Below are 143647 nucleotides of genomic sequence, written 5' to 3'. Positions count from 1 at the left end.
TCCTGGGAATTAGGGCACAGACTTTATCAGAAGCCTTCATGGGGCCATACAATTAACCTGTTTTAATAAGGTTCAGCAAAGAGGGCGGCATGCCAACATGGTGGTGGGGAGTGGGCATTTGGGAGTCAAATAGATAAGTGCAGACCCTACCTCCACAGCCCAGTAGCAAGAAGGCCATGGGCATGCCCCTCGCCCACCCCAGGGCTCAGGGCCTCCTGTGTCATAGGGAGGTAGCTCATCTACCCGCTAGAGTTGCTTCCAGGATAGCGAGGCACACGTAGGTAGCGTCCTAACACCACACCCACAACCACGAGGAGACCAATAAGCAGTAACTGTTGTTTTTGGCAACTGATCCAGTGGAGAGGTTGGGACGAGGAGAAAGGAAACAAAACCCAACTTGGGCTCCTCGACCAGGGACTGGCTGGACAGAAAAAGGACAGAAGGCACTGGTGGAGGAGCCACTAGGGACAGAAAATATGGGTAACTCTCCACATGCTGGCTCAGGGGACGGGGAACTAGATGCTGTGGGCCACGCTGGGCGAGTTATTCGGCCCTCTGCTCGCTCAGCCTTGGGGTCGGGCCTCATAAGATGACAAAGGTTAAATGTAATGACGCGTGTCAGTGCCTGGTGCGCGGTGCCTGGTGCACGGGAAACCATCAGTCACATGCATCATCATCATCCTCCTAAAGCACAGGCAAGGGTTTGAGCTAGAGACAAGGAATTTGGGGAAGCACAAGGGCAAAGCCTGCACTGGGTCATCAGGTACAGCCCAGAGTGGACATTGCAGCACTGCCTGCAGGAGGGCCTCGCTCACCTCCTGTTCCCACTCACAGGCTGTCCCCTGTAGCACAGACACTGCTCTCCTGGGGAGAAGCAGGGCCATCATGGTGGGCAGGGACAGGACCATCAGGAACCTTCCAGGAGATTAGGCTCAGGGGCCGCCTCCTCCAGGAAGCCAGCTGGGTTAAGTGCCCTATCTCTGCACTCACAGGGCAAGCAGGCATAAGCCCTCTCTGGTCCTTTCCAGCGCCCTCATTGTCTGTTGGTGTGTCTGCCACAGAGCCTGTGGGAGAGGCAGGAAACCCTGAGCAGCCTCGGGGTTTCATCAGAGAGCCAGATGCTTCCTATCAGATAGAGGGAAGTTCCATTTTTTTCTGCAGGTCAGTGGTTTTTAATAATTCTCTGCAGACCTAGACACGTGAGAAAAATCCTCAAGGGTGAACGTGGGGCCTCCTTCATCTCTGTGGACTGAGAACCTAGTACTGGGCTGTTTCACTAGGAGTTCAGAGGGGAGGAAGGGAGGGCCATGGAAGGGAAAGAATGAATAAGGAAAAAAATTTTGTGTGGGTTTTTCTGAACCTAAAAGAAGCATTTCAACTTTCCCCGAATGTTTAAAATAAACTGCTAAGCACCTGTTCCCTCTTCTGGGTGCAGATGAGTAGGCATCTTAGCACCACAGAACTGCAACGGCCAGCCCAGGGCCACCTTGGGTATTTTCACCGAACAGAGCCCAAGACTCACGTCCTCCACCTACACAACCAGGCCCCATTCCCACCACGCTCCATCCTGAGAGGCCTCCACACTCTCAGGCAGGGCCATATGGAGAGGAGAGCAGAGACCCGGCCCCCACAGAAGTACAAGAAATCCTCCTGCCACCTCCTCCACCTGGAGCCGCCCCAGCCCCAAGGTCAGCCAGCAGCCATGGCCCATCTGGGCCTTGGAAGGAGCCCCAAGCTCTCACAAACCACCACGGTTTATTCTCCTGTTTATTTATATTGGGTTTATCATTATTATCATTTCTGCAATTTTTAATTCTCCTCATTCTCTCCTTGGAAATGATGCCACAGGGAAATAGTTTCACTTTAATCAGATGGCCTAGTCTGTGGAAAACCTGAATAAGCCACTGAACCGCTGCAAAAACAGATCATCTCTCAACCTGACCGGAAGATTCCTGCCACCTCCCAAATCCCGGAGGCTGCCCCTGACCCTCCCCAAATGTTCCTGTCACTACGTTGCCCATCATGAGCAGGACCAGGTTCCATGCCTTTCTAAAGGGCCTCCACATTGATTCTCAAAGTCACCCTTGCTCAAATTCTGCAACACAGAGAAAGCAAACGCTCTGAGCTCCATTTAACAGAAGAGGACACTGAGGCAGTGGGTGAGGCCTCTGCTTCCAAGGGCTGGGACTGGGAAACACTCTGTGTCTCCTCTTCCACCACCCTTCACACTCCTCCTCCCTTATCTCTCCACCCAATGAGGTTCCCAGGTAACCCCCATTCCTACTCTGAGGTGTCCCTACCTTGCAACCCAAACCTCAAAAAACCCAGGCAGAACTGGGTGTGCCACGGAGGCTTTCCAAATCAACTAAGAAGGGCAAAGAATCATCATCCCATCCCCCATTCAGACGTTGTGCCATCAGCCCACAGTGATGATAACAGATATCTCCCGGGTGTGACAAGCACCACTGAGGCCCCAGGTAGGGCTCCTTTGGGGATCATGAAGCAGAACCTGCCCCGGTGGCAGTGGTATGAAAATGTAGCCATAGGTCGAAATGAATGGAGGTGACAGTGATGACATAAGGGGGCAGGAGCCATTGGAAGATTTCAGTATTTCTCCCCATTCCCCTGGAAATGAGAGGCCCAGTGTGGCACACAGGACCACATGGGAAAACACCAGGGTGGGTCAGGAGGCAGAAGGCAGAGTGACTGGAAAGCACAGGCACAGCCTTGATTGTGTATCCTGTGCTCAAGGCAGGGCAGGCCAGCGGAGACCACCTAAGCTGGCTAGCTTGGATAATGTCATTGGAGGACTGCAGGCTGGGGGTGCCTGGCCTGGGGTGCTATAGGGCAGGGCGACATGGGCTTGGTGGGTGACAGCTGGATAAAGGACATGGTAGGGTATGGCCTCACGGTTGTTGGTTCCCATGCAGAGGTGTGTTCACAGGCATGTTGCTTATGATCTCCAGGAATCAGCTTGCCCAGGGAGGGGCCATCTCTCCCCAGCCAGTAAGACCCTTCAAGATGTCGAACCATCACAAAACACAGGAAATGCAAAGCACTACTGATGTGGCAGGGAAGAGGAGGGGTGCGATACAGGAAGGCCCTGACATTCACATACACTCGGTCTCTACCAACAAGACGTTGACCTCCAGGCCAGGGTCCAGCTGCCAGACCAGGAGAGCTACACCCCCCACGATCTCCCCCGACGCAGAAAGCTACCCTTTTTATGCCAGTTTTCCTTCTGAGGCCTCTATCTTATTTTACCTTGATTTCACCTGGATTAGGATGGAGGGGCATGCTGAACCAGATATAGGGGGACAATGTGACTTGTTCTGGGTGGTATGCTCCCCCGTGGACCTTCCTCTGCTATTCACAGATACTGTGTGTGCTTCAGGACACACAGCCAGGCAGTGGGGCCTGTCTCTGCCCCCATGTGTCACTGCCACCCTTAGGGAAGTCCCACAACTTGCAGGGGGCACCAGTGTGAGAGAGCTCCCAGGCCTGGCTCACTGCATCTGGCACCTCCACTCAGCCACCCAGGTGGGAGGGTGGAACCGCTTGTGAGGACACCACCCACCCAGCTTTCCCAAAAGCTGCGGCCGCTGATACACACATATCCTGTGATTTTAGGGGTCCCAGAGGCCCCGCTGCCTGGACATCTTTGCTGCCTGGCTCCCTGACAGCTAACACAGCAGGACTTTCCTTAAGTTTTTCCTTTCACATCAAGCTCCATCCAAATGTCCATTTCCCTGCATTCTTGGTAAAACAAGGTACATTTTTTCATGCTTCTTTATCCACCTCGTAGCACTGTCGATGATCAAAGGTGACAGCATATGTGACAAGCCTGGCACATAGCAGATACCTCAAAAGAAAGTCATGGCCATCTATATATTGCTAAACCCCTTAAAGCACAGGAGCTGAAGGCCTTTGAGGCTGGGGAACAGCATGGTCACATCCCTGAGGCCAGCACAGGGCCTGCCCATGGGAAAGAGGCCTGGCTGGGAAGACCTGGGACCGTATGCCCCTTTCTGGTTGGGCTGAAGATGCTCTTACTGCCACCAGCAGGTGGGCCTACTCGTGCTCACCGGATGGCCTTCTGATGATACATACGGCCAGCCCAGGCCCACACAGAGAGCCCCGAATGCCAGCCAAGCACCCCTCAGGATCAAGGGTGCATCGTGTCTGTATGCAAAACAATGCAATGGGGTAATAATTAATAACCATCTTTGGCTGGTGAGTTGCACATCAATAACATAGAATGGATGATATAATTGCATAGTGTGCCTAATTATAGACTCCAGTGACAAAAATAATAGGATTAATTAACCTGGAAAACACTGAACACAAAGGGATCTGTGGCAACTAAACAACCACCCAGGGACACTACAGCCCAGAAGAGAGAGAGACTGCTGGCCTGTGTCATCAACAAGGAGCCTCTTCACAGTGAACCACAATTGTCCCCAAATAGGGATGACATGATGCTAGCCAGCAGCTCCTGGAGGAGCTGTTCTGCCCTCCTGGCTGAAAACACCAGTTGTTCAGGGTCCCTGTGGTGGAGACTGTCTCATAAAGGATCCAGTGGAAGTGGTAGCAGAACTGGAAATTTGCCCAGAAATGAGGCTCCCTTTGTGTCGCCAGCCTTGTTCATGTACCTCAACAAAGGCACAGACATGGGGCCATGCTCTACATTTTGGCGATGGAAGAGCTGGCTGCCTGCAGGACACTGGAGTCCCTGCATGAGCGCCGTGATGAAGCTATCCCCAGTCCTGGGCGAAGGGGGTGGTGGGGACAAGGCTGGCTGATCTGGATGCGATGACCAGCTGCCTCACAGAAAATGCTCTCCATGGCCCGGCTGGGTGGCAGGCACGCCACAGCACGGTGACCTCCCCCTGGTCCTGGCACGTAGGATGCGTTCACATGCACAGCTTTCAGGCCATCCAACCCCCTCCAAGTCTCTTCAGCACTCTCCAACAACAGGCAGCAAAGAGGACCAGAAGTCCAGAGGGGCCCAGTCACTATGGCTTGTCTTCACCTTCACCTTCACCTTCACCTTCATCTTCATCTTCAGCTCTGCAGGGAAGTGTCTCTCAGCCCCAGGCCAGGTTCCTCAGAACTGCTCTGGGGACATCCAGCTCCCTGGCACACGGCCCACGCTTCCTGAAAATGGCACTCAGCCACCTCAGGTGTGTCAAGCACCTTTCCCAGTCACAGGGCCATCTCCTGCAGGTAGGCCCTATGTCCTTGGCACCTTGATAGTTTGGGGTACATCCTGGGTTTTCATTCAACCCTTATCAAGTGAGTGAATTACAAGCAAGATGCCCTTAGTGGATTGCCCACCACGTGCCGCGCACTGTCGCTTTCCTTGAATCCCGCAACACCCTCCCAGGTAGACATTATTCTGCCTCTTTTGGATCTTTTGGAATGTGTGATTTTGCCTTTTATCCAAGGAACCCAGAATGGAGAAATCACACTGCGTAAGGTGCTGCAGCTGGAAAAGGCAGGGCTGGACTTTGAGCTGAGATCTTCCTGATGACACGGCACCTTTTTTCACTATGTCCTGTTGTGGCCACTATAGTTCTACTTGCAATTTTGGCTTCTATAAATTAGGAATATGGTGTCTAACAGCATGCGCATTAGAATGCACTCTACTACACCAAAGATGTGGTGAGCTGTGGAGGTAATTTTAAGGGGGTTTGCCGTGATCTCTTTCCAACAAGTTAAAAGAGGCCCCCAATGTGTGTTTGAGTTGAGAGAGTGCCAGTGGCTATAACAAACAAACCCTTAGGTTTCAGGGACTTTGTTTTTTTGTTGTTGTTGTTGTTGTTTTTTCCCTAAAGCCCAGTCAGCAGGTGGGATGGGGGACTCTGCACTGCCCATTTAGAGACACAAGTCAATTGAAGGGCCTTCATCTTCAATATGTGGCCCTGATCATTGACATCCAGGCAGAGACAGAAAGGGAGAGAGTAGGGAGGTCATATGGGAGGCTTTGAGGAACCAGGTGTGGGGGCCACACTGGCAAATGGGAACTGGCAAATGTGGCTCCTGGCTGGGCAGCTGCCACCCTGCAAAAGCACTAAACTATGGAAGGGGAGGATGAATCTGGTAGATCCAACCATCTCTGCCATGCTGTATTTGTTATTGTCTTGTATAAACAGGCGGAAGATTTTGCCCTGACCTACTGGGATGGGGATGTAGGCTGGGATTTGAGGGTGGAAGTATGCATCCACCATGCATTGTTGTGCATTTATGGTGCATTTACCACGTGATAAGGATGTCAGCACAGAAGGTAACATTTCCTGAAGACTAAGCATGGGTGCCAGAGTGGGGCTGCCTGCTTGCTAACTGAGGTATGAGCTCCCCAAATCTCAGTTTCCCTTGCTGTGTGACTTGGGATCAGTGAGATGGGTTTTTGCCAAGATGAAATGAAGTAGTCCTTGTAAAGCTCTGCGTGGTTCACAGTATGTGTTCTGTAACATTAGTTATTGTTACAACACATTTACCTTATTTAATCTAATCCCACAACAACCCACTCTGATAAGCTGCAAGAAGCTAACTATGTTAGTCAAGTGTATATCTCATTAAGAGATAGAGCTGGGAATCCATTCTATATCTATATGACTAATAAGACACCAACAGAGCTCTGGGTGTATGGGGAGAAAGGTGTATGGGGACCCTCAGGGGGAATCTGCGTGAAGGGAGGGAAAGAAGGAATGATTGGAAGAAGCCCACGCCAGAACACAGGGAGATCTGCAAGCACTGGACCCAAGCACCCACCCAAGACAGGCTAACAGACTTGAGAAGGGGAACAGCAAAGAGAGCTAGTCTTGAAGTCCCCAGGACAAGAGGACATGGGGTAAGTACTCCCTTAATTCCACTGACTGGGGTCCCACAGCCCACTGAATACCAGTAATCACTGGGGGCCCCTCTCCAGGCAGTGATTGTCTCTTTACCTAGAGGCTGTTGCCAGTTGTACTTATTGCTATCGGTTATGCAGCTAGATTAAAGATTATGCAAAGTAATCAACAAGAAATGTGAAAGGAAGTTGGTGATTGCAAGTGCAGCACATTGAATGCTCCTTGATAAGGAATGGCATTCCAAAAGTTGTGAAATAAAGGGGCTGATCCCAATAACGAAGAGTGGGGTTTGGGGAGCAGGGCAGGGAGGTGGTAAGAGTAGTCATGAAAATCTTGAATTCTGCATTTACATTGTTTTGCATGGGTCTCGAAGCTCTTGCACTACTTTCATGAAACCTAAACTGGACTTGACTGATGCATCACGGGTGTGGCTGACGCATGTCAGGTGAAGGGAACTCTAATTACTAGACCTGCTTTCAAAGAATAGGCTTTGACCTTTCATTGAAGGATTGGAAAACAAGTACACATCTAGATGTTTCACATTAAAACAAAATGCTTCTGAGGCTTACATTTCTCTTTTGCCACAATACCCTGCTTCAGCAGTCTTTCTGGATTCACCAATGCCAGTGCCTCTAAAGTCAGGTGGAGCATGCTCCATTCTTTGAAGGCTAGGTTCCAGGGGCAAGCATGGGCCCAGAGAGGCCTGGCTCACCCTTCTACCTGTGATTTTTCTGAAATGTCCAGCAGTCAGGGAGCCTGGTGACCTCACTCAGGGATGCACCGTGGGGCCCTCTAGATGGGTGACCTTCCTTTAGATGCCACAATCTTTCACAGCATAGTCCCCCCCCCAACCCCTCCCACCCTTTGTTAAATAGTTACTTTGCTAATCAAGGACCTTACTCTACTTCACAGCATAGTCCCCCCACCCCACCCCTCCCACCCTTTGTTAAATAGTTACTTTGCTAATCAAGGACCTTACTCTACTTAAGACCACTTAGTGCCCTTGGAACCCCACCTGGCCCAGCCACAGGGCAGGCTGTGATGCCTTCTTCAGCATCTTCTGGCAACCCCAGGCCAGCGCCTGTGAACAGAGCACACAAACCCTCATTCTTCCACTTGTTCATTTGGTAAACATTCATTGAACAGCTATTACATTCAGGGATTACTTCTGAAATGATGAAGATGGTTTCTGTCCACTACCCCAGTAGAGGAGACAGTAAAAGATGATAAAGTCAATGAAATCAGTGCTGGAGTAGGTGCTAAGTGAATAAGAGAGGAGAGAATAACTCAAATATTGATTGGTTAATGCCAGGCTCACAGCTGTGGACCATCACATGTGTGCATGCTACACACACACACACACACACACACACACTCCATTCTTCCAACCCTGTAGCAGCTCTCAGCTGTCCACAAGGAGTAGAGAACTCTAAGCCTCCAGAAAAGAATGAAGCTGAAGACTCGGCTGCTGGGTCAGGAATGCCTTCCTCTGGCACTATGGTTACCAGGATGCAAGCAGAGTCCTGCCTTGCAGACCCAGAAGCAGTCCCTCTAAGAATGACTCCTCGGACAATGTGTATTGAGAAGATCAGAGAGTTCCCAGGAATTTTATCAGGACCCCCTCTGCACAGCCAGCTGCCCAGAGAACACCAGTCTAATCACATCACTCCTCTGCTTGAAACATTTCAGTGATTCCACCACTACAAAGCTAATTAAGTCCTCGCCCCTTGACCTAGTGTGGACGGCTCTCCAGGACTTGTTGACTACTTCACCTCATCTGCCAGCATCTTGACCTCAAATTACAAACCACTGCTAAACACACTCATACACACACACACATGCGTTTTACACATTCATGATTTTATTTATGCTTGTCCCCCTGCCAGGACTTGTTGGCAATGTTTCGTTTGGTTGGTTGGTTTTCTTTGTTTGGCCCTGACTCCTCTTCTTCACTCTTTAAGAGCCAACTCCAGCATTATCTTTTCTTGGAGGCCTTCCCGAAGCTCCAGCCTCTCCAGGTGCTCACACAAAATCCAGTGCCTATTCCATTTACCCACCATAATATATTGACTTCTCTTTGGCCATTCCTTGAGGACGTCAGTCTCTCTGACCCCTACCCATGAGGAGCCCAGCACCCACTGGTCAGTAAATGTTGGTCATCTGAGGCAGACAACCCACGGTGAAACCCATGCTCTCCATGTAATGAAATCTGCTACATTAGGAAGGGCAGGTTGCAATGAATACTGCCGTGTAGCGTCCCTACTGAACTGGAGAGCGAAAGCGTGAGTATGAGCATCCCCCGGGAAGGTGTCCTGACCTACTGACCTGAATATACAGGCTGCTTGGTAGGCAGAACTCAGAGGAAAGGATCGGGTTAGGTTACTGCAGCTCCATAATAAACTCTTTTACTCACCCTGACCCCATTGGTCCCTTTCCATGTTTACTAACGTTCAGTTAGTAAATTGCTTCTCGAAGAGTGAGAAGAGCACGTGCTGCCCAGGTACGACAACTATTCAGTCTTCTTGGCAACTACATCTCATTGTATATTAATAAATCAGCGCTCTGGCTTATCAAGACTTTTGTGAGTTGAGCGAGTATAAATCAATTTGCCAAGGCCTGATGCCCCCCTGGAGAAATGAAGATGCAGAGCTCCTGACCTCAAAACAGAGGTCCTGGGCTGCCCGTCGTTACCCAGGAGGCAGGCTGCTCAGCATTGCCTCATTCCCCCATCTGTACTACCCGTATCACGTACCAACTCTGTGAATAATCACACAACTCCTGATGCAAAGTAACCCAAAGCAGCAGTCGAAAGGGGATCATTCACCATGGAGTGTAGGAACTACAGGAGCTTAGAGATTGTCTAGGAAAGCCTGGGCATTTCATCATAAAGAACTGGAAGGGATGTCTACAATGAATTCAAATCGATCTGGGTAGTGAGAAGAATGTATGAGAATCCTGCTCACTTGAAGAGCTTACAAACGAGTTTGCGAGTTATGTTGTAAAACAGAGAGAAATTGAACTTTAGACTCAAGTAGGCAGGGGCTCAGATCCCAGTTCTGCCACTTACTAGCTAATGGTCTTGAGCAAGTTTCAGGACACCTTCTAAGTATCTATTTCTTCACTTGTAAAATGAGATTCATAATATCTATTTCACAGAGTCGTGATTAATTGAGATATTATGTATATCACATGCCTCACATATATAGTAGGTACTCAATAATTGTTTCTTTACATGAACCAAAAAAAATAGGATAAGGGCATAATTAAGGACTAAAGTGTAATGCCCACTGTATATACTTTCAGAGTTCAAAAAAAGAGCAAACACCCACTAAGGGCTTTGTGTGAAGCAGATGGATGGGTTTCGGGAGTAGTTAGCCTTGAACCTTCTAGAGTTATTTCACACCTATCAAAAAAAACATCCAAAGCCCCTACTGAGTGCTGTGACCAAACCACCTGTTTTATAGCCCACCCCCTCTCACTCTATTATGGGTTGAATAGTGTCCCTCCAAAATGTGCATGTCAAAGCTCTAACTGCCTTAATGTGAACTTATTTGAAAAGAAGCTCTTTTCCAGATGTAATTAGTTTGGATGAGGTCATACTGGAGGAGGGGGACTCCTCTTCCAACGTGACTGGTGTCCTTTAAAAGGCAGAAATGTGGACACAGACATTCACACAGGGAGATTGGAGTTAGGTTGCCACAAGCCAAGAAGGCACCTGAAGTCAGAATGGCGGCCTGAAATACATCCCCTCTAGCACCTGCAGAGGGAGCACTGCCCTACTGGCACCTTGACCTCAGATTTGCAGCCTCTGGAAGTGTGAGACCATAAATTTCTGTTGTTTACGCCACTCAGTTTGTGGCACTTTGCTACAGCAGCCCTAGGAAACTGAGCCACCCAGCTGCCCCATCCCACCTAGTTCTAAAGTCCACTTTGCCTAGGAAACTGAGCCACCCAGCTGCCCCATCCCACCTAGTTCTAAAGTCCACTTTGCCTTCTTGCCAATGGCTGTCCAACTTTGCTTAAGCACAGTTGAGCAAAATGTATTATCTCCTTAAGTTGAAGATTTCATTAAAAACAACAAACTTTGATCAATGCAAGTTCTTTCTAAACAGAAGTCCAGCTCTTTCTTCCTGTAACTTCATCCCTTAACATAATATTTCTGCCCTCAGGGGTCATGTGGAAAAGAAAAGGAAAAATCCAATCCCACATCTTCTTGGCAGCTCTTCCAGTTCTTGAAGACAGAATGTGTCCCCCTTAGTCTCATATCTCAGCAAAACATCTCTTCCCACTCACCTTCTTTCTAGAAGGGAGGTGGCCACCTGTTCACACATAATGGAAGCATTTTACTTAGCCCATGTGTCTTGGTCATCATTTTCTCCTGGTTTGGGGCCTAGAGTGGGGTTCGTCAGGTCACACAACCACTCCTCCACCTCCTTTCCCAGCCCTGCTCACGTTTGGCAAGATTCTATTACAAGGTAGTCACTGGTAGGGGCTGGGAGTACCAGCAGGTTAGGACATAATATCATTCAGACTTCAAGCTCTTAGTAGGCAGGAGGATCTGGACTGTTGATACAATGTGGGAAAAAATAAAAACTCTTTACCCAAACAGGCAGTAAGTGAAAATTTAAAAGAGAAGAAAATCAGATACCCTCCAATTGACAGCACACTCCCCAAAAGCTCAGTTAAGCATATTATTGTCCCCAAAGAGGAAGAAGAGAGAAAACTGAATCGACCTGAAAGTAACCCCTGACCTCATTTAAAGACTTCTTTTTTTTTCAGCCCGATGCCCAGGATCCCCTCTTGGGATGTAAATTCCCTGAAAAGCCAGATCTTTTCAGGACATGAAACTGTTGGCTGCCCTTTTGAGGGCTGAGAGCAAAGAGCTCCAAAATTTATGCACTACATTAAGCAAGATGCCTCGGTATCCAACTAGGTTAAATTGCTTTCTATATTTAAATTGCCTGCTAGCTGGTTAGATGTGGGAGCCACAGCTGTGAAATGGATAGTTCCAGCCAGTAAATAGAAAAGCATAAATCCTAATGGATTAATCTGTTATAATTAGACAATTCTGGATGACTCTGACACGGAGCCAACTCTTGGAAGAAATAGGAGAGAGGTGGGGTGCCCCATAGGTGTGGGGGTAACAGGGCAAGAGATGAGCAGGAAGACGAAAGGTGAGGTCTGAGGATCAGAGGAAGGTCAACAAGTCATGGCCAGGAATGCCTGAGTAAGGTCTGAGATGGGGTGGACAGAGGGTTTAAAGAAGTATTCCTCTCCACAAAAGAAATTCACACCAAAACCAGAAATGTAAATTATAGGTAAGAGAGGAAATACATAGCAGTGGACTTCTTCCTTTCTGATCCCTCTCCTTTTACCTGTAGAAGTTCTTTCCTTCTACTTCTCAAGGGGACAAACCCTTTTGAGAAGTTTTCTTTGGAGTGATAAGAACTCTCAAGAAGCTAGCCTGGAGCACTTCACTCTGCTTTGCCCTCTTCCTACAACAATTCCCTCTTGCCAAGACCAGGAAACACTGAGGAGAGTAAACACCAGCGGTGAGGGCATTCCAGCCACCAACCCAAAGTGAGCAGGGGTGAGGGTGAGCAGACTGGAGGGTGGAGGATGGATGAATGGAGCTGGCAATAGAATGAGGACACATCTTTCTGCTGCAAGCAATCCTGGAAAATCCCCCCTCACCCTAGATCAGGATAGCAAGGATGCCTAGAGCATAAGGGTTTGGTTATTTGAGTTTTACCTAGCTTAAGGTCTTGTTAGTTTGGAATTCCAGGAGGGTTTTGAATGCCTGGGTGCTCCCTGGGACCATCATCTGTCTCAAGACAACCTCCAGGACCAGAATGGTCTCCTCACCCAAACTGTTCAGCGTATTGCTCCTATTTCCAATATGAGCCCTTGGCCCCAGCGAGACTGGCCTCTCTACTCAAAGAGACCTTAAGGAGAGAGGAACTAGGGAGCTAAGGGTGCTAGTGATGACGAATAGAGACCAGAGGCTATGTAGGCTCAGATTTCCTAAATAACACACACACACACACACACACACACACACACACACACACATACACGCTAACAGGCACAACTTTGGCTTTATCTGGAGATCAAAGAGAGACTGACGAGTTAGCAGGCAGTGGTCAAGGAATAAGCTGGATTCTTAATTTAGTGACTTACTAGAGACACTGAGAGTTAGGAAATCACAGCTGGGCATCATTTTGGGCAATCAGAGCCTGTATCTTGCCAACTCTAGATAGAATATGTACTAAATCAAGCCTCATACCTACTGTGGTGCTCTTCTAAAATAAAACAAAGTACCTGCTAACCAGCCATCTGCCCAGAGCTATGCAAAACTATAAACCCAGAGCCAGATAAATAATCAGAAATGAAGAGAGTGGAAATAAGACCTGAGCAGCAAAAAAAATAAAATAAAATAAAATAAAATAAAATAAAATAAAATAAAATAAAATAAATAAATAAAAATTTAAAAAAATCTAGAAATAGAGGCCAGGCCTGCTATATAGGCATGGGGTCAAAGTGAGGGTCGATGATAACACGCTGCATCCAGCCTCTCTGCCTCTAATACCTCTCTTTCCTGCCCCCATCTTCCTGATGAGCCAGGAGGGCCACCCTATCCTGTATAAATGACAAATATCCTATTGAAAGAAAGCTTGAGTAAGGATGGTATATCCAGTATGGGAAAGCTGAATGTTGTAAGAATATTGGGTTCTTCACATAGTAATTTATAAGCTTGGTGCAACTCCAATTAAAATCCCAAGGACATTTTTTCCCTTAAAGCTTAACTAAGTGACTCAATGGTCCTTTGTAAAAATAAACGTGCATTAATTCCCCCCCAAAATTACAAAAATAGGAGTGATAAGAAGAACTTGCTGTGGTAAGTATTAAAAACTGACCATAACAACAGAGATCAAATGGCGTGGAACTGATGGAAGGATCAACACATGGTTCACAGAAAACTCAAGTGTGTAATGAAGCACATGATGCACACACATATATGAATGTATTTTAAAAGCAGATGCCATCTTCAATCTATCAGAAAAGTGTTATTTGGGACATTTGGTTAATTATTTGGTTAATAATTGAAAATTTTTTTCATCCAAATTAATGGATGGATGAATTTTTTTACCTAAATCTCATAATAAAATCTTTTTTCATCCAAATTAATGGATGGATGGATTTTTTTTTTACCTAAAACTCATAATATAATCTTTTTTCATCTAAATTAATGGATGGATGATTTTTTTAACCTAAAACTCATAATAAAATCATAAGTAGAAAAATATAGGTGAAAACTTAATTTACCTTGGGGTGGAGAAGACCATCTAAGCATAAAGAGAATGACAGAAAGTGCTCCACACACAAAATTAAAGTCTGTGAATGTCAAAATCCCTGTTACAAACAAACCGGCAAATGACACATTAGACTAAAATAAGGATATAATTAAACAATCCTTTTTACATTATTTATAGAACTTGTATTTAAAAAGAAAAAGAAAAACAGCCAGTTAAAAATAGGAAAAAGATGTAGAACACTACAGAAAAAAAATGGCCATTAAACATTTTTAATAATAATATTTTGTGCCATAAAATGATCATTCTCAATCACTGCTGATAGGAGCAGAAGTTGATTAAAACAAAACGAAAAAGAACACACACATAACACACACACACACACACACACACACACACATAAATGTCCTGAAAAGTAAATTGACAGTATAACAAGAACCTCACTTCAAAGACTATCCTAAATAATCAGAGATACAGGTAAAGACTTATAAGCAATGTTTTTTACTGAAGTAGTATTTACAAGAACAAAACACTGGAAATAATCTTAAAGTTCACTAATCAGGGACTGTTCAAAAACATATAGGGTGCCCACAAGGTGGATGATTTAAGATCAAAGGTATAAGAAAAGTTGCAAAATATAACCTTAAACTTTTAAAACATCAGAGCAGCATGGAAAAGTAATAAGTAAAGAATTCTGTAAATTTTCTTTAAAAGGAATATATATATAGAAGACTAGAGGAATTCTTTCAAATGCTAACAGTGGCTATGTCTGGTAGAATTGTAGTAATTTCACTTTTTGTCTTTAAACTGTTCTGCATTTTTCAAATGTAATACATTGACCATTATTAGAAATTGAAAGCAATCAAGCCTATTTACAAAAGAGTAGTCCTCCAGTGTTCTAGAAAGAGAAGGGAAGAGGGCTCTCTGTCTGAAACCACCGGGATGCTTCCTCCTTGGGCACTGAGCAGAATAAGGGAGGCTTTAACTCGGGCTGACAGCAGGATTATTTATACCCGTGGCCACACTGCTGCTCACTCACCTGAAGGGAGCTCCCTGCCGGATCCCCTCCTGCCCTAAATAAATCAGACCCCGCAAGCCAAGCCTCACTGGCTGCACTTACCCATGTAAATTAGCTTGATTTGATGTTCATAATTGCTCTCCTCAGCTGCCACACGCACGCACGCACGCACACACACCTGCTGTCTCCTCGGATGTGGTCGGCACCCACAGAGCTGTCACCATCCCTGACTTTCATAAGTCAGACCCTCGGCCGGGTCGCTCTCAGGCTCACGCACACCAGGCTCACTGCACTGCAGGGTGCACTCCTACTCCTCTGCCTGGAATGCCATGCCCCCTCCTGTCTACCAGGGCACACCCTACCCGCCGTGCAAGTGGTCCTGCAGTTCCCAGCCCAAACCATGTGAGGGCTGCTCTGGGCCAGTACTGGGTACCAGGAACAGAAATGGACAAGACCCACACTCACTGCCCACAAGGAGCTCAGCCTCTAGTGCAGCAGACACACAGATGAAGTGGTCATGTTGAACCCAATGAGGAGGGTGCTGTGAAGAAGACAGATGCTGGATGCTAAATGATCACGGAGGACTTCCTGGAAGAGGTGGTACCTGAGCGGAGTCTAGAAGGCCATGTAGGAATCAGTCAAGCAGAGACAGTGGGAGAGATTCTAAGAGAGGGAACAGACTAAATGAAAGACTGGAGAATGGGATGCCTGGGTGGCTCAGTGGTTGAGCATCTGCCTTTGGCTCAGGGCATGATCCCAGAGTCCCAGAATCGAGTCCTGCATCGGGCTCCCTGCATGGAGCCTGCTTCTCCCTCTGCCTGTGTCTCCACTTCTCTCTCTGTATGTCTCTCATGCATAAATAAATAAAATTTTTTAAAGTAAGAAAGAAAGACTGGAGTATGAAGCAGCAGAAGCTATAGGACACCCCAAACTGAAAGTTGGCATCCAGGGAACATAAACCAGGAGGAAAGGATTAAAGGAAGGAATGAGGTTGGAGAGCCAAAGCAGGACCAGGTAGCAAAAAATGTAGAATGGTGAGCTGTGCGGTAGAGCTGGGTACTTGGGCCTGGTCTTGGACCTGCCTCAAGAAAAACAGCCCTGCAACCTGGCAGGATTAACTGGTCACACTGAATTGGCTGCCCTGACTGTGACTTCCCTGTACCTCCCTTGCTTCAAGATCACCAATGCCTGGCCAAGTTCTCATGCATCTGGGCCACACTGGGGGGCTGTCAGTGGTCTTCTACTTGATCCAAGTCATCCTCATCTGAATTCTTCCCAATGTGGACCTCAGCCTTGTCCCTGATCCACATCTCCACCAGCCCTCCAGGACACCCCCCTTCTTGGTTGTCTTCCCATTCTGCTGGATCCTTGCTCAACCTTTTCTGATTCCTCCTCATCCAGGACTCTCAACATGGCCATGTCTAAGGGCTCACAGTACTTGGTCTCTTTTCTAAGGTCTTTTTTTTTAAATATTTTATTTATTTATTCATGAGAGACACAGAGGGAGAGAGAGAGGCAGAGACACAAGCAGAGGGAGAAGCAGGCTCCATGCAGGGAGCCCGACATGGAACTCGATCCCAGGTCTCCAGGATCACACCCTGGGCTGAAGGCGGCACTAAACCACTGAGCCCCCCGGGCTGCCCTCTAAGGTCTTAATAGTGTCTTTCTGATGACCTAACTCCTGAACTCTAACTTATATATCCAAATACACGAGCACCTATGTGAAATTCCACTTGGACATCTAACACTCATCTCAAATTTCACATATCTAAAACTATACTCTCTATCTTCCCCCCATCCCCTCAAGATCCTATTACCCATGGTCTTCCTCATCTTAGGTGTTAGTGACTCCATCCTTCCCATTGCTTGGGTTAAAAGCCTTCTTGAAGAAAATATAGGAGAGAAGTTTCAGGATTCTGGGTTAGGCAAAGATTTCCTACTACAAAAAACCATAAAGGACATACCGATAACATTAAAAATAAGTGCTTCTGTTCTTAAAAAAAAAATCCTTGGGGCACCTGGTTTGCTTGGTTGGTTAAGCATCTGCCTTTGGCTTGGGTCATGATCCCAGGGTCCTGGGATCTAGCCAAGCATTGGGCTCCCTATTCTATGGGGAGCCTGCTTCTCCCTCTCCCTCTGCTGCTCCTCAGCTTGTGCTATCTCGGTTGCTATCTCTCTCTCTCATAAGTAAATAAAATCTTAAAAAAAAAAAAAAACCTTAAGAAAGGGAAAGGCAATCTAGAGTGGGAAGTGGTATTTGCATTGAATGTAATCAACAAAAGACTTGTGCTGAGAATTCAAAAAAAAAAACAAAAGCAAAAAAAACCTCCCCAATCCCAAGAAGAGAAAGACAGGCCACCCATTTTTTTTAATGGGCCAAAGATATGAACAAGCATTTTACAAAAATAAACATATGCAAATGACCAATAAATACCTAAAAATCTGTTCAATTTTATTAGTTATCAGGGAAATGCAAATTAAAACCACAATGAGACATTGCTTTACACACAGCACAATTGCTAAGATGGAAAAACACAGACATTAGCAAATGTGAATAACGATGTGGAACAACTAGAACACTCAGACACTGTCGATAGGAGAATAAGTTGGTACAAACACTGTAAAACTGCTTAGCAGTATCTATTAAAGCTAAATGTATTTGTATATCCTATGACCTAGAAATTCCGTGCTGTAATATATACTCAGCAAAAATGCGTACCTATGCAGCAAAAGTCATGCACAAGAATACTCATAGAATTATTATTTGTAATAGCAAAAACCTGGAAACAATCCAAAATGCCCATCAAGATTAGATAGGATAAGAAATCCTGGTGTAGTTACACAATGCAATACAGCAATGAGGGAGAGTGAATGATCACTACCTGCAACATCATGAATCAATGTCATAATTTCAAGAGAGGACATCAGACCAAAAGAAAGAGTACATTCTGTGTAATTGCATTTATAGAAAGTTTTAAAGCAAGCCAAATTAATTTATGGTGTTCTAATTCAGATTTATGGCAGTCTTTGGGAAGGGGCATGAGATACCTTCGAAGGAGTGCTGACAGTGGTCAATTCCTGGTTGTAGATGGTGGTTCCACAGATGTGTTCACTTGGACAGAGTTTTTCAGCTTCATTCAGGGTCCTTAGAAGTAAAGCCTGAGTTGGGGCCCTGGTATAACTGGTCTATGGATGGGCGCTCTCAGGAGGAGCATGAGGAAAGTAGACAGGGCAGGGAAGGAGCTAGGCAAGGATGTGCTCTCAACCGGGCACTGGCTTCAGCAGGGTCCACAGAGAGTGCAGGGGCAGGAATTGTACCAGAGATTTGGTCTCACTATGAGGCAAGGGGATTGGCCTTGTGTCCCCAGCACCAGCCAGACATCAGCTGGGAGAGGTGAAGGTGTAACTTCCCAGGTGCAGGGCTTCCCACTGGCTGAGGGGAATGCTTTGTTGACCACTGTCATCTTCTCTGGCCCCACCACACACACACATACACACACGAATTGCACAAGACATTGGTCTGCTTTGTGTCTCTAGCACCTAGATCCATATGGAGATCTTTGGGCACATGATGGACCTAACACAGTACTTGTGGAATGAATTAACCTCTCCCTCATATTTTTTTGGGATACTACACAGAATCTGGCCTCCCACACTGCTCCTCTGGGAAAGACCCTCCCTGTCTCTGGAATCCCACCCTTGAGGCCACATGTTGTATCAGGCATCCGCTTAGTATCGGCCTTTTGGTTTGACAGTTTCCCTAGAAAGTGCTTTTTATGGGTTACCCCTCAGGTTCTAGGAGAACATGGAGACCATTTTAGATGTTTCTTTTACTCCCCAAGCACTGGGCACAGAGTAAGAGCCCAATAAGTACTAGTGGGAAGGATGAACCAAATGTCATATAATTTTAATTTAGAAGGTAGCTTCTGCGCTAACTTTAAAAGAGCTAATGAAGGTATATCATCTTCACCCCCAAAGAGAACACAGGGGACTTCAACAAAATTTCCCCTTTGACTAGCAAGCAACTTATAGGTGGGAAGTAATGGTAATAAACTGCCTGCACTTCATTCTGATTTTAAAAGTCCACCCAGTGCTCACACAATGCTGGCCAGAGATAATCAGTGGTGTGGAGCCGAGGTGAGAGGTCGCCCCAGCTCTCAGGGCAGGTGGGGATGGCATCCCCCTCCATGTGATGGATGGCAGCAACCTTCAGCTTCTAATTGCTCCCAAAGAATTCATGTATGATTTAAGCTCCAAATCACACACATGGGGAGACGAAGGACAGAAGCCAAGGCAAGAGGTTCAGTCAGCAAAATTGGAATCACTTGAGAAATGGAGGAGAAAGAACCCCCCATCTTTGCTGCCCTATAAAAGCCGAAGTGATGTATTTTCTTCCCCAGTTGACTTTTTTTAAGTGTCTCTCTCATAAGCTATTAATAACTAATTTCACAATCGCTGCATCATGTGATGGTCATAAAATATTGCCTGCACTTTTCCCAGCAAATTTTAGTATTGAGCCAATAATTGAATCCAAATTATCTATTAAGTTAATTCTTTAGTAGACAATATTTTACACTTGAAGTCATTTTTCACAAGTATTCCGGAATGAAGTAATTGTGGAATTAGCACTGACTTTTCCCCCTCCTGAGCAAGTAAAAATAAAATCGCTGGGTTCAGCCTGGAGGGTGTCAAGCTGTTATGAATTTTGTTTATATGTTTCCTCTTCCTAGTTAGAGCCAGCTCCGTGTCCTCAGAAATCACCAGGCAGACAACTGGACATTGCTACTACATGGTCTGTTTCTCAGCTAGAGCCGTCCGGGGACCGCCTCACGGGTACGGTCACATGTCACCCTTCTCAGCCAAACTCTGGCTTTTAATATACGTCCTTTTTGTCTCTTAAGACTGGTGTAGAATGAACTTGGGGAATCCAGCCAACCCACAACTCCCTCTTCTGAGTTCCAACCTCCCATCCACAGGGATGGACGCCTCTAGCCATGTTTGTGCCAATGACCCTGTTCCACTTACTCACACTCTCCCATTCTGGCCACACAGATTGGAACAAGGTGGGCAGTGATCCCGCTGGGGCCATCAGATTTCCTTCCTCTGAGAAATTGAGTTTAGATCAAAGAGGAACCAGCCAGTCTCTGTTGGTCCTTTGAAATAAGAAAGTGAAATTCCCACACACTTTGCACAGGGTCTTTGGGGGTGGGGAACCAGGGCAAGAGGGAGAAGGAGAATGAAGAGAGGCAGAGTGAGGGGAGCACACACAGTGGGGAGGGACAGGCATGGAGCCCAGTCCGGGCCTGTTCCAGGAACTAGGGTTCCATGACATTCTCCATCTTCATGCGGCCCAAATAAAATTTGGGTTTTTGAGCTCCTGTTTTATTATGAGGACACATTGAAAAAAAAAACAAAACTCACATATCTAAACACCAAAAGGCCCAAAGATGAACCATAGCTCTTGACTAAAAGTCTTCTTGAGGATTAAGGGGAAAGGAGGCTGTGCCTAACAGTACCAGCAAAATTTCTAAAAATGCTTTTAATGACTTCTCTTCTGAGTCCCCCACATCAGGGCTACTGCTCAGACCTCTCCACCCCTTCCTCCCCTTCCTCCTTCCCCCTCTACCAAATGCTTCCAGAAGGCATCTGTGGAACATCACACCCTCTCTCTTGTGGAAGCCACCACCATCTCTCCCCTCAATGCCAAACACTCATGACTCATCCACGGCCCAACACACAGTGAGTGTCACTTACAGGACCTGCTCACGGGCAAGGCACAGGCAAGGTACATCGCTGTCCAGGAAGGTTCGTAACCTAACACTTGTGTCCCTGTCACAGCTGTGATCAAGACCCCACTTCTTACAGAACTGAGTTAAGTGATTTTCTGTTATAATCAACCATAACGGCCTTGCTCCAAAGAAATCCCTGAAAGCTGGCCACACCTCAGCTTTACCCCATCCATGGGAAACCACTTGAGATTTGGGGCCAAACAGACATGGATGCAACATGTCAACTTAAAAAATAAAACAAGAAAGCTCATGTTTCTCCCTTCAGTGAGATGTTAATTTGGAGGTAAACAGCCTTCCCAGAATCAAGGAAATTCCCTCCCGTTCCTCATTTCCTGAGAAATTTGTTATATTGATGATTATTGCTATAAATGCATGTCTTCATCAAATGCTTTTCTGCAAATCTTAAGCTAATCATATGATTTTTTTTCTCCTTTGGCCCATTAGTGTGGTGAATTGCTAGACTTTCTGCTGTTAAACACCCCTATATTTTTCACAAAAACCCAACATAACTGCAACAATTGTTTCTAATATGTACACTACCAGATTCCGTTAGCTAATGTTTTATTTACTATTGTTTTTATCTATTTTTACAAGTGAAATGCACCTACTGTTTTTTTCTTCTCTCCTTATCTAGTTTAAGAGGAACAATTAAACAACTTCATTAAATGAATCTGACAGCTTTTGTTTCTCTTTTTCCATTTTCTAGGACAGCTTCTATAAGATGGGGGGCTAGTTCTCCATGAATGCTCCATAAAACTCCACTGGAACACAGTCTGGGCTCCCAGCTTTAAAGGGAGGAGTTCATCATGATTTTAATTTCTTTACTCATCACTGGTCTGTTTGAGTTTTCTTTTTTGTTCTTTGCCAATTTTGGCATTTCTCATTTTCCCAGAAAGCTATCCAATTCATCTAATTTTTCAAATTTATTGGTGCTTTATATTTGTTCATAATATGATTTCTTACTTTTAAACAATCTTTTATGTTTGTCATTTCCCTTCTCATTCAGTTTTGTTTGATTATGTCTATTTTTTTTCCTAACCAGTCTTTTCAGGGGTTTGTGTAATCTTATGAAACTTTTCAGAAGACCTACATTCGGCTTTGCTAAGCTTCTGTGATTCTTAATTGTCATTTGCTCTTCATGTGTTTCTACCTTTACACCCAGTGTTTCCTTCTCGCTCTGCCACTACCTTCTCAGCTCCCAGAGATGAGCACTTAGCTTGTTTGTTTTCAACCCTAATAAATGGATGTAAGGCTACACATTTCCCCCTACATTCTGCTTTATCTTTGCCCCACAAATTTTGCCATATGACTTATTCATTTAGTTCTATATTTTGTAGCTGTCTTTATTATTTCTTCTTTAACCTACAGACTTTTTCAAGATGCCATTTTTTAGTTTCCATACATACATATTTTGGGGTTTTTAACTGATTTTGAGTTTCATCATATTATGGTCAGAGAACATTATCTGTATGATGTCCTTTTGGAATTTACTGAAGTTGCCTCTGTGCCCTGATTTATGGTGAATGTGAATGTTCTACATATAATCAAAATAATGTGCATTTTCTGTTTGTTAAGTAGTTATATATGGGTGTGACTAGACACACATATTTAAGCGGAAGCTGAATAATAAATTGTGTCACGCTTCTGTAATTTAACAAATTTTGTCTGTCTGCTCTATCCACTTACAGGAGAAATATGTTAAAATATTCAACTAAAATGTTGATTTATCTATTTTTCCCTGTGTTACTGCAGCTATTTTTATATGTGTGTGCATGTGTGTAAGTACCCATATACATTGGAGGATATTGTAGATGGAGATACGCTTTTCATGATTGTTACAGTTTTATGATCTTTTATTCCTTCCTGAGTGTTCCTGTTTTTATTTTCTCATAAATTTTCTTTTGTTCATATTTGCTTACTATGTCTTCTTCTTCACATTTATTTCCATCTTCTTGTTGTGTCTCTTGTAAAAAGTATGTTTCTAAATCCTGTGTTTTTCAATCCAATTTAAGAGTCTCTTTATTTTGGATTTTGAGTTGAATCCATCTATACCATTGTAAATGGATGTGATATTCAGGATTCTGTTTGCTATTTTATCTCACCTTTTCTATTTTCCTTACTCTTTCTTCCCTCCTTCCTCTTTCCTGCTGGATAGGTAAATTTTCCTCTGCTAGGCTGAAAGCTCTACATTCTGTTTTTATGGTTCTGGCACCAGGTTCCTCTAGTTATTCATGCCAACAATGGCAACATCCTTGAGTCCTCTCTTTCTCTTACCAATTCATCAGGCTATCCCATTGGTTCTCCCTTCAAAATATATCCAGAACCTGATGCCTTACTTCTCACCCACTGACACCACCCTGTTCCAAGTCACCGTTGTCTATCATCTGAATTAATGTCATCACTTCCCAACCGGTCTCCACTCTCCTATCTTGGCTGTATGGAGCCTACTCTCAACACAGAGACAGACCGATCCTTTTAAGAGGTAAGAGCATTGTCACTCCCCTCCTCAAATCCTCCAAAGTCTCTTCATACCATTCAGAGTAAAGCCACATCCTTATAGTGGTCTATAGACCCACCCATCTCAAACACCCTCTTCTATCAATCTTCTCTTGGCTCACTTCATTCTGTACATGTTGACTTCCTTACTGTTCTTCACACATACCAGGTATGCTCCTAACTCAGGGTCTTTTCACTGACTCTTCCCTCTTCAAAGAACACTTTTCTTCACATATCCACCCAACTACTACCTCACTTTCTTCAGGAATTGCCTTCAGGGCTTGAGAAGGAGACGTGACCTGCCCATCTTACTTAGGCTGTAACTATGCCCACCCGGCACTTTCAATCTCCTTCATACTACCCCCTTTCTGCATAATAGTCACAGACTTGTATCGTTCATTTATTGTTTACGAAGTACTCTGTCTTCCTTCATCCTCTGAGAATAAGAACTTTTGTCTATTGTGGCCATAAAAATGTGCTATTCAGATTTCTGTCATGAGAAGTGGAACTGATCAACAGTCTGAGCTCTGCCCTCTGGGATCCACCACAAGCTCATGTTGAGGCCATACTCCTCAGAGGCTGCTCCTAACCAGTAGCTGAGCACAGCAGGTATTAAGGCAGGCCCAATCCAGCAAAATGCAAGAAGGCTCCGATGGAGAAATCTGGTTCAAAGACTCCCCACCAGCCAGGCCAAACCAGTCCTATAATTTGCTTCAAGCCTCCTTCCTTCCCGCTCTCTGTCTGCAGGTTATCTGGCCTGCATCACAGTGTGAAGGCTCTCCCTGCCTTTCTCATTCCTTCTCCAGGAAATCTGATCCCATTGTAGCATTTCCTTGCTGGACCTGGACTGTGTCTGTTTTGTCCACTGCTGTACCCAAGTGCCTTTTTTTTTACGATTTTTTTATTTATTTATTCATGATAGACAGAGAGAGGGAGAGAGAGAGAGAGAGAGAGGCAGAGACACAGGCAGAGGGACAAGCAGGCTCCATGCCGGGATCCCAACGCGGGACTCAATCCCGGGACTCCAGGATCATGTGCGTGGGCACGTCTGAAAGGGAGCAGGTGGCTGCCTAGGGACAGCCAAGATGGTGACATCTCAGTGTACACTTGCATGGGCAGCTATGTCAAGGACCCAGGCTCCACATGGGTTTGACATACATTTCAGAAGCCAAGGATGCCTAACGTGAGGCATCCCATGTGGCTAGGGAGCAGGGAAGGGAGAGGGCAGCTTGGAATACTTAAGTCCTCCTGCCTCAGGCGGGATTGGCTCAGAATCTGGGGCTGTGAGTGGAAAGGGGACCTAGAGGGACTGCCCAGAAAGAGCTGAAGAGTGGCACATGCCAGAAAATGCTCCCAGGGGTGAGACTTACCAGCCAGCCAGTTCCCTGGAGAGTTCCCTCTGAGGCAACCACAGCCTGGTTGGATTTTCACCTGGGTTCCCCTCACCCCACAGTGTTCCTTTCCTTAGACCACTCCATACTCCCAGCAGGCCTCATTCATCCAGGTTGAACCCTGTGTCTTGGCAGTCCTGGTGCCAACCCACTGTCTCTGCCAGCAACAGCTACATCTTGCCCATAGCCTGCCAATCAACCAGCACAACCTAGCAACCCCACCTTGTTCTGGTGATGAGAGTCGGAGCCCTGCCTTCCAGATCCGTACCCTGCCCCGGCTGCTCCTGCCCCCAACTAGCCTATACTGCCCCTCACCACCCCAGCCCAAATTTTGCTCAAAGGATGTCGGGCAACCCATGTTCCTGTCTGGGGAGCCCAGCCAAGCCCCCCAGGGGCTGCCCCATTCCTCTCTTGAACTTATTGTGTAGGTCTAACTACCTAACAACTGCAATGTAATTACCTCCCCCCTGCTAAGCTGCCTGCCCAGCAGCTCCCGGGGAATTATGCACTACTTAAGGGGAAAGTGTTGCTAATAGAAAGCAGTAGATGAACAAGGGCTGTTGCTGGCACCTTGCTTCCTTCCCTTAATTTACAACAAACCTCTGTTTATTGAGCCGGTAACATATTTGAACACTGACTCATAAGAGGCCCTTCTCGCAGACACTGTATATCTGACAAATAATTCCCCTTCCACCGAGGTGTGTGCAGAATTCAGCCCAGGCAATTTACAGGCCTGTTCGGGCAGGGGACACTCAAGCTGTGGACAAGACTGCAGAGCAGCTGGGGGTGCCCTGCCCTGTGGAGGATCCACCCCTACAGCATGGAGTCTAACTCCCACCCCACGGGTGGCTCCAGGGAGGGCCCAGCGCTCTCACACTGGCGCCGGAAGGCAGAGGTACCGACTTTCTATGCGCTGTCTCCCTGGCTGCTCTCTCACTCTTTCCTCAACCAACTCCATCAAGAAGGCCAAGCAGGTGTCATTATAACCGTTTTACAGATGAGTAAACAGAGGCCCAGAAAGCAGACGGGCAGACTGGCTCAAGGTCACATAGCTTTTTGTTCATCATTTGTTCTGCACCCTAGGAGGACATCCTATCTTCTTTCTTGACAAAGGGCAAGGAGAAAAGGTAGCAGCTGCCTCCCACTGGCAGGAGGTGTAGCAGGGTGTCAGCGCCTGGTTGAGACAGAGAACTCACCATGTAGAGTGAAGATGGAGAGACAAAAGGCATCTGATTGGTATTAGAGGAGGTTATGACAGATGAGATTAGGGACCAGCTTGGGAAGTCAGTTTGTCACCCTCAAAGCCCTTGAAAGGCAGCTGATAATTAATCTCATTACCAAGGTAAAAGGACGCCCTCCTCCCCCAGCCCCAACCTCTGTAAACACGCACACATGCACATGCATACATGTGCACACATGCTCACGTGTGAACACGTGTGCATGCACCCACACACAAACACACACGCACACACACACACATTGCTCTCTAGAAGAGAATCAAAAGGTTCCCAAGATTGTCCACATTAAAAGAAATGACTGTGGGGGCTACACTCAGGCCCAGTCTAGCCCAAGGAGATGCCTTGCTCACAGATGCCCCCCAAAGTCAGCCCCAGCCACACACATCCCCAAATCATGGCATAGCAGGGAGGCAACAGAATGAAGCAGAGAAAGTGTGAAATCTGAGTTCAAGTGCCACTTGCTAACTTTGTTATCTGGGTGAGTATTAAACTCTCTGACCTTCTGTTTCTCCAACTCTAAAATGGAAAGTATAGCAATAACACAGATTTTTTTTTTGAGGATCAAATGACATATTAGACACTTAACATGGTGCCTGGCACACACTTGGTGCTTAATAACTATTCAGCCACTTCTTCCTCTTTACTCTTCCTTCCCTGCTAAAATATAACGGCTCATTATCTCCAGAAAGTTTTCCCCTAGGTCAAGCTCCCTAGAAACGGACCCTAGTATCCGGAGCCAGGATTCACGTGGGAGTGACTTCCCAAGGGTGCGCTCCCAGGAGAAATCTGTAAGGAAGACGGAGCCAGGGTGAGTGCAGCTTCAGGCCCAGGAAGGTAACCTCAGCAGGTCCCTCGGGGTTCATTACACATCCCAGCCGTCCTGATGGTGAGGCCCCGGAGTGAGCCTTATACTCCTGTCCTCTCCAGTCATGGACCAAGAGCCCGGAGCAAGGGCTCGAGGAGGTGCGGTTCCTGGCACTGGGGGAAGCAGCTCCCAAACCCCCAGGGCCACCCCCATCAGGGTGGGCCTTGGAAATTCACTGCAGCCAGGAAAGCACTCAGAGAAGCATTCACAGAGTGGGTGTCCACGGGATTGTGGGCGGAGGGAACCCCAGCTCCTGAGCAGTTCCAGGCTGCCAAATGGTGCGAGACCGGTAATGCTGAGCACGCCGGGATGAGCAGGGCTGATCCCTAGTTTGCAGAAGGCACCTTGTCAAGCATTGATGAAACCTCTACAGACACCCTCCAAACCTCTCCCAGGATTACTCTGCAGCGAGTCAACAGGGCAGACAGCATTACCTTCTTTTGTAAAAACAGTGAGGTCCAGAGAGGTGTGATGAATCACCCCAGGTCACGAAGCTAATTAACAGCAATCTCAAGCCAGGTTTCTGGACTCCCAGCACCGGCCTCCTTCCAAAAATAGTGTTCAAACACACATGCGCGTGCATGCACACCACATGTGGATCATGGACATGAGATTCTGGCCGCTTTTCAACGGGAAGGTGCAGGTTGAGGACTTGGAGAGGAGAGGAGCCAAGAGCCACGAGGAAAGGTCCTCCCACCCCCACAGGGCATGCAATTGTGGGAGGTGGAAGGAACCCCAGGGAGAACTAGTGGGGATTCGTGTCTTGGCATGAACTTTTGCCTTTTATCTGCTCTCCTGGAAACATCAGGATGCTGGAGAAGGATGAGCTCGGAGGAAGGGAAAGAATGAGTAGCCTTTGCTGAACTGGGTGGACTGGGTGCGGGCCAGGCAGCGCTCGTGGCTCCGTTGACCATCCTCAAGGGCAGGGCCGCCACATCTCCAGGGTGCTCAGCACAGAGGGACGGGCGCCCACCCGAGTTCCACAAGACACGGGGAGCAGAGCTCTGTGGCCGGGACCTCAGGAAACAGCAGGCCGTTAGCAGAACATCTTGGAGGAGGGCCATGCCCCTTCTCCTCTGCAGGACTCAGTTCCCTCGCAGCCAACGTGAGCGAAGGGACAGGGTCGCAAGAGAGAAGACACCCTAAGAGGTTGGGAGGGCTACACAAAGGAGAGTAGGACCCCGCCAAAGACATCCTTGGCTGCCACAAAATCATCTCTGCGGGCAGCAGTTCCCGCCAAACACCTTGCACACGTGCCAGTCCGTCTGTTTCTGTCAGAGCCCTCCGAGCCCATAAAAACGAGAATGTTCCTAAGAGCTCCGGTGTCTGAAGCTTCTCCAGACTTCCCTCCCTGGCCCCCGGATGACCACGCTGGGGTCATCAGCTTGCATGTAATGCTTTGGCTCCAGAACCTGGGAGAACGGGCTGCTCTCCATCCAGTCAAGGGAGAGTGAGAGGGGCGGCAGGAAATGGAGCCTGAAATTCAGCAAAATGTGAAGAGAAGAGTGGAGCAAAGTGTCTGCTTCCAGGGGATTGAAGTTCGACACATCGTGGATCCTCCCTTAGTGCAGAAGGTTCAAAGCCACACTGAGAACAGACCAGGGGGAGGTGGGTGGGCAGCTGGGCCACCCCGCCTTCAGCATGCCGGGACTGTCAGCCTTGGGACAGCTGGCCCACCGTGTCAGGGAGCTGCTTCTTTGAGCCTGCCGGTCCATGCCTGGCTCTGGCCACTGTAGGAAGGCCAGTGAAAGCTGCTCTGTCCCCCAGGGCAAGGGGCTGAGAGATGCTGCCTCCCAAAGGGGCTTCCTTTTACCGCAAAGGTTTGCTGCAGAGATGTGCCAGGGGAGGGCAGGTGCTAGGCAGGAACACCAGTTGGCAGGGGCTCTGGAGAGGGGCCTAGAGCAGCTCCCCCATTTCACTGGGGAGGGAACTGAGTCCTGCAGAGGAGAAGGGGCATGGCCCTCCTCCAAGAAGATGTTCTGCTAATGGGGTGCAGGGGTCACAGGTGGAATCCAAGCAGGGTAGGGTGCTGGCGAGAGGGGGAGCTGCCCTTGCCAGAACGGCACTCCCAACGCCTACCACAGGCCGGGTTTGGCGGGTGTAATCTCTGGCTCACAATTCCTTGTTGTTAGCACATTTTGGAAAGCCCAAGTTTTTCCAGGACATACTCTCATGAGTCCTTAGGGACTTCAGAGAGAGACAGGAAGGAAACAGACTTTTTCCTCCTGATACAAGAAAAAAAGAAAGAAAGAAAAAGAAAGAAAAGAAAAACACAACAACAACAAACCAAAAGCAAAAACAAAACCCACACACAAAAACACAAAAACAATCAAGTTGCAAGAGCAGCCAAGAGAGGGTGGGGCAAAGGGCCAGGCAGCTCAAAGCCCATGTTCCTTTCCGTGTCTTGCCCCTTTGGCTCTGGGCCCACAGAGAGCCCTTGCTGGACACCGCTCAGCCAGAGACCCTCCGGGTCCCCTTGGCATGTTCTCTGCAGCCGACAGGCTTAAAGGGCTGATGCCTGGCATGGAGTCTCCAGAAACAACTCCCTAACTTCCAGAGTGCATCCCAGAGAGGGCCTTGAAACTGATGCCTGGGGCCCAAACCATGGTCATGTCGTTTCCCCAGCCTCTGTACTCCCTCATGGTCATGGCTTGGGTTACTCCTTGCTGCTCCCCCATGAAGATCACCAACAAAACCCTTAAAAATGGGGGTGCCTGGGTGGCTCAGTCAGTTAAGCGTCCAACTCTTAATTTCAGCTCAGCTCATGATCTTAGGGTCATAAGATTGAGTCCCACATTGGGCTTCACGCATGGCATGGAGACTGCTTAAGGAGTCTCTCTCTCCCTCCCCCTCTTCCCCCCCACTTCCTGCTCATGTGCTCTCTCTCTCTAAAAACTTACTTAATTAATTAATTATAAAAACCCTTTAGGGACGCCTGGGTGGTTCAGTGGTTGAGCGTCTGCCTTCGGCTCAGGACATGATCCCAGAGTTCCAGAATCGAGTCCCACATCAGGCTCCTGCATGGAGCCTACTTCCCCTCTCTCTGCCTATGTCTCTGCCTCTCTCTGTGCTTCTCATGAATAAATAAATAAAATCTTAAAAAAAAAAAAAAAACTTTAAGTGGGGGGAGCTTATGTCAGCCAGAAGGTGAGGCAGCAGAGGTGACCTGCCTGTGGGACACTTGGCCCATGGGAACAAGGCCTGTGGGAACACATGGCCCTGGAGATACACAGTCTGTGGGACAGGGAGGAGAGCTTGAGAAGGAGAGAAAGGCGAGATGGCCTGGTGCCAAGAGACACCCCCAGGGCCACTGGGCTGCCACAGCGACCCACTGCCCGCCTCTCAGGACTAGCGGCTCCCTCTGCATTATCCTCTCCACAGAAGTGGAGGCAGTGCTTCCTGGAGGGAGAGGAAGGATCAGAGGGATGACTTTAAGCATCTTCCATCCTTGAGGGTAGGAGAGGGACATTGCTGGGTCGGTGGATAGGTGTGTCCATTGGAGTTTTCAGAATTCCCCGGGGAATGGGCCAGGGTGGGCATAGTTTGAAAAAGTATCTTCAAGAGCATAATATTTCATATTTAAAAACAAAAACAAATCTATGTCATTTTCATAATGCAAACTGTGGAAAATGAAATCCAACGTGCATTTGATTGCCGGAGAAAGGCATGTAACGGTGGGGCTTCTCTGCAGGATGGGAGGACCGGCTCGATGGGGGAGCAGAGCAGGGTCCCCAGGGGAAGGAGCGAGATTTCCGTGCCCATCCGATCGGACCCTGGGTTTTCAGGACCTGGGGCATGACACAGGGTCGGTCTTGTCTGCCTGGCGCCTGTGGCCACGGAGGGGCTTCCGCACTTGCCTAGCTCCCCTCGCAGGGTAACCTGGTGCTTGTGGGGAAACACGTATTCCCAGGGCCCATGACAGACAGGGGCCTGGATCTGGATTAATGTTCACAAGTGACCCAAGTGATTCTTATGATTAAGCTGGATTAGAACATACAGACTTCCAGGACAAGTCAGATAAAAAAAATGTACTCATCAAAAGCCCAAACTAAGTAAAAAAAGAAACCCAGAGAAGCCTTGCTCCGTACCTCCCCTGCTCCCCGCCACAGAGAACCCTTTGATCAACTCCTTATTATCCTCCTAATGTTTCTCCATGCAAATATAAACACAAAAGAATACATATATTCTTATTTCTTCCCACTTTTCCACAAAAGATATGATACTGTTTACATATTCTCTACCTAGCTTTCTTCACTTCACAAAATATCCCGGAGCTCTCCACACACCCCTACATAGAGATTTCCCTCTTTCTTTCTCACCGCTGCAATTTTCCACTGGGTGGATGTACCATAATATGCTTATCTCTTCCCCTGCTGCCAGACATGGGAGTGTTCCCAGGTTCTGCTTTCAGCAGCGCTGGCATCCTGAATGGCTTTGTCCATATGTGACATCACACCTGTGCAGCTGTATCTGTAGGACAGACCCCCACGAGTGGGACGACTGGGAGGAAGGGTGGGTGCATTTGTGATGTGGGGAGACATCCCTGGTGTCTCACCCAGGGAAACACTACTCTCGACACGCTGCCAGCGATGGTGGAGGATGGGTGCTTCCCCACAATTTAGCCGGCACTGTGTCTCGTCGAGATTTGGGATTTTTGCCAGAGCTGAGAGGTGAGAACTGGTATCTCTCCGCGTCATTTTCATTTGCGTGCCTCCCTTTATGAACAGAGTGCGCATCTGTTAGAAGGGGAAAGGACCATTTGCATTTCTGTTTTGTGAACTCAGTGTTCATATCCCTTGTCCATTGTTCTGCTGGGTTATGGATCTTCTTGATTTCTAAATCTTTTCATGTTAGAAGGATTAGCTCTTTGTGATATGTGCTGCAAATACTTTTTTCTCGGTTGGTCATTTGCCTTTTGACTCTACTCATGGTGTTTTGGGCATGCATAAACTTTTTAAATTTTACATAGTCAAATTTACTCATCTTTTCCTGGGTATCTAGATTTTGAATCACAGTTAGGAAGTCTGTCTTCGTCAAAGGTGATCTCCATGGTCCCTTATGGGATTTTTATATGTGTGTATTTAACATTTAATTCTTCATTCCACCTGAAGATTTTCCCAGTGCATGGCATGAAGCACAGAACCAAATTTATCTTTTCCAAAAATGGCTATTTTGCGGTCCCCACATCTTTTATTGAAAATTGATCTTTAGCATATTGATTTGGGATGCTGTATCATTTAATAATTTCTTATATATGTTCTGGGCCTATCTTGGGAGCATTCTGTCCCTTTGGCCTATTTTTCTATACCAACTGCCACACTACTCTAATTACTGAGGCTATATAGTGTTTGCAAGTTGCCTGGTAAGGCTAGTCTCCACTCACTGCTCTTTTTTTTTTTTTTTTAAGTTATTTCTATAATCCCAGGTTTTTGCTTGTTTAAATTTCCATATAAACTTTAAAATACTCTGTCTAGTTCCAGGGGGAAAACAAAACCCATTGGTATGTTGTTGGAATCATATTAAATGTATCCATCAACCCAGGGAGTACTGGCCTTTTCATGATATGGACTCTTCCTATCCAAGAACACGGGTGGGGCTGGGTAAAGAGAGAATGAGTTCCAGCTTCAGGGTCTGGAGGCTGGTGTGGGATGAGATGATAAGTATGGTGAGTGTGAAGCCTGAATTGATCTCACCCACACACCCGCCACCCGCTATGGTAGTGTTTATGGCCAACGTTCATCCCAACTGTTCCTAATTTTCTCCTATCACTTGAGATTTTCAGAGAGGACATAAGAGGCATTGAAGAAGTTTAGTTGGACACACTAATTTCATAATCTCCTGAAAATCCAATTTAGAATTGGGACTGCTTGGTGTCACGGTAGTGGTTGGTGGGAATGAGGAGAACCGAGGAAGGCAAGTTACTAGTTTAGTAGGTGCTTCCCACGTGCTAAGACTAGGAAGGAGGTTTTGCATGGAGAGGGAGATTCCCAGACACCCCAGAACATGTAGCTGGGTTCAGCAGCTTGCAACTGCTTAATGCAGGGGGTAAGATCCTACAGCATGATGCCAAAGGCGACCATATGAAAAATGGGGTTTAAGTTTTAAAAGTGAAAGAGAAAGGCATTGATGGATAGCAGAGATGAGCCTCGGCATGACGCTGAGATCCATGAACTTTTCCAGTTAGGCCCTTCTCTCCACCCATACGAGACTTCCTCCAGACAAATGAGCCTGTCGTTGGTCCTGGGCCGGGCATATTCCAGCCACACCCAACAAGTCAAGGTGCTCAGCAGCAGTGCTAGCTCCTCTGGGCATCCGCACATGCTGTTCCTTTTCCCCGTGGCTGCCTGGCATCTCTTGCCCACTCTTCCAGGCTCAGCACAAGCACCCCACCGCTTCCACAAAGGCAGAGTCTTTTCTGTGTGCCAACTGTTGCTAATGTTTAGCCTACCCTTGAGGAGCCCTCCGGTGCTGTGTGCTCTGCCTGCCTTCTCCTGAGCACTTTCCCCTGGGCTGTGCCCACATGGCGTGCTTCAAGGAAGGCCTCCCCCATTAGACTCTGAGCTTCTCCAGGGCAAGGACTTCGCTTGTATTTCAGAACTGGATTTATAGACACATCCAGTATGTGTGTGCACCAGTGGACAGGCTAGCAAAGCAATAAGCAGAAGGTTCAAATCCCAGCCATCTGCCACCATCACTTACCACAAACTAAGTGACCTTAGACAGGGTATTAAACCTCTGTTAGCCTCAGTTTCCATGATCATAAAATAGAGAAAATGAAACTGACTCCTCATAGGAACATGAATAGGATTAAATAAGATAACACATGTGAAATGCCTAAAAGGCATTCAATTAATGTTAGTTACTATCGTTGCCATTAATGAGATCTTACTTAATGAGGTCTGAAGTTTGAGCTTTACATTTAACAAGAAGGTGTGGGGCTGGCTTGGACTCACATTTCCTGCAGGAGAGGTCCTTCTGCCACACTCTATCCCTTGCAATACCTGCCCTGCTCCCCCTGAATTAGGTGTGGTGGGACCAGCCAGTGAGATGCACTTGGAGGGGTTGGGGAATGGAGTGTGCTCAGGAGCAGCTGCCTCTGCTGCTGACAGGGGGCACCACAAAAGTTCAGAAACCTGAGCTGGAGCCCCAGGGGGCACAAGAAGCCCAGCAGGACACAATCACAGCACCATGGGCTTTCTGGAACATTCCTTAGAAATGCTTGCTGAACAGCAAACCCCAACTTCACATAAGGTCCCGTCGGAAAACCGCTGACAAAGGCCCGGTTATGTAACTGAGACTGCAAATTATTAGCACAAATGGTCCCCAACAGAAGTGGAAGAAACACCCCCTAAGGCCCAAGTCGTTCTCCAGAAGGATATTGCAGAGAAAGTTGCTTGCATTAGCCCAAGTATCAGGAAGGATTTTCTTCCCTAGGACAGACTTAATTGAAAAGCTTCAGAGAACAGCCTGCCCACCAAAAGAAGCTATGCTGAGGCCTGGGGATCTCCCTGGGGGGCTGCTACGTCTTTCTGCATTCCCCGGGAAGGCGTGGAGAAGGAGCTAGGGAAAGTTGATGGCACCAGTACCCATGCATGCGGAAGGGAAGCCCACCCTGCTGGCTGGCCCACAGGGACTTTTTAAGGCATGTCCTCCTTGGGCTCCTCCATGGTCAGCATCTAGTAGGCTCTAGATAATGATGTTGAATGAATAAATTTTTCTGCATCTCAGGCTCCAGGCCTGCAGGGATTTCCAGTCGACCAGGAGAAGAAGCAGGTCATCAAGCCGAGGAGGAGGGTGCAAACAGATCACCTCCCCCTAGCAAGTGCCCATCTGCCTCATGAGTGACCAGCAATCCCTGGCCCTCCATCATCTTACAGGCTCCGGTTACTGAGACTGGCTCTGTCTGGGGAGAGAGAAGATTCTTCTAGGTAAGGGTTAACACCCAGCTCTCAGCAATGTGGAGTGAGTTACCGCATAGATTATAAATTGGTGAGGGCTTCATAAAGAGCCACTGAATAAATAGGCTATGCTTTAAAAGCCCTTAAATGTGGATTTAATTTTAAACTGCAATTCGAATTTGGAAAGTTACTAAATGCCAATCCGTGCAGTGTGTCTTGGGTGGCCGGTCTGAACAGAGGCATCTGTGTCTACATGATACAGCTTCAGAGGCAAACTGCAGGGCCTTTACTCCACATGCAGCCTTCCCCCCGACCCTTACCACATTAATACTGTCTTTGGCAACACTGCCAGTCAGAGCATTGGACTTTGAATCCACCTCAGAGACAAATCAAGGCCTTCAAAGCTAAGCCCCCTGTCCTCCCCTGACGCCATCATCCTGTGTAGGCCACGGGCAGAGGTGGCCTTCCCAAGAGGCCAGGCCCTCTCAGCTTCTGTAGGCTGGACTGGTTGGGATCTAGTCTCCGACCTTCTTCAGAGTGAACTTCAGAGACCGTGCCAACGGCTACACAGTAGCCCCTGGAGACACTCCTACCAGGCACAGGGCAAAGAGCTCTGAACCAGGGTCCCAGCTGCTCTTTCTATTCCAGCTGGGCCACGAGCTGGCTGAGGGATTGTCACCCCATCACTTGACCTCTCAGGGCCTTAAGCTTCTCACAGAGAATCCAGATGAAAACTGCCTGCCGGCCTGCTTCACATAGTCCCTGCGAGGATGAAATGAGATCATGGCTGTGAAATAGTTCTTTGGAAACATAAAGCTCCAAGCCTACACCATGGGTAATTACTGTGGCTTCAGGACAGTGCCCTGGAGAGCCACTGTCCCAGGCCAGGTTCAGTCCGTCCCAGCCAGGGCACAACAGAGGGGAGGGAAGGTGTTCTTGCCTGATGTCAGGAGCCCAGGGTCTGGGCCTGGCCGCCCACCCAGCTGTGTGGCCTGGAGCCACCATGGTGCCTGTCTGGGCCCCCATTTCCCACATAAAATGAGAGGCAGATCCTGACCTTAAGGGCCCCTTCCAGGTACACGTGTTACAAGTCCATGAACCAGACCAATAGTTGTCTGGACAGTGTCTCTAATGCTGTTCAGAAGCTTATTCGGGGACTTGCAGAGCCAGTGTGTCCAGCCAGGCAGTCAAGATTACACAAAAGGAGCATCAAGCAAAGTACCTGGCCTTTGGGAGCTTCAGGTGAAGTTAGGATGGCAGGACATGTAAGGCACATCACACCACTGCGCTGGACTCTTTCACTCATCATAAACATTTGCTGAGCACTTGTTAGGGAACAAAGAGACACATTTCACTTATGGGGTCTATTTAGTCTCCCACTTCCCTATGAAGGAAACTTCTTTACCTCCATTTTCATAAATAAGACAGAAGGTCAGAGAGGCAGAGCCACTTGCCCGAGGACACACAGCAGTTAAGTGACAGAGCCAAGAAAATGCATGTCCTGCTCTATTCCAAAGTCTGTGGTCTGTTGCACAAGGGGCTTGCTGGCTGGAGTTGGCACAGGAGGTGTTGTGGCTGAGAAACTTAGTTATTTGTTCCCTTGTTCACATCCCTAACCCCACATAATTCCAAAAGCCTTAGAGTTGTGTTTATAATAAAAGGTATACAATAATTGTAAAAGATCAAAATGTAAAAGATCAAGCCCCATTGAATAGAAAAGATCATTATATCTGACACCTGAACTAAAATATTTTATATAAACCACTTGTTCAGCCATTCACCTTTAGTCGATGAGCGTTAATTGAGTATTTCATAGATTCCAGATGCCAGGTGTTCTGTGCTGAGGTATTGAGCTGAAAGACATACTCCAGCCTCAAAGAACTTACAGCTGGGGGTAGGGGGGAGCCTATGTGTGTGCATGTACACCAACATGTATGTGTGTGGGCATGCACGTGTGTGCATGGATGTGTTGAGTGTGCTGTACGTGCATGTGTGTGCGTGTACGTGTGTGTGTGTGTGTGTGTTGAGAGAAAGGGAGCAAGAAGGTCAGCCTGACAGTGTCCTGTCTGAGGCAAGCATGAATACCAGAAGCAATGGAGTGGGGCCTATTTCCCAGACTTGGGGAGTCAGAGAAGATTTCCTTGAAGGATGTGTGAGAGAGGTTAGGTAACACAAGTATTTCAAGTATTATAGCTCCTAAGCACAAAATTTAATTGAGTTTTCTGACAGCCAAGGCCAAAGGGGGAAATATGATCTGTTCTATAGTAGTCTAACATCAAGGAGGACTTCATTTTTCCTGTACTAAAATCTGAGATCATGTATTTCAGGGTCATTGCCTATAACGGGCGGTGTCTTCCAGAATGGGCTTACAGACAAAGCAAACCTTCATCAAGTGGCTGTGACTTACAGCAATCCCCCAAGAGAGCGGAGAGTAGAATGCCAGGATGTCCCCCACTGCACCCCACTGCCTTATCTGACTTTCCAATTCTCAACACTGGTACAGCCAGTGAGTGAGAAAAACGTAGATGTGGACAACGAGGAAATAAGGACACGAGAAGGGAACCTTATTTTGTTAAGAGCCTACCATGTGCCAGGCCCTGCACCACATTCACACTGCTCATTTAGTACTCCCAACTCTTCAGAATAAGTGTCCCTCAACCCCCTTTACGGGTGACAAATTGAGACTTACAAAGGTTCAGTGGCTTCCCAAGGTCACTTAGCAGCAGCTTGCCGTTGAAGGAGCTGGAAATTGAACCAGCCTACACTGAGACCGTCCACATTCTCCACTGGGCCACCCACGGCTCTCACCCATTCCACTCATTCTAGATTGCCTGAGCACCTGCTCCAAACCACTCACTGAAGGAAGAGGAAACTGAGGCAGACATAAGGAAGTCACCTGGACCAGGCCAAGGACCGCAGCCTTGCTTTTCTGACTCCCAGACAGATACCATCTCTCCTCACACCTTTTCTGCCAGGCCCTGGTGGAGCAGCCAGTCCAAAGCCTCCATCTGGGGCACCTGGGTGGCTCATCAGTGGAACATCTTATACTTGGTCTTGGCTCAGGTCATGATCTCATGGTTGTGAGATCAAGCCCCGTGTCTGACTCTGTGCTCAGCACAGAGTCTGCTTGAGATTCTCTCTCCCTCTCCCTCTGCCCCTCCCACTCATGCTCTCTCCTTCTCTCTCTCAAATAAGTAAAGAAATCAAAAAAAGAAAAAAAAAAAAAGCCCTCACCAATGACTACTTCTCAGTAATGAGGAACTTGTTAGAACCCCTCTGCCCTTTGCCTGTTCTCCATCCCAAGGACACTGCCACTTCAGTACAGCCCCAAGGGCCGTGCACGCAATTCCTGAAAGAGAAAATACATCCTAGGCTCCATCCAAAGGCATGCAGGGTCAAAATCCTATCCATCTTCCATTACAAGGCGATCTCCACCATGCACAGGGAAGCCAATTAAAGTAAGAGGGGAAATCCCTCCGCAGCCTTCTCTGTGGATGCTTTTCTCCCCTTCCATCCTTCTTTTGATTTCTGAGATCGTGTGCAAATACTTAATGACATTTTTAAAAGCCAAATGAAAGGTTTAGCAAAACTCTTCACTACTTGCAAATTATCACATGAAGAGTGCCATCACCGGGGCCATGGAAGGAAATGCCCTGAACTGACAGGCTCTCGCTGGGATTTGAGACGGGAAGGCAGGTGGACAGGCAGCAGGACCCCTCCTGCGGCGTGGGCTCCCCCGGCCCAGCCTGCTGCCAGGCTCAACCCTGGGCCCCCCGGTTATGTGAGGCCACAAGCAGCTGGGTGGCTGCAGGGCTGGACCAACGAAACGGGTCTCTATGGTCCCACCATGTTTTGGCCCATTGCCCTTTGATTTGTCAGTCAGCGTCCCACAAAGGAACTTTGGTTCAGAGCATCATCAGAGTGAATGATCCCACCCACCCTCATTGTTTTGCAAGAAGAAATGTCTATATATATATCTATCTATCTTCCCACTGGTGCCCACACCCCCAGCCCCCTCACAGCAGAACAAGAGCACAGGAAAGAGAAAGGCAGCCCTGGTCACAGTCACGGTCACGGTCATGCAGCCGCCGCTCAGATGCAAAGCTCCAGCCCTTCCCAGAGGAGAGCCCGCTGTCATGCACACGAAGCATTTTTTTAAGTAGATTGTCAGGAACTTTCAAAAACTTAAGACTGAGAGGTTGCCATTCCTGGTCCCTGACTTCTCCTTTGTCTTAAAAAGTCAGCAGCTTCGTGACCCCGACGGGAGGCCAGGGATCTTGGCCTCCGACCCCTGCCGCTGGCCCCGTGTCCGAGGGCCCTCAGGCCCCATCACCCATGGCTGGTGCGATAATTATGATGGGGGGGGGCTGCTCACCCAAATCGACTTTGTATGAGGTTCTGTTTGTTTGCCAGGGCGCGCTGGAACCTTTCAATTTTATCGCCTTCCTGAGATTGTATCTATGTCCTCCCCGATTCAAGAGGCAGCTGTTGATCGGCTGTAATGGCCTGGTGATTTCTAACAAGCTCCTCGTCCCTCTGCTGACGGCCTTTCTCAATCACATACCTGAACAAGCAAGACTTAATTTTCCCCTTTTACTATCAGTGGCTCCACAGAGTGAATAAGCCCCTGCCCCTTCCTCTGCCTCTCGAGCCAGGGTCCGTCTTTAACCCTTCCCAGCTGAGGCTCATACCCTGGGTAGATTTTTCCTCACTAACCTCCCAATGTTTTTTTTTTTTGTTTTGTTTTTTTTAATTTTTATTTATTTACTTATGATAGTCACAGAGAGAGAGAGAGAGGCAGAGACACAGGCAGAGGGAGAAGCAGGCTCCATGCAGGGAGCCCGACATGGGACTCGATCCCGGGTCTCCAGGATCGCGCCCTGGGCCAAAGGCAGGCGCCAAACCGCTGCGCCACCCAGGGATCCCACCTCCCAATGTTTTAACGAGGAGGGTGAGGCCGGGTAAACCGGGACACAAAGTGATTTGGAGGGACGGGGTGGAAAAATCCAGATGAGCGCCAGCTTGGTGATCAAATATGCTTCCTGCACAGGAACTCCGCTCAATATGTTTCAATCAGATGTTCAAGTCTCCGTCTTTGGCCAAGGGTTTTCTTTAGACACCCTCATCAAATCTGACCAGGTGTGAATCATGGTGCTTCGCCGGCTCCACTGAAAGGTCCCTTTGTCTTACTCACTTGAAAAGCTCGCTAAGCAAATTAATTCTTTTAAGTGAGATCACAGGGGATGGATACAACCCCCTGATAGAAGAAAACATTGTTCACGGTGGAAGGAGGAGGATCTGACTAACAGTCCTGAGGTCTAGGCTTGGCCCTGCTGTTAGGGACGCACTGTGTGGCCTGGGAGAGAGCACCGGCTCTGACTTGTTTCAACAATAAGGCAGCCCGGGTGGCTCAGCGGTTTAGCGCCACCTTCAGGGCATGATCCTGGAGACCCAGGATCGAGTCCCATGTCAGGCTCCCTGCGTGGAGCCTGCTTCTCCCTCTGCCTGTGTCTCTGCCTCTCTCTCTCTGTGTCTCTCATGAATAAATAAATAAAATCTTTGATATGCTAATTCAAGATTCTCTCTGTTCCTCTGTTCCTCCCACACCCTGTTTCTCTCAGCGTGCCACCCGCACGTTCTCCTGAGACCCACCGAAACTCCTCATCTACTTTATATCAGTCAATCAACAAACATTTGCTGAGGTCCCTCTCTGCCAGGCACACTGTTCCAGGTGCTGGGATACGGCCATGGAGAAACAACAGATGGAGATCCTGCCCTCTTGGAGTTTACATTATAGTGGAAGGAGATGGGTCATAAATATCCAACACACACACACATCTGCACACGCACACCCCAAACACACGTGAAGATAGATGTGTAGTATAGTCCGTCAGGAGGTGACATGGGCTTTGGAGAAGTAAAGTGTTAGGGAATGAGAAGTCCTGAAGGAGGGGGACAGGAAAGGACTCATTAACTGGACAACATTTAAGCAGGGACCCGAAGTGGGCAGCAGAGAAGGTAGCTATCATGATTAGGAGAAGAACACTCGAGACACATGGAACAGCCACTGCAGAGACCCTGAGCTGGGAGCCATCTGGCCACATGTTCAAAGAACAGCAAGGAGGGCATTGTGGCTGGAGCAGAGTGAGCAGGGGAAGGAGGTGGGAAGGCAGCCGCGGATCATGTGGGTCTCACAGGCCATTACAAGGGCCTTGGCCTACTACAAAGAGATCATATAACTTGTTACGCAAGATTCTAAAGTTTAGATTTTTTTTTTATTTATTTAGATGAGTCTCCCTTGACCTCCCAATTCATTCAAATGAAAAGAGTATGGCCCCAACTGATGGAAGGATGCAAGAAAATGCACAGGAAAATCTGAAGAGGCTACTAGAGCAGGAGATGGAGTTCCTAGAGTGATCCACGTGGGTGGAGGGAGGCTGCCTGCCATGCTGAGGGGAACCCATGGTTTCTTCTCTCAAGTCCGCAGCTCACGGAGAGGACGCTGCCAAGGGGTGGGACTGGATGGTGGGAGCCCTCAGATGGTATAATCGAGATGGAAGCAGAGAAGCTAGTTCAAGGACTTTGAGGGGACACATCCCCGGATGCCACCCAGGTGGACCCAGCTGCTGAGAGAAAGAGCAACCTGACATGAAGCAGAGGACTCCAAGGAGGAAAGCCCTTACTTCTCCAGGGCCGACAGAGGCTGAACAGATACTCTGGGGTGAGGAGATGACACCAGAGAAAACCAGCCCAGCAGAAGATGATGGAAAGGAGAAGGAGGAAAGACAGACTTAAAGGAAGAGAATTCCTGGACACAGCACCTCAGAGTTAGCTAATCTGTTGAGCTCCACCCATACTCAAACATTTGCCACATTTGCCTATCTAAGGTGTAGACTCTGGAAGGGCTTGGACAACAGGAAGCATCCAAGGCCACAGCCCTTGCCCAACAGAGGGTGGAGTGAAGAGAAAAGGGAAAAGGGCTTCTGGGATAGCAGTCCCCAGGGTGGAAGTTGGAGGGATCCCAGGAATTCCCCCATCTTCAGCTCTTAACTCCATAGCCCAGTTCAGAAGGAGGTAGAACCTGTCTCCCCAGCACCCCCACTGTCCTGACACCATGGGATTTCATGTCGGAGCTGTGGATCGCTGAGTCCACATGGAGATGCCCAGGACGAGGCTGAATTGTTCCCCAGATGCATGGGGTCCTTTGCCCAGCAGACTCAGGAGCAGGTGCCAGGGGTTGTGGAGGAAGCCCTGCCAGCTAACGCCCACGGAGGAATGAGGGCCACAGCACAAGCTCAGCTGTGTCCCACCATGACAGAGACCCAGCACTTGTGGCTGCTCCCACAAGCACTCCTCCGATTGGGTGGGGGGGTCTTTCTAGACCTGTCCTCTCCAGTGTTGTGCCCAGGCCCCAGACACTGAGATGCACGGGCTTGGGCAGGTTCGAGGGGCTGCCAAGTGGTCACCCCATCACCAGGATAATGGCCCCTCTGGACCATTTCCAGTAGCCAATTAAGTTGCCTCTTTGATTGGAAGAAAAGGTTCTTTCAGCAGCTTCCAGGTCGAAGTATTATAAACAAACTTGGGGGATGCAGGCCTTTAGAGTCCTTCACGTCCTGTGGCCTCACACCCACCCAGCTTTCTAACACAATGAGAATTAAGAGTGATTTCAGGTTATGGAGGCCCCTGAAAAAAAGGCCTTTCATCTTCCACAGAGGATAAAAGTGAAGGATGGACTGGGCCAGAGGTGTCATCCCACAAGGATTTGTTTGGCCCACCAGGCTAGACTCTGGTTTTTAAATGAAGTGGTGAGTGAGAGCTATAGCCTTTCTTTTAAATTGTCAACCTCCTACATGTGGGTGGGCAGAGAGGAGAGAAGGGGCATCCACTGTGCACCCAGGAAAGATCACGAAGGGGGTTCCTCCAGACGCCTCTCTTCTGGCTGCAAGAGTTTGGGCACCCCCAAATCATGCCGGCCGTGGCGGCTGGGCCAACGCCGCCTGCAGACCTACTGGATGACAATTAGTCACTGTGGGCCCGGATGGTCCAAGTGGAGACAGCTCCGTGACCTCGGAGTGCTGAGCAGCATCCAGGTCGAGATGGGCACTTGAGTGGGGAGGCCAGGACACGGCAGGCATCGCTCCATGTGGCCCTGGCAGGTGTTGACTCTCTGAGAACCGCTGCCTTGAAAGAAGAAATGGAGCAGAGCACGAGGGGCGCCACCATCCGCCAGACCCAGAATGAGCCCCACGGCAGCAGTCCAAAGCTCTGCACAAGACACTTGGTGAAAAATTGGAGCAACCAAGCGGGTGGCGGTGTTTATTGAAAGAGAGATGAATTCCGTCTCCTTCCAAGTCATTCTGTGCCGGGCTGGTGAGTTCAGAAATAGCTGGCAGTCAGTAAAATCACAGAATCCCATTTGTGGAAAGGAACCTCGGAGAGCAGTGCCTCTGACCCTTCCCTTTGTAGATGAGGAAAGGGGAGCCCGACCAGGTTAAGTGACTTGCCAACAGCCACGCAGGGGCTCTCAGGGGCCCCGCTGCCACACCCACCTTCTCGATGTGTGTGTGTGACCCTTCTCCCCTCCCAGCCCTGGAACGGCAGCCTCGCTGCTTGCTCAAGGCCGCAGGCCCTGCTGCAGTATGTGCAGGAGCCCTCGTGCAAACCAGCAAGCGGTGCCCCCTCCACAGCCCCAGGAGGGCCTAGGGATGTGTGAGCTGAGTGCGGTTGAATTCCAGCCCCATCCATCTGCACGCCTCACTCAAAGCTCCTGTGCAGAGCACGAGCTGCAGCCCCCATGCTCCAGATCATAGCTCTGTGAGCACAGCCCCCAGGGTACCTGCTTCCTCTCCTCTCTCCTGTCCAGCCCCGGGGCCCTTCCTTCTGGTGCCCTCTACCACCAACTTCACCTCCCCTGTCACCGTGGTGGACTGCTGGCTCTCTTTCTCTGACCCCGGGATGATTCCAGCCCCATCACTCATCAACACCCTCAACCACTAAAGCTCAGTGGTCAGCCTGCAGGCGATTGAGAGCTTGGTCTCAGAGATTATTTAGAGCAAGGGGAGGAGGGGCAAACTACGACCCCTAGGCCAAGTTCAGCCTGTGTCTGCTTTTGTAAATACAGTTTCATTGGAACACAGTCAGGCCCGTGATTTACATATTGCCTAGGACTGCTTTCAGCTACAAAGGCCAAGTTGGTAGTTGGCAACCAAGATGGCATGACCCACAAAGGCCATGATACTTATTATTTGGCCCTTTACAGAAAAACAGTTTGCTGATCTCTGATCTAGAGCAATCTTTCTGAGGCTCAGAGAAGTTCAGGGACTTAACCGGTGGATGGCCAGCCAGACTCAGAGTGCAGGTCCCCTGACACCCAAGTGTACCCTATATTTCTTGAAGAGAGCCTGTGAGCTTGAACATTCCCAGACTCATGCCTCATTGCCAGCCTTGTTTCTATAGGAAAATCACAGAGGTGAGCCAGTTCCGCTCAGAAAGCATGAAGGTAATTCAGAATTCATCTCAAAAGAGGAGCCTGGGGCTCCATCCCCACAGGTTGTTCCCAAGAACCCATGGTCGCTAAATCGCTCTGCTCTTGCCTTGCGCCCACCAGGACTCCACGCCAGCCTGTCGCCTATGGGTGCTGACATCGTCCGCAGGCCCCACAGCCGATCAACTGCTTCCTGGTCTCTGTTTGGGGCTGATGACCTGAGATGTATTTGTCCTAGTGCCCTTGTAGCTGAGATGTCACTGCAGCGGCACATCCTCTGCCATCATGCATGGAGAGGGGGTGGCCAATCAAAAGGACTCCAGAGAGCATGACATTTGGCTGTTCTATAGCCACTGTCCCCAGTAACTCATAAATCAAGTCAATTTTTCTTACAAATAACAAGTTTCCCTTTTTTTCTCTCCCCACTAGCTCCTGCCCTCTCAACCCCACTTGACAGTGGTTCAAAGAGTGCAGTCCAGGGGCCTAATGACTACCATTTTCCTGTGTTTGCCACAAGGAATCTGGCTACTAAGAGGAAGAGCCCTGGTGGGCCAGACAGGTGCCGAGAATCTGTGCAGGTCCAGGGTAGCACACCCCTGGTGAAGGGAGGGGCATGGCTGAGCAGCTGCCCACTGTGTGCCAGGCCCTTGGCCATTTCATCTCAACAAGTGTTGCTAAGAGGCAGGAACAGCCTGCCCCATTTTACCGATGAGAAATCTAAAGCTCACCCTGGACATGATCATTCAGCTGGTCAGTGACAGATTTGTAAATCAAACTCAGGTCCGCCTGACCCCCAGTGTATCCTTTTTCCTCCACACCATGGTGTCCCCAAGGCAAGAGTCTAATGAGCAGGTTCAGAGCCTAATGAGCAGGTTCCTAGATGGTGAGGCTCCATCCTCAAGAGGCCATCTTCCAGCCAAAGCTGTTTCCCCACAAGGTCCACACCCCTCCCAGCACACCCAGAGGTGGAACGCTCCCCATCAGGAAGACCCTGGGGTGAGCCACGTCCACAGCAGCATCTTCCTTGCGCTTCTCTCCTGTCTTGAGTCCACACTGTATTGGATTTAATGAACTGCGTTGACAGAGCTCCCTCACCTTGCGCCCTAAAACACAGCAATGAAGCCGATCCACTGGAGCCCCCCAGGGAAGTCTTCATCAGGCCAGCACAGTGCAGGGCACTGAGGCGGGAGCTCAGCTCGGGCAGCAGCCTGGCACAGCAGCTTGAGCCCAGACCAGGCGGCACACCTGGGCTTGCGTCTGAGGGCAGCCACCCTCCCTCTGCACGATCTGGGGCAGGATCGTAACTTGTCTATGCTCCAGTCTGTAGAATGGGGAAAGAGAGCCAACGGCGCTGCATCCCCGTGGGAATGGCAGGAGCTGATACTCATGCAGTTTCGGAATAGTGTCTGGCACATGGTGAGAGCTATGTAGACACTAGTTAAATCTTATACATACATATTTTTAAATATCCGCATTGCATTTCGGTTTTGAGTAATGCTATTAAAATCCTCCTAAAATGCTCACTTCCCTTTCTCTGCTATGGAAGGTAGAGCACAAGAAAGCACTTCACTCCAGAAGTAAAATGTGGCAAATTGCATTCTGATTAACTGATGCTGCTCTGCACGACCCTGGTTTTATAAACCTCATCTTGGTGAAGATTTCAAAGCTCTTTCCATTCCCTCGCTTGTTTTAAGATAGGAGTGTAACGATGAAGTAGCATAGCTGGGCTTTTAGAAAACACATCTGGACTTAGAAATTCTAAGTGGTCAGGTGGGCAGATGGGGCCGGGCCCGCCTTGCTCAGACACCTGGCAGGAAAAGCCCCTGGATGTGGACCTCTGTCTGTGTCTCTCCCCCTCCAGAGCTGGCTCAGCATTGAGAAGGACCTTAATTATCATCTAAGAGAAATTTGTAGATGAGGTAGCCAAGGTTGAACAGGATGATAGAAACCAGACTATTTAAACCCATCACTAAGAATGATATCAATATTTTACCAATTTCGGCTCCAAATGACATTAGCTTTTCCTTTAAAAATTAGATCTATTTCTAAAAGATAAATATCTACTCCCCACTGAGACTTTAAAAGAATGGGCAACAGACTGTGACTACATTTACTTGTATTAACACGGAAGGTATGGCCAGTTTTATCCCTTGGTATCCTAGCCTACAAGAGAGGGAAGACCCAGCTTCAACTCAATTCACAAATTAGAAAAGACTGGCAAGGAATTTCCCTCATGGCAGGCAACACTGGGGCTTTGTGCTTATATGAGGAAAGGCAAATCTTTGTCTCATATAGGCATTAGGGAGTCCCTAGAACAGGGCTGGCGACTAGAGACAGGGACACGCACCCACATGTGCATGCACACCACCCCCCCATGAGGCCCTCGGGATGAAGCTAAGCCACTGCAGGTGGACCATCAGACCCTGGGAACCCAAGGACCAGCAGTTAACCAGATAGGGAGGCTAAACCAGGGCTCCTGGGTGGGCATCTCAGTAAGCAGGTGAGTCATGGACAGGTGCCAAGACGCAGGTGACCGTTGGCCACCCTGGCAGCCCTGGAGCTGCCTGGCATTAAGAAGGTCTCGTGGAGACAGTAGGACCCAGCTAGGGCATGAGGATGGAGTCAGGGCTTGTGTCTTAGAAGGACTCAAGAGAGTAGAGTTGGGCTCAGTCCTGAGAAACCTATGCTGGCAAGCAGGTCATAAATGTAGGGTGTGGGATGCAAGGAACTGATAATGACCCTGCGTCTGGTCTCAGAACAAGGTAGAAGTTCAGCTCTGCAGCCCACCACCAAGGTCAGCTCAGGACCAGGGCACAGCTCACTTGATGTGGAGTCCTCTGTGATCCTGAACTGGCTTTCTGGGATCCACTGCCATCACAGGTCTCCACTGGGCCTTCAGCGCAGTCTGAGTGGTTCTAGCTATGTCAGTTAGAGGAGGGCAGCAGGGCATTGAGCCAGGCAGGAAGCAGATGTCTGGGGTCTTGGCTGAGCAAAACTGTCCCAGGCTAGAAGCTTCCCCTGGGAGGGGAAAAGCATTCCTATGTGGTCATCGTCTTGACAAGGTATTGAGGCCTAGTTGCAGATAGATGCATGCCCAGATCAGGAATCCCCAAGGGGCTAGTGGCAAAGAAAGCACATTGTACAGACTGTGCTGATGGGGTAAAGGCACAGTGAGCCCCTACCTCATGCAGCTGACTCTCCCCAGAAGAACTCTAAAATAAGTTCAGCTCTACCTCTGGAGCCCCTACCAATCTTCTCCTGATTTTGTTCCCGATCCTCTTTACTTAACTGCTCCCCAAACTGAATCTCAATGTCTAAGCCCAAATGTCTTAATGTTACTAAGATTCCTTCAAACCATTAAACTAATTAGCATTAAGGTAGTAATATTTTATTCTTCCCAGTTTTACTTATATATTTGGAGAGGACTGCAGAGAACAGGAATCATCTCAACCAAAGGAATGAATATTTAATAGTAAAATCTCAGCTATGTGATATCAGGACAAGACAGAGGTTTTAAAGCTGGCACCTCCATTTCCTTTTGGGGAAATTTGCTCTCCATTACACAAGCTAAGGGCTTCTATCACTTAGGAATGTCAGACATGACATATTCTCCTCTCCCACCGAAGTGTGGCAGGTGGGCACAAGGCCCCAGTACAGCCAGTTGGACAACAGTTGGTGGTCCGTCATCTCAGAGGCAGCTGCATGCTGACCCTGTAGATCGTGCCTTCTGTCCCTTCAGATGTCCTTTGGTTCCTGCCCTGGCCTTCCCTGGTGCCCCCACCTTCCACTGATTCTGTGAGTCTTTTCTGCCCAAAGCCTTTTAGTTAGCCAGTCTTCCCTGTTCACAAAGAACATGGATTGGGATGCCTGGGTGGCTCAGTGATTGAGCATCTGCCTCCAGCTCAGGGTGTGATTCCGGGGTCCTGGGATTGAGTCTCACATCGGGCTCCTTGCAGGGAGCCTGCTTCTCCCCCTGCCTATGTCTCTGCCTCTCTCTGTCTCTCATGAATAAATAAATAAAATCTTTAAAACAAAACAAAACCAGAAACAACATGGATTCCCAAGTAAACTCCACCACCACCTCAGCCCAGAGTAAGGCCAGTGGTGGCTGGGGAAGAGGACTGGCTGGCCCACTGTCAACTCCGTGCATGGGCTAGAACCTGTACACCACACTAATCACACCCATGGGCCAATGTGGCCAATGTTTCTGCAACTGGAAACAAGAGCCATTGGGGGGGAGGATCCAGAATTGGGAGACTGAAAAACAGCATCTCATCTCCCAATGGCGACAGGATGGGATCATGTGCGGTCCTGACAGTGGGAACATCCCCCACATGGCAGTCTTCCTCCCCTCTCACCATGTGCACACACCCATACATGCCTGTGAACACACACACATACACACACTCAGCCAGTAAGCATCGTCCCAGTCTTCTCCAAGGAGAATCTCTCCAGGACTGTCCAGGTGGAGCCTGGGTGGTAAACGGAGAAAAAGAGATGAAGGCATGGACCACAGTCATCTTCCTTCTCTGGTGGGCCCCAGAAGGCCAGGTCCTTGCCTTCAGAGTCACATACCTTAAATTAACCAGGAGTCCCAGTGGGAAGATACCACCTCCCTCTACGTAACACCAACAGGGCCACTAAACGGGACCACCCAGGTAGCCTTAAAACCAAAACAGACCCGAGGCATCAAGGTCAAGTTGTCTCCCACCCTTCCATCCCCACTGCTACTTGCTTTCTTTTCAAGGCTGGGACCAACGGGCCTTGGCACTGATTGGTAAGGGGAGGCAGGAGAGGACGGGCCTGGCAGGTTCAGCACAGCCAGGATGCAGAGATCCACCAAGTGGAAACCATCTCCTAAAGGAGCTCCATCACCCACACCAAAGACACAGGACGGATGTAGACACGTGTGCACACACTCCCCCCAGGGCCCACCACGAGCCCAGGTAAGCACTGGGCCAAGAACAAAATATGGGGAGAAGGCACACCGGGAGTGAGGCAGAAGGCAAACTGCTTCCTAGTATGTTTATTGGAGCCTTGGCTACGTATGAATACGGATCAGAAACCCCCCTCCACAGCCCAGTCAGCCCGACGAAGGCAGAGACACAGGGAGTCAATCTCCTTTTTTTTCCCATTATAGACAACATTATTAAAAAAAATAAACTTTACAATAATACATTTTCGCTCATCTGTTGGGGGTATTATTTCGATAGTTTTGTCTCTTAAAAAAAGGAAAAAAGGGGGAACCACACTATATATGTATATGGATGTGTATATACATATATGTTGAGAAAGGAGTCGTGTTATGTACATACAGTTGGTGTTCGTCTGGGAAATGAGGAGAGAACGTGGGAAAGAGGAACGGGGAGCAGAGAGGAGGAGAGAGGCTGCAGCCACCAGAGCGTGGTGCCGCCAGGCATCCCACCATGCTCTTCTCTGCCCCTCTCAGAGACCCCTTTCCCCGGGGGGTGGAGGAGAGACCCACCAAATGGACCCATAAGAAACCAGAAGAGCCAACAAAGGATCATTTCTCTTTGATTTCAAAATTCCTGCCACCAAAGAGGAAGCAGCAGCCTTGAGCTGGTGCCCAAGCTTTGCTCCCTCTGCCCAAGGGAATGAGCTCCGGAGCCCCCCTGGAACCAGCCCCAGCACCCCCTCGAGGCCACAGTCAGGGAACCCAGTGCCACACCCTCCACAGGCATCGCTGGGGGTTCCCAGGTCAGATGCAGACCCACACGACCCACAGACAGAGAGGGTGAAATAAACTCCATCCTTGAAGCCAAGTGGGGGTGCTGAGGTACCCAGCTGGACCCCCAGCAGCCAGCCTCCCTGCCCTGCTGCCTGACACCCTCTGCCAAGCCCCCCACAGGTCCCTGGAGTGGGTAAGCTTGAGAAGGGCAGTCACCCTGCCCCCAGTTCACATCAACACAGCCACAAGTCCCTTGGGCTGCAGGGGTGTCATCTTGGTCTCTTATGTCAGCAGGATCCAGAAAGGAAAACACCAGGAGAAAGTGAAGGGCACGTCTAGACCCTTGGCACCCATCCTCAGCGCTGGGTTCCCCTTGCCAAGGGACCTGTGGGCCAGCTCTCAGGCTGCCCGCCTGCTTGTCTGTTTGGTTTAGAAAAATTTCTCCAGAGAAGAAACCTGGGAGGAGACAGGTTCAGAGACAAGGTGGGGAAAAAAATTTTTTTGCAAGGTGTGTGTGTGTGTCTGTGTGTGTTTCCATTTTGCCAGGCGGGTGTTCTCATCTGTGTAGTTTCCGGAAATCTCCCAACACGGTTTCCAGAGCCTACAAGGCCAGCTTCAGCATCAGGAAGGAGACAGCGGTCAAGGCAGCCGACGGTCTGGCTCTGCAGGGGCCTGAGTTAGGTTTGATCACCTTTTTACTCCCTGGGATGATATTGGTCGTGAGCTGCAGCCGCGGCGTAAGGGGAAACAGAAGCAAAGAACACAACAAAAGACAGAAAACCAAGTGAGTCAGCAGGCCCGGGATCAGACAAAGAAAAGGACTCAAGAAGTTGAGTCCTCAAGCCCCTGCCCTCCCCATCCCCCCAAGGGACCCTGCTCTGTGCTCGCTTGCAGAGGGAGCCGGGCTTCTGTGGAGCTGAGCTGGGCCCTGGGCTCCGGGAGCCAAAGCAGCAGTGCCCAGGAAAATGGGCTGATGCTGCCAGGTGAGGACGAGGGCCTATGGACACAGAGCAGAGAGGAGGGCCATGGTACTTCGATCTCAAGAAGTCCCAGGGTCCACAAGTACCTGCTTCTCGAGAGGAGAGGAGAGGCGGGAGAAACTCTGTCCTTCCTCTTCCTAAATTTCTTTGAATCCCTCTGCTCCATAAAGCTTCCTTGCACATCTGTGTCTGAGTTCCCTCCTCCTCTAGAAGCTTACGCTTCCTTTCCTTTTTATACATATATAAATACCTACACACACACTACAGATGTGGCCAAAGAGACGCTCCTGTGTTGGGCCTCCTTCTAGGAAGGGACTGTGTCTTTCCCATCTCACTACCTCTTCAACATGGCAAAACCAGCATAGAGCAAGTGCTCAGGACACTTGTCATAAAGAGTCAGGAAGGCTGGAGATGGCCTCTGCTCAGAGCGGCTGCTTGTGTCTCACCCAAGGAGACGGCCGAGGGTGCTGCTGGCTGCTGCCCTGGATGCTCAGCACAGTTGAGTGCCCACCCAGGTCCAGGTGGGTCAAAAGCTCAACTAGTCAGGCCCACGCAACGGGATCTAGGGGCTCCAAGTCCGAGACTCCCCTGGGAAACACCCCCCTTCTGGCCCTAGCACCCACCCCCCACTCTGCCCTTCACTCACCTCTGTGAAGCACATGCTTAACTCTTTGGAGTTATTGGCCTTCAGTCCCTGTTCCTGTGGAAGAGAAGGTGCTGGTAAGGCAGGGCCACCAGAGCCAGCTCTCTGGCCGAGCTTTGTCCTATGACTTGAATGAGATCAAATACTCCACGGCCCTGCCACCCACCACTGGCAGCATTAAATAAGCACGTGGTACATGAGAAGATGTTGGCTGAATCCCAAGCAGCAAAATAAGAACCTTGTCCCCTTCTCGCACCACCAGCACTTAGGTCCTATCTCCCCAGGGCTCCTGGAGAGGAGACTCCTAGCTCTGCCATCCCGCTTGAGGCATTATGTAGTCATAAGCCATTTGCATATCTGTCTACTATACTCGGAGCTCCTCTTGACAAGGCAGGGATCGTGGCTTCTTTTCCTTGCATTGGGCAGTGTCTGGCTCATAACATAAGCTTAGTAAATGCTTTACTAGATGCAGGAAAGGATGAATCAATGAATGAATGTCATAGATCAGAACAGGAATCCAAGTGCCAGCTCCAAAAAGCTCATAAGGCTTTGTCTGGGCTTGTGGGGAAGAGAACTGTAATTGATTAGTGATGTCTACCGCTGGTGCATGTTAGGAAGACATCTGGCAACGGGGGCAAGTGTTGGCCATTCCACCCTAAACAGATGTGTGACACCTGGGAGCTCAGTGGCCAAGGTGAGGAATGAGAACGGAAGGCTGGCCTGCTGATGCTTCCAGGGTTCTCTACTCTTGGCATAACCACTTGGATGCAGGACTAGGGAGTGTGCATGAGAACCGTCCTTTGTTATCATCATCATAATGATCCATGGGAATCAGCTGGGGGACATGGTGTTTCTGGCTTTGAAAGGCTTGGTTCCCAAGGCACTTGTGGGGACGCTCTGGCCACAAAAGCACCGGGAAGCCCAAGAAATTATTCCTAAATCACTGCTCTTGGTCAAAAGTATCAATAATCCCTTAAACATCATACGCAATCTACCACCCAGGGCATCTGGTCAGCTAAATAAGGCCCCAGCTGTCACACAGAGGCCAGCCAAAATCTAAGTCACTACCAAAGGTGGAGATGTGACCACAGTGATGATGAACACAATAGGAATGGAACCAGGGACCTGAGCCAAGAAGATCCTGTTCAAGACTACAGTGCCAGCTAGTGACTCTGGGTGCCAAGATCCAGCCGGGCCGAGCCGCCCACCTTTGTGCCTGCAGAAGTACCCTTTGGAACCCAAGGGCTGGATTCTACGGCCTCCACCAAGTGCAGCTCCAGCCAGGGCTGTCAGAGGCCATGGTGGGACAGAGCCTGCCCACCTCACCTACCGGCTGTGCTGTCACCACTGTCTTCCATCCTAATGCCCTCCTCCTCACCACCTACCTCAGGCACCCCACCCCCACCCCTGCCTCAGGGACTCACAGCACCAGGGACATCCTGGGCCACATGGCCCAGTACCTGCTTCTCCTGGCCTTCTTTCCCATTCTCACTGATTCTAGGGGTGGCAGGTCCCTGTCCCCTCCTGTGCAACCCCTCCCCACAATGTCACGAATTACGCAACCTGTGTAGAACTAGACAGTCAGGATCAACGTCCTCACCCCCACTTCAAACAAAGCAACTGTTTTTGTTTTATATGTTGGAGTTGGGTTCAACCAACGGGGTGGAGCAGGGGAGGAGGTGAGATCTGAAGGTGGACACCCTGCAGAGCTGGCCTCTGGCTGGATTGTGCTCCTCAGAATGAGAGGACTTGACAGGTTCCTCTTAAAAGAAGAGAGGAGAGGGGGCTGATGGCAAATATTTGAGGAAAAAGGAGGGGGAGGAGGAGCAAGAGGAAAGAAGTAAGTAAGAGAGGAAGAAGAGTAGAGAGAAAAAGGAGAGGCACACCCCAGGAGCCCAGGAGCCCAGGAGCACATGGCAGGGAGGTTAGGGGTGACGGGGCAGCAGAGGGGGACAGAAGGGAGTAGGAGGCAGGGAACAGAGAGGAAGGCAGGGCACAGAGGAGGAGGAGGAGGATAGACAAGGAGAGGAAGCTGCAGAGGAGTGTCTCCATCCTTTCATCAGACCCACATTAACAGAAATGGGAGAAAGTGACATAGCTCCCTGGGCCGGCCCCAAGGCAATCCCTGACAGGTGCCAGGGACTCTGGTGAGAGAGAAGGATGGGCCTCCACAAAGATCAGGGATAGGACCCCTCCCTGCTCCCCATGCCCCATGTCACCCACTGTGTATCCATCATCCACAGCATTTACTAAGTCCTTCTGAACCAATGACGTGTCCGTCCCATAGGCCCCAGAGCCACAGCTACACACTGAATGTGTGCTGATGGCCCAGTGACATCAGGCTTCCTCTTGCTGTCCTAAAGTACCTCCTTCTGGTGCCCAGAAATCTAGCTTACAGATTTTTATCCTCACAGACCCCTCCGGCCTTGCCTTTTAAACCAAAGGGTCCTAATCCTTGGTATCCATCACCGCGGGACAATACCTGGATCCAAGGAAGAGCCCGAGAGGCCCCTGGGCTCAAGTCTTATTCATCCAGACAAGTCACATCATCTACTGTAACATACGTTTTATCATCTATAAAATAGGGATAGACCAACGTACCTCCCTGACCCACCGTGACAACTACATAAGGGAGGGCATCTGGCACAGCAAGGCTCCGCACACCCGTAAGGGTCCCTTCATTCCACAAGGTGCGAAGCTGAGCCAAGCTTAGTTTTGCACCCTAAGGCAGGGCCATGAGAAATGCAGGCAGGGCCCAGAAAGAGCCTTTGAGGGGAAAGCCAGGGCCAGCTGTAGCCTGGGGCTACTCAGACCCTGCTTGACCACCACTCAAAAAGCAAAGGGCAGAGAGCAGTCTCCGCCCCAGGTGGACAGGGCCACCTGACCTCCAGCAGACACAGAGCAGTCAGTGAAGGTCCCCCGTGGTGACCCTGAGACCCTCACCCAGTGCTGGCCACACAGAGCAGTGCGGGCCTTTGCCCACCAGATGACTTCTCTGAAAGCGGCCTACGAGCAAGGTGAGGAGAGAAGGTTCCACCACCTAATGACAAAACCATCAGGGGCTCGAATCCACCGCCTCTCTCCATCACCATTAACTTTCCCCATGGCTCTTGCAAGGGGCTCCAAAGATGAACGAGTCACAGTCTGCTCACACCCTACTGTGAGAATAAACATCTACATGGTCACCTCAGTGTCAGTTAAGAAAACAGGAGAAGAGGCCACCTCCCTCCCCAAATCCCCCCAGCTACAGGCTGCCCTCTGAGGCCCATCTCACCCAATCTTCTTGGGCTCCTATGTAGGAAGTTCAGGGGAACAGAGGTTAATTGCTCCAACTCCTGCCCCATCCCCATCCCAACCCTGAGCCTCTCCTTCCCTCAAGGCAAGCCCTGAGACTGTGGGGTTATGTATCTCAAAGGGCACAGGTCTGGGCTGCAAGGGTGGCAGGGAGCAGAGCTTTTAAGAGTAAAGCCCTCAGACATGGAGGCAGGCTCTTGGCTATACTGCAGGCTGCCTCCAGAAGTTTAGAAGGAGCAAGTGGCCCTAGGGACCTCACCCGGGAAAGGGGCACAGACACAGAAGAAGGAAAATGGCAGCAAAGGCGAAGTTCATCCTTCTAGAAATTTCTCCCAGGGGGGTTCTTGCCCAGACAGTTGGAAGGAATTATTATCTTCCTCTTCTTCCCTGCCCACATCTGTCCCTACTCCCAAATCTAGGTCTGGCTGTCCCAGGACCTTGCCCATGTGGCTTGGGTCCCAGGGGCCAAGCTCAGCGTTGCATCTGTGGGAACACTGCGTCCTCTGCTTCTGGTCCCAGCCCCAGCTCCAAATCTCAATGTCCTTGGCCGCCTCCCTCCTGACAGGCCCGCCTGGTAACTCACTCCTCATCCCCTCCATTCCTCGCCATCCCCTCATCCAGCCCTCCTATCTTGCCTACCTATGACTGTCAACTATGGCAGAGAGCACAGAGGTCTGCAAGGGCATCTCCCTTGCCAACCAATCTCTATCTGTCATCAGAATCTTCCCAAATTGCAGCACCCATCTTCCCATCACCACACTCCCCGGTCAAAGGCCTTTGGTGGCCCCTCCACACTCCCCACTTCAGCCTGCTAATCGGATTGTATTCCCACCCATCCTCCCCATGGCAGTACCCTGCGTTCTCACCCAACCCAGAGCCTGCTGTTTCTCTAGACCAGGGGGCAGGCAAACACTTTCTACAAAGGGCCTGGTTAGTAAGGATTTTAGGCAACTCTGCCTGTAGCGCATGGATAATATGTAAACAATGGGGCGTGGTTGTGTTCCAATAAAACTTGATTTATCCCAACAGGTAGCAGGCCAGATGTGGCCAGCAGGTTCCCTACCAGACCTGTTCTGTGCTATGCTGACTGTGTGCCCTTGCTCCTACTTGCCCGTCACCCACACCCTCACCCACTCCACTCCATTCCACATCGCCACCTACTCAGCCTTCCCTGTTCTTCCAGGCCTAGCAGCGGGGTTAACTCTGCACAAGAGTCCTCTGCTTCCACTCCCATCCAAAGCAGCCGTCCAACCCCTGGATCCCACATCACTTTATCGGTTTTCCCAGTGTGCCTATGGCTTCCCCCCTCAATTATCTGGCATGCATCCTGTCCATCCTACCTGCATGGGACCAAGGTATGGGCCTAGTGAGCTGGTCAGCCTCAGAGCTTGGAACAGAGTAACATGGAGTGAGGACTTATGTTGAATAAAGCCACTAAAGAACAAATGAATGAACACTACAAGGGGGCCAAGACCAAGGGAAGAAAAGAGGGAATGTATTCAAATCTTTCGAAGCTTGGAAATGAGCCATATTTATAAATCAGGACTATACAACCCACTGAAAGGCCTCTCAGCACCCCAATCTGATGCCCACGGGCTTGTGCACTAGGTAAGAGATCCAGCCAGACAGCAGGCAGGATGAGGAGGAGACAAGAGCATCCGCAGGCTGCCAGGCCTACTGCAGGTGTGTGGTGAGGGGGGCTTGCGTTAACCCCTCCAAATACATTTCAAATTCCCCCAGATGTGATGGGAAGTCCAAGGATAAGAGCAAAATTAGCTGGTAGAGACAAAAAGAGCAACGGAGACTGTGTTGCCAGGGCCCTGCAGCCCTGGGAAAGGCGAGACTCCAGTTGATCTGATGGGTCCCTGCAAACTGGCCCAGAAAAAACCACCGGGAATGCCAAGGACGCTGGAAACAAACCACGACCAGAGGAAGCAAGAACCAGCTGCCAGTCTCCCAGCCTCCACAGCCACTGCACCACCCTGGTCCAGTCCTCATCATGTGACAGAAGGTGGGGCCTGGACCCAATTTTCATGGATCCTCCACAGAAACACTGCTTCACCTACCCACCCTCATGGCAGGCACACAGGCAGCATCTACGAGAAGGACATAAGCCGAGCAGAGTGGCCCACAAGCAAGAAAGCACACAAGGCCTGTTCTAGAATGGAGAGAGCAGGATGTTCCAATGAACTGGGGACTCTGGGTTCTTCCCCCCAACATCTCTGAAGCACCTACTCAATGCCACACACTGAGCCCTGGGGTACACAGAGCAACTAAGAGGGGGGAGACAGCCCCTATCCTTGGGGATGCTCAGCTGGGAGAGCAAGAAGAACACATCATGATGGGGGCTCAAGGGAGGCGAAGCAGGAGCAGAGCCAGGGGAACACTCTGGAAGGTGAATCCAAGTAGGATCTGCCATGCAGAGAGAAGAAAGATGGGCACTTCACTCCAAGGAGCTGACGGGTGCACGGGCCAGCAACTTGCTCACCGCCGTCCTCGGGTCTACACCTGGGGAGGGGCTGACTGCACTTCAGAAACAAAGGGCCCTGGAGGAGAGTCCACGGCTGACCTGCTGCCTCCAGATCAGGGAGGGAATTCACACAGGGGGGTGTGTGTGCACATACACACAGGCAAGGCCAGAGGGACAGGGAGAGACCATTTTGCAGATCTTGCCATGAATTCTCCAAGTTCCAGAGAGTTCCAGGCAGGCAGGGCTGCCTGGAGTGGGGGCCCAGCCAGGAATGGAAGCCTATGAGGGCAGGACTCAAAACAGCATTGAGGATGCCCAGACACAGGGCCAACTCGGGGGTCTCCTAGCTCCTGGCTCCTCTGTGGACACCCATGTTTTTGCTCAGCAGCCCCATGATGTAGACAAGAGTTCTTCGGGTTGCAGAGCCTGCCCCCCATCGTGGGAAAGCCCTCTGGGGTGGAAGATCCATCGCCCCGCAGAAGAAACTGTCCAGGAGCTGGCGGCCGGGGGCTCTGGACAAGTAACTGTCCTCGCCGAGCTTCCATCCTTTGGGGTTTGAGAACGAGATCTCAGAAGGCCCTCTGGTCCTGATGTCCAATCACTTATGTGGGGTCCCCAACTGGCTGCCATTTCTGGGTCAGTGAAGGGGGTCCCTGAGGCTTCCCCGAGGACCTGGGCCTTTTGAGGGGCAGGACAGAAATCAGTCAAGTCTTTTAGTCCCCTTGACCCCACCCGGGCCTCAGCCTCCTGTCTCTGCCCTCAACAGGGCCCTCCGTCTGTAGCTATGGGTGGCTGTCACTCCCAAAGCCCCCACAAAGGCCACCATGGAGCCCTTCCAAGCCTGCAGAGCTGAAGGAGAGGGTATGAGCTGGGGAGGGGGCAAATCACCCACACCAGCCTCCAGCTGGACTCTGCACTCCCAGCACCTGGCACGGAGGAGGCGGTGCTCACTAAAGACCGTGATGAAAACAGAAGCAAGGGGGGCCCTTCCCCTTTGGATTCAGTGAGAAGGAACCAGGAGTGACGTTCAGCGCCCCCCCCCCCCCCGCCCCACCAAGGGCCTGCATCTCCTCCTTTGCTCCTGAGATGGCCATTCTCAGCTGTGCTGCCCCTAGTGGCTCCTAGACTGTGAGTGGGTGGTCACTGAGGTCAGGCGCGGGGAGCCCCCTGCCAGCCCAGCACCCCGACATTCGTAACACCTAACACACACGGAGCACCACTCGGCTTGCAGGCACTTTCCCATACATCAGCTCACTCACAGATCGTGTTAACTCCACTGGAATCAAACCAAGTGTAAGACAAGCCCCCAGATGGTGAGTCTGCAGAAAAACCAGGCTGAGGCTAAAAGAAACCAGGCAACAGTTTAGCAGACCGCTGAGGGAAACTAGGGGAAAGGAAGGAATCAGAGCCATCAGGCACTGAGTGGGCCGCAGTGAGGCAAGAGGCGGTGGCCTTGAACTCGTCCACACCCACGGTGAGTCATATAAGGGTCTGGGAAAGGTCGGCAGCTACCTGCTAAATCAGCATCCCCCCCTCCCCACTACTGAGTAAGCTGGGCCTCAAGGGACTCAGGGAGGCGGTGGGTGGGGGGAGGTGCCCACGGACATGGGGGCCGTGCCAGTGCATGGTCACCTGACAGGTGGCACAGCCCCGACCGGCGAGCTGCCTGCCACTCTAGCATGAAATTGAGCTGGCAATCGTGCAGCAGGCCCCCGAGCCCCCGCCGGCAGTCACTCAAGCATGGCTAGTGTAATTAGGAGCTGCCCAAGGGTGACACCAGCACCTCAGCCCAGACCTGGAGGGGTGACCTAATGGAGGGGAGCAGGGCATGGAAGGGTCCACGCAGAGTCTGACGTGAGGGTACTCGGAGGTCAGCTGTTCCGGCACAAAGGAGCCTGCCAGGACGGAAGGGAGAGCAGCTTCCCAACCAGGACGGGCACCCCCACCGGCTCTTCCAGTATGACAGGTCCAGGGGACCTGAACGCTTCCCTGAGGCCCCGTCCCTGATCTAGTTCTCCTCACACTGGGGTTTGTTCCAGCTTTATGGAGGTTATAATTGACCATTAAAATCATATATATTTAAAGTGTACAATCTGATGACCCAATGTACGTATACACGTCTTGTGAAATGCTCACAAGCCAATCAACGTATCCATCACTTCCCATCTTTACCATTTTCTGCTTTTTTCCCCCCTTTTTGTGGTAAGGACACCTAAGGTTTACCCTCTCAGCATATTTCAAGCACAGAGCACAACAATGTCAGCTATAGTCACACGGCTGTACACTGGTCCTCCAGAAGGGCCTTGTCCAGAGTGACTGAAACATTGTGGAGAATGTGCACTGGGGGTGCCGTGAGCGTGCTGCCCCACTCAGACCGTGGTCTTCACTGCCCCCCTCCACACACACAGCCAGGCCTTGTTCTCCTCACCCATTCTCCTTAGGTTGTGCCCCCCCATGAAAGGTACTTCAGAGCCCCCCAACCTTCTTGGTAACTCCAGGGCCACCCCCACTCTACCCCACACCCTCAATCTCACTGATCCCCTTGCTCTGCTCTGATATTCGGCATGAGGTCCTATTTCACACTTCGCTCTAGGGGTGGGTGGGTGTATGCGTGAGAGAAAGTGTGTGTGTGTATGTGTGTGTGACACAGAGAACGTATATATGTAAGTTGAGTGTATGAGAATGCACATGTGTGCGTGAGAGAAAGAGTGACTGTATTATGTGAAGAGTGCATGAGTAAGAGTGTGTGGGTGTGTTGTGTGTGTTACGTAAGAGTAGTATAGGTGTGAGAGTGTGTGTGTGTGTGTGCGTGTGCGTGTGCGTGTGTGTGTGTGTTCTAACTAGAGCCAAGAATCTGCTGTAGCCAATGGCATGATGGCCTGAGGGCAGCTCAGCAGAGAAAGGCTGAGTGGGGAGCCCTGACCACAGTCCATGCCCGATGCTTCTTGAATGTTTGATCTTGGGAAGGACCATAAGGACCTCAAAACCCAGGACTGTGTCAGTTTTATTCATCAAGATCTCCCTTGCACACCCCACAGTAGTCCTGGCACACAACGCAACATAACACATGCTGGATGGATAGATGGATGGACAGATGGACAAACAAATGAACATCATGGGTTCTGGAGTCTGACGTAGGTTTGTAATCTTATTCTATCACCAGCCAGCTGTGTGACCTTGGGTAGCCTCCCTAACCCTCCCGGGCCATTTTCCTATGCGTAGAACAAGAAGACCAACACTTTACTGTGTGAAAATTCGATGCAGTAGGTAGACAGTCACTGGCATATACCTGGTAATTAGCAGATGGCTAGTAATGGTACCCCTTACATTTCTCTGGTGCCCCATGGCATCTAACACAATCCTCTGAGAGGACGGGTGCTTCGTACCTGTAAGGTGAATGCCCAGGGTACGTAGGCACAAAAAAACTAACCCCCAACAGCTCCTCCCTGCCTCTTGGATCCCGATCCAAAGGAAGGACCTTGCGTGCGCCATCCCTGACCTAATCTCCCATACTCGCCTGGGGTGTCGTGGTGCTTCTCTAGACCCTCAGCCCACCCCCAACTCCTTTTCCCCGGCTGCAGAGACACATCCCCTCACCTGGACAGATGTGCAGGTGGTGATGACGCTGGTCCCCAAGCTGGTGCTATCACTGAGGTCATCTGGCAAAGAAGGTGTTTTCTCCACCCGAGGGGCTTGCGTGGCCTGGAATGAGGGGCTCTTGGGGGACAGGTTCACATCTGTGCCATTGCCAAAGGCCTGGATGGCATTCCCTGTGGGGGGAGAGAGCAGGTGGTCACAGAGAAACCAGGGGCTGCCTCCATCACGTCTGCCCCTCACATCCCGATACCGCCTTCTCTGTATCAACCTAGAGCTGAGGACGGGGTGTGGCTTGTCCAAACTCAACTTCTCTGCAGCTCCTTCCAGATGCTACTGACAGCTCACACGTAGAGAAGAAAACAGCAAGAGGGAGGTTGGAAAAGAAACCATAATAGAAAGAAATGTGGAAGAGAAAGGGAAGAGGGGACATGCACGTGGAGAGCCGGGAGGAGGCAGCAGGGCAGGCCCAGGGCGGCGGGTGCTGGTGTCTCCAGGGCATCCCGTGCTGCAGACCACTCCCCCTCCAGAGGCTTCCTCCACACCGACGACCCCCCCACCCCTCCCACACGCCCTCCAGCACAGGTGCCAGGCCCCCCCGCCCCCGGCATTCCAAGAGCCCCAGACTTAGCTCTTCTCCTGGGGTGGCCTCACCCACTCCCACACCATTAGCACCAATGCACTAAGGATGAAATAATGGGACCTCTTGAACAAAACTGTCCTCAAGACTTGGCGCTGGAACCAAGTGCCTAGAGAAACCTCCACTCCAAGTCCCAGACGTATCTCCAGGTCATCACATCTACGTCCCAACTAGGCATGGCTCCGTTCCGTTGCATCACTGCTTTCTGGCCATGTTTCCAGTCTTGAAGGGGGTCATCTCTCCCCACCCAGGTCCCCCACTATGCTTCTCTAACTGCCCACTTGCCACCAGTTAAGCCTCCTAAAGATCTGTCCACCCCCTTCCTCTTCTCCCCTCCCCACCGCTGCTCAGTTCAGTCACACCATCCTCTCCATGACCAGCTTCTCCGCCCCCTGAGCAGACTTCTGTCGGGCCACCTGTCAGACCCACATCCCCACCCCTCCACAGCAGAACCAGAGAGCGGGCCTTCTGCAATGCAGGTCCGCCCACAATGCCACCTGCTGACACTCCTTCAGTGGCCCACATCCACCACCAGCAGGACCGTAAGATCCTAACAGCCTCAGGACTGCGAGGTCCTTCGGGAGGAGGACTCTCCGTCCCTGTCCAGGTAACTCCAGGCATCCTCACGCCCTATAGCAAGACTAGGTAGTCTACAGTTCCTACAAGCACCTCTGCCCGGGTGGGCTGGCATGCCCTCCCTGCCTCATCAGCTGACAGACGCCCACTGTCCCTCAATGGGCCAGGGTGTGAGAAGCTTTCAGGGCCTTCTCCAGGCTGACAGGAGAGCCCTGCGCAGACCTCCACCCTAGCATCATTCACCCCGTACTATGATCGCAGCAACCCCCTGACAGCGTCCCTCCATCAGACCACGAACTTCTCAATGACAGGCACTGTCGCTCATCTCTCTGAATCCCCAGTGCTATAAAGAAAGGGAGGGTGGATGGAAGGAAGACAGGACACAGGGAAGGAGGGAGGCGATTTTCAAGTGGGTGGAAGGCAAGAGCATCAGACTGAGCAGATCAAGGCAGGCAGGATTTGTGGCTCAGCTCTCTCTGTAGCCTTTTGAATAGCAGTCTGATGACTTGAAAAGAAAGTCACCAATTCTAAAGGGGAATGGATCCTTAAAGGGACAGGTGACAGCTGGAACCTGGCTGAAGCTGTCAGGACAACAGGCCAGAAAATTTTGACCTTGCCCTGACATAGGTTCAAGGTCTCCAGTGGTAAACTGAGGCTGGCCTACTGACCATTCAGTAGCATGAGTCTCCAAGAACACAAAACCCAAGGTCTCTGCAGGTTGCTGGGGAAGCCCCATAGATGCCATGGGACCTCCCGATGTGGGGCCCCTGTGGGATGTGAGGATCTCGGGGAGGGACTGGCGGGACTTACGGAGGCACGGGTTCTCGGTGAAGTCCCTGAGGAACTTCTCACACTCCTCCTCCATGTTGCCACTCCCACGACAACTGCACCAAGGGGACACCACGATGCCAGTGGGGCTGGAGTCCACGTAGTTGGGTGTCATATCAAACCCTGGGCAGGGGGAAGGCAAAGGAGAAGGAACAGTAAGGCCTTCTCTCTGGAAGAGAAGCAGCTTGGGAACACCCCCTCCCTCCCAACTGCCCCCTCAAACACACATACATCCCAACTCACAAAGTCTGAGCATTACTATCCCAGCAACCAGGGGATAGTGACCACATGGGACAGAAGGACACGGACACCGAGGACAGAGCCAGACAGCAGAGGAGATATCGGGGGCCACCACCCTGCCCCCTGCTTCCTGGAGCCTGGGCCTTTGCCTCCTTTGCCAGCAAGCAGAGCGTGTGCTCTAGAGCCAGGGAGACAGAGGTTCACATCCAGCATTTAGACCCCAGTGCCAACATTTACTAGCAAGGTGAACCTGTGCGAGTTCCTTGGCCTCTCTAAGCCTCAGTGTCCCGATCTGTAGAATGGAGATACCAACCCCTCCCTAGGAAGCACTGTTGTGAGAATTAAGACAGTCCACGTCTACCGCTCAGGGCAGTGCCTGGAATGTCCAAACCATGCAATAAATCTTACTTTCTCATTTCAAAAGCTTTATAAGGCTCCCAGGGCCCTGCTCTCCCCACGATAAAGGCCTGGCCTCTCCTCTGGCTTCTCTGAAGAGAGGAGCGAGCTCAGACTGTCCACCCTCTGGCCCCGAGCCAGGCCCCCTACCCACAGCCAGGTGCCACTGTGGGCACAGGTGCGCGGGGGCGGCTTACCAATCATGCCAGCGTAGGAGCCCAGACACGCCTGGTAATTGTCGGCAGGGCAGCTGGTGAGCGTCTGGTAGGAGGCACGACAATTGGCATGGAAGTCTGCCAGTCGGGACCTGGTGTCAGGAGAAGACCCAACAGAGAGAACGGTTTAGTCTGGCGGCCTTCCCACCTTTTCTGCGGCAGAGCAGCTCCTCCCCACAGGTTCCCAGGCCGGGAGGAAGCTAGGAAGATGGAGAGGAGGAAAAGGAGAGTCCTCAAGCCTTTGGGGGCTTCATGCGGGGAGCTCCTTGACGGCAGGACTTCCTGGAGGACCAGGGACACAGCTGAGGCATGGCAGGCTGTGAATGGATCTTGAGTCTGAGGAACACAGAAAGAATCTGGGGTGGGTTTGCCAAGAATGCCTGGGACCAAGGCAGGAAAGTGGGCTCTGCTCTCTGCTTGGCCCCGCTCCTGGGTGACCTTGCCCAAGGCCTTCAACACATCACTCTACCTGCCTGCAAAATGTATACAATAATCCCTGTCCCAGCCACCTCCCAGGATCCACTGAGGGCCACAGGAGCCAGCCCCCAGGCAGCTAAACAAAGAGTCCCCCTACCAGGAGACACCTGAGGGCTTTCTTGACTGGCCTTTTCTGGATTGGGTCAGAGCAAAGGACCCCCACCCCGGCTGTCGTCCCTCCACTTCCTCCTCTGTCCCATAAGGGCAGAGTCTGCTGTTTCTTCCCCTGGTGTCATCACCCCTTCCCCTCTGTTGGCACCCATGATACTACTTCATAACTACCTGGGCACCTCTCTCCTCGACCCTGAGCCACATCAAGGTCAAGGATGCTCTGTGACCCGGGTCTGTCTCCAGTACCTGATGTGGAAGGTCACATGGAACCCCAGGCACCCAAGTCTAACCTGTCCCAGCACCCAGACTCCCATCGGCCTGGGCTGGGAGTGGCCAGCTCACCTCCCCCCACCCCTCGTCATCACCTCCTGTAGTGAGTGCCCTTTGCCATGGGGTTGTCATGTATCATACCATTTGTGTCTCACAGCAGCTCCAAGCAGCGAGGAGGGTCTTATTCACTGGTATTTCCCCAATGATGGGCACACAGTAGGCCCTCAACCAATACATGGTCAGTGAGAAGACTGTGGTAGCTACCGGAAGGGCCAGAACCCAGCCCTTGACTCCCTGCCCCTACTCTCTCCATGTCACAAGGTACCTCACGAAGCCATCCCAAAGGCTGCCCCAAATCCAGCTCCCCCAGTCCTCCAGAGGAGCTCTGTCCCACTTGACAAAGGAGACAAAGGTAGAGAGAGTCAAGAGGTTGAGAGGAGGCAGCTGTGTGTGTCCCACCTCGGGACACATTCTGGGGGGATGGGGGGGATGTGGTTTGGGGCAAAGGAAGCTCTCTGGAGGAATTCAACCCCAGTAATGCCTCCTGTGTCCCCAGACCCTGCAGCCCAGAGGGGTGGGAGACTGAAGAAGATGAGCACCACAAACTATGTGGCAGGGGACTGAGGTTCTCACTTCAGTTGTGCCCCTAATTCACTGGGCGACTCAAGCTCTTACTTTTCAGGGACTCGGGTTCCTTATTTATCAAATGAGTAGAAAGTGCTCTTTGTAAAAGGCATTTTCACAGTCTGGGCAGATGAAAAGTTCCGGAGTGGGATGGTGGTGCTGGCTGCATGACAATGCAAATGGACCTAATGCCACTGAGCTGCACGCTCAAAAACGGTTAAAATGGTAAGTTTTACGCAATGCATAATTTACCACAATAAAAAATGATTTAAGAAGAGATACTTGCACATTCATCTGTCTTTCGTTCAATCCTCACACTGAGATCCGACTCTTTGAGCTGTGACAAGCAGTCAACGTTACGGTCCCACATTACAGAGCAGGAAGCAGACACTCAGAGAAGCTAAATAACTTGCCCAAGGTCACAGAGCTCCTGAGCAGCAGAGCCAGGGCTCTGCTCCGGAACTAACGACGGGGTGGAAGCTCTCTCTGGCAGGTCTCACTGCTCTGGAGCAAAGGCCCTGGAAGGGTCCTTCCAGAGCCAACATTCAGCATCCCCGAGGAAAGGAAATCTGCAGTTGTCTTGGAGGCAAGCAACACAAAAGCTCCAGGCACGGGCTGTGGGCTGAATTGAGTCCTGACTCCCAGTGTCCATGATAGGACCTGACTTCAGAATGAGCTCCTTGCAGATGTGACCAGCAGGAAGTCAGAGTGGATTAGGGTGGGCCCTCAAGGCCCTCAAACCGATGACTGCTGTCCTTATAAAAAGGGGGAAAGACATCACAAGGACACATGTGAAGACGGAGAGAGAGACTGGAGTGACGCATCTACAAGCCCAAGAAGGCCGAGGATTGCAGGCAACACCAGCAGCTAAGAGACAGGCATGAAACAGGTTCTTTCTTCAAGTTCATCCTTGAAGCCTTCAAAGGGAGCACAGCCCTGCGGACACCTTGATTTTAGACTACTGGCCTCCAGAACTGTGAGAATAAAATTCTCTTCCAAGTCTCCCAGCTGGTGGGACTTTGTTTCAGCGGCCACAAGAAACTCATCCAGCCCCTCCAGAGACTTCACTGTTCGTTTTGGCCAACTGCCTCCCTCTAGAAGGAGCCAAGGGCACAAGGTCAGGCCCAGCACTAAGGAGCACTGCAGATGGGCAGCACACAACCAGAACGGAGCTCCTGCACGCTGTGAGCAAGGAAGCTGCTAGATAACAAGCAAAGCCCCTTGTTTCCATCTCCTCCCCATCAAAGAGGCCTCCAAGTCATCTCTTAGCCAAAATACAGGAGAGCATTCCTATGCCATTTGATCACCCGAAGGCCTGACCCCCTCCTAGTACCTCCCCAAGACCCACCTGCACGAAGCACTTTCTGGCCACCCCAGCTGTGTGGATCTCTCCCGCCCCTGTACTCCAGCTACACAAAAAGTCTGGACCATGCAGTTTCATACTTAATTGTATAGAGACTTACTGCTATTGCTCCATTTGGCCTCTCCAACTGAAACGTGTGTTCCCACAGTGGCAGACTTTACCAACTTCATCCTTCCTCTAAACACAGATTGAGCCCCTGCCATGTGACTGACAGACTAAGGATGGGAAGGATACCCTTGCATTGCAAGTCACTGCAATGTCAGCTAGGAAATCCCAGCTAACAGGGTCAGGGTAGAGTGTCCCCCAGGCCAGGATCCAGGGCCTGATGAGAGGTCAGTGTTGGCTCACCCTCCTGCAGCACCACAGGGCCCACTGCAGCAGATGAGAGGGGAGCCTTCCAGGCAACTCCACTCCCCGCGGGGCACATGGGGCCTCCTTCCCTTCTGCAAGGTAAGTTCTCCATTCACTGGCACTAGGAACCTTGAGGATCTTGCCTGGCCCCAAAACGTCACTGGACCCCACAGGCTAGAGAAGGCACAAAGCATGAGCAAGGAGAATGTGACTGTCCACAAAGAGAGATAAGGCCATTGGACAAAAGAGAGAAAAGGAAGCTGGGACCTGGAAGGTGACGGTGATAGAGCTCCAAGTGAGGGCGGGGGGGGAAGGGCAGATCCAGCTGCTGGGAAAGGAGAGAGTATCTGTCCCATGGCCATTCTCTCTCACTCACCGGCTGTGTGACCTTGGGCAGGCCTGTCATGTCTCTGAGCTTGGTGGCCCCAATTAGCAAACTGGGTGAGCCGTGCCTGCCTATCCTCCTCGCAGGGATTTGTATGCTAGCTGGGGCACTGGCAGAAGGCGTCACCTTCTCTTCCTTCTCTATCTGGACACCTCGTCCCCAGCACTGTGCCTGCCAAGCACCGGCAAGTACAAGCAAGAAACAGCTTTTCCTGTGTCCAGAAGGAAAAATACCTGTTCAACCTGCTAAGGTGGGTCTGCATCCCATACAAGGCAACACAGGAGAGATGGCCCCCTCACCCTGTCCCTCGTCCCAATTGTGCAATGGCCTCCCTGCCACACTGTTACTCTCCACATCACTCTGAGGACACAGGAGGAGGAGCACAGGCCCTCGAAGCCAGGCCACATACACAAGGCTCCCTTGCCAGAGCCCTCGAAGGCCGTGGCCTACTTCCTATTAAGCAGACTCACTGGCTCCATTCAGAGCAAGGGAAGAGAGGAGCAGGCCCAGCAGTGGGGCAGGTAAGGGAAGGGCCATGGCTAGGCCTTACATTCCACCGTTCCTCCATTCTCAGCGTCAAAGTGGCCTTGGCAAGAGGAGAGCCAAATGGGGCCAGTCCTGGGGATGCTGCATCCAAGTCTCCAGAAGGCCTCTGATTGCTCAGATTCTCTCTGCCCCTCAAGACAGGCTGATGTCCATGGTACTGGCTCCCTCTGTCAGCATCGGAGACCAAGTGATGTCAACTTCCATCAAGCTGGCAACATCCTGGACTCCAACCACCATGCAAACCAGCCACACAAGCACTCCCTACCCGGCCCTGGGAGGTGCATTCTCCAAGGCAAATGTTATCCTTTTCATAATGCACGGCGAGCCAGCTGGGGCCCTCTGCTGCTCTTCCCTGCAGATACCATGAGGTCAGCTCTCCAGACGCTGTTCTCACTGCTAGGAACAGACTTTTTCCTTGGCCCATCCCCATCACTTTACAAATTTCTGCCTTTAAGAACCCCCATAAGCAGGCTGGCATAAAAGAAAGTATAAGAGAAAGAGAGACAGACAAAGAAAAGCAGAGAGAGCCAGCAAGAGAACCAATATGAACACAAGCCAAGTCCATCCCAGAGAGACCAAGTGAAGACTGCCAAATGAGCTCAGGGGCAGCAGGTGGCTCTGTCCGAAAAACACAAACCCTCTTTGGGCTGGTTTCACCAGCAGCTGTAGCCTATTCAATCACAGGGAAGTGGCAGGAGAGGCACAGAGAGACACTTGACCCCCACTCTGATGAAACAGTTGCCAGATGAAATACAGGATGTCTATTTAATTTGAATTTCAGGTCAACAATAAATTTTTTAGTGTAAGTATATCCCATGCAATATCTGGGACATACTAATGTTAAGCTAAATGTAACCAATACTAGTACTACGCAGGTTTTCACTCTTCATCTGGAATTCAAATTTCAGTGGGTATCCCAAATTTTTATTTGTTAGATTTGGCAACCCTATTTGACAGGCAGATGTGCTCCTGCAGAGGGAAAAAGAGGCAAGGCTGGACATGCAAAGATCAACAAGAAGAAATCACCCAGACTAGAGAGGTGGGGTAGACCTATAGATCAGTGATTCTCAAAGTATAGTCCACAGAGCAACAGCAATAGCATAAACTGGGAACTCAGAACAGCAAATTTTCGGGATGCCTGGGTGACTCAGTGACTGAGCATCTGCCTTTGGCTCTGGTCGTGATCCCAGGATCCTGGGATCAAGTCCCGCATCGGGCTCCATACAGGGAGCCTGCTTCTCCCTCTGCCTATGTCTCTGCCTCTCTCTCCCTCTCTCTCTCTCCCTGTGTAATTAATTAATTAATTAATTAATCTATGTATCTATGTATCTATCTATCTTAAAAAAGAAAACCTGCAAATTCTCCAGGCCCACCCCAGACATACAAGATGGAGACAGACATTCTAGACATCCTAGAGGGAGAGTCCAGCAATCTGTGCTTTAACAACCCCTCCAGGTGATTGTGAGGCACACTGAAGTTTGGGGACGTGGCAATCTGCACAGGCTGCAGAGCTGGGCTTCTGGGGGGCCCTTCAGACCCCACTCCCTGGTCTGATCTCAGCTTTGACTATCCCCACCTAGCCAGGGAAGAAAGTGATGCTTTGGACCATGGCCTGAGAAGGCTCGTGGTCATGAGGCAAAGAGTGCTCGTGTTTATACACATACCCACATACACTCACCTATCCCCACACAGCCATACATCTACACGATACATGCCTTTCAGTTCTGTACTTTGGTCTTAGCCAAGAGAAAATATAGGCACCATATCACCCTTGATCCAAATTATAAATACCTTCCCAAACACAGAGAGTTTCTCAAATCTGTCTACCCTAAAATAATACAAGGAGAATTGCTCCACAGAATCCCAAAGCATCCCAATGCCAGCCAGTATGTGGCTTTATGGTTTGAAGTTCTTGTCAGTTTCCCAAAGTTCCCATTTATCAGATCATACCTGTTATGCTGCTGCCACAGAAACCAACAGGTTTCTATTGGTCTTAGAAGTGGGGAAGGAGAAAAAGAAGCTAATATTTATTGAGAATCTATTATGTGCCAAAAACTGTTACCTCATTTAGTTTTCTGAACAATCCTACAAAGTAGACTTATTCCCCAGCAAGGACACAGCAGCTCTGAGAGGTAGGCCGCACAACTATATACCCTACAGCCAGCACACCAAGACCAGGCACCTGCTAACAAGGACACGGTCTTTTCTCGGCTCTGTTGTTACGATCCACCACTGCTGAGGATGATTCCAGAGGCAGCCACCAGCACTGCCTCATGCAAACGAACAGGGCACCTGAATATTTCATAGAGGGGAAAAGGGGCTCCCAAGAAGTGCAAATTACTTATGATAGACCTCATAGACAATTTATGGGAATGCAAGAAAATGGCTTTAATAGACCCAAGTGCCTCTGGAATGGTTTTCTGAGGTGCCTCCAGCAGTGCAGAGCTTGGTTAAGTGGGTTCACAATTATGTGACATTGAGAAAGGGGAAAATGGATTTCACCCATGTGGCTGCTTTCTGACACCTCCAGAGCTCACCATGGACAGCCTGATCCTCTGTCCTTTCCTCTTCTCCAGGACACTGCCACCACTTATTCATGAACTCAAGTACCAGCCTGGCTTCCTGCCCTTCTGTTTATTCTTCAAGTGTGTAGTGAATATTTATTCTATCTGCCCAGAATAGCAACTCCCCTGGGGATGGACTGAGGGAAGGGACTTCCTCCTCCAGCCAGGTAGTTCTAGGAAAGGCTGTCAACCATGGTACTCTACCCTCCTGGGCCAAAAGTGGACACATGACCTGGGCTGGGTCAGCCATACATCTCTGTCCCTGGCCCACACTGACTAGTAGTTTAGGGAGAAGAAAGTAACACAAGCTAGGCTAGACACGGTCCTTCCCTGAGGTTTTCCTAATGGAGCCAGCAAGGAAGGAGACATTCTTTTCTCTCTGGTTATGAGACACCATAGATGTGAGCCCAGATAAATCAGGACCACAGTTATAGCCTCTTGGTCACAATAAGAATAAACATGCAGCTACCGTGCAGAGAGAAACAGAACGAGAGACAAGGAGAGACAGGCCTATTTGTATCTGAGTCCTGGAATATACTCCTGCCCTTTCTATATTTTATTGGAAGCCAATAAATTCCTTTCTAATTTTCCTAAGGTAGTTGGGGCTCTGATACTTAAAGGAGAAAATTCTTAACTAACGTTTAGCTTTACTCTCTGATTTTATCGGATCTTCTCTGCCCAAGTTCAAAGCAATCAAAAAAAGGCATATGCTGAAGAGGACACAGATCAAAAACCAAACCCCAAAAGGTCTGATAACCCATGTGAAAAAGCCAGCGTTGCAGGAGCACCTTAGTAAGAGCAACTTAGGAAACAGATGCTAACAAAATTCACAAAGGGAGATGGACCTGGCCTTGGATTCCTTCCTCTGCTTAACTAGAGGGGAATGGCTCAGACAGATGAGCCACGGAAAGCTGCATTGCTATTAAAAATGACAAGGATGTGGATTGTGCCAACATATGAAAATTCAAACATGAGATCACGTGAAGGGATTAAAAATCAGGAGACAATACAGTCTGTGCACTCTGGCTGCAAACAGGAAAAAACGGCAAATATATAAACCAACGAGATCCAGAAGTAAATTTCAAAGATACTAATAGAATACAGTCTTCACTTCGTTCTCTTTTAATAAAGTTTCTTTAAGATTGTAATTATTTCTTCAAGTTTAATTGAATGAGGCCTCATGAATCCTGAGCTATGATAAACAATGATTTTTCTAAGCCTTTGCTTAGAGAATGTGTTACTGGTTCCAGGAGCATCAGCAAATTTCACTGTCCCTCTGTCCCAAGACAAAGAGAGAAAAGCTACCACCTCAGGGAACCGGCTCCTTACTCCAGAGCAGCTCCAATACCTAGGAGCTTACAGGTCGAAGACAGGTGCCAAGCTGGGAAACTTAGACCAGGCCCTTCTGGACATGAACACGACCCCAGCACAAGCTGCCACAAGTGGAAATGTTTGCTGTCCTCCCACAGGAGGTCCTGAATTCTGCGAGAGCCCCTCTCCCCTCCACCCAGCCAGAAGCACACTCAGCTGGAAGGTCCAATTTCTGACATCTTGTCTGCTGACTGGGTCTGAGGCTTGGCTTTAGCTACTCACTAGCTGTGTAACCTTGAATAGGTCATTAAACCTCTCCAGGCTTCCATTTCTTCACCTGGAAAATTGAAGTAGTAACAGTATTTATGTCATATGGTCATGGCAAGGACGGAATGAGATGTCCAACGAGCAAGGGTATGTGAGTTCTTGGACAATGTCTGCCGTGTAGCAGATGCCCCAGCCATACTCACTGCACTATTGTTGAGATCACAAGACCCCACTATCCACTCCTGAGCATGGAACATAGTGTAGAAGGCATGAGCCCTTTCCCTTCAGGCCCAGCCACATAACATCTCTGATCTATTAACAAGCATCTCCTGCATTTGTACAGTGTCACACGAAGTACTTCTACTAACATCCCCACATTTTACTCTGACAACAATTATCTGAAACTGGCATTATTACCTCTGCTTTACAGATAAGGAAACAAAGACCTAGAGAGGTTAATTAACTCAGTTACTATCTCAGAAGCAAAGCCAGAAGACTGAGCTTCAAATATTTGCTCCGAAGCCAATGGGTTTTCCCTTCTGCTATGCAGCCGGCCCCCCTCTCCTTCTCCCAGCATTCTGAAGCCACAGAACGAGGGAGGTTTATTTCTCTCTGGTGTCACCCAAGGGAATCATTGGCATGTCACCTTGCTCCTTGGCCCCCACCCCCTGCCATCCAGCCTAGAGATCGCACAGCATCCCCTTCTCCCCTCCAGGTGAGCCATGAGGGCATCCACAAGAAATGGCCTGGAGAGTTCTGTGGTTGGAGCCGCCACACCTCCAACTGACCAGAAGAAAGCAATTAGTCTCAGTCCACCATGAAGAGACAGCTACACCAACCACAGTGGCCAACCAAGGCTGCTTTGGGAGAGGATCAGCAGGGTCTGGATGGACCTCCCACCCAGGGCCCAGACATGGGAGCCAAGACCATATCCTTCTTCCCAAGACCACCACTGGCCTCTAAACACACAAGCAGAAGGGCAGATACCCTTTTCTCCATTTTTTCCCCAATCCCTTCACCTATGTTCCAAACCTATTATTATCCAGTAAGAAGAGAAAAGAATTAAACATATGCATCATTTGATTTTAATTGAAGGACTGTTCTATTTCATTGAACTGCTAAGTAAGCTGAACAAGAGATTGTGTTTACATAAGCAAACCCCGAGTCACTATAGACTTGCTGTCACATTAAGTCAATACTTATGAAGGCTCTCTATTTAATTATTCAGTGAGGATTGACTTATTATTGTGTTAAGAGTGTGGTTAGCCTTGAGCTAGGTAGCCAGCCAGCTGAAAGATTTCTTTCAACTTTCTCTGAATGCTGATATGGTTCTCGTTGGTGGTATGAGGTTACGTTTCTTCCATCTCTCTCTCTTCCCACCACCGCCCTCCCTCCTACTCCAGAGCAAAAAGCTCCAGGTCCATCTCCCTCCAGTTGGGGGTAGCAGGGGATCCTGCAATGCCAGGGAGCAGGCAAGGTCCCAGTTCCCAGTGGCCAGCCACTCACATGGTCTTCCTAACCACAGGAATCAGTCCTGAGACACTGACACCTGAAGTCCCATTAGCTCACTTCCTCTCTTCTCTGTTCTAGCAGCTCCAACCTTTCTTCTTCCCCTTCCTGACAATGAGGACCTCCTACTCAAAGACCCAGATCCCTCCCCATCTTTGTTATTCTCAGCATTTCCTCTCCAAAAAATGTGTTTCTCAGCCTTTGCAATCCATTCAAACCCTATTATTCCATGGCATATTGTTATATTCAGATAGATTCTTACATCAAATAACATTTCCTGAAACATAACATATGAGAAAAATCCACTATTTCCTTTTTAGGATGCTTCACCTAAACTTCAGAGCCACAGAAGAGGCAGGACAGCATCATGACTAAGAGCAAAATGACCCTCAAACTCCAACTCTGCAAATTACAAGGGGCACAATCTTGGACAAGCACTCTCCCTTCTGTGAGCCTCCCAACCCATTAAAAAAAAAAAAGTCTAGTAGTTTCTGAGAAGGTAACCAAGATTCCCATCTAATACCTACAGCTGTGCCCTGCATGCTAGCCTTGGCTTTTATGAAGGGTCCATTCTGACCCGAACGACTACAGACCCACTCATGACCCAGGTTTCTTCAGCCCATCATGTACCACCCTGATCCCCACCCATAATCCGGACTCCACTAATGTCTATCATCTCATCTCTCCTCACACTCCTCTCTCCCACCCAAGCCTTGCAGCAATATCAAAGAGCACACATTCCCCAACCATGATGTTTCATGGATCTTTATCCTGTGGAGCTTCTTTTACCAGGAATGCCATCCCCCAACCATGTCCTCCTTAAACCTCTAAGCCCAGTTCAGGTGCCAGCTCTTCCAGAACACTTTCTGTCAATGTTCTGCTCCAACTCCAAACATGTTTCACAAACTCCAATTACTTCGTTTGCACCATCAAGTATATCATAATGTATACATTTCATATCTGTTTCTCCCATTAAACTATGAGTTCTTTCAGAACAGAAACAGGCAGAGGGAGAAGCAGGCTCCATGCACCGGGAGCCCGAGGTGGGACTCGATCCCGGGTCTCCAGGATCGTGCCCTGGGCCAAAGGCAGGCGCCAAACCACTGCGCCACCCAGGGATCCCAGAACAGAAACAACCTTATTCATGTTTGAATCTTCAATGCCCAGAGTAGTACCTGACACCAAATGGTGACTCAACAGCCCCTGGATGGAAGGAGGAAGGGAAGGAGGGAGGAAAATATGGATGGATGGATGGATGGATGGATGGATGGATGGATGGATGGACAGACGGATGGATGGATGGTTAGGTGGACAGATGGATGGTTAGATGGGTGGGTGAGTGGATGAATGGGTAAGTTGGTGGATGGATGGATGGATGGATGGATGGATGGATGGATGGATGGATGAGACTACTGTGGAGGACTTGAAGACTTTCCTCAAAGTAGGAGGAGAGCCAAGAACTCTCCTAATAGCTTGTCTTGAAAAATAAAATTACTAGCAGCTCCTAGCTGACAGCATAGCAAAATGCATCAGCATCAGTATCTTACTTAGGCACCAAGTAAGATACCGCAGTTCCCCAAAATGCCCTTCGGTGGGTCTGTCTTCCTCCTCCTCTAATCCTGCCTGGTGGTTGTTAGGAATTTGGAAAAGTATCTTTGCTATCTCTGGTAATAGCCATCTGCTAAAGGAGGCCCCAGTGGCCTGCAAGAATTAACACACATCCTTAAGTACCACTCTTAAGATGAAGAAGTGCCTTGGGGACCTAGAGAGAAAAACACAATGGGTCCCTGTGGAGAAAGGCTGGGTAAATTGTCCATTCTCAAACAAGCAGAAGGGCAAAAGGAATCAGTGATAGAGCAGAGTATTTGGGTCAAAATGCCGCCGCTTACGAGCCATAAACCCTGGAATTCACTGCAATCTCTCAGTACCTAAGTGGCTCTGATACCTACGCAGAAGAGTAGTTGGAATGAAACTGCATATCCGCATATGCAAAAGTACTTCGCAAAAACAGAATTCACTATATATATGTATATTCTTTTTCTTCTTTCAGAATAGTAAGAAGAAGAAAAAAAAGAAGGCAGGACTATAGCATACAAACTCTCTTCTTCGGCTGACTCAAAAGACCAGCTCCCCATGCAGGCAGCCAGAACAGGGGACAGGAGAGGGCTGGTGTGTCAACATAGGTAAGGAACCTGCACACCACAGCCTGTGCCCACCAGGAAGCAGGAAGGACCCCGTGTGGTTGGGGTCTGCTCTTAGAGAATGCTGGAAGAGCACCCTTGGAGCCACAGAGCCTGCAGGGAGCCTTGGGCCCTGAGCCCCTTCCCACCGGCCCTCAATTCTAGGCCGTCCAGGGAGGACCGCATAGGCAAATATTCTTCCAATCAGGCAAATATCTGGGCAGTCATGTCACCACCAAGAGTATTTCTCATTATATAGACTAATGAGAACGCTATGCTTCTCGGGAGCAATTTATCAAGGCAACATCCATTATAAATGACATTTTTCCTGAACTAACAAAGAATGTGAGGCTGGGGAAACTGGTTAAAAGGAAATGTTTAGCTGATTCCAGAAATCATTCTGAAATTAATGACCTACCCTCTCGCTGCTCAGGGATCCCTCTGTGCTCTGCCTCCCCCTGGAACCCCTGCCCTGGCCACCCACAACCAGACCACCGGACCACCACCACCATCGGAGCCAGCAGGCTGGGGAAGGAGACCAATGCCAGCTCCCAGGAATACCCTGCCTTAGGAGGAGAGCGCAGTCTTGAGCAGCAGCATCACTGAAGCATAGAAGACCAGATTATTTGTGGTCCCAACTTGCTGAGGCAAGATGAAAAATACAGCAAACTGTAGTTGCTGAACTCAGCTCTTTTTCTCTTTCTTCCATCTTTCTCCTTCGCTGAGGTTAGTGTTTTACAAAAAGGGCTTTAAAAAAATAAAATCTATAAACTAGGGGGTTCCAACCTGTCAGTTTTAAGGTAAGCACACAGAATGCAGCATCCAGGGAGGAGAGAACACAGGCCATCTGAGTCACCCACAACAGGACTCTCACCATGCACATCCTCACGTGCGCACCCATGTGAGGGCCCTGCCACCATGACAGGTGCACACCACATCCCCCCAACCACAGGCCCTTCCCCTATGCCTTGACTTGTGTGGGTCCTCCCTGTTGCTGCCCTCCGAGTCCAAAGCAAGTGACCTCAAGTTTCCCTTTGACATCAGAAAGCCAGGAGCCATGCCCTCCTGTGTGGGCCGTGCATCAGTGCTGAGCCCACAGAGCTGCAGGCTTGCCATGGATCAGCACATATCCATGTCTCCCACAGGGAATGGGCAGGACAAAAATCAGAGAGGACTCGGCAAACTGCTCAGGGAAGCAGATGGCCACTGGGTATCCCTGGGCTAGTCACTGGCACCCTGAAAACCCCTACTGAAAATCAATGAAATATCAAGACCCTGGAGCGTCTGAGAATTTGAACGGAAGCCTCTGGCTTCATCTGAGAAGATAAAGTGTGTGGACAGACATTCCCATGTGGCAAGAAAAAGATGGTGACTCCTATGTGATGATACGATGCCAGGTGAGGAGTGACAAGACCTTTCGTGAGCTCATCAAGCATCGAAATGAATTCATCTTAGAATAAGCAGCCTCTGGGGCCCAGTCAAGTTCCTCACTGCTTCTAGTGAGTCTCTTACACATACCCTGCAGGGCTCTGCCAAGGCTGAGTTTCAAAGGATGGGGGACAGGGCACAGGAGTACAAAGGACAGAGAGAAGAAAAGCCTGAGTCAAAAATGAGATACACGTAAGGGCAGAACCAGAAAGGAAGGGAAGGCCATCACAGCCTATGGCGGATGCAGCGTAGGACCTGGATCCCACAATGAGTGTGAATGAGTGGATTCTCGAGTGAGGTCCCAGAGTCTGGATGTAACAAAGAGAGGGCTTTCCAGACCACCTGTGCTCCAGCCCACACAGAAGGAAGCCCCTGAGGGGTCTGCTACAGAAGAGTGTTTGGGTCATCACAAAATGTGTATGTCGAAACTTAGTGCCCAGTATGACTGCATTAGGATGGTGAGGCACAGTGGGTGACACATCACAAACCACCGCCCATACCTAACAGAAAACAAGAGGGGCCGGGAGCAGTCAGGTTCTGCTCCAGGAGAGCTACAAGAGAACGACACCACAGGGGCACAAGTCAATCAGGCTGATACATGTGACCCCGGGCCCTAGGGAGCAGTCCTCCAGCTTCCTGCACAGGAACGCAGCATCTCCCAGTAGCCTGACGGTGTCCATCCACGGATGGTCTTCCAGGGGGACATGGTGCTTCACTATGTTCTTTCTTGCTATCACTTGGCCAGCTGGACATCCTTACAGGCAACCTATATTTCATCTGGATATTGCTAGTGATGTTGCTGGTGTTGAAAGGAAAGAGGGAGTACAACCTACCATTGCACTGGAATGGGGTACAACGAGTTTTGATATATCTGGTCTATGGTAATGAGGAAGGTACACCAGTTGTAGAGCTGACTCTACAGTTGACTACCCAGTTGAAGTAGTGGATACTTAGTGATACCCAAGCTATTGAAGGCCTTCAACAGAGACTTCTCAAACCAGGAAGTAAACTGGGAATGGCAATTTAAGATCAGGTGGCTGATGATCTGTAGGCAAAGGATCTGCAAAGGGTATAAGCTGCTATTTTTTAAAAATATTTATTATTTATTTATTTATTTATTTATTTATTTATTCATGATAGACAGAGAGAGAGAGAGAGAGAGAGATACAGAAGGAGGGAGAAGCAGGCTCCATGCCGAGAGCACAATGCGGGACTCGATCCCGGGACTACAGGATCGTGCCCTGGGCCAAAGGCAGGCGCTAAGCGCTGAGCCACCCAGGGATCCCCAAGCTGCTATTTTAATGAAGGTGTCCAGGATGCTCAAACAATGGTTAGTAAGTGCACAGAACTGAACATAAATGAAATAAAAACTTGTCCTACCCCAGAAGGCATTTAGGAGTTTACAGGATCCAATAGTCTCCTTAGCCCTCCAACCCCCTCTAGGCTCAAATACAGGTAGCACATCTGATGGCATCACGCAGAGCATCCCTTCTGGTATGTCCCTGTGACACAGTCAACATCTTGACAAGGCTGCAATGGCCAGCTGCCATGGGGCCATGGCCCACACATAATTTCTGGACGCCAGCCTTCCAGGCCAGAAGATGCTCCCACTCACCTTCCTAGAGCAGATCTCAAAAACCATCCCTTCTGAGCCCTCCTGCTCTGAAAGGGAGCAGAGGAGGACAGCAAGAGGCACGAGAGAGAACAGGATGCCACCCAAGCTTCCATCTTCAGAGCAGAGCCAGCCAGCTTGGAGAAGTTGAAGAGTCAAGGGTTAAGACCAGTTAGGTCACCCCAAAGAAGACTTCTGAGCTTCTCCCAAAACTGAGACCTCAGAGCTGGGTCCTTCTAATCCAGTTCCCACCAAAGAGCTAGCAGCCCTGCTCCCCCTACATGGATAGGGGCTGCTGTGACCAGCAATAGGAGCCTGAAGAGGCTGCCTGGCTTCCAGGTCAGGGGCCAGATCACTACACAGAAGCCCAGCACCCAGCCCAGGGAGAGAAAGAAGGAGCCAGGACAGTGTCAAGCCAGCCCAGGCACTCGAAATCTGAAACTTGCCTGTACCTTGGAAACCTATATTTTTATGCTGTTTATGTTTTCTATAATTACTTCCTTTCAGTCTTGCCTCTGCATTTACTGAGGCCTACCAAACTAATAGTACATAGTAACAGCTAACAATCTGCAGTGTTTACTACGTGTCTGCTAAGCACCTCTAAAAGCAATACCCCACTTTCCATAGAAGGAAACCCAGCCTTGGACACATGAAATGACTCGAGGCATGGCTGAGAAGTGCTGGGGTGGAGACTTGAACCCAGATGAGCCCGAAGCTCTGGGTCTTCCTAGGGTTTTGGCTGCTGCTCCCATGTGGGGTGGACATTGTCCTCCGGGGGTAGGTATTAGAGTGGCAGTAGAATCCAAGAAAGAGGCTCCAGGGTAGGGCAGTCACAAAGGCAGAGCCAATGATGCCTGAGCTTGAACACACTCTGCCCCCTTCCCCACCAAGAGTCATACCCAGGCTCCACCCAGAGGGCACTGGGCTTTGCTGCCAGGAGGAAGGCGTGCCCCTCACAGGGCTACAGCACACCTGCTCTTGGTCTCTGGCCTCAAAATCATGGTCTTTCTCCAGCTCAGAGGCCACACCTCACCCCAAAACAGAACCTAGCCCAGCCAAGCACCCACCTGGCACCCACCATCTCACTCCCACTCCCTCAGAATTTCCCAGCCTTTCTTAAACAACAGCTGCCCATTTGAGTCCCCCTCCTTCTGCCTCTAGTGGGATATGAGCTGTCATGGCCTTTGCCAGGGTCCCCCAGCCTTGAGGGTCAAATGACAGCAGCAAGACAGCCTCTCCCTGCCTCATGACCACACCGGAAAAGTGTGGGAGACCCTGCCTCAGTCTGTTACAAATCACCACAAACTGAGTGGCTTATAATGACAGAAATTAATTCCCTCACAGTTCTGGATGCTAGCCATCTGAGGTCAAAGGTCAGCACTCTGAGGCTGCCAGAAGAGGAGGCTTTCTCAGCTCTTGCAGGGGCTGGTGGCTCCCAGCAGTCCTTGTGTTTCTTGGCTTGTAGCTCCATCTCTCCAGCCCCTGCCTGTCTTCACTGGCTTCTTCCCAGCATGCCTTAGGGTAGCTCTCCCCTTGTCATAAGGACACCCTAACCCAGGATGGCCTCAGCTAATTACCTCTGCACAGGCCCTATTCAAACAAGCCCACATTCTAGGTTCCAAGAGGACATGAATTTCTGGAGGGACGCTGCTCAACCCACCTAGACTCATCAATCACCTTCCCCTTGTGGCTGATGCTTCATCTCATCTCCCACCGCCCCCCAGCTGACTTCAGATGCAGGCTGAGCCCCCCGAGTGCCCAGCCTGGCTGACCACTCCTCCAAGGGCAGCTGTGACTCTCCAGGATCTCAGACTCTGCTGCCCACCCAGGGACAGCCAGCTCCTCTCTCCCTCCTCAGGGCCATCTCTGGGAAGCCCTCAGGAGCTGTCCTAGAGGGTCAGAGCCCCATCCAGAACCAGGTCCCCAGGACCCACATGCTACAGCGACACCCCAAGGGAGCAATTCTTACTGTGCTTTCCCCATTCTCTGTGTCCTGCCAGGGAAAGACAGCTACAGGCCTTCGCCTCACTTCCTTCCTCAGGGCCTCAGACTCCAATCCTTGTCCTCCAAGGGCCAGGTGCACCCCAGCACTGCAGTCAGACAGACCATGCAGGATGCCATTTGGCAGCCAACTCGCTGTAATGGGTCAGCCAGACCCATGCAGAAGCACCACCACTCTCTGTCTGACGACAAGCACTAGTCTCCACACTCAGCCTAACTCAGTCTTGGAGGCTCGGGCCCATCCATCTGTTCCATTCACACCACAGTGTCTCTCTGCACCGACATCCCATTTCCAATGACTGTCTGGGCTCACGGCAAACACTTGGATTGTTTTCCAGAGAATAAACAAACAGAGGTCATTTTAATAGTAAAAATGCCAGCTGGATATTAAAACAAAAGTTTTTGGATGCTCTACACAAGTAAACAGCAGATACATCCGGACCACTCTGTCGCCCCAGCATACTCCATCTGCCGTTGGAAGGGAGCTCTAGGGAAGGCAGAGAAGGAGAAAACACGGGCAAACAAACAGCCCCTCAGTGGTGGATCTCGGAAGTAGGTTCATCAGACTGCACGTCCCAGGACCTTCTCTAGAGGACCCCATACGTCACGGACCATCGGCACGGTGTGCCTACAGGTACTGGTTCTTAACCCTACTGGGAAGATAATCATCTAGGGAGAGCCAGGTGAAACCAGATTTCTGGACCCCAAATCCAGGAATTCTGTTTCAATAGATTTTAGGAGGGACCCAGGAATCGGTGTTTTAATAACCACCACCGTTGACTGAAGTAGGGGCTACTCTGGGGAGACAACACAGCAGCAGAGTGAAAGCACAGCCTTTGGAGCCAGCCTGCTTCAGGCTTCTGCTCACCATATTAGCCATGTGGTCTTGGGCAAGTGGCTTAAAATCTCTGGTCTGGGTGTCCCCCACCGGATCAGAGAGAAACAACAGCGTCCGCCACAAAGGGTTGGTCATGAAGAACACGTGAGGTTGGGCATGAAAATTCCTAACACAGTGACCCGGTGCCTAACACACAGAGCTCCATCAGTGTCACGTGCCTCTCACCTACCCCACATCCCTCTGGGCAAGGCTGGCCCCCTGAAGGGGTGGCCATCCAGCGTCAACCACAGGGGGACGGATAAGTCCCTTTGGCAGCCTTGCTCTCTGGGGCACTTAGGCCTGCGTCCGGGTGGTAGATCCCAAGTGGTGCCCACCACGTACGGCAGACCAAGACCAGAGCAGGATGGGCGTTGGCTAGCCCCAAGGCGCATGCTAAGCCCAAAAAGCAGTAACTCCAATGTGGGGGACCCCCCCACGTGTATTCTTTGCCTCTCTGAGGCTTCATTCGGTGTCAGTGAACATGTGAGCCGTATCCCTGTGACCGGGGGGTACCGCACGTGGAGAGGCACTCCTGTCCAGCCCCTCCACACCGAGGGAGGGGCGGTGGCCTTCCAGGGAAGATCTCCCAGGGAAAGAGCCACAGGAGACAAGGGTGGGGCCTACAGGCCCACCTGCCTTTCCTTCTCGCATTTCAGATCTCCCCACTTTACAACCATGGAAAGCGGAAAGGAAAGCGTGGGTTTCATTACCATTATGGAAGAAAGCAATTCTTTACAGAAGTGGCCCCTGCCGTGCAGAAACACTTCGGGGGAGCATGCTGACAAAACCCAGAGACAGCACACAGACCCACTCACAGAAGGAATTCCTCTTGACTGCGTACACACACATTCATCCCCTCATGCCCCTCGTGTGACTACACACGCATCCCCCGGAGAACACGCACAGTGAGTCCTCTTCCCTCCCACTGCCACCCCCGAAGGGCACAGTGACCCAGGCAGAGTCACCAGGGAATGACTCTGTTTTGCTCTTCCTCTTCCAAGAATGAGGAGGCCAGCTCCCACCCTGCCCTGTCCGGCCCACATGTTTCTGAGTCCGGGAAGCCCAAATGCTACACAGAACAGCCCACAGACATGCTTTCAGAGCCGGCAAACCTAGACTCAGAGATGCAGCAGCCACGGTGCCCTGGAGAGATGAGCTGTCACGGGCCACACCACCCAGAGGACTCGAGGAAGGGCCCCAGGGACAGAACCCTGGCAGGGAGGAGGAGGGGCTGTAAAGGCATTTTCTCGGATTGTCAGCGTTGTGGCACAAGAGGGATCGTAGAGACCAGTGAGCCCACTCCCCTCACTCCAGAAATGAAGCTGTTGCCCAGAGGGGCCAGCCACTAACCCAAGGCCCCTCTTCCAGCTCCTGTGTGTGTGCCGGTGTGCTGAAACTCCGAGCCTTGTAGAACAATCCAAGGTTCAAGGCCCTCTTCCAAAGGCTCAGCAGCTCCTGCGCAGTCTCACATGCCCTCGAGATCTCTCTTCTGCCCCCCACACCTCACATAACCACATGTACAGTAGCCATAAACACTAACCACCCACATCTTCTCGTATAAAGTAACGGAATCATAAGACAGATGTCAGTGCAAAGCCCTTGGTTTTTGTTTTTGTTTTTTTTTTTACCTCACTGGTGGCAGAAACTTTATTAACGCCCTGAACCCACGGTTCTCCTCAGATCACATACTCCCTCTGCCCCCTGCCCTCAATTCTAGAAATAATGCATACCAATTTACGAAACACAAAAGCTGGGATAAGTGTCATTTCATTCAGCCTTTCTGTTTTCAGATAAAGGCGCAAACCCCAGCAGGTTACATAACATCCCTGAGGTTTCCCAGCATGAAGGGCTGATGTCGGCTTAGGACTCAGGAACTCTGGCCAAGGCCTGGTCCCTTCCAGTAAGCCTCTGACACCAACCTAACTCACATTTCCCTCATATTTGAAAAGAAGCCCTCACCATGCCTTATTCTTTTTTTTTTTTTTTAAGGTTTTATTTATCTAATCAAGAGAGAGACAGAGGCAGAGACACAGGCAGAGGGAGAAGCAGGCTCCATGCAGGGAACCCGACATGGGACTCGATCCAGGGTCTCCAGGATCACGCCCCGGGCTGTAGGCGGCACTAAACCGCTGAGCCACCGGGCTGCCCACCATGCCTTATTTCTATCTGGTCCTCACAGCACCCCGGCTTAGGATGGGCAGTAATGCCCCAGTCACCAGCATGGTGCTCACTGTCACAGGGTAAGGAAGTAACAGCTCCACGATGCCTAAGCAAGTACCAACCCCACGGGAGACCAAACCTGCCCTCATCCCAATCCCTGGGCCTGCAGTCAGTGACAAAAAGGGGAAAATTGTGCTGTTACCCAAGGTCATCAGGGAAAACAGAACAATGAGGATTTGGTCACATTCTTTTGCAGAGAAAACAGAGAATTTGCTTATCCTTATCCATCTCCATAGCCAACTCTAATTCCAAAAGGTCTTAATATGCTCTCTTGTCCCTTTTCCAAAGTCATCCTACAATATATATTTTTAATCTGGAAGGGCCCCAGCACAACAGCACTTCTGTAGGTCACTCATCTGGCAGCCTGCCAGGAACAAGGAAGCCGCCTGCATGGAGTATAACGTTTGCACACTGAAACAGATATTTTACTCCTAAGAAAATCCTTTATCTCTTCACTTAGAGTCTAATCGGTCCTGGTGCATACATAATTCTAAAACATAGGTGATCTGGTTTTCTCTTCCACGGAAAGCCCGAGAACGAGAAAGGGTGACAGAAGGAAACTCCCAGGGGCAGCCAGAGCCTTCAGCAGGAAATGACAGCAAACACGAAGAAGGAGACAGAACTACTAGAAAAGCAAAACACAGTGACTCAAAATTCACAGTATCTGGGGCTAATTAGTGCAGGGGCAAACGGATGTCTCCAAGTCAGGAACACCTGAAGGCATCAGCGCGTGCCATCTGCACGACGTCACCGCCCGTCAACGAGAGCACTGTGTCATCAAGAAAAGGTTAAGTTACCTTCTACAATCTCTGTTTCAGGAGACAAAGAGCATTCAAGAACTCAAGTACTTCTTGCACCTTGCACCGTGCCAGGCCCTGGGCTGGATGCCGGGGTAAACGGACAAGCGCCGGCACAAGCTCGAGAGACGCACTCGGTGGGCCGTGCACGCAGGTGAAAGCCCTGGAACAGGCAGCTGGGCCTCACGTTCCTTACGGAAGGCGCAGCACAGTATGAATGATGACGATGAGAGGTGTTTCCCTTTCCTCCCCACACGCTCACGTGCCCCTTCTAGAAGGTGAGCAGGATTCGGAGGCCAGGAGGCCTGGGTGGCCCTGCCACTGGAAGGCCTTATTTTCATTTGCGAAAGCAGGCTGAGAGCCAGAGGTGCCCAGGCCTGGTGAGCGGCGCCAGACAGAAGGCCACCTCCCCGGGCTAGAAGAAACCTGGGGCCGTGGCCCCGGGGCCCAGCTGAGGCAGCGGGTCAGGGAACCCCACAGCCTTGAGGGAAGTACCTGCAGGGCCTCTCTGGGCCAGTCTGGAGTCAGCAGAGTTCACAGGGGTGATGGCCCAGGGCTACCCAGCCAATGCTGAAGGACCCATGGTCAGTGGGGCTGGCAGGAGGAGCAGCACCACAGGCCGCAGACCAGCCTCCCCCCCCCTTGAGGCTCCCCCACCTGCGGTGGCCGGGGGCCCCAGCATGCCACAGACAAGGGAAGCTCAATTCACTGGGACTGCATTTCCTGCCAACCAGGATGGTGGGGGGAAGGGGGAGCTATAGCTGGTTTAGAAAGATCAGGAAATGTGATCTGACCCCAGAGTGCTGCGGAGTAAAATCCACACACTTTACAAGTACAATGCATCCTAAGAATAGCTCTGACTGGTTGGGACAAAGTAGTGCTGGAACACAGGCAACAGAACACAGCTTCCTGGAAGGCGGAGAAGCTTCGAAGAGGTGATGACCTCCGAGGGTCATCTGAGATGAATGAGCACTTTCCATTTCACAGGAGAACATCCTCTGCAGGGGGGCCCACCCGTGCAAGATCCCAGAGACAACTTACATGCCCAGGGAGGCTTGAGCCCAGGTGCCCAGAAGGAGTGCCATGAAAGGGACCAGAAGCAGGGGCCTCAAATCCTAGACTCTTCGGAACGTGAGGCAGGAGGGGCCCGGGCTTTGAGTGCTTCGAAAAGTTCATTCTGAGGACTTATCTGATGGCTGCTCACTGCCAAGGTGTTTGATTGCAAAATCCATTTCCAAATGGCCTGCTCGTCTGTGAGAAGCTACAAGGACTGTATATCAGGAACGGCCATCCTCCTAAGGTTCCGCATCCCATCCCGCCTCCCAGCTTCCTCGGGCAGCAGCCACTCCCGTTCCACACCGACCCAGTCTGCCCCTCCCCAGAAGCCCCACAGATCACCAGGCACCTGGCCTGCCCACAGCCCAAGCTCAGGAGCGTCATTCGTCATTAGAATGAGCAGATGATGACCCCTGCATTTACCCACAGCATGTGGTTAGAATGAAGGGCTGAAGCCCACAGGCCCACCACTGTGACCTCTGCTCAGCACCCCACACCTGAAGATGGGCCCTTTCAAGTCTCCAAGGAGAAAAGAAACAAGAGAGAGAACACGCTGGCTCCCCCCACCCCCAGCCCACCCCACCCCATTCTAACTACCTGGCAGGTTATCCAAGCCCAGCAGGGCCCACGGCTGAGCTGGGGGGCACTGGAAACCCTGCTCTAGTTAAAATACATCTATCTGCAGCATTCAGAAAATAGCTATCTACAGCATTGCTTTCAGCTATAATGGAAAACTCATGGCTTTTATCTCCCCAACTTTATGACTATTGATGGGATAGAGGCTGAGGTTTGATGACCATTTAATAGCCGACCCTGTGCAGTTAGAGGAGCATCAGAAAGCAATGAAAGCGCCGAGATGATTGTCTGGCAGAGAATTCTCCGCTGAGGTCCAGGAAGCAAAACAACCACCCTCCCCAGGCTCCGACAGGAGAAAAAAATCCAAGTCATCATCGTTTCTGTTTCTCCCTCCTCCTTTCTGCCATTGACCTCTAGGATGTTGATGCAAAGGGGAGAGAGGGGCGGGGGACATGAGCAATGTAGGAATGAGTCCTTATGCGGAAAGGCGGGGTGAAGGGGGCGCTGACTGGACACCCCCCCACCAGCCCTTCCTGCTCAGCCTGTAGTCCCCCATGGACTGGCTGGGCTTCTGGCAGGACTACAGGGGCTCCGGACTGTCTGATGGGCTCCCTGGGAAAGAACTGAAAGGAAAAGGAAAGAAGCAGAGGTCTGGTCTAGCCCATGATCCAACTGGTCTTCGACCTTCTGTCCACGGCCAGAAGCCAAAAGCGATTTCAGGGCTTTGCAAGTACTCAGGCACCAAGCCTTCCCTGTACTCCACCCCTTCCCAGGTCTGAGGGATCTGCCCAGTGTCTCCATCCCTGCCCACCTTCCTCCCCAGGTTAGAGGCCAGGGCTCTGTCTGGGGGTGGGGGTGAACACAGCACACTTTTTAAAAAGTTTTATTTATTTGAGAGAGAGAGGGAGGAAAGAGAGAGAGAGAATGTGTGCACTTGAGTGAGGACAGGGGCAGAAGGAGAGAGAATCTTAAGCAGACGCCCCGCTGAGCAAGGAGCCCAAAGTGGGGCTCGATCTCATGACACCGAGATCACAATCCGACCTGAAACCAAGAGTCAGTAGCTCAACCGCCTGTGCCACCTGGACACCCCCACATCACACTTTCAGACATGCAGGGAGGGGCTATCGGGGCTGGATTCTCTGCAGCATTACAAGCACCTTCACTGATCTCTTATTTTCTACAACTGCCCTGTAAGGGAGACACTCTTTTAAATAAGGGAGCTGAGGCTCAGAAATGGTCCATGTCTGAAGCCTGGGACCCCGGTTTTTGACTCCCTGTCCAATGTACCCACTGCCAGGCCAAGATGCCTTGCCCTGCCCGGGGAGGTAAGACCTGCCCTTCGGCCTGGGCTCTGCCATTCTTGAGCTGTGTGGCTTTGGGCAGATAACTTTACCTCCCTGGACCTCAGTTTCTTTATCCAGAGATGAAATTTTGTTGAGATAAGCTTCAAGAGCTCCTACAGCTCTGTTTCCAAGTGAACTCACAGATTTTTTTTTAAAGATTCATTTACTTATTTATTATGATAGACAGAGAGAGAGAGAGAGAGAGAGAGAGAGAGGCAGAGACACAGGAGGAGGGAGAAGCAGGCTCCATGCAGGGAGCCCAATGCGGGACTCGATCCCGGGACTCCAGGATCACACACTGGGTCAAAGGCAGGCGCCAAACCGCTGAGCCACCCAGGGATCCCCTGAACTCACAGATCTTATGGGGCTCTACAAAAACACATTTTCAGGTACAATGTCTTATTCTTCCTGTAGCTGCCACCTTCCAGACAACACACCATTCTCCCATCGGGAATAAGGCTGAGGAACACTAAAGACATGGAAACCAAGGCCTTACCCCTGCCAATCCCCTTGTTATACACCATCACACCAGGGTTCCTCCAAGCCACCCCTCCTTCCAGCAGCACAGAAGGGAGGAGGATGCTCAGGCCAGTGGACAGGGACCTTCAGGGCTCTCCCTTTCCCACCTTTGGGCCAGTGAAGGTGCTTGGGGTTGGTTCTCTCTCTGAGGACCCCTCTACCAGCCCAATTTCCTTAAAGACATAGACCTTAATTAAAGCAACTGGAATACAAAAGGAGGAACATGCAGAAGAGGTGGTCAAGTGCCTCCTCCACCCCCAGGGTTTCTGTGGACACATTCCTAGCAGGGGGAAGAAGGAGGCAGGGGCCCCCCCAGACCTGTTCACCTGCCCAGCTTTCTTCTCGCCCTGCCTACCTTCTAGGAGATGAGAGCCCACCTGTGCTCCAAGCACAGCTCTGCATCTCGGTCCATTAGCAGGGCAAGCTGGCAGCTTAATTGCCTCTGCTGCTGGGGCCCCCAGGTCTTCTGAGCTCACTGGTTACCACTCGGTAGCTACTAGTTGATTTCTCAGGGATTTCCAATCATCCCTGCTGGAACTAGGGGAGGATTAGCGAGCAGCAGGCAATGATCCTTGCTTAGTTTACTTAAAACTCCCCCAGAGAAGCAAAGCACTTAGGAAAACCAAGTGGAGAAAATATGCCACCGCCCCAGACCTTCCCTCCAGGCTCGGCCTGCCAGTACTCTCCAGTCCAGGCTTCACTGGTGGGCCCCACCACCCTCACTCTCAACACCACCAGCTAGCTTACGTTTTAATGGTGCCAACACCCATACCGACTCCTAAAATTCTCCACCTTGGGCATCATGCTTCCTTGTCTTTGGATAGCTGCTAAAGAGGCCTTCACATATTCCATTCTAAAACTCACTGCTCCATTACAGTCCTCACCCTACATACTGCCTCTGAGAAGTTAGAGGAAACAGACCACGCTCTCATGAGTGACCCACTCCAGCTGAACGCAACCCAAACCCACAAAGAGAAACGAGCCACAAACCAGTCCCTCCCTCTGTCTTGAGGAAGTCCTGAGTCCAGGACCCAAGAGCTCTCTGAGGGCCTTGCTGTCTGGTACCCCTTCCTCTCCAAGGGCCTAGAATGTGCCGTCCCTTACCGTCCCGCAGGCTTGGATCCGGACACAAGGTTCTCCCATAATAAGAGTGAATGCACACGTGTACAAAGAACCAAGGGGGCATGTCATCCCCAGGGACACAAACCCATGGGGAAAACCAGACTGCCATCGAAATTGGGTAAACCTGCATATATGGAGATGTTAACAAAGGCTGACTGTTAACAATATATTTAGAGGAAAAAAATAGCTTACAAAACAGCATGTACTGCATGACATCATTTTTACTAAAATATGTGTATGCATATTTAAAAAGTCTAGAAGTATATTTTCTCCAAAATGTTTGCCATGGCTTATTTCAGGGTGTTAGAGTCAAAGATGATTCCTACTTTCTTTAGTATGCCTATCTTGCCTGAACGATGTGTTATAGCAAGTGCATATCACTTTTATAATCAGCAAAAATGGTAAAGCAAATTCCATTTTAAAAATCAGGAGGAAAAAAAGAAGAAAGAAAAGGGAAGGGAGGGAGCCTCCTGGCTCAAATAATCCATTCTCTTCACTTGGCCCCAAGAGACAGGAGATCTGTGTCACACCTGCTCAGAAGGAACCTACAAAGCCCATCAAACTTGATACTTATCTGAGCCTGGCGAGGGAGCTCAAGCCTCTGCTTGGTACCTCTGAGGATGGGGAACTCACTACCTAAAAAAGCAACCCATCCCAGTTTCAGCAAGATCACAGTCTAGTGTCTGCAAAACGTCGTACTAGGACTGCAACAGTATTAGGATATAACTCCTAATCCAGGACGCTTTTCACCTGACTCTATTTCTTCCCCTTACTAAGCAACAAGTTTGGAAAACCCTGAGTCTGTTGAAATTGGGATCAACAGAGGAAGGCCTGGGAGGAGCTGGGAGAGACCCTATGTGCTCTATGTCTCCCCAGGGCATCTCAAAGCTCCAATATCTCTCTCTCTCTCTCTCTCTCACACACACACACACACACACACACACACCCCTTCCTCCCTCCACCTGCAGCACCTTCTGCTCCAAACAGAACATTTCTCCTTGCCCAGAACAAGCCAAGCCCAAACCTGCTTCTCCCTCCTGTCCCCCTCCCCTGGAAGCCTCTGCCCCTACAGCACCCTGCCCTCCCTCCCACCCCAGCCGTAAGACCCTGACTCCACAGCACCTTCCATGGCCCTTCAAGCCCCAAGGCTCCTCTTCTCTGAATGCCTGCGGCATGCAGTTTAATCCTTGTAACACCTAATTAAGTGGGGCCTCCTCTTCATATTTAATGTTTTCACACGTGTGAGACTTGTCTCCCCAAATGAGCTTACATGCTCTTTGAAGGAACTAATGTTTACCTTATGCTTGTGTGCCAGGTCCCACGCTCACTGCGCTCCTGCATTACTTCCCTTAATTCCATAATCTTGATCCCAAGCCCCGGCCTCCCTCCGGAACTCCCACATACACAAACACTTCACTGGATTTCCACTTGTTGCCGACAACAGCTCTGAAACCCAGGCATCTTCCCTCTGGGCCTAGACCTCGTCTTCTTCTCTTCTCTCAGGTGATGGCTTTACCAATCAGGAGACCACCAGACCGGACACCATGGCATCAGTCTGGACTCCCCCCTCCCTCCAGTCCCTATCCTGTAGGTCTCCTGGGACTGACCTCATCTCCGAAGTGTCTCTGACCCGGTCTCTCCGCACCAGCCCTCTGCCTTGGCCTGACCAGAGGCCCCATCGCAACACGGTCCCAGTGGGGCCTCTTTGTCTCCAGCCTCACTCTCCTCAAACCACTTTGTACACAGCAGCAAAAGAAATCTTTCCAAAACACTGGCGGGATCATGTTAGTCTCTTGCTTAAAACATTTCATGACTTCCCAGTGTCTTCTGGAGAAAATCAAACTGGCTCTCAGCCTGCACTTCATAACATACTCATTCCCCCTGTAAGGACGAGGCCTGCCTCCTTGTGTAGGCCCTATTCCTCCCTCAAACTTGCCTCAGGTATCTCCCCCCACCCAAAGCTGCCCTCCACAATGGCCCCTGCCAGCCTCAGTGAGGCAAGCCCTCCATCTCACATCCAGTACAGGGCAGGCCTGTGGTTTACCTGAGTGTCCTGGGTGCTAAGCATTCACAATAGTTCCACTGAATGGGTTACCAGGCTTCAACGTGGCATCATGTTACTGCCCTTATTTTGATGAGGAACACAGAGGCTCTGTGATGTTAAAGAAACTGTCCAAGCTCACACAACTGCCAAGGTGAGGATCTGAAGCCAGGACTGTGACTCCAGCTGCTTCATTCCACCCTTTGAAGAATATAATCTGGGGAATCTTTTCTTGAGCAAGTCACAGAGCTCAGAGAGCACCCGCCACAGGCCAAGTGGTGGAGGAGTCACACGCTTGAGATGACCCCTGCCAGACTAAAGCAATGCACCTTGGGCAAGGCAAGCTGTGAACCACTATCCCAAGATTCCCCATTGCTCCAAAATGAAGAGTGGATATCTTACTCTTTATGCATACCTCATTGTCCTGCTTCTACTCCAGGTAAGGGCACCAATGGTTTTATGCTTCCTCACCTCAGAAACCTTGGGCTGACTGCGCCACCTGCATGAGGGCTGTGAGTCTTCCATAAAAGCCTCCATGGGCCCCCATGTGGACATCCAGCTCTAGGATACCAGGAAGAAGGGGAACAGGGCTGCCTCACCCCTGTGGCTATCACCCCAAGAAGACAAAGAACAAATCCCAGCTGACCATGGGAAAAGTCACATCCCACCCCTGAGCACCACAGAGAGGAATTCCCATGCAGTAGCCCTAGAGGCACTTCTCAAACGTTCCTCAATGTTGTAGCATGTACCTCCTTGCCGAAGAAGGCTGAAAAAGCAAGTTTCCTCGGGCAGCCCAGCCTGTCTTCTCTGGGAGGGTGTTCATGTAGGTTTTTCAAAAGGGCAAGGGGCTTAAAGAAAGGTCTCTTCTTGTATTTTAAGGACGCTTTTGGTGATAGCTAGAAAAACTGAGTCAATGGCAACCATATCACAGCCCCTCAGAGCCCAGGGAGGACATGCAAGGTGAGGATTAGAGTCCTAATCGTACTGCAGTGTGAGAGTCAGCATCAGAGACCGTGACACAAATGGAGCTCACAACACGGGCTCTCCCCAAGGCTGAGCAGCCTCAGAATCACAGCCTCACTCTGGCCCAGGGTGTGGCCCTGCAGAGTGCCATGGGAGTGCCTGAGCATGCCCATGGTGGCAGTGACTCCCACCCTATACTTCTCAAAGCCAAGCCAGTGGTTGGGGTCCCCTTGGCCATTTCTCCATTGAACAGAGGAGCAACTTCCCCATGCTGCACCTGCTTCCTTTCCTGGAGGATCTTTCCCAAGAAGCTCTGACCAACCAACTGACAAACATTTCTTTCAGTCTGATCAAGCTTCGGCAATCACCTCTTCACCCAAACCGCTGTGGAAGAGGTCACCAGTGCCTTCTACTTTCCCAAATCCAATAATTAGCTGTGTGCCCTCATCTTTCTGGACCTCTCCACAGCATCTGACACAGCTGTCCTCTCCCTCTTTCTCACAAATCTCCTTCAGACACCTTGGGGCACCATAACACCACCCCCAACCCCTTACCAGGCACTTATAGGTGCTAGGTACATTCTCAGTGCCTCTGCCCAGGCTAGCCTTTCCCAGGAGACCCTGCCCATTGCCCTCGCTTTCAATACCAGAAATATGCTAATGACCCCCAGAATTTATAACCCCCGTCAAGCTCCAGATAGGAATGTCTCAAAGGCATCTCAAAATTAACATGCCTAAAATGGAATCCCTGATTTATCTCCCTGTCTAAGCCTTCACCATCTCAGAAAATGGCATGATCACACACCAAGCTGCTCCAGCCAGAAGCCAGCAGGTTATCCTTCAATTCGTCTCTTCACTCCCACATCAAGGTATATCATTTCCATCTTCAAAATATCTCACATTTGCCCACTTATCTCCCTGCACACGGCCACCCCCTGGACTGAGCTGCCATCACCTCTGGTCTGGCGATAGTAGGATAACTTCCTCCCGGGCTCTTTGCCTCCTCCCGTGGCTCTCCACACAGTAGCCCAAGTAATCTTAATTTTAATAATGTCCCTAGTTGGCTTCAAAGCTTCCTTCTAATTGTGCTCAGAAAAAAAAAAATCCAAATTCCTTGTTATAAAACAAATATGTCACGGGGATGTAATGTACAGCATGGGGAACAGAGTCAATAATATTGTAATAACTTTGTCTGGTGACAGAGAGTGACTACACTTATCTTAGTGAACACTGCGTAATGTATAGAATTGTCAAATCGCTGTCACATACCTGAAACTAATAAAACACTGTATGTCAACTATACTTCAACCTACAACTAAATCCAAACTCCTTGCAGTGGCCAGCAAGCTCTGCATGAGCTGGCCCTGCCTCCCTCCTCTCACCTCCCCCTCCTGTTCCCTCCTGGGGCCCCCTCGCTCCAGCCACACTGGCCTCTTTTAATTTTCTCCAGCAATGCCAGGCTCCCTCCCAGCTCCAAACTTCTGCACATGCTATTTATTCCTTCTGCATGAAATGTTCTCTCCTATCCTATCTGCCTTACCTCTGGCTTCTCCATTCTTCAGGTCTCCATATAAATATCACATCCTCAGATAAACTATTCCTGACCGCTGTCCAAGTAGCTCCTCTATTTCTATGTCCCACTCATTTTGCAAATGCCAGTTATATATTTATCTGTTTACTATCTCCTCCATCAGACAATAAGCTCCAGGGGAACAGGGACCATCTCAACTATATCCTTCAGTAAGTACCTCATGTCTAGCACAGTGCCTAGCACCCAGTAAATATTTGATAAATATATAAGTCAACACAGTAGTAATAGAAGAATGGAAAAAACCAGAGACCTAACTGGGACAATAAAGTATTAAAGGAAGGTCATGTGATCAGTGGCACATGAAGGATACAGACAAGTTCTAGAAAGTATCAGTAAAAGATATAGCTAGGAGATGAGGACCACACAGGCTTTGAAGGAAGGTAAGTTTTCGTACTATAGAGTGAATATTCATGTCCCTCCAAACTGATATGTTAAAATCCTGATCCCCAGTGTGATGGTTTTGAAGGTAATTAGGTTATGAGGGGAGAGCCCCCATGATGGAATTTGTGCCTTTATTTAAAAAGGAGCTCAGTGAACGATGCAAGATGATAGCAGCTGAAAGTGTGCCCTGGTCCTATGTAAGCAACACACATACAAGTGGAGGTGATGCTTCTGGTGTGGACAAACCTTAATGACTTGTACTCCGATTCTCTGCGTTAGTGGCGTCTCCTCCAAATGGTCGTTCCTCCTGTTGCTCATCCAGCAATGGAGGGGTTCTCATGCAGAATGCCACAAGTGGGAGCCTCTGCTAGACAAGGGGTGCACCACCACATCTCTGTGGGGTGTGAGCGTTACGGAGCCCAGATATCCATGCAGCAAGCCTGGACAATAAAGGTTTAAGGCACTCTTTGCCCAGCCATGCTAAGACCCCTGCAGTGGGCAGAGCTGGAAGATGTAAACTAGATATGCAGGCAGTGGCTTCCCACCGCATTTATTTTCCCAGAGCCTTCAGTTAAAATGACATTCAACATTCCAGCTTGGTCTCAATGTGCCACAGGAAATTCCAAGAGGAGTCATTTGGGCATCCTTGGGCAAGCAGGACCCTCACTGAGGCCAGCAGCAGGAGCCAGCATGGGATCCCCAGTAGGAAGATGGGTTTGGGGGTCTCTGGCAAGGCTGAAGATCCCACAATGCTGCCCGCATGTAGAGTCTCCATCCACTAGCAACCTTGCTGGTTAGGTTTTCTTCAGGAAGATGGTGACTTCTCTACCCCATGGCGCTCCTGGAGAAAGACTGGGATTTGGGGCTCCGAGCTCTGCTCAAGCCTGGCAGGCCCTAAGCCAGGTTCATGTGTATGTGGCTCCTCTTCACAAGGGCTGCCCTCAGTGCTACCAAAGTGACCCAGGGAAGACCTGGTAGGTAGCAGACCAGAACTGTGATGTCAAGAGTACCTGAGCAGAAATGCTACCATCTAGCTGATTGTGTGGCTCTCTTCTCGCTGCAGAGGCAATAATGACAGCATGCTGGCACTAGACTCGTAAGCACCCTGAGGGCATGGACTTCCACCTACTTTACTAACTCTAATCCCAGCACAAGGCCCACAGTGGATGATCAATAAATAGCTGTCAAATGAATAAAGGAAAGTCCTGAAGACCCACATTCCTCCGCTCCAGGTGACCCACAGGGCCCTGGAACACTGGTTGGATTCCCGCAGAGCGTCCAGTTTGCCTCACCCATGCCTGTGGCAGACATCACTAATCAGTCAGTCATTCACAGTCCTCCAGGCAGCCAATCCAAGCTGGACATCTAGAAAAGACAGAGCTTTGAGGAGTCCAGAAATCCTTCGAGAATCTAATGAAAGCACCGTACTTCCCTCTCAAACATACACATGAAATTTTGCATATGATTTCACGATATTCCAGACTCTTTCCTTTAAAAGAAGTAAAGGCTTGGAAGCCCCAGAGCCCACCACCCCCTGCAAATAATCATTTGCTGCTGTGTAGAGATAGCCCGCTAAAACTGTCAGCCAACAGATTTTATAAAGAATCCAAAAGAAGCTGAAGGGCCACACCAATCAAATCCAGACCTGCCCAAATATACTGCCTGCCTGCAGATACCAGACATGCCCCCAAGCTAAGCAAGAGGGCGAGCCTGCCAAGGGACTCCTCCCCACTCCGTGTGGATAACCTTGATGGAGAGGACCCCATCCCTCTGCCTTCCCAGCATTCCTCCCAGACCAGGACAGCATCCACTGCATGAAGGAACCCAGGCAGCCAGGGTAGCCCCAGGCTGGAATCTATTTATACCCATCCTCAGCATCCAGAGGTTAAATTACAGCCCAGGATATGGCACAGGGCCAGCACCGAGTTATTTATGTCCTCTCGGGAGACCAAGAGGAATACGGCATTTCAGACAGCCTCTTCCAAACAAGGCCTGAGAGGGGACACGGTTTACAAGACAACGGAATCATCCTCCCAGAACTTTCCAGCCCCATATACCCTGCCCCCATGCACACACACATATAGTCCAGACCATCCTCATAATGAGTGTAAGTGGAGGGTAGCAATCAAAAGATCAGGTTTAAAAAAAAAAAAAAAAAGAAAAAAAGAAAAGAAAAAAGTAGGTCATGGCCCATTGTGGAGCTGGGGTGAGAGAATTCGACCAAATTCCATGGATTCATTCCAAGAGATTCTCCGGGCTTTTCAGACTCCGTATCAGGAGACTTTAAAAGGAAAAGCCTCCCCTTGTCTTAAGTTTACAGTTCTGAAGGCTCATGGGATATGAACGAGACAAAGGCTAGAGACATGGCTGGAGTAGGAAGCTTCCATGCTGATCCTGATCCAAAGAATCAGGGGAAGATTCTGAAGTGCTGCCCAGAACCCCAGCCCCGTAAGGAGATGTCTTTGCTTAACCAAAGGCTTCTTCAAACCCCAACACCTTGTGGTTAGTGACATTTCATAAGATGGCACAGAAGAGTCTGTTAAATATCACACTGGGGATGTACAAGGCCTGCCCCGGGTATGCCCCAAAGCAGATTAACAAACTTGCTTTAATGTAGTGCCGGGTGAGGTGAACTCTGGCAGAGCTGTCCCCCACCCCCGTGCCCCCTGCCAGAAACCCTGGGCCAAGATTCACTCAGGAAGAAGCATAGCCAGGCCAACACCCCCAGCAGGAAAGTGAAGGGGGTGAGGCAGGCTTGGCAAAGTGAGGACTGGGTGCTAGAGCACTGGAGCACAGGGCATGTTCTGAGAGATGCCTGCAGGCAAGGGCCTCATTCCCAAAGAGTTAGCTCAAAGAAGCTTTGTCATGACCCCCATCAAAGCCAGCTTTGTCCATTAAAGTATCCAGAAAAGGAAGACTCAAAGTCTCCATTTCCTCGCCCAAACACCACAGCAATGGGCTCTCCCATTTCACAGTGAAGATTTCCACCTGCGGTGCCTACCCTGGAGGGCAGAAACCTAAAAAGATCCAATGCCAGGGAGGGCGCTCCTTCCTGGGCAGAGTGCAGAATGAAGCCTGGGTTGCCTCTTCTCCACATGCCCCCTCCTGCCACCCGTCACCTCCTTGGGCTCCTCCGCAGACATGGGGAAGGGTCCATGGGTCAGTATGTCAGGCTTGCAAGAGCATGGGGGGGAAATGAGCCCCTCTCCTTCCAGGCCTGCCCCTAGGTCCTTCAAATCTGCCTTCCCAGGCCCTCTCAGGAGGTGTCTCTGTTGTGTCCTCTTGTGCCAAGAGCTCCTCTCTCCAAGAACAGAACCGCAAGGGGAGGTGCAGGGGGAGAAGGCTGCTCCAACAGACTCAGAACTGTGGAGGGGTCCTTGGAGATGGGTGAGCATCCCCTTGTGATCAGTGAAGAAAAGGAAGGCATAACGAGTGAAATGGGCCATCCAGGACCACCCAGGAGACCAAGAGTATGTCTTCTAGCTCGAGGGTGTCCACGACAACCACTTCCATCCACCACCTATCAGTCTGTTTCACCCACGTGCACCTCCCCAACCCTGCCTTAAGCCTCAACTCTGAGTCATGGGCAAAGTTCCACAGAGGACACCTGGCCATGCTGTTTAATGCCCCAGGCCCTACTAGCCCCATCCTGGATGCAGGCAACCCTATCACATCCTGGAGCACCTAGAATTTCTATTCTTGACCCAATTCAAACATCTAGAGACGGTACTGTTCATGGGTCCTGTGGTCACTGCTGTCATTGCAAATACACTGTGTGAGGCGGCCTGGCAGGTCATGTTAGCACCTAGAAGAAGGAGAGAATGCATCTCCATGCAAGAACTGCTTTGCTCCCTTCCATCGTGTTTTGGGACTCATGCGGCTCACCAAGGTCCTGCTCTATCCCAGCTACCCGAGGCTCAGAGCTCCGCTCAGTGACTGCTAGATCCGACACCTGCAGCATTTGCTCCCAACTTCCTTTACAAGGCTCTTGGTTTCTTCTTCTGACCATCCTCTTTGTGTATGTATGATTCATTTTATTGTATTTTACTATTTAAAGATTCATTTATTTATTTGAGAGAGAAAAAGATTGAGAGTGTAAGCAGGGGGAGGGAAAGTGAGAGAGAATCCTCAGGCAGACGACCTGCTGAGCATGGGGCCCAATACGGGGCTGGATCCTAGGCCCCTGAGATCATGACCTGAGCTGAGATCAAGAGTCAGCCGCTCAGGTGCCCCTGAGCCAGCCAGGTGCCCCCGCATAGTTTCTTTTAAATTGCCTCAAGCAGTGTCTGTAGGTGATAAGACACCTATTTTTTTTTTTTTTTTAAGTAAGCAAAACAGAAAGGCCCACCTTCTACACAGCTTTCCAGAGCCTGCAGCTAGCTCTGGGGATCAGGCCCATCTCTGAACTCAGGCAGGGCTTGTTTTCCAAACCCAACTAAGCGCTTCCCCTTCATCCAGCATGGCCCCCATATTCCCATGGCACAGAGGCCTCCCTTCCCTCTGCAGGCTCTGTCTCAGTATCTCTGTTTCTGTTTTTTTTTTTTGTTTTTTGTTTTTTGTTTTTTAGGTTTTTTTAATTAATCATGAGAAACAGAGAGAGAGGCAGAGACACAGGCAGAGGGAGAAGCAGGCTCCATGCAGGGAGCCTGACGTGGGACTCGATCCCAGGTCTCCAGGATCACACCCTGGGCTGAAGGCGACACTAAATCACTGAGCCACCCAGGCTGCCCTCTCTCTCTGTTTCTGTCTCTCTCCCTCCCTCTCATGCAAGTCCCCAACAAGAAGGTTCGCCTCCACTTCTGCCTCCTGCCAGACCTAGATCAACTGCAACTAGCTTCCGCCTCCACTCACTCACTCACTCACACAGACTTACATTCACACACCGCCTCACATATACACAGCATACACACACTTCCATACACTCTTGCATTCACATACACATACACACTCCCTCCCATGGACACACACACACACACACCATGAGACGCCATGTCTCCCACCCTCCCTCCCTCAGGAACCCCCGTCTCTTCTGGATTCTGGTTCACTCTCTACCTGCGAGCCTCTCTGTCACAAGCCCCCCTTCTTCTGCACTTCCTCAAAGAACTTGTGTTTTCGGCAGAGTTCCACCTCACTGTCCACATTAATGGCTTCTCTTATCACCAAAACACTGAGGATGCCCAAGTCTGTAGGCATCTCCAGCCGAGACTCCACCAACCCACCCTGCACCATTTCACTCACTGCTGGAGCTTTAATCACCAACGAGGCACCCAACAACTCCCAAGCCCATTTCTCCACCCCAGCCCCTTTACTGAGCATGCCCCCAGACATTGCCAAGGGGATGGCATTGGTCCTCCAGGTACCACAAATGCTGCACATCCAAAACCCGCCCCCCACACTGAATGGGTCCTTCGTCCCATGAGTATTTAACTAGGAAACATGACGGTCACCGCTCATTTATCCATTCAAGTAATGTTTGTGGAGTGTTCACCATGTGCCAGGCTCTCTGTGCAGGATGAGGCGTGGAGTAAACAAAACAGAAATGACTTCTGCCTCCAAGGAACTTTCAACCAATCACCCAGTCCGGGCAAGTCTACTTACAAATCATATCTGAAATGATACACTTCTCTCCACTCCTATAGCTGCTTAGTCCAGGCCAGTACACTACACTGGTAAGCAGCAGTATTGATGGATTCCGGCTCTGAAACGTGTGAGCCGTGTGACCTTAGGCGATGTACTTTCTGCATCTCGATCTCCTTGTGTGACAGATAAAGATGATAATAGTTATCTACCTCGTAGCTTTATTGTGAGAGTTAAATTAGATAAACCATATAATAAACCAGAGCCCAGGGGATCCCTGGGTGGCTCAGTGGTTTGACGCCTGCCTTCAGCCCAGGGCGTGATCCTGGGGTCCCGGGATCGAGTCCCGCATCGGGCTCCCTGCATGGAGCCTGCTTCTCCCTCTGCCTGTGTCTCTGCCTCTCTCTCTGTGTGTGTCTCTCATGAATGAATAAATAAAATCTTTTAAAAAATTTAAAAAACAAACCAGCGCCCAGCACACAGTAAGCAATCTCTGAATATCTGCACTACCGTGACTTCTGTTCCTCCAGCAGCCCCGCCTGTGGCCTCCCCCCCCCCACCCCAACAGCCCTCCCTCCACATGCCCCCACCCTCCGCAGCTCTCCATAAGGCCAGGCTCTCCCCTACCCTCCAGCCTCTGCATATGCTTTTCCAGCTGACAACCTTCTCTGGCTTTCTTTTTCCTATTTTTCAAGGTTGAGCTCAACGCCCCCTCCTCTGGACCCCCAGGCAGATGTCCCTCCACGATTTCCACCTGCAGTGCCTCATCTGAGAGCCCACAGCCCTCGCCCCACTGCACAGGGATCACTGTCTTCTCTGTCTCCACCCCCTGGACTGGCTATTCCTCGCAGAGCACGATGTTCACCTCTGCGTGCCCAGGCCTTACAACTTAGTGCTGGGTGCAACAGGCGCTTGATAAATGCTTAACAACAAACAAGAACTGTAAAGAAGCAAATTTCAACTCCCTGTAACGACGATCAAAAAAACCTTCCTAATGATTAGGCTACACTCACTAAGCATTTCCTCTAGGCCAGGCTCTGTGCCAAGCTTCGGGCACACATCACCTCATCTAATCCTCACGTTACAACCCTGTGATGTGGGCATTTGTACTCCTGTCTGCAGGTGAAGGAACGGCAACTCAAGAAATGTTTACAACTCTCTCCGAGCCAGGCAGTTAGGAAGCGGAAAAGTCCAACCCAGGCAGCCAGACCCGGACCCGCGCTGCAGGCCGGAACCAGCCTGGCTCTGCCACCAGGGTGCAAAGAGCCACCTCTGTGATTTCTGAGAGCCCCTTCCTGATGGCCACGTGACCTCACGAGGACATCAGGTGGGGGCCTCCTGCAGAGGTGGGATGGAATCCACTGAAGGTCCCTTTAGTCCAGGCTCTAGAGGTCTAGGATTTGAAATTCTACACTCCTGGGCTTGCTCCCTGCAGCTTCCCACAGTGCTAAGCATGAGCAGAGCGCGGAGCAGGCACAGAAACCATGAACCTGCACCCAATGAATGAGTGGCCGGCAATTCGGTCGGCGGATACCTGAATCCCCTCTTTGCTGGGCCCTCGAGCTGCAAAGCGGTAGCGTGGTGGCAGGCTTACCGGCACAGGTGGTCGGTCCGGCACACGCTGCGGAGGTCCAGGCAGTTGGGCTTCTCCTTGTCCTCGTAGGAGCAGCTGGGCAGGATGGTCTGCCGGCGGCGCTCGGCACATGCCTGGTCTTGGCAGGAGCAGAAGAGCATGCGGTAGGTGTACTCGCTGGGCACCCGGTCGAAGAACTGGCGCAGGGCCTTGTGGCACTTCCGGCGGTTGCAGCGCTCGGTGGGCGAGATCTCACGGTTGCAGATGGAGATGTAGGAGGAGCGCAGCTTCTTGCAGTTGTCGTTCAGGTTGCAGGCCTTGGCAGCGTCCAGGCAGTGGTTGCTCTTGGCGCTGACCGCCGGGTCTGCCCCTGTCCCTGGAGGGGAAGGAGCGAGCAGGTCACAGGCCGGCACAAGCATGGGAAGACCATAGCACCTGCTCCCTGGGAACACCTCCCAGCGTTCAAAAAGCCTTTGCCTCAGTTTCCTCATCTGTGAAGTGGGGACACCTAATAGGCAGTTAGGATTTAAATGACCGAATAAGCAGGTCCACAATGGGCTTATAGGACAACACCTGGTATACCTGCAGGGAGCTATGAGGATGGGGACTGCTAATTCAGTCTTCTTTAAAACTTATAACAACCAAAATGGCAAGCAACTAAGCGTTCATAGTCATGTTCATAAATGTGAGTAATGGAAAATAAGATGACTGGCTCAAGATCATACAACCTATGGCAGGCTGGGTTCCCAGGCCCCTGAGCACCCAGGAGCAGCACACTGGAGCAGGCTCCTGGTCAAGGGTCTTGCTGGCATTTAGGGAGGGACAATTCTCATCAAGGCATCTTCAGCAGCCGGAGCACAAATAGCACCACTACACCATCCTCACACCCACCATATGGCCACTGAAACTGTCCCTACACATTTCAAACTGTCCCAAGGCAGGGGCTCTACAGTGGCTAGTTAGTACAGAGAACCACGAAAACGGAAAGGTTTTCTTCCATTTCTTTCTTCTGCCAGGCGGAAGCCCTGGCACCATGAGGTGGAGGGTAAAGGTCAGCCTCGGACTCTAACAGGGCTGAGCACATATCAGCCAAAGGGTATATGTGCTGGAGGTTGTGACCTTGGCATTAGTGCCATGGCTCTAAGTTTTGTACCACTGTCCATGGAGTGGAATGTCCTGGACAAAAAGCAGACTTCTCAGGAATTGTGGGGTTCCCTTTGTGGTGGTTACTCCATCATCCCACAAGTCTCAGCTCTTCTAAGGACCACCTGATCCTCCACCGCCAGCTGACCCTCACCTACAGAGAGCCTCTTGTCCATCCTGATGACAGAGGAGGGAGACAGGAATCCAGTCTGCACGTGCCCACCTGAGACATTCTGGTGAGAGCCAGATGGGAGATCACCTAATCCTACCTCTTGATTTTACAGATAAGGAAACTAAGGCACTAAGTGGGCAAGGGTTTGCCCAAGGTCCCCCAGCACACTGGCTGGTAAACCAGAGCAGGAACCCAGTCATGCCAGCACTGTGTACAACATCAGCTTAGCTTTTAGGATGGAGGAGCCACAGCCTTTTTATTCAATCTTCATCCACCCAGTAATGCTTGCCAATACTTAGTGAGTACCACCCACCTTACAGAAGGTCCTGGAACGTGGTGGAAAGGACACTGAATGAGGAAGGCTGATGCCATGCCCCCCTCCCATGGCCAGCGCAGGTGCCTGAGCATTACCAATACCACTGCTTGTGTTCAGGTCTCTGGGTCATTAACCATCTGTCAAACCCCACCTCTGCACAGCCCTCTCTCTGCTAGGTGCTGGGGCAGAGACAAATGTGTAAGAGGTGGTCCCATTCTTGAAGAGCTCACAAATCTAGCTAGGAAAGCAAGAGGCAGAAGAGCACAGCAGTTAAGACTGGGTGTTCTAGAACTGAGCCATCTGCATTGGATGGCCCTGCTGTGTGGCTCTGGACAAGTGACTTAAAAAAAAAAAAAAAAACTACAACAACTTCCTCTGCCTCAGTTTCTCCACCTGCAAAACAGTACCTACCACATAGCATTCTTGTAAGTATGAATGAGATGGCTCACTTTTTTCTCTCTCCCACATGATAACATTGCCCGGTCTACAAGATCATCCTCATCAGCTGTTACACCACCCATCTTTAAGAAAAAAAGCCTCCTCATGACCCACCGTGAAGGTACCACCCCATTTTTCCGCTTCCTTGAAAGCAAAACCCCTCAATGGAGTTGTGCATACCAGCAGTCTCTTTCTCCCCTCTTGGTCTCACCTAGACCTGCTGCAGCCTGGCATTTACCTCCCCCTCCTGCTAGTGATCCTCTTCCTCAGCCCATCAGGACACTGGCCACAGTGGGTGGCCCCCTATGGCTCCCTTTCCTCATGGCCTGCCCTCTCTGTGGTCTTCCTGCACCCACCCTGCACTTGTCTGAGCAGTCTCCACCTTTTCCAGGGCTCAGCCTCCTCCTATATGCACCCACTCTCTATGGCCCTCATGGCTGGCCCCCACCCAGACCTCCCTCTGAACCCCAGATCCGTATGTCCAACTGTCTGCTTGCCCACTCTACCTACAAGGCTGACACCTGCATCTCAAATTTAACATGCCCCAAATCAAGCCCATATGTTCCCTGCGAGGCTCTTCCCCAGCGCAGGCCTCCTCCTCCCTCTGAAAATAACTCACCCTCCCAGTAGCTCAGGCCAAAAATCTCAGTACCTCCATGATTCCTCTTGTATTCACACACTATGTCAGGAAAACCAGGCAGTTCCACCTCCAAAAAACATCCAGAATCCAACCACTTCTCCCCACCACCCCTGCTCCCCACCCCCACAGTCTAAGCCATCATCACCACATGCTGGCAAGAGCCTCTGTTCCTAGTCTCCCTTCCCTGTCCTTGCACCCACTCCACCCTCTACCTTAAAACAATCCTCTCTCATCACAGCTGGAGTGAACCTTCTAGAACCTAAGGCAGAGAGATCACGCTCCTGGGCCCCAAAGCTTCCAGTGGATTCCCATCTCACTCAGGTCTGGGGGTGGTCTTCAAGGCTCTATATCTGTGCCATCCAACATGGTAGCCACTACTCACATGTGGCCATTGAACCTGAAATGTGGCTAGCTCGAAATGAGATGTCCATACCAGGTTCTGAAAATACACACCAGATTTTGAAGATTTACTAAGAAAAAATAATAATGTAAAGCATTTCATTAATAATTTTTTAGTTTGACTACATATTGAAACAATAATATTATGGAAATATTTTAAACGAATGTATTGTTAAAATTAATTTTACTTGCTTCTTTTTTACTTTTTTAATGTGGCTACTAGAAAACTTAGAATTATATAGGTGACTCATATTTCTGTTAGCCAGCACTGCTCTATATGACTTCCCCTCCTACTCCTCCTGGTTACTTCTTCAATTTGAGCCACAATGGCCTCCTTGCTCTTCCTGGACCATGCCCTGACCTCGGGGCCTTTGCACTTGCTGCTTCCTCTTTCTGGAATGCTCCTCCCCATTACCTTTCCTCATTTCTTTCAAGTCTCTGCTCAAATCTGTGAATCCTTCCCAACCACTATACATAATAAGAAGCCACGCCCATTACCTCTACTCTGATCTCTTTTTCCCACAACTCATCACCATCTACCATAGTATACACTTCCTTCGTCATTTGTTTGTTTGTGTCAAATACAAACTCCGTGAAAGCAGGGGCTTTACTGGTTGTACTCACTGCAGTACCCATATTTCCCAATGTCTGGTACGTGGTAGGTGTTGCAGACAAATTTAACAAGTCAAAGAATAAATGTACTTTGGACGATATTTAATTCCTAGCAAGTATTCGAAAGCTGTTGGCTAATATTACTAAAGAAGCCAAACTGACGTGGAGCCAACAATAGTGGTCAATGCAAGGCCATGTCTAGTCAAGTATCAATGTGGTCCAGAAGGGCTCAGATGTGAAAGTCAGGAGACAAGGGACAAAGACTGGGCCTCACCCCGACACCCTGCCAACAACAGCCCTACAAAGGTGGAAAAAGAGAAGTTCCCTCTCTTCTTCTTGTGAAAACAAAAAGGGGATTAAGGCAAAGAGGGAATCGAGGATGGTTTTCCCATTCACTGGATAAAGAAATCTTTACTGAAGGCCTACTAGGTGCCAAGCACTTCCTCAGAGCCCCAGCTGGGAACAAGGGGGCAGGCTGCGGCAGTGCTAAACTCTGCATCAGCGAAGTCAGGCTGCTGTAGGAGCAGAGAGGAAAGCATCGTGCCCAGCCCAGGGGTCGCAGCAGCGGTGACATCTCTGCTGAACCTACAGGATGAGTCAGAGGAAGCAAAAAGAGTGCAAAGTGGGTCCCCAGGCCGAGTGAACAAAGAGTTGGGGCAAAAGCTGGGGGGGAGCCGACGGCAATTCAGGATGCCAGGACATGGAAACTGAAAGAGGAGCCCAGGGGAGCACAGAAGAGGCTTGTCGACAATGGGGTGCGGCCTCCCAGGCCGTCCCCACCGCACCCCCGAGCTGTGGCCACACCATCCTGCCGGGGCCAGGATCCAAGGATGCCTGTCGACACAAAGGCTGTTCTGGGGGCATCTCCCCCGCCAGCCAGGTGGTTCTTCCACGTTCCTTGCACCTGTCAGGACGCTGGCGGGCGGAAGGGAAGAGCGAGCGAAGCAGCCTGGGGCGGAGGTGGAGGAGCGCCAGGACGGCCAGGCCCCCGGAGAGGCGCGGGGCGACGCCGCACGCCGAGCAGCAGCTAATTTGGGCCTGTGGCTGCTTTTAGGTTCCCCAGGTGCTCTGTTCCTGCTCCTCTCAGCGTGTTCTGAGCTAATGCCGCTGTAATTACAGCCTCAGTGCCTTCCATTTGGAACTTGAATAGTGAGAGCTTGTGCTAGGGGGCGGGAAATGTAAACCCCTGGGCCAAAACTTGGTAAATTTCCTAGAAAAAAAAAAACAATAAATGTGGCAACAGTAACAGCAATTGCCTGGTTACAGGGATGATGCCCCTTCCGACCCTCCCGGGGCGGATGCCCACCCTGGGGGAGCTCGGCCCCGGAGGCTGGCCTGGGCTCAGCTCTCCTTCCAAGCCAGGAGGCCCGGGGCCGAGACGGGCAGGCCCACCAGACGGCCCCTTCCCACAACCACCCCCTCGCTTTCACCACTGACCGCCTCTCCCCTGGGTCCGGAAGGCTTGCTTTTCTCTTCAGGAGACCCCACTTGGGGAGGAGGGAGGAAAGTGCTGGGTTGCAAATAGCAGCCTCACCCAGCGAGGGGCTCAGCCCCTTGACTAAAATGTCCAAAGGGCAGGGAGGGAGGGAGGCCCCTGCTACCCGCCTCCCATACCACCCAGCAGAGACCACACAGGACCTGCAAAGAATTCAGGAGCTAGGGGCACCTGGGTGGCTCAGTGGCTGAGCGTCTGCTTTCAGCTCAGGTCGTGATCCCAGAGTCCTGGGATCGAGTCCCACATAGGGCTCCCTGCATGGAACCTGCTTCTCCCTCCGCCTGTGTCTCTGCCTCTCTGTGTCTCTCATGCATAAATTAAAAAAAAAAAAATTTAAGAATTCAGGAGCTAGAAGTCCACATAGGCCTGGTCCAGCCTACTCTCCACACTCACTCTGCTCCTCCCTACACAGGTCTCTCAGGTCTGCTGTGAGGAGCCCAGATGGGCCAAGGGAGGGTGAGGGGGGATTTAACCACCTTGATACTTTACAGAACCTCAGGGAACTCAGCCTCCCAGGTCCAGCCCCTGGGTACACACCCTGGCTTCTTCATGCCCCTCCATGAGGCAGGGCCAGGGAACAACTGTAGAGGGGCTCCCTCTCCCCAGCCAAGCCTCCCCTGCCTCCCCTCTTCCCTCCTGGGGTGCTGCCCTGAGCCAATGACCATCTGTCCCTAGATCTTCAAACTGCTAATCCTGAAATATCTGTGTGACACTTATATCAAGTTGGGTTTATCACAACGCAGTCACCTTGGTCCACCTATATCAATTTTGGCACGTTACCAGTACCACACATATGAACGTTGAATTAATTTCTCCTTTAAATAAATCTCTTAATTTTTAAATAAAATGTTTAAATTTTGGGCAGCCCCGGTGGTTCAGCGGTTTAGTGCCGCCTTCAGCCCAGGGTGTGATCCTGGAGACCCGGGATCAAGTCCCACATCGGGCTCCCTGCATGGAGCCTCCTTCTCCCTCTGCCTGTGTCTCTGCCTCTCCCTCTCTCTGTGTTTCTCATGAATAAATAAAATCTTTTTTAAAAAATGTTTAAATGTCTTCAATTGTCAATTTTTAAATTTTTTTAAGATTGATTGATTGATTGATTGATTGGAGAGAGCAACTGAGCAAATGCATGCAGGCACAAGTGGGAGGAGGGACAGAGGGAGAAAGAATCTCAGGCAAGCTCCATGCCCTCAGCCTCTATCTCACAATCCTGAGATTATGACCCAAGCAGAAACCAAGAGTCAGACACTTAACCAACTGAGCCACCCAGGCACCCCTTTAAATTCTTTAATACCTAACCAGATTTATCCTAAATGATAATATCTATGTTAGTTCTGAATTTTTCTAATATGTGTTAAAATACACTGCTATTAAAATAAAAATATTTATTCCTACGCCCATCTCCCATTCCAGCAGCAGGGTGCGTGCAGTCAGAAGGAAATAACTGATTTACAGTTGAGATTCTTCAACTTTGGTGCGTTTGTGAGTCACCTAAAGTGCCTGTTACATGCAAATGCACAGGCCCCACGCCTCCTTGTCAAAAACTCTATGCCTGGTGCCTGAGAATCAGGATTCTGCAAGCTCTTGCATGATTCTGAGGCTGCCTTCCCAACTTGCAGAACCAGTGATTTGGAGGAGAGGCTAAGCTGCCAGTGCCCACTCCTCAAATACACACACATCTGATCCAGCATATTTACCAAACCCACCCTCAGCAGAAGGCAACTGATGGGTCTCTATTGCACACCCCCTGAGGCTTCACCCCCAACCCAACTGGAAGCTTCATCAAGGTAGACTCTCCAACCACCAAAAAGCCTCTCCCTGTGGGAGTAAAATAAGATGCTCACCATTCTGTGATACTTGTAATCCAATGGGGTGCTGGGTATTGGTATTTCTATTCCCCTTCTGGCCTTCCAAGAAATTGCCAGCCTGGTCACTTGCCCCTAATCTCACTTCTAGCTGCAATGTCCAGCCCCAAGCCTAGCCTGGGCCTCTGTGCCATACTCCACAGCTCTGCCACTAAAGTGGAAGCTGGAGGCTTAATTCTGTCTCTGACTCTCCCAACGTGTCAATCCCCAGATAAAGCCTGACCCTCTCTGGGTCTTACTTCCTCATCTGAAAAATGACAGGTTTTGAACTATATGGTCTATATTTTGTGATTCTCTTGCTAACCCTCACCCCCCTGGTACACACACACACACACACACACACACAGAGTGTAAGACTCTGAGGGCTGCAGGGAGTGAGGAAATTCCCATCCCACCTCCTTTAGAAACAGGCTAAAAGGAGTCTACCCTGGTCCCATGCAAACACAGCATTTATATGCATAGAAATACACTCGCATAAACAAGGACTCACAGCCACACCTGCCTCCTCCATGCGCAGACCCCAAGGTCCTGTTGGCTGGCAGTCAGTCACACACAGCTAGCTGTCAACCAACAAATATGTTCAGGTATTGACGACATGCTCTAGAAATCCACCTATGAACTGAAAAGACAGAGTCCCTTCTCTCCAGAGGCTTTCAGTCTAGTGAGAGAAAGACTGATAATAAACATATTATCAAATAAATATGGTAATTTAAAGTGCTAATACATGCTACAGAGAAAATAAACTAAGGGAATTCAAAAGAGAATGACTGGGGGATGGGAGGCTCTGTCCTAGGAGGTAACATCCAAGTTGAGAAAGAATGGTGGGCAGAAGGAGTGAAACACACACAAAAAAATCCAAGGTAAGAGAATCCCAAGCAAAAGGAAAAGCAGGTGCAAAGGCCCTGAGACAGTCATAAGCTTGGTGTGTGCCAAAGGAAGAGTAAAGTGGCTGAAGCTTCCTTAACGAAGCAGAAGTAAGAGAGAAGAGAAGCCACAGGTGGGTAGTGACTACAAAGATTCTGTATATAACTTAGAGATAAAAACAACAGGATAGGTGGGATGCTAAATGGGACGAAAGAGAAATCCAGGAAAACTCTTAGGTTTGGGGCTTGAGCACCAGGTGGATGGTGAAATCACTTTGTAAAACAGGAAAGACCTGGAGGGGGCAGCCCTGGTGGCGCAGCAGTTTGGCGTCGCCTGCAGCCTGGGGTGTGATCCTGGAGACCCAGGATCGAGTCCCACATCAGGCTCCCTGCATGGAGCCTGCTTCTCCCTCTGCCTGTGTCTCTGCCTCTCTCCCTCTGTGTCTATGAATAAATAAATTAAATCTTTAAAAAAAAAAAAAAAAAAGGAAAGACCTGGAGGGGAGAAGGAGGGCAGAACTAAACACACAATTCTGTTTTCCCTGAAGTTGGAGATGCCTACTAGATGTCCAAGTGGAGATGCTGAAAGGGCAGAAGGACAAATGAGTGCAGGAGGTAGGTCTGAGCTAGAGGCATAAAACGGTATGACTGACATGGAGGCTATTTGGTACCAGAGGACTAAATCAGGTGGCCCAAGTTGAGGGTGATAACAAGAAGAGGAAAGGGCTCAGGACAGGATGGGCTTGGGATGCCATCATTTAGCAGACACTGGGAAGGAGTGGACCAGGAGGTGGTAGAAAGCCAGGTGTCATGGAAGCCAAGCCAAGACCTCCAAAGAGGACAATCAACTCAGTCCAAAGAAGTAGGGATGTAAGGGTGAGCAGAGGGGCAATCGACAATGAGATGCAGACAAAACCAACCCTAAATGGGGCTGGATGGGAGGCAGGACAGGTGAGGAACTAGAGGGAACCCACTTTCCCGATGGGCTGTAGCCACCCACACCATCACCACCATACCCCTCACCCTCATGGGGCCATCCGTGCCCAGTTGCCCAAGATTCACTCACATTCCCAACACTTGCATCCTGAGCACCCACTACATGTGGAGCCCAGCCGGAGAAATGAACAAAACCAACAAAGGCCCCTGCCTTCCTGAAGCTTACATTCTCCTTTGAGTGAGACTATAATCCAGTAACAAAGAGAACATTACACTTGCCTGAAGCTCGCTCTGCAGCTTCACAAGTCTCCCTGCCCGTCCCTGCTGGGGGCTGGGCTGATGATTATGTGCAGGGACTCCGGCCCAGCTGGGAGGCGGAGGACCTAGCTGGGCCACCAGCTAGCAGAGCAAGCGTCACAGGTTATGCAACCTCTTTGAGCCGCATTTATTTTCCTTATCTGCAAAACGAGGATAAAACACCCAGGCTGCCCGCACATAGGACGGATGCTAAAGATGAGACAGGATAATATAGATAAAAATGCCTCTCGCAGTTCCCGGCACATGCGCCATAAATGCTTGCTTAAGAATGTGTTCCCCAGCTGGAAAGATCTTCCCCCCCCCAATCTCTCCATTTTCACATAACTCTGCTAGAAGAGACTCATCCCATGGACCTCTTGCCCCAGCCTCACACACCACACCCCAAAAGATAGAAGGATCCCCAGTCTCCTCATTGGTGAACAAGAGACAGGCTCTCTGCTCATCCAGGAGCCTAAGAGATCAGGAACTCCAGAATCTTCCTCGCCACTGGAGTGGTGGCCAGGAGCCCCATACCATTTGCATGAAGTAATGCCTCAGCTTCCCCAAGAGATGACCTTGCCAATCCCAGCATGCCTCGCCTACCAGTCCTCTGTCCTCACTCAAGGGCCAGGCATCCAGTGGGACCACAATCTTCATCCCCACTGCTCCAGATGCCTGCCCTCCTCAAACTAGTAGCAGTCCCAAGCTCCCTTATATCCTCAACCTTCTCTGGGACATTCCTCTCACCTCCAGCCCCACACAGCACACAGCCACCCCAGCACCCTCCAGGGTCAGCCATATTTTTGGAAGCAAACCAACACACCAAAAGTTAATTTGATGAATGGCAAATTCACTGAAAATCTATTCCAAAAACCGATTGCTCTTAAACATCATTTTATATTTTGTCAAACCTTAACCACTGTCAGAATTCTTTCTCCAATTCTTCAAAGGGCTTATTAGTCTTAATTTGTGTTGCAAGCAATTAAAAATTAAAATTTCATTATTTCACATTTGAAGGGGCTTTTTCGGCCATTTTTGAGGGCTCTGTGTCTTCTCAAATGTAATCGGAGTGGGTTTTTTTAAACTAGGTTTTTGACCATGGTCACACCAATTCCCACAATGGCACATCAGCTTTAATTTTGTATTTACAACAATTAAAAACAAAATTGAAGCATTTCATATTGATACAATTCACCTAAATCCTTTATCAGCGTTTTTTTTTTTAAGATTTTATTTATTTATTCATGAGAGGCAGAGAAAGAGAGAGAGAGAGACACACACACAGGCAGAGGGAGAAGCAGGCTCCATGCAGGGAGCCTGACATGGGACTCGATCCCAGGTCTCCAGGGTCACGCCCTGGGCTGAAGGTGGCGCTAAACTGCTGAGCCACCCGGGCTACCCCAGCATTTTTTATTTGTGGTGAATGGATGCGTGATTGGAAGCACCAACCATAAGTTAAAATTTTTTTACTGATTATGAAATATGCTTTTCTCACCCTAAGATGTCCTTCTTCACAAAGAAGTTCCAAAAAGCCATCTACAGTTGCTGTTTTTACCTTCCTACCTCACATCCTCTCTTCCATCTTCCCCAAATCAACCTTCCAACCCATGGCCCCACTAAGGATAGTGTAGTCAAGGTCATTAGGGACCTCCATGCTGCCACATGCGATGGTCATGTGTCTGAACTTCTCTGAACTGACCCCTCTGCTACATTGGGCATAGCTGACCCCTTCTCTCTTGAGACCTGTACCTCTCTTGGCTTCCCCCAGCACCCTTGACTTGCTTTCCCCTTCCTCATTGGCCCTCATCTCAACTTCTTTGCTCACTCTTCTCCCCTGCTCATGAAGCCCAGCCTCCCTCTCTTTTTGTCCACACACTCTTGCTAGGTGACCTCATGGGTCCATGGCTTTAAATATCATCTATATGCTAACGACTCTCAGTCTATATATCAACCCTGACCTCTCCTCAGAAGTCCAGGCTTACATCCAACTGCCTACTTGGCATTTCCAGGCAGAGGTCTGACAGAGAACTCTAGATTACTGGCCCCTCCAACCTCTCCTTCCCTCTTTCCCATCCTAATATATGGCAGTTCCACCGTTGTTCAAGCCTAAATTACCAGAGTTGTCCTTAGCTCCGTCCCACAACAAATCCCTCTCCATCCCCTACTGTCTTAGGACTCTAGCCTGTGCAACAGCCTCCAACTGCTCTCCGGCTTCCACTCCTACCCGTGCCCCTCCCCACCCCATGATCCACTCTCCCGCAGCTCAAGAGTAAGCTTTTCAAAAGTATAAATCACACTGTGCTTCTCAAGTACCTAAAATCCTAAGTGCTACCCAAGTGCCTAAAAGGTTTCTCATCACTCTTCAAATGAAATCCAAAGTCCTTAACTTGCTTGTAGCATCCCAGTGATCTGGCCCCTGCCTGCATCTGTGCTCACCCCCCAAACCACCACATCCACCTCATTCACTGAGTCCCAGCCACATGGCCTTCCCAGGTCCCACCCTCCCTCATGGTGTCTCCTCCTGGGGACTTCATGGCTGGATCCTTCCTGAGAGTCCAATTTTGGCATTCCCAATCTGGAGGACCCACCAGCCACCTCTGTCCTATCCTCCTATTTAACTTGCATGGCACTCATCACTATCTATTTGTTGGCGGTGCTGTTAATTTGTTTGTTGGCTTGTCTTCTGTTTTTCTGTCTCAGGCTAATTGAAATAAGCTCCATAAGAGCAACAGACTTCCTTGTCTCGTTCACTAACATATCCGCAGCACCTAGAACGAGGCACAGCATGCAAAGGACGCTCCTGGAGTTGAAGGATGAATTCACACCCACACCACCTCTGCAAGATGGGGCATAAGCGCCCAGAGTTCAGTGACAAAGCCTCCAGACTGTAGGAAGCCCAAGAATATACATATAAAGGTTTAGTCCAATAATTATTTTTCTTGATCACGTGAAAATGGACTTCCCATCTTCAAATGCCCCTCTGTATCTAGCCCTGGACCAGTGTTCCCTGGGTTTCCCCAGGCGGTAAAAAAGAAGGCTGAAGAGAGTGATTGTTCTGCTGAGGGAAGGGCCCCATCACCCCTCTTCACTTGCCCACTCAGGCCACACATACACACACACACACACGCACACACACGCACCCATGCACCACCGCCACCACCACCTCACATCCTCATATATACATACCACTCCACACACACCACCCCTCATGCCACACACACACACATAGCATACATGCCATATGCACACATCACCTCACACACACACACCATATGCACACACACTTTCATATATACATGCTACTCCACAAAAATATACACCAGACGTGTGCTACCCACACACACGTATCCTACATGCCATATGCACATACCACCTCACACACAAATACACACACATGCTCACAGCACACACACACACACATCTGCATCACCCCACACATACCATCCTCCACACACTCTGACCCCAGTCAGACCTATGCCTTTCTCTCCACAGCCATGGGGCTAAAGGAGTCTATCAACAGATATGATTGGAAGGGGCAGCCCCAGGGTAGTTACCCAAACCCTGCCTTTATGCCGGGATAAATCAGGTGAGTACAGTGCATGGCTAAACCAGGAGCATGCGCGGGGGGACGGAATCTTGCAGCCATCTCAGGAGCCTCTCAAGAGCAGAGAGACCCAGCCTAGAACAACCCCACATCCACGCTGCTGGCAGAGACTGTCTTCATACCCGAGAGGAAGCAAGTAGGAGTCCCCTAGGAGACGCTATTTTACAAGTACCAGAAGAGATGCCTGCGTGGCTCAGTCAGTTAAGTGTCCGACTCTTGATTTCAGCTCAAGTCATGGTCTCAGGGTCCTGAGATCCAGCCCTGCATCGAGCTCCGCACTGGGTGTGGAGCCTGCTTATGACTCCCTTCCTCCCTCTCCCTCTGCCCTTACCCCCCTAATAAAAAGTACCAGAAAATGTCTTCGCCCTAAAAACCTCACCCCAACCATGACATCTCAAATTCTACCATTAAAAAAAGCCTCTCTTTGGGGTTAAACTTTGTTCTCTCCTGTTCTTTTCTTCCTTCCTTCCTTTTTTCTCACAGCAGTTTCTTCTTTGGACACAAAGGCAACGAAGCATGATGTCACCAACACCCTGCTCACACCTTAGCACAAGCAGATCCTCCCACCCACTGACGGGAGCCCGAGGTCACAAGATCACAGCACTGCTAGGAGAGAGCAGGAAACAAAAAGGAAGGGGGGACACCTCGGCACCCCTTGATGGTGAAGCCGGCCTCCTCCCAGGTGCTCCCAACTGCTGATCGGGTGTGGCAAGAATCACTGGTCACCTGACCCGATCCACCCATCACCTCCCCTCCTCCGTCCCCACAGTCCCACAGTCCCTGGCCCCACACCCCACACCCTCGCTCCCTGGCCATCAGAGGAGCTCTTCCCGAAAGGGGAGGAGGAAGAGGTGATAGAGCTGCAGCTAAAGCCCAATTTTCGTTGACACTCAGAGTCTCTGACAGCTGTTAGAAGAAGAATGTGATTTTGAAATTTAAATAACACGCTTCTGCATTCGGCTCAGGGAGACAACCTGAGGATAAGCAGTTTATCGCCTAAGCCACCATGCAGGGGGTAGGGAGAGAGGCCGCCTGCTTCCTCAGTTCCTCCCTGTCCTCCATCCCCAAACTGCCCCCCCCCCACCTCCTCATAGGGGCTGCCCCAGAAGGAGGTTTCCGAGACTCACCAGCCAAGCAGCTGAAGCCGGTGAAGCCCTTGCTCACCAGTCTCTGCCAAGCAACCTGAGGGGAGGAGGGGCTAGGGGCAGAAAGGCTCAGACACCCCCTCAGAGGAGCAGGGAAAGGAAGGGGCCTCCAGAGGCATCTAGCAGAGCTGAACCAGGCCCCCCCTATGGCCATGCGGGCAACTGTCACACAGGCCTGGCTCTGGAGGCCAGGACCTCAGCCCCTCCCCAGTCAGGTAGTCATGCTGAGTGAGCTCTGTTCTGGAGAAGTCCAGGGCAGGACTCCTGGGCAAGGAGACCCCAGAGAGGCCAATCTCCCGTCTGACATCAGGATCTCTCTTCACTGTCCTTGGAGCCCACCAGGCCCAGAAGATGTGTGGTTCCTTCACTATCCCAGCTGGGCCAGGCCTCTAAGCCATGATGCTGCCAGGAATGGCATTTCCAGAACCCCTCTCTCCCCTTCCAAGACTTCCATGATCTACCCAAGCGCACTGAACTCTCCAGGCAGCACTTGGTCTACACCACCACCACCGCCACTAAGCCTCCTGGTGAGTGTCTAAGTGGGTGTCTGCTCACCCCACCAGACAGTGAGGACGTGAGTCTGCATCAGTTTAAAGCAGTGTCTGATGTAGCATCTGGAACACAGCAAGCTGAATGTTTACTGAACTAAACAGGTGGGCCCCAGCCCCACCTCTCCCACGAAGCACTTAGGAGCCCTGCCTTTCCCTAAACCTCAGGTGCTCCTAAGGTGCAGCCCACACAGGCCCCTCACACTCGCCTGGACCTCTTCACACCTTTCCTCATGTGGTCTAATACCCCACTCCAAGCCATTAGCTCCCTCCTGCCCACAGCAGCACTGCCCATGGCCTTCACTCAGGGTGCCCAGCACCACATGAGGAGCTGTACGTGCATCATCACCAACCCCTGCAGGGAAGGCCCCAATTGCTCCATTTTACAGGTCAGCAGGGTCAAGTGACCCACCCGGTGGTCACCCAGCTGGTAGGGCAAAGCCAAGATTCAAACTAGGTCTAGCAGGCCCACTCCAGGATCTTCTGTGGATATGTACTAGGAGCACGGCGCAGTGAAAGGCACCCTCAGGAATATGGAGAGGCTAGATGCACTGACACAGACACCAACACCCACAATCACACACATACCACAACCATGACACTTCTGTGGTACCAAGGGCAAGGGTGGTGTTCATCTGTCAGGGGCCACCTGCCAGACTTCTTGGCAGGGATAGGGTACCCTCCACTCCTAAGCCTCCAAAAACGGAACCACTGGAACCTGAAACAAGAACATCCTTAGGCCTTTCCCACCCCCTATCCAAGCAAGACAGCTCATCCATCCCAGAGGCTCACTGGCCAACTGAGGCAGACAGTGCCCATGGCTTCTTCTTCCAACCCACAAAAGGCCACGGGCCCAGACATCTTGCCAGCCTCCATGTGTCCCCACCACCCCCACAGCATGGCTCACCAAGGTCAGGGTGGCTCAGCAGGAGTCCCCAGGGTATACCATCCCATGAAAATTACCAGTCAGCTCCCACTCCAGCCCCCACCAAGCACCATCGTGGGTAGGAGGCAACCTCGTGTCATCAAAAGCCTTGCAACCATTTCCCAGATGGAAGCTTCCAGACCAGCTCTGCCACAGCCAGTCATCTGCCCTTAGAGAATCCACCCTACGTTTTAAAGAGCTACATATTTTAGTACAATGTACCCTCAGCACTGAGTCAAGCATTTGCCTGCAAGTAGCTCACTTAGTCCCAACAGAAACTCTAGACGGCAGGTGTTTCTTGCAGTGCCTTGCTGTAGGAGAGGAAGCCAGGGCTTACAGGCACCTGCCTGAGCAGCCACCGGGCAGGGTGGAAGCGAGCACTAGATTCCCAGTCCAGTCTGGACCTGCTCTTGGGCTCTCCGTTTCCTATTCTGTCCAGAGAAAGGCTGAGCCTAAGTGATCTCCAAGTTCCCTTCCAGCTACAGGAGGGACATGTTTGCATAAATATGCTCCACACCCATGCATCTGGTAAGGCCTGCAGGGCACGCAGAGGCCCCAGAGGCTCCTGTCCCGCACCAAAAATGCCCAGCCCGGCCAGGCCATCTGCCTGTGGCTTCTCTCTGTCCCTGAGGCATGGCCCCGTGGCTGCGAGGGAAACCACTGCCTGGGCCACCCGGACCCTTCACCCTCGCATGGATGGCCTCCCTCCATGTGAACCGCACAGTGGAATCTTCCACAACCTCTCTCCACCTGAACGGTCTCTCCTTTCCCTAACAAGACCTTCTTCTTGCCTGTTCCATCCTCTCCTGCCTCCCCATGTGTGACCAGCTGGGGTTCAGTATTCACGGAGTCACAGACACCTGGGGATGGACGGGCTCTCAACTTCAGCTCCCCAAACCCCTGTCCCCTACCAAACATCCCTGGTACACGGAGGACGACTAACTCTGTAACTCTGCCTACGTCCATTCTCGGTGAATTCTCTATAGCAACCCACCCAGCAGGTATCACACCCCCATGTTGCACACATGGGGGTTCAAGAAGTTCAAGAAGGCCCAATGAGGCCCAAGATCACACTCTCCTAAGTGGCCAGGTTGGGATTCAAACCCTAGACGGACTGTCTCCCTGAAGGCCCACACTCTTCTTGTGCACTAGGCTGCCTCCCTAACCACCCCGCTTCATGCTTGCAAGGGCAGCTGAATTGCTGCAAGCAGGAAAAACCTCATTTCTCCATGAGCATTCCCTTCTCCCTGGATGCCTCTCCCATCACTGCTGCCATGGTTCAGGGCTGAGCCAGACTGCTCTCCTCCTGGCCTTGAACTCAGTGCTAACAGGACACCAGTAATCCCAGACCCAGTTACTGATCCTAGGGCCTACGCAGAGAGAAGGAACAGGCTTATCCCTTCCCCCAGGGCCTCTGGCATCAGAATGCTAGAGAAATTCTGGCAGCTTTTTTTGCCAATAGAATCCCAGTAGGACTTTCTGAGAACCCCAACAGAGAGAGGAGGCCAGAGATAAAGAACACATGTTCCAGGAGGCCCCAACGACAGGGACCCAAATTCTTAGACAGTAAATGTTAAAGAGACAGTAGGAACTGAACAGCACACTCTTCTGAGTCCCTAGGACTGAGTGGGGGTAGTAAGGCCTAGAGAAGGGGCAAAAGACCACATAGTCCCCACTCACAGCCTTTCCACACAAAGATGATAGAGGAGGCAATGCACAGACAACTATGAGTATGTGCAAGTGCAGAAGGGCTCCTTACAGTCCTACAGGGTGGCAGCCTCATCACCCACCCTAAAGCACCAGTGCCGATCTTAGGTCACACAAGCCCAGCCTTCTGAGCCAGCAAGCCACAGGTAGGTGATATAGGGGCCCAGATGCTGACCCCACAGGGAAGCCACAGAGGGATGCATGTTCCCCTAAGCTCCAAGACGCTCTGCTCACCCTAGTACACCAAACAATGCTGCTGCTGTCTGTGTGCCTTGATGGGCAAATATTAGGCAGCTCTGTTCTAAGCTTCTGTCTTCCTTTATCAGAAAAGAAACAAGTCTGTGGCAGAGAATGCAATGGCACTCGGGCCTCCCAGTTCCGCATCCAGCCTTGTTTCTTCTCTGTGCCCCACACTCACCCGCTTGGCTTCTTGGTGGCCTGGCCAGGGTCCTCCACCCAGCTATGTGCACAAGCTTCCCAGAGATGGCCACTCATGCACCAACTCTAAGCTGGGCTACTCTGGGTGGAGTGGGGTCAACAGGAGTAATAAGGGGGGAGCTGTCACAGACCTTGAAGCTAGGCCCTCTCTGCGGGGAGCGGCCCTCAGAGCCCAGGGATCCAGGGTCATGTGGGGCCCAGTTTCATCTAGGCAGCAGGTAAAGGAAGCTGATTCAGTGAGCTGAGACCTGATAATTTCCTCACTTGTCAATATCCTTATCCCACAGAGTATCTAGTCCATCACATAAAGATTTTCTGCTAGAAAGATGTTTAGTGGGATTCCAAGAAGCAGACCTCTGACCTTCAACCTTCAAGGAGCAAGCCTAAACTATTTCTTTATTGGAGAGAAATCCAATGGCTCCCACCCCTCCAGCAGTACTCAGCCGGCACAGTGGGAACCAGGTACATTGGGGTGGCAGGGCATCCCCACTATGGCATCACGTGCTGAGAATATTCTTAACCTGCATCTGGGCCCTGAGGCTGTCTCAAAAGGAGTAGCCCAAGGTGGAGTTCTACCCAAAACCAATGAGGATCATCTCTGAAGTCTCCATTTCATTCACTACCACCCCCAACCACCACCAGGGCCCAAGGGCAAATCTAGATGGTCACCCTTTGGCCAATGCCTCCTTTCTTGTGGGGTTCTAGGATTTCTCCTCCCAGGTACCTATGTATCCTCCCACATCAGTCCTTAGATATAGTCCCATATACTCTCAGTGGAACCAAGTGAGGAAAAATTGGCTCCTGAGTAGGCCTAAAAAAAAAAAAAATTAGGTATTCCTTGGCATTTGCTATGGACTAACTATATTGTGCCCACCAAATTCATATGCTGAAGTCCTAATCTCCAATGTGACTGTATTTGCAGACAGCTTTTAGGAGGTAATTAGGTAAAATGAGGCTGTAAAGGTGAGGAGGTAAGGCCACAGCCAATAGAACTGGTGTCTTTAAAAAAAAAAAGAGCTCGGGATCCCTGGGTGGCGCAGTGGTTTAGCGCCTGCCTTTGGCCCAGGGCACGATCCTGGAGACCCAGGATCGAATCCCACGTCGGGCTCCCGGTGCATGGAGCCTGCTTCTCCCTCTGCCTATGTCTCTGCCTCTCTCTCTCTCTCACTCTCTCTGTGTGACTAGTCATAAATAAATAAAAAAAATTTTTAAAAAGAGCTTTCTCACTCTCTCTCCCTCTCCTGCCCTCTGTGCCACCCCTCACCCCACCCTGTGAGGACACAGGGAGAAGTGGCCATCTGCAAGCCAGGAAAAGAGCTCTCACCAGAAACCAAAGCCTCTCAGGCTTTAATCTTCATCTTCCAGCCTCTATGAGATAATAAATTTCTGTTGTTGAAACTCCCCAACATGGAATTTTGCTATGGCTGCCAAAACAGATGAAGACAGTATTTCTCTACAGAGTATTGACTTTTCTCCTTAGGGGGGCAATAACAGGAAAGAAAGTTTGAAAACAGTCTCCTAGGGAATTCTTCATTTGAAAGGGTTTAGGGTCTCACTGGAGAGTCTTTCATTTCACAGTTTTAGAGTGCTGCTTCTCAACTGGTAGCAGTTGTGCCCCCAAGAGACATTTGGCAATGTCTGGAGACATTTTTGGTCGTCACGACTCAGTGGGTTGCTACTGGCATCCAGTAGGTAGAGGCCAGGGATACTGCTAAACATCTGACAGTATATGGGCCACAGCTCTTCCCACAGGACTAGAACTATCCGGATCAAAACTTCAACGGTGCTGCTATTGAGAACCCATGGTTTAGAGCAAAAGAAACTTGAGAAGGCTTCACATACTGCCACAAAACTTCCTAGAAACCTCAAGTCTGGGGCCCTGTACCATAACAGGCCCCCCTGGCCACCTCTGAGCACCAGTGGTGGCTTCAGGAGCAGCTCATCCCCAGGCCCCACAGACCAGTTCCCAAGACTGGAAGGCCCTCCCCAGGGCCTGAGCAGGGGCGGCTGCCCTGGGCCCACGGGTCTCCCAAATGCCAGAGGGAACAAGCCAGGAAGAGAGAACCAACCAACCCATCTGACTCCTAAAGCGGGACCACGGCAAGCAAAGTGAGAGCTCAACACAGTCCTTCTCACTCCCTGTGCAGGCCGGGACATGAGTGGCCCGGCACTCAGAGGCCTTCTCAGTGGAGTTCAAGAAGAAGAGCCCTTGGTGGAAGGGGAGTCCCCAAGGGGAACAGAGAGTGGTAATACTACCACCCACAGCCACGGCTATGGGCTCCTGTCGGGGCCCCGTGCTGTGCTGCCCAGCAGCTCTCTGAGCCCTTAACAACCACTGGCTCATTTTAGACCTCATGACAATCCCACTGCACAACTGAGGACACCGAGGCATAGAAAAAAGTTGAACAACTTGATCAAAGTAGAACTCCAAAGTGAAAGAGCTGAAAACTGGAAAGGAGGACCCACAGGGCAAGATCAGTGACAAAACAGGAGAGTGACAGCAGGTTTCAGACTCAAGACCTACTGCATGGTAGGCACATTCTAGTCAATTCCCAGAAATGCTCCACTCCACACACAACCTCGGGGTGGGGTGGGGTATTACGGGTTTCTTCTTTTACAGATGAAGACCTGAAACTCAGAAACATCAAGGGGCTTGCTGGTGGAAGGCAGAGCCAACTGAGGGCCAGGGCGCCTAGGAGGACTGCGGAGCCCCTAGCCCAACTCCACTTACCTGAGAAGATTGAAGCAAGCCTGAAGATGTCCGAGAGGCGGGAGGTCACCGGCTCATAGGGTGAGGCTTCGTAAAACTCCTCACCTGGAAGAGAGAACCGGCGTCAGGCACAGGCTCACCCTCCCTATGGTGCTAGACCAGAGCAAGCCACCATGGAAATACTGACAATTTCATACAGGTGAGTTCTTTCTCTAGCGGTCTTCCACAGCAGCTCAGTACTGCCAACATATCCCTCTCTTGACCTCCCTGCATGTCTAGCCCTCTTCTAAGCCCCTCCAAATGCTTCTGGAAAGAAAGCACCGGGGAGGTGGACAGCCTGCAGAAGGCCAGGTATAAATCACAGGATTCGAAGCCAAAGGCGCTCTGAGGTCATTTGGTACAACTTCCCCACTTCACAAGAGGACTCTTGGGTGGCCCAGAGAGGTAAAGCCACCTGACTGAAATCACACAGCTACTCACGGCTGAGCTAGACCAGACTCTGGTCTGTTGGCCCTCACACCAGCATTCTCTCCCATCACACTGGGTTGGCTCTGCTCAGGCCACCCAAGGGCACAGAACTTCCTCTTTGCTTCCCATCATGTCATCAGAAGAGTCTGATTGGAGGGGCCGAAAGTCTGCTGAGTGGAGGCCTGACCCCCAGCTTGTCTGACTGATCCCCACCTCTGCACTCCCTGCCTGGCCTCCCCACCACCTGCTGCTTCTCAGACCTCTCCTGAAGGCTTCGGGATGCATCAGAGCCTTGGTGAATGGAAAAGCAAGCGAGTGACAGGAGATAAATGGCACAGGCATGCCCTGGAGACCCACCACCTCCTCATCAGGACTCCCGCCCCTTCCGCCAACACCTCAGCGGGAGAGGAAATATCCTCTTGAGACGTTACTGTGAGGAGAAATCAATGAATAATCACTCAGACTGTGTGTGTGTGCACGCTGCAGGGGCGGGGGAGACAAGTGATGACCCACAGTCTCACACGCTGATTTCCTATCCACCCAGGTCCAGCACCTAAAGAAGCGCACATGTGTGGTGGCATCCAGGGGGGGGCCACCTGCAGGAAGGTGCCAGCCATCTGGAAGAGGGGACTTGGAATCTGCCCATAAGGGGCTCAGGTCACCCAGAGGCCAGCACTCAAGGTTTATCCAGCCCTCTGCTGGTTCTCAGAGCAAAGCCCCTGTCTGCTAGGTATAGCCCAAAATGGCACAGACCCCTAGATGTTCATTCTCCCCCTGGAGAAATGACCCCCACCCTTTACTTCACCTCATAGGAATGAGCACCCCTCATGCCCTACAACACCCAGCACACCGAATGAACTATGCACAGTGGGTGCCCCAGTCACACCCACTGACTGCCATCCAAATGGTACGTATCCTTTCAGGCCACTCTCCAATCCTACCTTCCCCAGGACTATCCAGGCCTGTGCCATCTCAGTGTCCTCCATTCTACCCACAGGCACTGGACAAACTCCGGGTGGTGGGGTGACCAGCCACCGCTATCTGTTGGGGCCAAATAATACAAGAGCTTAGGAGACATTTTTGTAATAAAAATGATGTTATACCAAGCCCTCTAAGTGCAGGCACCACTGAAAGTGTTTTAGGTGTATGAACTCACTTAATCCTCTTAATTTCTCTATGAGATAGGCGCTATTCCTCTCCCTGTTTTATTGATAAAGAGCTGGCCTGAGGTGGTACAGAGATGTTAAGTAACTGGCCCAAGGTCACACAGCTGGTAAATGGCACAGCCAGGTTTCAAACCCTGGCAGTTGGCTTCCGAGTCCAAATACTTAACCATCACGAATACGGTCTCCAAAATTAAAATTAAAATTTTTGTTACTGAACCAAACTTCGAAACAAGTATTGCTGCTGTTGAACTTCCCACAGGGGCAGTCTTGTGCTAGCTGGACCGCTCCCCCAGGCTAGGGCCTGTCCTTCCCTCTTGCATTTGGCAGAGCTAGGCACTGGGTGCCCATCAGCTAGTATGACCAACTGGGGGGCTGACTGTAGTATGATCTGGGGGGAAGCAGCCTCTTCCAGGACGGGATGGGAGAAAGGCCCACCTTATTTAAGTTAACTCATGCTGTCTGCTGCTGTGGCTGAGAAAGCCACAGCGCAGTACACACCTGTGGAAAATCAAGACACCTGGCCACCAGGCATCCTGGCAACCACACAACCAGACGGACCAAAAGCTAGGATATCAGATCCCTAGGCCATGACCTGTGGGAGAGGCCTTTGCTCTTCACATCTACAGTATGAGAACGACCTGAACTTCAGTGCCACCCTTGGAGAAGGCAAGAAGCCTGGTCTCCGGTGCCCTGCGCAGCTGTCAGTGACAGCGCCACCATGTAAATACTGGTGGTTGTGGTATGGCGACAGAAGGAAAAGCTGAGCCCCAGACCACAGGCTCTCCCTAGGGCAGTGGAAAGGGGTCTGGGTAAGGAGTCAGGGACCCTGGTCCCACCAACCCTTCTCTGGCACTTTAGTTTCCCCCATCAAAGTGGGACAGAACAATCTCTAGCTCCTTTGCAGTTGGGACTGTTTAGGAACTCAGCAAAGCCACATTCCTGCCACCGCCAGCTCTGTCTACAGCTGAGGTCCTCAGCCTCTACACAGCTCAGCCTCAGGTGGAGGGGGAAGGTAGGGCCAAGCCTCCAGGGGAATCACCCCCGCCAGCAGGGGTCGGCAGGGGCCAAGGAGAAGCCACAATCAAAGTCCAAACCCACACAGATCTCTCCTCTCCACAGTCCCCCCACCCCGCCCCAGGCCCAAGCCAGGTTATTAAGTGTTATTAAGGAATAGGGAGGAAGTGCTTACAGCGTCCCCCAGGGAGACCACTCATCCCACACCGTGAATAATTAACTCTCAGGTGGATCCTGTCACTCAGAGGAACATTACCTGCTGTTAAAAGGCCTCTCAGCTTCCCCTAGCCAGCCCTCGGCAAAAACTACCTCCAGCTCTCAAGAGCCAGGAATGGGGGTGGATTCCGAGGAAGGACGGAGGAGGGGGGGAGTGGACTTCAACCTGCAAGCCAGCTCAGGCCTCTCCAGTCCGGCATTCCTGGTTTAAAGGGCCTTGACGGCCACAGCGCAGTATGCACCCTAAGGCCCACTACGCATACCATCATCATCCAAACCCCTCACTGCCTGGCTCCGACCAGCAAGGTCCTCGGCCTCTGACGCCGTGATGCCAGAGGGAGCCACTCGGGTGACAGGGTGCTCAGGTGGCCCACCCGGCCCTTCTAGCTGGCAGTTCCTCTGTCCCCCCCGCCTGTGTGTCCTGCAGCCCTCAGCAAGCCCACTCCAAAGCAATGCCCCACCTCCCCCGGGTTGAACCTGAAGGCCGTGGGAAAGAAAATAAGAATCTAAGGACCCTGGTCCCACCAACCCTCCTCCTGCACCTGAGCTTCCCTCCCACGGTGGGTGGGGGGGGCCTCAGGGCCTCGGTTTTCATGCACTGGAGAGGCCTCCTCCCCGTGAGGCCTGCTCCTCACCCAGCAGAGAATAAAGGACACGCACTTTGTGGCACCGTGTCCCTCTCTTTGCTCACTTCCGCTGCCAGGACTCGAGGTTGCTAGGAACGGGAGACTGATTCAGAGGAATTACTTTGCTATTAACGGTGGTGACACTGTTCATAATTACATGCCAGCTTTGCTCCCGTATTCAGGGCATATTGGAACCATCTTAGCCGCCGGTCAGAAAACCCTCGTTCCCCGAGCCCCCCCACCGGGTCCCGGTGTCCTCCTTCCCCCCAGCATCCTGAGGCCGTGCTGCTCCTCCACGTCAGCTAACCAAGGGCCCGGTGCCACCGCGCGCCCCTCTCTTCACCGCAGCACTTCCATCCCACTACCCGCCTGCCTTCAAGTTCAAGCTGCCTGACCCTCTCACATCTTAAAAAAAAAAAGTCATCCTTTGTTCTCTCCTCCTCTTCACACTAAAATTCTAGCCATTGTCCACAGTCACTCTCCCCAGCTCTCATTCCCTCCCCAAAGCAGGCCTCTCCCCCAGCACCCCTGCAGAGCTCACCACGAGGGCACAGGGACACGCTGCCCACCCTCTCCTGCTCGCCAGATGGACTGGGGACTGCTGACCCTCCTTCCTTCCTGGTTTCCTGCTGTCCCTCCACCTCTCTCCCAGCACCTCCCCCTCCACACACCCTTGCAGGTCCCCCTCCCCCACCCACCCATCTTTAAATGTCAGTCATCCCCAGGGGCTCTGTCCCTGCCCTCCTCTCAGTGTACGTCTCCCAGCACACTTGGCCCCTATGCCAGGGACAGGCTGGCTGATGGCAGCTCCTAAATCCCTATGTCCCATGTTCCTTCTCCACCTGGGCTCCAGCCCCATGCCCCGCTGTATGAGGGGCATGGCCAACGAGAACCACATGCCCCAAAATAAAGGCAGCATCTCCCCGCCCTCCCGTGATACGAAACCTTCTCTGCTTCTTGTGAACCAGCCGCATGGCCTACCCAGTTGCCCAAAACAGCAAACTGCCCTCCTTGACTCCTCTTTCTTCACCAAGACCTGTTGATTCTACTTCCTGAGAGCCCCCCTCATTCCTGCCACTGTCCTCAGCCGGCCACCACTACTCCTGGCCCGTACCACAGCTGCAGCCTCCAATCTACGCTCCTCACTGGAACCACGTAAACACCACCCTGAAGCAGAGATCGCAAAGACTCCCCTTGCAGGGCTCCCTACTGCACCCCAGGTCCTGCCCCCACCTCATCCCCCACTCACTTGACTACACTGGGTTACTGCTAGGTCTGCAAGTGAGTTTGACTCCCTCCTGTGGGCCTTTGCCCAACCTCCCCCTCCACCTCCCACACTCTTCCCATCTCTCTCCTGGTGTAACTGTAGCTCAAACTCCTTAGTCTCAGCTTAGAAGCTGCCTCCTCCAGGAAGGCTCTTCAGATTTTGTAAGAAGTTGCCTTGGGGCTACCATAGCACCAGTGCTTTCCAACAGCACTCGTGTCGCCAAACAACAAAAAGCCCCTCATTTATCTGTATTGCCCCTCCAACTAGGAGCTCCATGAAGGCAGAGGCTACCCCAGCTTGTTCTCTCAAGTGTTCCCACAATGCCTAGCAGATGATAACCTCTCAATAAATCATCATTGAATCAATAAATGAGCATCCGACTGAAGTGGCCAATCCTCCTGCACTGTTTGCAAATTCTCCCTCTGAAGTCTGAAGGGAGAGGATACAGGGGAGTGGGGTGTTAGCGGAGGGGGCGGTTACAGGTTCCACCCTGGGACCTGAAGGAGCCTGCTGCCCACACACTTCTCTGAGCTCTGTAGAAGGTACCTAGGCCAGCCCTGGGGTCAGGAAGCCACCTGAAGAGCAGGCCCCGTGGCAACGGGAAGAGCAGAAATGGGCCTGGCTCAGCTCAGAGCCCAGGCCTTTGGAGAGTGGCGGAGGCTGGTTTGCTTCCACAGCCCTGCATGCACGTGACCCACACCAGCTGCCTGGGTACTCCTGCCTCCCCTTCTCTCTTACCACTTCACAAGTCCGTCCATCCATCCACCCATCATCTCTCGGACCCCCTACTCCCCTCCTTTCTCCAGCTTTGTTCTCCTTCTCCCCTCACCAGCCCTCTCACCTCCCCAGCTATTATGCAGCCTCCTCCTTCACCTCCCTTGGCCACCTCCGACACCTGCCCTCCCAGCTGGGCCAACTACTTCCTCTGTGTTCTCAGCTCTGCTGGCAGGGAGCAGTGGAGAGCTGGCCAGTTCCATCCATTACCAAGTCTGCCCCAGGACCTAGGTCCCCACGCACCACTCCCCTGTCTTCCCCCCAATCCCACCGCGCCCCCCTGGAGGCCCAGCAGGGCTTACCCTCAGTCAGCCCCAGGTGGATGCTCCAGTAGATCTGCAAGCACTGCAGCTCCTTCTTCATGCCCCGCTTGCAGCGACAGTCATACAGCGGGCTCTCCTGCAGGACCTCCAGGGCCGCCTGGCACTCCTTGTTGGCCAGCATGGTGTTGCGGTCCCGGCCGGCCAGGCACTGCCGCAGCGTGCGGTAGCGGGAGCTGCAGTTGGATTCCGCCGCACACAGCTCATTGGCCCGGACACAGTCCACCGGGGGGCGCCAGCCGTGGAGCTCGGGGCCCTGCAGGGAGGAAGGGCTGGCCAAAGAGCGGAGGGTCTCGTCTGGGTGGTGGGGAGGGAAGACAAGCATGAATGAGGGCCGCCAGGACCTCCGATCCAAGCTGCAGGCCTGGGGCTTGGGCCCTGCTGGGAACTCCACACCCGTTCCACTCCAAAGCACACCAAGGCGACTCAGTGCTGCCTTCCCCACGGCGCAGCCGAGCGAGCAGAGGAAGAGCTATGAAAGGATCCCAAGGCATCAATGGCCCTCCTCAAACCCAAAGGAGAACCAGAGCTGTCCCTGTGCCCGGCTCCACCAGCTTCTCTTCGGATTCCACACCGCCACCCCTCAGCCCTGGGCCCAGGGGCGGAGCACAGCAAAGCAGACCCTTGTGCAAGAGCACAGAGGCTCAAAACACCCCGAGGCCAGAGAAGAATGCCACAGCCTCAACCAAGAGCTGGGGGCCGGGGTGCGGAGGGGGACTCTGGCTTTCCTGCTGCCCAAACCTCCATCAACCTCAGGTCCAGCCAGAGGTCCAAGCCAACATGCTGGGTTCAACTGGGAAAACGGCCGAGAATAATTTTACTTTCCTAGTCTGTTAGGACCTTAGAGGACCACAGCATCCAGCCCCCCATTCTACCCTGGGGAAACTGAGACCGAAAGAAGGGAGATGACAACTCAAGGTCACACACAGGCTGAAAGGGCCTCTCAGACCCCTGGCCTGTCCATCCTGAGTTCTCAGACTCTATGAGAAGACCCCGAGAGACAAGCCTGACCTATGGCCTGAGGCACGCCCAGAAGGGAGCAGTCACCCCTTTGCAGCCCAGCCCTCTTCACCTTCCAGTCCAACTGCACCTGGTGGATACCTGAAAACGTGCCTTCTGTAGCCAAGTCCTACCCCAGCCCTGCCTAAAGAAAAAGTGCTGCAGGCAAGCCTGCCGAGCAACTAGATTTCCTCCGTGTATGTCCACATGGGCCTTTCCCGTATCTCTCTCTCTCTCTCCTCTCTCTCCCCCTAGCACCTCCTACTTCTCTCTTACCTCTTCTCTCCACCCTTCTCTAAAACCATCTCCCCCAGTCTCTCCTTTTTTTCTTCTTCTTCTTCTTCCCAAAAGCCAAATAATAAGCCAATTGCAAAAGAGAAAGAGCTTCCGTCCTCGGACTCTGGCCTTGCACCTGGAGCCTCATCTCTCCAAAAGTGAGCAAGCGGGATTTGGGCCACCCTTTTTACCCACCACCCTCAGAGCATCTAAACCCACAGTCCTCTCTGAAGGAAGGGGCTCAGGGGGGACAAAGGGTCCAAAGTGAAGGGTAGGGAGGGGCTCACTTGGTCCCATCAAAATCAAGCTCCCAAAATGGTTTCCTCCAGACACAGGCATCTCCTTAGTCTCCCTGTCCACTCCAGATCCTGCCCGAGAAAAAGCCCTTCCATAGGCCAGAGCCAAGACTGCCTTTTCCAAGACCCAGGAGTGACCTGGGCTGGAAGGCTCCGTCCATTCCATTCAGCCCAAGGCACAGTGAGATGCTAGGCCAGAAGTCCTCTCCCCAGAATCCCACAGAATCCACCCTCCCCACCCCACCCCCCATCCCTACCCAGAAAGGCCACTTCTCAATCCTTCCCCCTGGAGGCCCAGCTCAGGGGGGGAGCTACCATAGGGAGACAGCGACACCTAGAGGCAGAGCCCTGCAACGAGAGCGTGTCACTCCCTACAGCTGCCAAGGGGAAGGACTCCACCACCACTGGAGAAAGGAGACCTGCCCCACAAGAAGAGGAAGTGGAAGAGCAAGGGGTAGGCCAGGAGTGGAATAGGCCTAAGGACTGGAGCAAAAGATATTCCTTCTCCCATGGGGCATACCTCTGCCTCGGGACTGGAAGAGCTGAGGGCTGGGGGCAGGCCCGAGAAGAATCTGGCATGGGGTGTGGGCACCAACGGTGGGGCATCTGCCTGGGCACCAGCTGGAGAGGTGTCCTCCGTCCGAGCCGAGGCAGCAGCTTTATTTCCTAGCTTCAGCAAATTCCTAGGTCCCTGAGCAGGACTCAGGGCATCTGGGCCACCCAGGAGCAGCTGAGCTGACCCAGCCTCACTTGCACCTGCTGCCCCCACCGAGCCAGCCAGCCTGCCTGCCTGCTAGAACCTCAAGAAGGACCCAGCCCTGGGGCTTCCAGACTTTCCCCCAGCGTCCCTGCATCTTCCTCCCTTCCCACCTTGACTGTGCCTGAGACGGCACCATCAGAGACCGATCCAGAAAGCAGCATTGTGGGCAGGTGGAAAGGTCAGCACATCGGCCTAAGGCGCTGGGGCGATAGGGTACTTACCCAGCCTGCCCCACAGGTGGGGTCCTCCTCACAGAGCCCTGGGCTCCTGTGCCCAAAGCAAGAGCTTCCCTGATCCTGCCAGCCAGCATGTGTGACCAGGGCAGGAAGACACTGCAGAGAGCCAGTGTATCCTCTCACCAAACTCTCAGGCTGCACCCATCCTTGGCTCTTCTGCTTGGCGTCACGACCCTCAGAACCAATCACGCCCGGCCAGAGAGAGAAACAGCTTACTGGGAGCTGTTCTAAATTCTAAAAGAGTAAAGGTCAGCAGGTATCCTGCTGCCTCCCAGTTCTAAATCAGGCGAAAACTCAGATCCATCCAAAAAAAGACATGCAGAACAGTTTCTAGAGACAAGGGGGACTAGGAGACTGCACAAACGTCCCCACAAGAGTGAGGATGCACATTAGGACACCAGTGGGCAGCAGGCCTCTGACCAGGCCCGCCCTCCCACTTACTTTCCCCATCTCATCTTGTTCTCTTCCTGGGTATGTCAACCCTGCAGGTCAGGAGGACTGGGCCAGAAAGGCCACCTGCTTTCCAGAGTTCACTCAGGTGAGGGGAAGAGCACACAGAAGACCCATGCTCCTGGCCACACACTTCACCGTGTCCCCTACACACACACACACACACACACACACACACACACACACTGCAACTGCTACCCAATCTCCAGCCCCACAAAATCCCCCCAAGCAGAATCTCCAACCAACTCCCAGCTGTAGGCTCTGTGCCAGGAAAGTGGTTCCGAGGCGGAAGTTCCCTTCATACCAACCCATCCCTTCCTCCTTGGCTAGCTGACCTAGAGTCTCCTAATATCCAATGGTCACTCAGTTAAGCCTTCCCCCAGCTTTGGAAAGGGGCATCTCAAGGGAAGCAAACTGAAGGGCTTTCGGCCAAAAGACTGCTGACACCCTGCTCTGACTCCTCTCACCTTGGCCCCCAGGGTCTCAGACACTGTGTGCATCACACACACACACACACACACACACCTGTATTGTGAGAATGAAGTCCACTCCGCATCTCAGCTGAGAAAAGCCTGCCTGCAACATGGGGTTCCAGGCCTAGCCAGTACCAAAGGGCCCATACCGCACTTCTCCACCTTAGGACATCAGAAAGCACCTCTGGGGTACGTACACAGCTCAGCAGCACGCAAGAGGGCTGCTTTTCCTGAAATACAATTTTCTTTTCTTCTTGGCCCCAGAAAGCTGGGTTTTCAAACCAGCAGTGAGAGAAAAGGTCAGGTTTTAGAACAATCCCTCCAGAATGAGAGTCCACTTGCAGTAGGTTGCCAGGAAGAGCTGCAGGCTCCTAGTGGGCCCGGAGCACCTACCCAGCTTCCTTCCTTCCACAGCCCCTCCCACTCTGGAGAGAAGCTGCCTCTGGCTTAGCTGGGGCAGCACCTGTGAAGGCCACACCCTAGGGCAGGGCAGGGCACCCCCCCCCCCAGAACTGGCGCTTCTGGGAGAGGGCAGAGGCTAGGGGTAGACATAGGGTCCAGCGCCCAACCAGGATTGACTCAAATCCCCTATTCCAGCCAGAAGAGCACTTCGTAGCCCACCCACCTCTTCTTTCGGTGATGGACACCTACCCCCTCAGGCCTTTCCTTCTCCCCTCCTCCAGGAGGAAAAGGGTACACTCATGACCCAGAGAGACAGCCTGGCTCACCACAGGCTGACAGCAGGCCAGGGTGGCAGGAACAGCATCCACGGCAGATGTGTGCTCCCTCAACACACTCCTTACCCAGCTCCCTCTCCAGCGCACCTACCAGGGGCAGCAGCCTCACCACCAGGGACTCCGGGTCAGCACAGGGCCTCAAAAACACCTTCTTTCTCACCTCCACTCCCAGAATGCTCTCTCTATATACACCCATTTCCCAAGCAGCTGAAATTTCACAGAGCACAAAAGGGGGCCAGGGGCTGGGAATTCTGGGTGGGAAAGAGGCTGCCCTCGGGTTCAGGAGCGCCAGGCAGCCCCTCCTCTCGGCCCTCGGAGGTAGGGGCTTACAGAATGAGCAGTGGTCTTTGTTCAGATCCCTTTTTTTTTCCATCACTCCTCTCCCTCTTCACCCAAGGAAGAAAACTTTGACCTCCCTCCCGCCTCCTCCCATAAGCTAGGACAGGGGCCCCAGGAGGCCAGAGGTGGTGAAGGATAGGTAGTCAACGGTTGCTCGCCGCCCTCCACTCCTGCCCAAGCCTCTGGCTCGGCAAAGGGTGGGGAGAAACTTGCAAAGTGTTGTCGGGAGTGGGGCCACTGGAAAAGGGTTCGGGGAGCGGGAAGCGGGATGCATTTCCCAGAGGCTGATTGGCAGGTGAGGGGATGGCTGCCGGCGCTGCCCGCACAGATGTCCAAGCAGGAGATCCTGGAGAAACCCACGCCGTCCAACCGGGTCGATCCGGGAGCCGACCAGAAAGATGGAACTGGCACGAATTTTCTCCCCGCGACACACAGCTTCTCCCCACCCTCTTCCCTTCCAGATGAAGAGTTGGAATTCTTTTTTTAAGTTGCCGCAATTTGAACCCATTATTTTAAGAGAAATGAGTGCTATCATTGTGCGTGAGTAAGCGAGTGTGCCTGTGTGCGTGCGTGTGTGCGGCGGGGGTCTGGGTGTTCCAAGTCTCCTTCCCAGGCCCCCCCACCCCCCCAGCCTCGCCAGCCAGCCGCGGTTCTGGTCCCCGCGCCCCCAGCCTGGCCGCCCGGGCCCGCTCGCTCCGGCAGCGCCCGGGCCCGGCTCGCTCCGCGGCGCGCTCTCCCCGCCGCTCTCCAGCCCGCGCCCCGCTCGCCCCCCGCGTTCCCGGGCTCTCGCCGGCGCCCCAACGCGCGGCCCCGCACGGCCCCCCAGGCTCCGGCGGGCGAGCTGCCCTCCCCGCTCGCAGGTACTCACCTAAAAAGAAGAGGAAGCAGAAGACGTTTGCCAAGATCATGTTAAATAAATCCCACAGTTTTGTGTGTGTGTGTGTGTTTTTTTTTTTTTTTGTCTTTCTCCCTTGGGTAAAAAAAAATAATAATAATAACAACAACAACAACAATAATAATAGCCAAGCAGTGATAATCAGCCCCAAATCCAATGCGGAGATGCCAGCGAGTCCAGCCCGGTGAAGATCCCGAGTCCTGCGATGCTCGCCTCTGGCTGGAGGGGGTGGAGGGGGGGGCGGTGGGCTGCCTCTCAACGCCCCCCTTGCCCACTAAACCCAAACGCACACGTATATGAGGGTTTATCTGCTTTACGAGCCGACCGCCGGGTGCTCCCTCAGTCCTCCCCGCCGCCGGTCCGGGAAGGCGCGAGTCCCCGCGGGTCCAATTCCCCTGCGCTTCCCAGGAGCGGGCTGGGGAGGTGGGGAAGAGGCGATCGGAGAGTGAAGGGCTGCAAGAAAGCAGCGAGGGTGGGGGTCAGAATAAAATGCAAATAGGAGAGAAATCCACCGACGGGCGTGAGCGCCAAGAACAATCCAGTGGGAGCTTCGAGGACCAGAGCCCGGAGTCGCTTCTTTCGCACCAAGACGAAGAAAAGATTCAAAAAAAAAAAAAAAATCTTCTCCCGCTAACCCTTGCCCGGCTCACTTTTTTCTACTGGAATTCCAGTGACCGTGTGTCTCTGCGTGCGTGTGTCGTTCCCTCTTCGGTCCCTCCCTCCGCTCTCCCTGCTCTCGCTCTTTGCTCTCGCTCTCTCCAGCTCTCCCTCCCCCCCTCCCTCCCTCCCTGCTCCTCCCTCCCTGCCTCCCTCCGCCCGCCCCCTTCCCCCTTCGCGGCTCCCTCGCCGCGGCTCTCGCGCCCGCGCCCCTCTCCTCCGCCCCGGGCTCGGCGCTCGGGCTCCCAGGCGGCCGGCGGCGCGGGCGGGCGCGGGGCGCGGGGCGCGGGGCGCGGGGCGCGGCGGAGCAGCGACGCTCTGCAGCGGCGGCGGCCACTCGGCGCTGGTGGCGGCGCCGGGAACGCTGGACGAGAGCAGAGCTCCGCCGCCCGCCCTTCCCGGGACTGACCTGCTGCCTCGGCCGCCAACGGACCGGCTCCCCGAGCTCCGGCTCAGACCCACCGAAGCCTCCGCACCCTGCTCCTCCCCCCGCAGCGCGCCACCGCCGCCCGCCGCCCCCCGCCCCCCGCCGCGGGCAGGCTGCGCCCTCCCACCCCCGCTGCCCCTGCCCCGCTGCCCCTGCCCCGCCGCCTCGGCCCACGGGTCCCGGAGGCCCGGGGAGGCTCAGGCCAGGCCGAAGGGCGTGGAGTCCAGGACCCCCCAGCCATCCCGGGGGCGTGGGGGAGGGGCGCTCGACAGCCCCCGGCTGGGGGCGGGGGCCGGGGCCCGGGGCCGGGGCGGGGCGGGGCCCCACCCTCCCTGGGCGGGTGCGTCCTTGAGCCGGGGAGTCGAAGCCGAGCTTCCCCCCGAAAGCGCAAGGGGAGGGACCCCCCTCCAGCGCCCCCGCGCAGCCCGCCTGCCTGGGTCTAGCCCCCATCACGCACACACGTGTGCTCTCCACGCGGAGCTCGAGAACTTTCCCCGCACGCCCCCCGCGCCCTCGGCCCCCGCACGCCCCGGCGTTGCAGCCCTTCGAGACTCCCCCCTTCCCCACTCCTCTCCCCTCCCCTGGCGCGGGAGGAAGGCCGCGGTGCCCGGGCGGCCTGACCGCCTCCTCCGAGGCCGCTGAGCAGCCCGAGGCGCCCGGGAGGCACCGGCCGGGGGCTCGCACCCCACCCCAGCGGGAGCGCCCGAGACCGAGCGGCCAGGGCTCCGTGCCACGCGGGGCGGCCGGCGCTCGGCGGCGTGCTGGGCTCCGAGCTCTCCCCAGGCAGCCGGCAGCCGCCCGCTTCGGAGGCTGCGGGTGGGGTCCCCTCCCCCAGCCGAGAAGGGGGCGATTGATCCATCTGTCGATGGGCCGGGCTCACCGGCGTGTTTTAGTCACGGAATTTACAGTAAACGCCCAGAGGCACCAAAAAGGAAGCGTCTGGCTGGGAAAGGGCTGAAGGAGAGCTGAGGTTCCTGGCATGTCTCGGCAAGAGGGGGCGAGGCGGCGGGCCCCGGACACGCGGGGGGCGCACGCCCGCGCACGCCGGGCACCCCAGTTTCCCTCTCCCTGCGCGCACACACACATCCTCGGCAGCGTTGGAGCTGCCTGCGTGCCTCGGCTTCGGTGCACACATCCCTGTGTTCGGCTCTGCGCACCCGGGGTGCTGGGGTGGGGTACCTCCAGTGCCTTGTAAACTTTACGCGCTACCCCAAAACCGGATCTGGGCTGCATCTAAGGCATATCTGGTGGTGTTTTACCGTGCGTTTTTAAATGAACAAGACTCCAGAAAAGAGTAGATGTTAGAAATCGACCTGGGCGCGAAGGGAGGGGTCACTTACAAAACCAGCAGCCTTCCCTAGTGGAAAAGCTAGAGGGAGCAACTTCCATCTTGCGGATTTAGGCGGGAACTCGGGCTTCCCCAGACCGGGAAGCACAGCGCGGGGCTCCTCCGAATGCCTCTCCTGTTTGGCTGACCCTGAGGCGTAGGCCAGAGCCCTATCTCCTCCCCGGGCCACTAAGTGATGTCCGATGGAGGCGCAGCCCTAGCCAGTTAGTGGAAGACCAGGCCCAAGAAAGCTAGAGCATAGGGGCTGGGGAACGCCTCCTCCAGGCAGGCCGCCCTGCCTTTACACCGGGCTTCTCTAGTTCTAGAAAAAGACCACATCTGACAAGATCTCCCGGCCTCGTTTCCAAAATTCGGGGACTTAAGAAATCAGCTTTAGAAAAGTATAGGTGGAAGGATGACAGGCCGATAGGAAATACACTGCTGGGGAGGCTTGGACTGTAGGCTAGAGCTTGGGAGCCTGCTATAAATAAACTTTCTCCCTCTGCTCCCCCACTTCAGGGCCTACTGGTCACCCAAATGAAATACCCTCTACCATCCCAACACTAAGGTGTCCTCTGTGGGTTTTCCCTCTTCCAGGGGCTCTACTCCAGGCTTCCAAATTAGCATATCCCTCTTTCTCCTCCAAAAATTTGTTGAGCTGTCTTTTTACCCTGGCTGGGTATATAAAGGACAACTCTAAAACATGTGGAAGCTTTGCTTGGGCCCCTTCTGGGTGAAAGGGGCTGAAAAAGCAGCAATGGACACCCAGGAATGGCTCCCACTGACTCACCTTCATGGTGCATCTGGTAGCAAGAGGTAAATGGCTGGGACCCTTCAGGACATGGAACCACCAGGCCTTCATAAAGACAGTGAGCAACACAAGCCAGATGGACATTTGGCTTCTTGTGGCCCTCTCTTCCTCCCTATCTATACAAGCCTCTCCCACTACAGCCCACCCTCTGCTGACCCCAGCCCTCAACCTGAGCCGCCCTTAGATACGCAGAGTCCAAGGGCCATACCACTATTTCCTGAGCATGTACTATATGTAAGCCCCCCCCGCCTTGGCCAAGATCTGCAGAGGACATACAGATGAACACATCCTAGCCATAGGCAATTTAATCTATAAAATTTTTACTCTATAAAGTGAGAATTAAAAAACAACAATAACAATCTTGAAGAAATTAGATGAGATACTGTGCACACAGAAGCTAATCAAATACCTGGTTCATAGGAAGTTATTCATAAAATGTCACCCTTTTCCTCTGGGATCCAGAAAAAGAATTGAGAACCTATGACAAGGCATAAAACTTAGTGGGAAATGAGAAGAGAAGATTAAAAAAAAAAAAAAAAAACTACAGGGATCCAAGGGAAAAAGAGACTACTTTGTAGAGGATGAGGGATAGGCGATTTTGCAAGAGGGAGTCATGGGAGAAAGGAGAGTCAGCAGGTGTAAACAAAAGCCCCTGGGGCTCACTGATGCACTTTCACACACCCTCAGGTACTATATCCTTCAGACCACCTGCAAGGGCCCAACCCAGCTGCCCTGAGCTAACCAGCTGGTAAGCCTCCTGCTCTCCCACCCACCTTGCCTGTCCCTCCACCATTAAAGATCCAGAAGTTATGATGTGCAAAGGGGAGGGAAAGAGAACACTTAGGGCTTCAATTTCTTCCTTTGGCCTCATCTTTCTAGACCTACTCATCCTGTGGAGTAGATTCACTGGAGGGCAAGAGCAGTAGCAGGGAGAGAAGAAGGACTGGGATAAGGGGTTACAGCCCCACTGCAGTACACACTCGTGCAGTACACACACATGTGCACATACATACATGCTTATGCATACACAGGCATGTGCACACATGCATTAGCCACAGAGCTCAGCTGACCAGATTCATGCTGCCCCAGCAGAATCTCACCCCTTCCTTTCTTTCAGTGGAGGGAAGAAGGCTGAGTGAGTGTTCCCTTGCCCTGGAGATGAAAACCAACAGGAATAAAAAGAATAAAACCAACAGGAATGACAAGCTAAGGCATGTCAGAAACCACCATGGGACAGGAGCCCACCAGAGTCTCCTGAAATCAATCAACCAGCACAGATTTATTGGACCCCTTTTCTGTCCCCAGCAGAGCAACAGACTGCCCCTGCCATGGAAACATTTACAGATAGAGTTAAGGCACGTACCCATGAAAAGAGTGAGCACTCCAAAGGCACATTGGGGCCACGTAAGAGAAAAGAATTAGGATCACTGGATTTCAGCACTGGCTGGGGAGGCAGGATTTGAACTGGACTGGAAGGGATGGGTAGGATTGGGCTGAACACAGAGGAGACAGCTCTGGGAAGGGGGCGGCAAAGGTAAAAAAAACAGTGGTAAGAACGGTTTGAGAAACAATCCAAGAGTGAGGAGGAATCATGGGCACAGGTCGGAAGAAGATCTGGAAGGTGCCATTGGGATGCACAGTGGAGGACCAAGCTAGCGAAGGCTTCCAACTTGCTCCCCTAGAAGCCGCGAAGGTTTCTGAGCAGGCAAGTGACATAATGAAAATGGTATGATTGATCTGACAACCCTGTGAAGGATGGAGACAGGAGAACAGTTAGGAGGCAATTTTAACAGTCTCACCAACCCGGAGGAGGTGGTGGGCTAGACAAGGAGGTGGCGGTGGGCGTGGCAGATGACGATGGGCGTAGACAGTAGTGGTGGGCAGGGACAGAAGGAGGTGGGCGTGGACAAGGACGTGGTGGGCGAGGCAGGTGATGGTGGGCGTGGACAGAGAGGGTGGCGGGACAGAGGGTGGTGGAGAAAGTGAACGTGAACTGCAAGTTGTGATGGGCGTGGACAAGGAGGTAGTGTGGGCGTGGCAGGAGGCGGCGGTGGGCGTGGACAGAAAGCAGTGGTGGGCAGGGACAGGAGGTGGTGGGCGTGGATGGGAGGTGGTGGTGGGCGGGGCAGGAGGTTGTGGGCGGGGCCAGGAGGTGACGGTGGGCGGGGCCCAAGGAGTTGGTAGTAGGTGGGGCAGGAGGTGGTGGGCGGGGCCAGGGTGACGGTGGGCGTGGACAAGGAGGTGGTAGTGGGCGGGGGCAAGAGGTGGTGGGCGGGGCCAGGGTGACGGTGGGCGTGGCCAAGGAGGTGGTGATGGGCGCGACAGGAGGCGTCAGTGGGCGTGGACAAGGAGGTAGTGGTGGGCGGGGCAGGAGGTGGTAGGCGGGGCCAGGGTGACGGTGGGCGTGGCCAAGGTGGTGGTGATGGGCGCGACAGGAGGCGTCAGTGGGCGTGGACAAGGAGGTGGTGGTGGGCGGGGCCAGGAGGTGACGGTGGGCGGGGCCCAAGGAGTTGGTAGTAGGCGGGGCAGGAGGTGGTGGGCGGGGCCAGGGTGACGGTGGGCGTGGACAAGGAGGTGGTAGTGGGCGGGGCAGGAGGTTGTGGGCGGGGCCAGGGTGACGGTGGGCGTGGACAAGGTGGTGATGGGCACGACAGGAGGCGTCAGTGGGCGTGGACAAGGAGGTGGTGGTGGGCGGGGGGCAGGAGGTGGTGGGCGGGGCCAGGAGGTGACAGTGGGCGTGGCCAAGGAGGTGGTGATGGGCAGGGATAGGAGGAGGTGTCAAAGGCAATGTAAAGATAAACTTGCAAGCTCTTGGTAACAGATTCATCACAGAGGCCCGGGAGGAGAGAAATCGCTTTCTACTCAGTGGTCAAGCCAGGATAAGGTGACCAGCCCTGACTTCTCAGGCTTTGTCAATTGGAAAAAATAATTTAAGTAACCAGCTTTATGGCAAGATACATGTTATTTCTTTAATTCTTATAATAACTCTGTAGGGTAGTTAACTATTAAGAGCCTCATTTATAAATGAGAAAACTGAGGCAAGAAAAGTGATTTAACTTGTCTAAATTTAGTCATATTTTTTTTTAATTTAGTCATATTTTAAGTGGCAGAAACATACTTCGAACTCTGGCAGTTGGGATCCAGGCTTCCTCTCTGGTAACCTATGGTCCTAAATAAATAAGCCAAGTGATGGCTCTCCAGCCTGTAAGTTTTTCCATCCCAATTCAGAGCATCTTCAGTATTCCCCGTTCTCCCTGCCCTGCCCAGCAACCAGTGTGAAGACATTGTAAAAACTGAAATTTCTTTCTTTTTCCTGTGACCCTTGCCTGGCCTCATCCTTGGATTTCAAGTGGAGAGCCTAGCAAGGATCCCGTCCAACATGCCCCAGCTGCACAGTGCCCAGCTCATCCATGAGCTTTCCCAGCTCTGCTCCAGCCGCCTCTCTTCCCACAGGGCCACTCCAGATCCAAGGCCTGGCCTAGAAGGAGAGAACTAGTCTGGGAATGAAGACTAGCAAGGATTCAACTAAACCATCTGATCCCCAAGAGTGAACTGGGCTGCAGGGCAGGGTGGGTGGGACCAGGCTAGGAGGGAAGAAATGCATGCTGTGCTCTGGGGTATTGATTTCTCTAATTGATTTTGGTCAATGTTCTCTGTGCTTCATCATTGTCTTTAGAGGTAGGCACCGCAAGAGGTGGGAATCTGGCTCTACTTAGCCTCTCCCCAGGGCCTCCCAGAACTTTCTGCAGCCCCACCCATGCCAGGGAGTCCCCAAGCCCCGGGGTTACCCATTAGAGGGGGAGGATGCTGCTGCTGCTGCTGCTGCTGCTCATGCAGGGATGCAGGAATGCAAATGGGAAGTTACTCCCGGCAGGGAACTATCAGAATCACTTTCTGTGGATATAGCACCTCAGAGTTTCATGGCTTTCTCCTCCCTAGTCATGAAGCCCTCACAGCGTCCCTGGGAGGAGGGCATAGCAAAATTAGCTTCCCTTCCAAGTGAACCAACTCAGGCTTGAAGATGTCCCACGATGTGGTCAAGGTCACAATGCAGCCAGCAAGTGGCAGAGTGAGGATTCAAAAGTAGGTCCTTCCACACTCTCGTCTAGTGAGTTCACTCTTACCTAGTGAGTTTCTTCTAACACGGAAACCAAGCATTCATCCATCCTGCCAAGGTGCTGGGCCTCTCCTCTCCGCTGCTTTCTCCACCATAGGGGATCATGGAGGAGAGGGAGAAGGCACCCACTAATTTTCGGCAGTGTCTTTCTTTCATCCAGGACAGATCTAGGAAGGACTGTTTGTCTAAAGTCCTCTCTCACCTGAAGTCACGGATATCCTGAAAAAAACTGCAAAACCCCATTTCTCCTCTGCCCCCCTCACAACTCCCCAATGGCAGCAGGAGCTGAGCTGGTAAATGGCCCTTCTGGTGAGCTACCGTCAGCTTAAAATATCCCAGCTCACTGTCAAGCCTCCTCCCCAATGGCCCTGACTGTGCTGCTTGCCGCCTGTGTTGGCACCATCCAGGCCACGCCCCAGAGTTGTCCTGGTGCCAGCACTGTGCTTGGCAGACCCCAACTGCCTGGAACAACCCCACATCCTCTCCTGAGCATGCACACCCACCCCAGCTCTCAGGCACTGGCCATCTGCCAGGTTACCCAAGGTCAGAGGCAGAATCCAGGGAGAGGGGCAGTGATTACTTCTGCTAAGCTGTGGGAAGCCGGCTCCTGCTGGCTAGTGGCCCCCAGGAGAGCTCTCAGACCCAGCAGCTCCCCACAGAGACTATGTCTTTATTTAGCTTAGCCTGGCGAAGTGGGTGGAGCACCAGAGCTAAGTCTGAGATGGACTGTCACTTGAAGGGCCCAGGTCCGTCTCCAGGGGGCTGGAAGGCAACTCACAAGCGGCTATGGACAGAAAACCAGGACCAGAATGTCCTTCTCTGAACAGACATGCCTTCCCTGGACCCAACCTAGAGCTTGGACAGCTAAGCACATTTACCCTCATGGCCCACCTTCCTCACCCTGACCTCTAATCCTGGAACTTCTTTTGTCATCATCCAAAATGATCTCTCCTTATCTCCACTGCCCCCATGCACTGTGCTTTCCTACATTCTCTCTCTTGCCCCAGTAGGAAAATCTGAAAGGATGATGCTGCTCCCAAGGGGAGAGGCAATGTTTTACCCAAAAGAATGAATTGCTATTGGTAGAATTTCAATCATCATGAGCCCTCAGGAGCTCAGGGTTGAAGGAAAGCTGCAGGACAACCAGAATAAAAAGCCAAAAATGCATAGCACTCAACAGCTTACAAAGATTTTTTTTCTGCAAATTCATCTCCCTTGGACCCCCCCAAACAGCCTCTGAGGTGGGCATTTCTCAGATAAAAAAGCTTAAAGTCAAGATATCAAGTGACTTATGCATGATCACATAGTGAGTTGCTCACCTAGGACTTGTACCCAGACCTAACTGATTCCAAACTTCCTATTTGTGAGGTGGCTTCTGCTCAAATACTTCAGTAAAATAAAAATAAAATACTTTTTAGTTGTAAAAACTAAGACAACTTCACAAAAACATTGCCCATAACTGGGTGCTCATTTCTCCAGGGGGTTTATTTCTCCTCCCATTGCGAGTCCTAAATAGCCTGGATAATTGAGACATTCTTCCTTATGCCAAGATGGAATCTGTCTCCCAAGACTCCCATGTCCTCAAGGATGGGACCTGTGGAGGAGTTCCCCCACCCCAGACTGCACAAACCCATGGACAGCCAGCTGCCATCAGCCTCCCTGACAGCAGGCCTCTTCTGGGAGCTGTCTGCTTTCAGCAGAGGATGCAGAGGCTTCTCCCATCAAAGCCAGCAGGTGTAGTCCCCACCTCCTACTCCTTAGCCCAAGTCATCATGTGCTAGGCGTCATCATATCCACAAAGCAGGCTCCTGGTTGGGCCATTCTCAGAGGTCCAGGCACCTGCTGCCTCCCTACTCCAAAAATGGGTGAGGCCTTGCTCCCTGGAGGGGGAGGGATGACTTCACTAGGTGTAGAGGCTGACGTTAGGCAGCAGGCTTGAGCAATGGGAACCTGAGTAAGGTAGAAGGGCCTAAAAGTGAGTGCAAACAGGCTCATTAGGCGACCTATTTCGAAATAGCCATAGCCCCCACCCACCCCACCGCTGACCAATGGGCTACTTACACCAGACACAGGTGCCAAAAAAGGGAAATTCCATACATTCCCACACCTCCTCACTCCCCCCCCCCCCCTTAGCTATAGCTCTCCCGCCACTGGCTCCTGGCAGACAGCCTATCCTTTGCTGTCCTGCCCACTGCTCCCTTGCAATGTATTCAATAAACTTCTATCTCCTTTGCTCTGCCCCAGGTGAATTCTCTCACCTTCCATGGCCTCCCCATAATTGGATGGTCTCAAATGAGGGGATCTGCACTACTGAGAGCAGTGGGAGCTTCAGGATCCTGAGATCTTCCCAGGCCTAGGGTGGTCCCACTTCTCCATACTCTTGCAACCTGGCTCCTGGGGCAACACCCCAATTGGCAAGTGTGGCACTGTGGAAAGAGGCCAGCTTAGGGTTAGAGTTCCAACTTTAAGAGTCCAGTATTGGGGCACCTGGGTGGCTCAGTCAGTTAAGCATCCACATTCTTGGTTTGGGTTCAGGTCATGATCTCAGGGTCATGAGATCAAGCCCCTCATAGGATTCCACACTGGGTATAGACCCTGTTATGATTCTCTCCCCTCCTCCCTCCTCTCAACCCCACTGCCCTCCACCTATCCCACCCCCGGTTCCTGGGCACACATGCACACATTCTCTCTCTCTCTGTCTCTCAAAAAAAGAACCCATTACTATTTGGAAGCAGCACAGTTCACACAACTGGCCCTTAGTAAGGATTTCCTAGCTGAGAGAAAGAACAAAAGGAAGGAAGGAATAAAGGAAGGAAGGAAGGAAGGAAGGAAGGAAGGAAGGAAGGAAGGAAGGAAGGTAGGAAGGAAGGAAGGAAAGAAGGAAGGGCAGCCTTTGTACTACAGATCTTCCTTGTCTTACAATGGGGTTACAGCCAATAAACCTGCCCTAAGTTGAACATATCATAAGGAGAAAATGCATTTAATGCACCTAACCTGCCAAACATCACAGCTCAGTCCAGCCTAGCTTAAAACGTGCTCAGAACATTTACAGTAGCCTATAGTTGGGCAAAACCATGTAACACAAAGCCTATTTTAGAATATAGTGTTGACTAGCTCACGTAATTGAATATTGTGCTGCGGATGGAAACAGAATGGCTGTCGATGTATCAGTTGTTGACACTCATGATCACGTGGCTG

The 143647-nt window shown here is 51.3% G+C and overlaps 1 protein-coding gene across 4 annotated transcripts; it reads right to left on the bottom strand.

Moving 5' to 3' along the window:
• Positions 1-49360: 49360 nt before the first annotated feature.
• Positions 49361-134257, bottom strand: GFRA2 (GDNF family receptor alpha 2). 4 transcript variants are annotated; one of them, XM_035720402.2, is made up of 10 exons: positions 134177-134257; positions 133084-133563; positions 127632-127946; positions 121820-121903; positions 101570-101924; positions 63897-64006; positions 63046-63186; positions 61023-61195; positions 51665-51718; positions 49361-50762 (listed from the first exon to the last, which is right to left on the bottom strand). In XM_035720402.2, the coding sequence occupies exons 2-10, from the start codon at positions 133121-133123 to the stop codon at positions 50640-50642; spliced, it is 1395 nt and encodes a 464-aa protein (XP_035576295.2). In that variant the 5' UTR covers positions 133124-133563; positions 134177-134257; the 3' UTR covers positions 49361-50639. The 4 variants fall into 4 exon arrangements, with proteins under 4 accessions (XP_035576295.2, XP_025318981.3, XP_035576300.2 ...); XM_025463196.3 differs by lacking the exon at positions 134177-134257 and adding an exon at positions 133761-133856; XM_035720407.2 differs by lacking the exon at positions 134177-134257 and having other exon boundaries at positions 127632-127905; positions 133084-133856.
• Positions 134258-143647: the final 9390 nt, after the last annotated feature.

This window comes from Canis lupus, chromosome 25 (assembly GCF_003254725.2).
Source record: "Canis lupus dingo isolate Sandy chromosome 25, ASM325472v2, whole genome shotgun sequence".
In the NCBI taxonomy this organism is placed as follows: Eukaryota; Metazoa; Chordata; class Mammalia; order Carnivora; family Canidae; genus Canis; species Canis lupus.
This window is presented reverse-complemented; position numbering and strand designations above follow the sequence as displayed.

Coding starts and splice junctions, on each gene's coding strand:
- GFRA2 (XM_035720402.2), bottom strand. CDS start 133,123: ATGATCTTGGCAAACGTCTTCTGCTTCCTCTTCTTTTTAG. Junction 121,904..127,631: donor CCACCTGGGGCTGACTGAGG/GTAAGCCCTGCT, acceptor TCTCTCTTCCAG/GTGAGGAGTTTTACGAAGCC. Junction 64,007..101,569: donor CGGACCGACCACCTGTGCCG/GTAAGCCTGCCA, acceptor TCCTGACACCAG/GTCCCGACTGGCAGACTTCC.